A 113,655-nucleotide genomic window follows, 5' to 3' on the forward strand; every position below is an offset into this window, starting at 1 on the left:
GGTGGGTGGGGAGTTGCAAGGATGGAGATTGGGGTGGGCAAAGATGCTTTGGGAATGGTGTGGGAGGGAAGTTTTGGGTTTAGCCTTGGTGGCAGATGTCAGCCTCCAATCCCAATACCAATTCCTGCGGCTACTCCTGCCATCTCCATCCAGGAACCTGGCTCCTAGCCTGATCTGGGTGGACAATTGAAGCTTTTGGGAAAGGGTGAGATCCTTGGAACACAGCTTGTCCTGGAGTGTTATTCTATTATGCAATGCCACTTGTAGCTCATTCATCCCCTAATTATCCCCTGAGTTCCCCCTGGGAATCATCCCCCAGGCTGGAGCTGGGATGGTTCCCAGGCAGCTGCTGCATGCTCATTAAATTGTGCATGGTGGCCATTGCTTAGAGGATGGCATGACAGTGAGGGAAGGCATGGGGCAGGCCTTTGAGAGGTGGATGAGTGACCCCAGGCTCCCTGCTCCATTCCTACCTTGCTGTGTCTGGACTCTGGCTTTAAGTGCCAGCAGGGGATAAAAAAAGGTCTCCTCTCCCTGGCAGCCTACAGCCAATGAACCAGAAAGAGGCAATGCCTGGGCACAGACAGAGAACCAAAGGCCAAGAGAAGAATGGTGTTTGTTGCCAAGCCCCTGCAGACATGGCTGCAAAGGGGAGCTTGGGGAAAAGCAACAAGAAGACTGTGCAGGTTTGATGGAAACTGCTCTAAAACCCAAGGGGCAGGACATGGAACAGCCTATGTAACAGGATTGCATAGGAGCCATCTCCTACCCTGAGACGGTCAGCTGTGACAGCAGCTTTAAGGGTCACAGAGGGATAATGAAGTAAGAGATTAACAGAATAAAGTCATAGGAAGGACAAGTACTGTCCTGGGTGGATCTGAGCAGCCAGGGCAGTCAGTGGTGGCCAAGGCCAGAGAAAAAGCTGGCAGTGGATCACACACTGCTCTTGTGATGGGATTCCAGTTCAGCTGAATCATTCTTGGGGCAGCTGCAGGTAGCATTGTGGTGGTCACAAAACAGCAAGCTCCCCTGATACCCCGGTGAGTGCTGCTTCACCTTCATTTGCACAAATGCAGTTGTGAAGGTGGCAGCAGCTGCCTTCCATTGGCACAGGTGCAGGCACCCAAGTGGTGCCTGAACCACAATGTCCTGTTTAAGAAGCAGACTGTCATGGCTGCTTGAATACAAAGAAAGGGGAGCAGAGAAGCAGTCTGAAACACTTCTCTGGCTATGCAGCTTCTTCACAGTATCACAGTATCGCTAAGGTTGGAAGAGACCTCGAGGATCATCGAGTCCAACCTGTCACCACAGACCTCATAACTAGACCATGGCACCAAGTGCCACATCCAATCTCCTCTTGAACACCTCCAGGGATGGTGACTCCACCACCTCCCTGGGCAGCCCATTCCAATGACTAATGACTCTCTCAGTGAAGAACTTTCTCCTCACCTCGAGCCTAAACTTCCTCTGATGCATCTTGAGAATGTGTCCCCTTGTTCTGGTGCTGGTTGCCTGGCAGAAGAGACCAGCCCCCTCCTGGCTACAACCGCCCTTCAGGTAGCTGTAGAGGGCAATGAGGTCACCCCTGAGCCTCCTCTTCTCCAGGCTAAACAATCCCAGCTCCCTCAGCCTCTCCTCATAGGGCTTGTGCTCAAGGCCTCTCCCCAGCCTTGTTGCCCTTCTCTGGACACGTTCAAGTGTTTCAATGTCCTCCTTAAACTGAGGGGCCCAGAACTGGACACAGTATTCAAGGTGCAGCCTAACCAATGAAGAGTACAGGGGCACAATGACTTCGCTGCTCCTGCTGGCCACACTATTCCTGATGCAGGCCAGGATGCCATTGGCCTTCTTGGTCACCTGGGCACACTGCTGGCTCATGTTTAGGCAGCTGACACATGCTGCCTATGGTGGGCTCTCCTAGGCAGGAATGGGTTCAGCTCTGGTGGGTCCAGGCTCAGGCCAGAGTGCTCCCCTGTGGGTGGGTGCAGCAGCAGGAGCATGCTACAGCATGTTTTGAATGTCCCAGTTGCCCTTCCCTCAGGCAAGGAACTCCTAATCCAACCAGTAACCTGCTCCCTCCTTAGCAATTCTTATCTGCCCTGGGGCAAGGTGGAGGGGGTTAGAAAGCAGGTGTTCTGTGAAGCCTGAGGGACCGGCTGGATGCCAGTTCCTGCAGTGAGGTGGAACAGGTACACCCTCCCCTTTCAGATAGGCTGAAGAAGGAGCCCCACAGCTGGTTGACATCTGCTGGGATCACCATCTTCAGCCCTGGCACCAGAAGGATGGTAGTGCAGATGTGTCAGAGTCTGGGGCACGTAGGGCTGGGCCAGGCTACAGCAAGCTGGTCATGGCTCCATACGCAGGCCAAGCTATGTCAGTCCATGGGCCACGCTGTGCCAAACAATGGGCTGCACCGTGCCATGCCGAGCCCCACTGTGGTTATGCCTGTTGGCAACGGCACCACCCAGCATAGCCATACCATGAGTCATGGAGGGCATGTAAGGGCAACCCCATTCTGGGAAGCCTCAGGGCAGTAGGACCTGCTTGGGGGGGGGCCCTGCTGGCACCCAGCAGCATGGGGCATCCAGTGGGGTGGGTGTGAGCTGTGACTGCCTGAGCTTGCAGGAGGAGGTGGTGCAAGCACAGCCTTCACAGGCATGAGGAAAGGAGTGGGAATCCTGTCCCAGTTAAAGCTAAACCAACCAGTTCTCTGTTAAATGCAACCAGTTCTCTGTTCAATGATTTTACTTTTCATCAGCTCAGTCTCTTCTAAGCAGCTGCATTTTCCGCAGTTAACAGCACGTTTATGCAGTGTCTGCTTCCTCATGTGTCTGGTTACTACCAAGGACTGGCATGCAGAAAGGCTCTTGCTTATACTTGCTCATCTAGAAACAATGGTCACTGCTCGATCTTGTGTGCCACTCTGGGGTGCTGTAAATGAAACGGTCATCAGTAAGTTTAGTAAGTGTAAAACGCCACACTGGCAGGAAGGAGCAGGCAGGACGGGTGACCCAAACCTGACCACCGAGGTAATCCTTTCCATGTATGTCAATATTCAGTGTAAGGCTGAGGGATCACAAGGGTCAAGCTCTCATCTTCGATGGCCAGCAACCAAGGAGGACTCTGTTCATTCTTCTGTCATTGATCCAAGCCTGTGATTTTTCTGAATCCAGTTCCCATCTTCTGCTGAGTCCAGACTGGGCTTGGGGGAGTTCAGTATTGGGTTTGTATATATTTCATGGGTTTTTTATCGTTACTGTTTCATTAAAGCTCTTTTAGAGGGACTTTCTCCAACCCCTAAGTCTCTCTTCCGTGTTCTCTTTCTCTTCCCCTTCTGGGAAAGGAGAGGACTTAAGAGAGAACATCTGTCATTAGTTTAGTGGCTGGCACAGCCTCAGCCTTTGTTTGACAGACGCCAGGGTGACTGATGTCAATTGGGACCACCATGCTCAGCCCTGGTTCCAGGGCAACAACAACTTCACCCACATAAACTGGGTTGCCACCATCGTGGGGCAGTGCAACGCCACTATTAAACCCTTTCCCAGGGGAAATCCGCTTCCTCTTCTCCTCCCAGACCCGTTGTCCCTGTGCACTGAGCCTTTTGCGCGGCGTAAAGGTGGAAGGAACGCGGTACCTAAAACCGCGAGGAGGTGGCATGAGCCAGGACCGCACCAGCAGCCCCCACAAACCGCTTCTCAGCAGCTCTGAGCGGTCGCTGCGCCTTTAATTTCCCCTCCTACCGCCCCTCCCGACTTTGCTGGCACATCCTCCCTGCCCAAACCCCACCTTCCGCGGGGCCGTACTGAGCCGAGCCAGGCTGGGCTGGGCTGAAGCGGGTAGGGCGGTGGCGGCAGCAGCTTCCGTAAGTCCATCTTCTTCCCCCCTCATCCCCATCGTCGCCCTTAACCGACCCTCAGCATGAGGTTAGCACCGGGGAGCGGGAAGAGGGGAGCGAGGGGGGAGAGGGAAGGCTGCCAACGGACGAGCAGGAGTCCTCCGCCGCGGGGACCCTCGCTCTCTCGGCGGCGAAGGCTCCTCCCGGATGCTTACCCAGGGTTCAGAGCTGCTCCAGGCTTGCCTGCCTCCCCCCCCCTCCTTTTTATCCGACGGGATATTTTGCATTGGATAACACAACCGCAGAGCACCCCAGAGGCATCTCAATTAGGGCAGCGAGTAAAGTGGGTACGGCAGCGAGTAAAGTGGGTACCACAGCGACCCCCAGGATGCGATGCCAAGCTGCCGTCTAGCAGATGTTGGAACATAAAAAGGGGCAAGTGGAAAATAAGGATCTTTGTCATCTGGAGGCCTGGGATAGGCCTGAGAGCTGCTTGTGCAGTGTAGGGCCCTAGGCTTCTTGCCCCGAGCTGAGTATGCGTCAGGATGCAGTGTCTGGACTTGGCCTGGTTGGTATTAAGGAAGGGGGAATCCCTTTTCCTTTGATCTCTAAGCAGCTAGCGAAGTGGAGGTCTGCAGAGTTTTGGTGGGGTTTTTGGTGTGTTTTGTGGGGTTTTGCTGGTTGGTTGGTTTTGGCTGGACTTCAGCAGTGATGCTGTCCAGGGCATTCTCATTATGCACTAAGGTGCACCAAGTATCAGGCACCCTGCAGGAGGACCAGCATGTCATTCTGCTCCCACCTGGGAGGGCTCAGAGGTGTCTCCAATACAGGAAAGCATCATATTGTGGCTGGATGTTTCCTGATGTGGAAAACTGTCCTGGAGGCTTGAGCAGTCTCGGCACACCCGTTCCTTCCTTCTGCGGAGGACCTGCAGAGTCCATCAACATCAGCCTGGGGCAAGGTGTCAGCAAGCAGCCCCACTGCTTAAGGACCCTGCTTCAGGACCTTTATGGTTCCTGTCCCCTGTCTGAAATACTTTTTCTTACTTTGCACTTGCGTTACTGCCATCTGCCACTGAGCTTGTACAACCCTCCTGAGTATTTTGAGCCACAGAGCTAATAATAACTCACAAGGGTGCCCACGTCTGGGCCGCACGCAGCTTCCCGAGTCCGCAGCCATGTCCAGTGCTGGTAAGCAGGGTGGGAGACGGTACAGGGAACCTGCCAGGGGCTGCAGGCAGGGCGAGTTTCCCAGACCGTTGTGGGCTGTGGTGTGAATGCTGGGGGCTGGCACGCTGGGAGCTGGAGGCTGTGCGGGCAGTTGTATTTGGGATTCCTCGTCCCACAGAGGTACCCCTGGTCTGTAGGCAGTGGCTTGGACCAGAGGAGCCATCCTGCCAGCTCTGCAGGCACCAAGTGCCTGGATGCTGCGAGAGGCTGCCTAGCTGGAGTTGGAGGGAGGCGATGATACAAAAGGGTGGAGCTCTGTAGGTTCGTGGCCTTTGTAGAGAAAGGCAGGGTTGGTGCAGCCTTGGAAAAGGATAGTAGGTTTAGAGCACCCCAGGGCAGGCAGAGTGCTGTGGAGGAGCAGATTTTCTTCCTGAAAAGCTTGTGGTTAGTTCAGCCCCTTGAGTTAGCATTCGGATTTACGTCCTATGTATGTGCCAAGAGCTTGCAACCTTTTCACTGGTGCCTGCATTCTTTAGCTGTCACAGCACAAGGAGAGCTGCTTCTCCAGAGCCAAGCTGCACCCTGCTTCCCTGAGTCTGGGTGCTGGGGAGGCAGCAGGGCAGCACTAGCATTCTAGCCCACTGACTCCTGAGTTATTTACCCAAGGACTGTTCTGCTGTCTTGCATGGAGAAACTCCTTCAGTTTTTAGCCTTGCCAAGCAGGAGCTGAGATGGCTGGGGAGCGGAGCAGAGTAAACTGCAAATACCAATGTGCCCATGATGGTAGCTCCTGCCCCATGGCCCTGCTGCAGATGACCCTACTGCCATGGGGGGGTTAGACCAGACAGCCCCTAGAGCCCCTTCCAGCTTGGATAGTGCAGTGACGGTAAGCAGTAGCTCCTGACACTGGTGCAGGACCGAGGGCAGCCGGACACAGGGCGGAGAGCTGGGGCGTGCCCCATTGCAGCGGTGCTGTGGGACAGGGCTGCAGGGCCCAGCATGCCTGGCAGCAGTGTCATGCTGGTTCGAAGTTCTTGGCTGTAAACTGCCAGTTAAACCCGCGCAAAAAAGGCCAGGGCGAGCAATCGGTGCGGCGTGGGGTGCTCGGGGTGGGGTTCCGCCCTGCCTGGTGCTAGGGTGCCGCATTGCACCCCACGTCCCTTCCCCGATGCCTCCCAGCAGGCTGCTCCGCCAGCGAGGCTTGAGTCACCCTGCGTGTGTGCGCTGGGAATAGCCGGCCTCTTCCTTCCCTCTTCCTCCCCTTGTCCTGCGCCGGCCGCACAGATAACGCTGCCACGCCGCGCCGCTCCCTTCCCGGCCCCACTGACTCAGTCCTCAGGCAGCCGCGGCTCACAAGCTGCGGAGCGGCCGCTGACGCCCTCCCAGCTGCGACGGGCGAGGAGGAGCCAGGACGAGGGAAAGTCCCAGAAAGCTGCGCAGGAAGGAGACGCTGTCGGGGGAGAAAAACGTCTACAATTCACCTGGGCTTTTCAGGACGGGACAGATCTGTGGCCTGGCCGCCCACAGGCTGCCCCCTTACAGCTGTCCCTCAAAGCCTCTCTGCGCCTTCGGTGTCTCCTAAAGACAGCTGGGCTGGAGACCATGGGCTCAGAACGGGGCTGCTATCCGAGGTGGGGTTTGGGCAAGTGTTCTTGGTGCATGGGCTCATACTTGGGGCTGCTCTGTGTGCCGGCTGCACTTGGTGCCCCTGGGCAACACTGAGGGAGAAGGTTCCTGCTTGTGAGGGTGGTAAGGAATTGGGGATCTAGCCTGAGTCTGGCACTGTGTGAAATGGATGATGTCCCCAGCAGGGCATGCGGCTGTCAGGCCTTGTCTCAGCATGCCCATGTCTGTTGTTGCAGGGAGCAGAGCTGAAGGTCGCACTGCTGGTGCCCAGCCATGATGCCCTTTGGTGGGATGGCTGCCCGTCTGCAGAGAGACCGCCTGAGAGCTGAGGGGGTTGGCCAGCACAGCAACGCCATCAAGTACCTCAACCAGGACTATGAGACCCTCAAACAGGAGTGTATTGAGAGTGGCACCCTTTTCAGGGACCCCCAGTTCCCAGCTGGACCCACTGCCCTCGGATTCAAGGAGCTGGGACCACACTCCAGCAAGACGCGGGGGGTGGAATGGAAGCGTCCATCAGTAAGTGTTAGGCCTAGTTCTCCTTGGGCTGGCATCCCCACCTTGCAATATAGGTACTGTTTTGGTTAGTCAAGCTACAACCTGTCTGTGGTTTGCTCCTCTCAGTTCTCAAAGTCCCTCAAGTGCCTCACAGCCTTTTTTCTCAAGAGTCTAGAGCAATGGTTCTTGACTGTCTGCTCAGAAAAGCATTATGTCTAGCAGACCCTGCTTCTTCTGGGCAGCAGATTGTGGACTTTAAAATGGGTGGGCTATGTCAACTGCTTCCAGGCATCATGGCATGGATGTGTCACCCCTGGTGACTGGGGCTTTTGTGCTTGCATAGCCCTTGAGGCCATGAGTGCAAGGGCAATGCCATTCGTCTATCTAGCTGTGTCCTGCTATGGCTACATCAGAAGATCCTGCCTTGCCTTACCATGATGGTCTTAGGGTTGCAGCCAAGCAGATTTCCCTGGCAGAGGGGAGGTGTACTGCATCTCTCAGGGACCCTGTACCCTTCCTTCCAAGTCAGAGCTGCAAAGGATGCCATCCCCCTAGAAGACCAGGCCATGCTGAGGTCTAGCACCAGCATCTAATTCTCTTTTCCTCCTGCAGGAATTAGTGGATGATCCTCAGTTCATTGTTGGTGGTGCAACCCGGACAGACATCTGCCAGGGGGCTCTGGGTGAGTGCTGGAACTCTGTCCCCGGACCTTGGTCTGTAAAGCAGTTGCTGGAGAGGGCTAGCATGGCTGGAGAAGAAATCATAGAATCATAGAATCATAGAATCAACAAGGTTGGAAAAGACCTCAAAAATCATCAAGTCCAACCTGTCACCCAACACTTCATGACTACTAAACCATGGCACCAAGTGCCACATCCAATCCCTTCTTGAACACCTCCAGGGACGGTGACTCCACCACCTCCCTGGGCAGCACATTCCAATGGCTAACAACTCTCTCTGGGAAGAGCTTTCTCCTCACCTCGAGCCTAAACTTCCCCTGGCACAGCTTGAGACTGTGTCCTCTTGTTCTGGTGCTGATTGCCTGGGAGAAGAGACCAACCCCCTCCTGGCTACAAGCACCCTTCAGGTAGTTGTAGACAGCAATAAGTTCTCCCCTGAGCCTCCTCTTCTCCAGGCTAAACAACCCCAGCTCCCTCAGCCTCTCCTCACAGGCCTTGTGCTCAAGGCCTCTCACCAGCCTTGTTGCCCTTCTCTGGACACATTGAAGAGTCTCAATGTCCTTCATAAACTGAGGGGCCCAGAACTGGACAAAGTACTCAAGGTGTGGCCTAATGTTTGTGCAAGATTAGAATAGAATAGACTAGGATAGACTAGACTAGACTAGAATAGAATAGAATTAACCAGGTTGTAAAAGACCTTCGAGATCATCAAGTCTAGCCTATCATCCAACACTATCTAATCATCTAAACCATGGCACCAAGCACCCCATCCAGTTTCCTCTTAAACACCTCCAGTGATGGTGACTCCACCACTTCCCTGGGCAGCACATTCCAATGGCCAATCACTCTTTCTGGGAAGAACTTCTTCTAACCTCCAGCCTAAACCTCCCCTGGTGCAGCTTGTTCTGCACCAGCTCCCCTGGTGTCCTTTTGTTCTGGTGCTGGTTGCCTGGGAGAAGAGACCAACCCCCTCCTGGCTACAACCACCCTTCAGGTAGTTGTAGACAGCAATGAGGTCACCCCTGAGCCTCCTCTTCTCCAGGCTAAACAATCCCAGCTCCCTCAACCTCTTCTCACAGGGTTTGTGCTCCAGATTGAGAGCAGACCAACTAGTTTCTCATCACCTTTCCCTTGTGCAGTGCATTTTCATGCCAGCCTCTGCACAACTGTGTGTATCAGAGACTCCCTTCCCATTTAGTGAGGTGGAAAGTGAAAGGTAGGGGACATCCTGTGCATCCTGGATAATGCTTCATGAAAATGGCTCAATGCGTGCACAGCTCGGGCATGGGACGATATTGGGTGGTTCCATGCCAGATCCATGCCAACAACAATGCCAAGAGAGCTCTAGATTGCTGCCTGCTTTGGTAAAGGGTGAGGAATGGCAGCTGGATGACAGTAACATAAAGTGAGGTGAGGATATGCTGATCATGACAAAGTGCTTGTGAAGTAACATGGTTTGGCAGAAGGGAATTGCAAGGAGAGTTACAGAGTACAAGTGGTGATCTGTCATTTCTCCAGAACCAGATCTAGAGTACTGACTGATCCAAATCAAACTGGGCACTTGATTGGGAGTATTGTGTTCTGTAGCACACATAGCATGCTGGTTTCAGGGCTGACCACATTCATAGTATCAGTCAGGGTTGGAAGGGACCACAAGGATCATCTACTTCCAACCCCCTGCCATGGGCAGGGACACCCCACACTAGATCAGGCTGGCCAGAGCCTCATCCAGCCTGGGCTTAAATACCTCCAGGGACAGGGCCTCAACCACCTCCCTGGACAACCCATTCCAGGGCTTCACCACTCTCATGGTGAAGAACCTCCTCCTCACATCCAGCCTGAATCTCCCCACCTCCAGCTTCATTCCATTCCCCCGAGTCCTATCACTACCTGAGATCCTGAGAAGTCCTTCCCCTGCCTTCCTGTAGGCCCCCTTCAGATACTGGAAGGCGACAATTAGGTCACCTCAGAGCCTTCTCTTCTCCAGACTGAACAGCCCCAACTCCTTCAGTCTGCCCTCATAGGAGAGGTGCTCCAGCCCTCTGATCATCCTCGTGGCCCTTCTCTGGACACCTTCCAGCACATCCATATCCCTCTTGTAATAGGGGCTCCAGAACTGGACACAGTACTCCAGGTGGGGTCTCACCAGAGCTGAGTAGAGGGGGAGGATCACCTCCCTTGACCTGCTGGCCATGCTTCCCTTGATGCAGCCCAGGATCTGATTGGCTTTCTGGGCTGCAAGCGCATATTTAGTGCATCCAGTGATTAGAACAAAACTTGAGGTGCTGATGGAAGCATAAGACAGCCCAGAGCATTGTGGTGGTGTTGAGCTGGTCATTAAAAAGTCTGAAATGCCATTTTGTCAAACCACATCCCGTACAGGTTACCCAGGTTCGAGGCTAGGGTGTGACAGGCTTCAAAGGCAAAAGAGAAAGGGGAACCAAAGGAAAGAATTTAAAGCACAGTGCTGGCCTGGAGCAGCACTTGTGGTTAAGAGCACTTGGAAGGAAAAGTGCGGTGGTGTTGCTTGCAATTTGAGAAGCCATGGCAGCAGCAGTAAACCTCTCACTTGTTAAAATGTTGGGGGGTTTTAAATGCAAAGTGTAATTCTGCTGCAGAGCTCACTGAGATGCAGGGGCAGTCATGTGAAGGAGTCCCAGGTCTAGATAAGTGACTGCAGGAGGGAGCTGTTGGTGGTGACTGTAGTAGTCTGGGCACAGGCTCGCAGCCAGGAAGGATCATTCCTGGTTTCCTTGAGCTAATACTTCTCTCCAAGGCTGGATGAATGAGCCTGGCTCTCTGAGCTCCATTTGTCTGCTGCACCCTCTCTGTTTTCTCCATGTGCTTTTTGAGATGAGGAGTCCAAAATGTTTGCAAAGAGAGCACTTTACAGGCTCCTACTTGTCCCTCTAGCTAGGGAGGGGGAAGGTGCTTCCAACAGCTTCCTCTCCTTCCCAGGTGACTGCTGGCTGCTGGCTGCCATCGGCTCTCTCACTCTCAATGAGGAGCTCCTGCACCGCGTGGTGCCCCATGGGCAGAGCTTCCAGGAGGACTATGCTGGCATCTTCCATTTTCAGGTGTGCTGGGAGCTTCTGGCCCTCCACGGGGGTTGGTTGGTGGTGGGAGGGTAGGTAGTGGGTTGAGGGCATCCCTCTGGGGTAGGGATGGGCAAATCACGTGATGCTCTGAGCTCACCTCACTCTCTCTTGACCCCACAGATCTGGCAGTTTGGAGAGTGGGTGGACGTGGTGGTGGATGACCAGCTGCCCACCAAAGATGGGGAACTTCTGTTTGTGCACTCAGCAGAGTGCACTGAGTTCTGGAGTGCTCTGCTGGAGAAGGCCTATGCCAAGTGGGTATTGCCATGACAGGCACGTGGGTGGGTGGGGGTCGGGGCATCTCACTGTGCAGGGCAGAGGGGAGAGAGTCTTTTCTACGCTTGGCCCCGCTTGTGCCGAATGTCTGGGGAGCAGCGGCGTGCTGCATCCTTGTCGACTCATGCACCCTTCTTGCTGTCTGGCACTCAGGCTGAATGGCTGCTATGAGGCACTGTCAGGGGGCAGTACCACCGAGGGCTTTGAGGACTTCACTGGTGGTGTGGCAGAGATGTACGATCTGAAGCGGCCGCCACGCAACATGGGCCACATCATCCGCAAGGCTCTGGAGAGGGGGTCCCTGCTGGGCTGCTCCATCGACGTAAGTGCTGTACTGGCATTAGGCCCCAGTGGTGACCAGAGTCAGGCCTTGCAGCCCAAGGCTGGATCAGCTGTCCCCTTCCTGGGACACCACACGTGAGGTTGCTTCTTCCTCCTCTTAGCAAAGCAGCCTTTCTAGAGCCAGAATGGTGGCCCTGGTGCACAGCAGGTGTGATTGCAGCCCAGCTGCTCTGAATGAGATCCTTGGGATGGAGCAGGAATGTCCATCTCAAGAATGGGCTGTTGAGCAAGGGTCTCTTATAGATATGACTTTGTCTTATGTCAACATCTAAGAATTATCTGGAGCAGGATTTTCCATTCATTCTCTCTCATGACCTTCTTCTCTTGTTTTCAGAAGTTTGGGTGGTTCCTTGGTTTAGATGGATCTTCAGGATCTCCTGGCTGGGAAACTGTCTTTACATTGTCCTCAGCCAGCAGCCTTTTAGCTGGGGGCAGGTGTTGATCTGTTAGAGGGTAGAAGGGCTCTGCAGAGAGACCTTGACAGGCTGGACACATGGGCAGAGTCCAAGGGCATGAGATTTAACACATCCAAGTGCTGGGTTCTACACATTGGCCACAACTATCCCATGCAGTGCTACAGGCTGGGGTCAGAGTGGCTGGAGCACGGCCAGGCAGAGAGGGACTTGGGGGTACTGGTTGACAGTAGGCTGAACATGAGCCTGCAGTGTGCCCAGGTGGCCAAGAAGGCCAATGGCATCCTGGCCTACATCAGGAACAGTGTGGCCAGCAGGAGCAGGGAAGTCATTCTGCCCCTGTACTCAGCACTGGTTAGGCCACATCTTGAGTCCTGTGTCCAGTTCTGGGCCCCTCAGTTTAGGAAAGATGTTGAGTTGCTGGAAGGTGTCCAGAGAAGGGCAACAGAGCTGGGGAGGGGTTTGGAGCACAGCCCTATGAGGAGAGGCTGAGGGAGCTGGGGTTGTTTAGCCTGGAGAAGAGGAGGCTCAGGGGTGACCTCATTGCCCTCTACAACTACCTGAAAGGTGGTTGTAGCCAGGAAGGGGTTGGTCTCTTCTCCCAGGCAAGCAGCACCAGAACAAGAGGACACAGTCTCAAGCTGTGCCAGGGGAGGTTTAGGCTGGATGTTAGGAAGAAGTTTTTCATAGAAAGAGTGATTGGCCATTGGAATGTGCTGCCCAGGGAGGTGGTGGAGTCACCATCACTGGAGGTGTTCAAGAGGAGATTGGACGTGGCACTTGGTGCCATGGTCTAGTCATGAGGTCTGTGGTGACAGGTTGGACTCGATGATCCTCGAGGTCTCTTTCAACCTTGGTGATACTGTGATACTGAGCTGGGGTTGCTTAGCCTGGAGAAGAGGAGGTTCAGGGCAGACCTTATTGCTGTCTACAACTACCTGAAGGGAGGTTGTAGCCAGGTGGGGGCTGGTCTCTTCTCCCAGGCAACCAGCACTAGAACTAGAGGACACAGTCTCAAGCTGTGCCAGGGGAGGTTTAGACTGGATGTTAAGAAGAAGGTCTTCATAGAGAGAGAGATTGGCCATTGGAATGTGCTGCCTGGGGAGTTGGTGGAGTCACCATCATTGGAGGTGTTTAGTAGACTTGATGGGGTGCTTGCTGCCATGGTTTAGTTGATTAGGTGGTGTTGGATGGTAGGTTGGACTCAATGATCTTGATGGTCTCTTCCAACCTGATCTCGTCTAGTCTAGTCTAGTCTAGTCTATTCACTGCTTCTCCTGGCTGGAGCAGTACAAAGCAAGAGAAATTGTTCATGAGCTGGAGGGAAAAGGCAGGGATAACACTACACAAATTTAATCATATTCACATGACCCTTGTCCATTTTCCTCAGATCACAAGTGCCTTTGATATGGAAGCGGTGACCTTCAAGAAGCTGGTGAAGGGCCATGCCTATTCTGTAACAGCCTTCAGAGATGTGAGTTGGCTAGGTGAGACTTTAACAGCAATAACATAGCCTGGTCAGTGGCATGGGCTCAACCTCTTGTATCTGGTGACTGGCAGGTGAACTACCGGGGTCAGCAGGAACAACTCATCCGCATCAGGAACCCCTGGGGTCAGGTGGAGTGGACTGGAGCCTGGAGTGATGGGTGAGTTGGACAGATGGGGCTTTAGTCTCACCTCTGGCAGGCTAGCAGGCACTGCACACAAAGCAGGTAGGTATGCATGGTAGTGCATGGCACTGCTGAAGGGAAGTGTGCTGCATACAGTGCCCTTCATATCAGCAAGGGGGACAGTTGAGGGCCAGCTCTGAACTGCTCTCAATTCACCTTGAGTAGTTCTCAGCTAATCAACTCTCTCCTGCTACTCCAGCTCTTCTGAGTGGAACAACATTGATCCTAGTGACAGGGAAGAGCTGCAGCTGAAGATGGAGGACGGAGAGTTCTGGTGAGTGCCAGAGCAAGGTGGAGTCCTGCTTCAGCATCCAGCCTGGGAAGGAGCAGAGGCGCTGGGAGGAGATCCCACAGTCCTGCTTCACCTGAAACACATGGCCTGCCTTTATGAGGTGGATTTCCAGCACCAAAGAGCCTGCCAGCCTTTTCTCATCTGATCTGAGTTAATAATTTTCCTCCCTTCAGGGAAACGGAGCCCAAGTAAATGTAAAATAAGCATCTAGGAAGGGTAAACATCCCTTCTTTCCCAAACCCAGCAGTGAGCTTGAAGTGAGCTGTAACTGCTCAGGGTAAAAGCCCTTGCTGTCACTTCATTCTCCCAAAACACTGGCTAGCTGCGCTCTCTTCAAGGAGTGCCCTGGCCTCAGCCCCTGTCTGCCTCCCACAGGATGTCTTTCCGGGACTTCATGAGGGAGTTCTCCAGGCTGGAGATCTGCAACCTGACCCCTGATGCCCTCACCAAGGATGAGCTCAGCAGATGGCATACACAAGTGTTTGAGGGCACGTGGCGCCGGGGCAGCACTGCTGGGGGCTGCAGGAATCACCCAGGTACTTCTCCTCTCCACATCTCCACTCTTGGCAGCGTGATGGACCCAGGTGTCTCATCCACACATCTTCCTCCCAGCCACATTCTGGATCAACCCCCAGTTTAAGATCAAGTTGCTGGAAGAGGATGATGATCCTGGTGACGATGAGGTGGCCTGCAGCTTCCTGGTGGCTCTGATGCAGAAGCACCGCCGGCGGGAGCGGCGGGTCGGGGGCGACATGCACACCATCGGCTTTGCTGTCTACGAGGTAACCCTGCCCACCCCGATGATGGTTCCTTGGGGACAAGCTCAGCCCTGCCAGTCTCACCTTGACCTGGCACCCCAGTCCTCAAGGAAACCTTTCCCACCTGCTTTGGCCAGTTAATGTCCCCTATCCCATGCTCCCTGTAGCTGTAAGGGATGGGGACAGCTATTGGGAATCTGATTTGGTTTTTTTCCCCTCCCTTTTCTCTCCTCCCCGCAGGTTCCTGAGGAGGTATGTCCTGATCCACCAGAGCCTACCCCTTCTTGGAGGGGAGCACATGAGAGAGCAGGAATGGGTTAGTGCCCATGCCTGGACACATGCAGAAAGTGGCATGGGAGCCCCCACCATGTTGACAGTGGCTAGGGTGTTAATGGATGTTGGGCACCCCCATGAAAGCGTCATGGCTCCTGCTGGGATGGGCAGGGATCTCCTGCCTGACAGAGCTGGCTTTGGTCCCACTGCTCCCTGTGGGTGGGCTATGGTCCACAAGCATGTTCATTCCCTCAGGCCCAGGGCAGCCAGAACGTGCACTTGAAGAAGGACTTCTTCCTGCGAAATCAGTCACGGGCACGGTCCGAGACCTTCATCAACCTGAGGGAGGTGAGCAACCAGATCCGGCTGCCCCCCGGCGAGTACATCATCGTGCCCTCCACCTTTGAGCCACACAAGGAGGCCGACTTCGTGCTGCGGGTCTTCACGGAGAAGCAGTCAGACACAGCGTGAGTCCTGCGTCTGGCCGGGGAGCATCTCCCCATCACCAGCAGCCTGCTAAGCAGGGACCCCACTCACTGCTTTGGTTTCCTCCTTTCTGCCCCCAGGGAGCTGGATGAGGAGATCTCGGCAGAACTGGCAGATGAGGTAGGAGCTTCTGCTGTGGTTCTTTTGGTGCTGAGGCTCTGGGGCTTGGCAGGGGGAGCTGCAGGCAGTGGGGTGGTTGCCTGGGTTTGGGATGTCGCTGTGACTGAAGAGGGGCTGGCAGGGGCGAGGTGATTGGATGTGGGAAGTTACAAAGGTGAGAATGTTGAACAAAGAAGAACTTCTCTTCTAGTTTGGGTTTGCTGAGCCTGGGAATCAGGGCAGAACCTAGGTTTGACCACTAACCTCTTGTTTCTGGCCTGTGTCACCCCAGGAGCAAATAACTGAGGATGACATAGAGGACGGCTTCAAGAACATGTTCCAACAGCTGGCAGGGGAGGTGGGTATGGCCGTGCCAAGCTCTCGGGATGTCCTGGTCTGGGACGGGGATGGCACCCCTGGCCATAAAATCTGCAGCCCACCCCATGTTCACACAGTCCCATCCTACAGACAAATCCGTCTCTGCCATGGCTCAGCCCAGCTGTCCCCAAGGGTGGTATGATAGGAGGAGATCTGGGGAAGGGGCTATCAGCTGTGGGCCAAACTCTTCTGGTGATGCAGGAAATGCAATGGCCCCTGATGTTTTGTGACTAAGGCAGAGATGTGTAGGCAGGAGCAGGTGAAAGGTCCCAAGTAGGGTGGAGAGCAGGCGTGGGGTGCTGCTAACTTTGCTCCTGCTGCAGGACATGGAAATCAGCGTCTTTGAGCTCCGGACAATTCTGAACAGAGTCATTGCTAGACGTAAGTGCTGCCCTTCCCCATCCCTTGCTCCCTGTGGCCCAGGGTTTTGATGCACATGCTCCACCTTCTTCTTCAGACAAAGATCTGAAGACAGATGGGTTCAGCCTGGACTCCTGCCGCAACATGGTCAACCTGATGGATGTATCCTCTCGGTACTGTGGGCCAGCTTCTCTGGTGCTCAGCCTGCCAGCAGCAAGACTTTTTCCCGTGGGAACTGAGGCTTGACTCTCTAGCCCTGCTGAGGCTGTTCAGCGAGGAGCAGGAAAGAGGGCAAGGGTCCTTGTGGCTTCAGGCCCACCTGCCCTACACCCTTGGGCTTTAGCAGCAGGTTTTTTGGAAAGGGCCATCCGTTCCCACGCTTGCTTTGGGCCCTAGCTCAGCCATGAGAAGCCCATCCCCATTCGTATCTCCAACATCCCCTCCAGTGCTTCCCTTCACTGCAGGCTCTCCAGGCTGACGTGTGATTGCACCCAGCCTTTGAGGCATGTGAAGTGACAAGAGCCATGGCCTATGTTCCTGCTTGCACAAGGACATGCAGCTGAGGGGTGGAGCAGCTCCAAGTCTTTCCCTAGCCTGTCCTTGCAGCATCCTCTTTTGCTGCAGGCCAGCCCAGTTTTCTTCCAAGGACACCACAGTGATGTGCTACATGGAGCTACTCCCAGGGAGTGGCACAGCAGTTAATTTAAGCATTGCACTTTCGCTGCTGGCTTGCAGGATCTGATCTAGCTGATGCTGCAAGAGAGAGAGGGAAGATGGAGGGAATATTGAGCAGGCCAAGTGTGGCCAGGCTTTTCTCACCTCAGGTGGCTGGGATCTGATGTCTTTGCCTTTTCACCACCCTCTTTGTTGGCTGCTTTCACCTTGACCTTCTGCTCTCCAGAAAGATGGCAGTGCCCGCCTTGGGCTGGTGGAGTTCCAGATCCTGTGGAACAAGATCCGGAGCTGGCTGGTGAGGGGAAGCAGGGGAGCGTGGCACACTGCATAAGGATAGCACTCCTCCTGGGGAAGAAGGGTCAGGGAATAGACAGTCTGGAAGCCACAGGAGAGCCTGCCCTTCACATCCTCTGATGTTTTTTGCAGACGATCTTCCGCCAGCACGACCTGGACAAGTCGGGCACCATGAGCTCCTATGAGATGCGCATGGCTCTAGAGTCAGCTGGTAGGTCTGGAGAAGGGTGAAGCTGGGGAGGAGGTGTCTGCTCTCAGAGCCCTGTACCAAGTAGCTGGAGAAGTGTGAAACGAGCCTATATTGCATGCTTGGAAGGCAGAGTGTTTTGATAGTGAGATGTGGCCTGTGTTTGTGCTGGACTCTCTCCATCTCAGCTCTGCCAGGTGCTGGAGCCTCAGACTTAGGGATACATGCAAGGTAGTCCCAGTCTCTGTTCTCCTCTGACCTGCAGGGACCCCCACTGGCAAAGCAGAGGTGGTTCAGTGAGCTAACTAGTCATGTGGCTCCAGGGAGAGCTTCTGCTCTTCCTGATGAGGCTGAACATAGTGCTCCTCCTTGGGTGGGTTGGTGGTCCCTTCAGGCGGAGATATGGACTTTCATAGTTAGACCCTCCTCTTCTGCCTCCCTGGAGTGCTGACTGCTCTCTGCCTTGCAGGTTTCAAGCTGAACAACAAGCTGCATCAAGTAGTGGTGGCCCGCTATGCAGATGCTGACATGGGTGTGGACTTTGACAACTTTGTCTGCTGCCTGGTGAAGCTGGAGGCTATGTTCAGTGAGTGGTGGTGGCCCTAACGCAGGGAGGGCAGAGACACAGGGACACGTTCCTCACCTTGTTCTCATTCCCCTGCAGGGTTCTTCTATAGCATGGACCCCGAAGGCACTGGCACTGCTGTCATGAACCTCTCTGAGGTAAGACCTCAGCCAGTGGGAGGTGGGATGGGAGACAAGGGGACAAAGATCTCAGCCAGCAGGAGGTGGGATGGGAGACAAGGGGACAAAGATCTCGGCCAGCGGGAGGTGGGATGGGAGACAAGGGGACAAAGATCTCAGCCAGCGGGAGGTGGGATGGGAGACAAGGGGACAATGCATTAGGATGAACAGAGCACCTGGGGTGAGTAGCAGAAAGCCCTCCAGCCCCTTAGTTGTGGAAAGAACACACAGAAGATCAGTAAGAAACAACAGGATTGCTGTTGTTTCTTGGAGGGCTGTCAAACTTGACACAAGGGCATGTTAAAGACGTGGGAGCCCCAGCTCATGCCTTCTTCTCCTTCACAGTGGCTGCTGCTGACGATGTGCGGCTAGGAGCCATGACAGATCTGCTGTGGCTGAGACAACCCACCTGGGCCAGGCCCCCTCCAAGTGCCTCCTCTTGGATCTGTGGACCCAGGATAATCTTCCCTCCTTACTTCATCACATGCTGAGCCACCAGCCCTGCCTCCCAGCAAGCCTCACACCACCCTCTCTGGTGTACCAGGGGTCAAGGCAGGCAGGGGATACCCTTCTCCTTTTCTGGGCTGGGCTTCTTACCACTTCTGCCCCTCCTCTCTCCCCACTCCAGAATAGGAGGAGGGCAAGCAGCATGGGCTACCTGTGCATCCCTGCACTGAACTTGGCAGGAGTGAAGGACTGGGCTGGGAGCTGGCTGTGTAGCAGAGAGGCAGGAGCTGCAGGGGGAGGAGAGGAGGTACCTGTATCGCTTGCTCAAGTGCTGTCCCATCCCTGCTGGAATACATTGCCTGTCTGTGCACGTGCCTGGGGGCATCAGCAGGTACTGCGTTGCTCAGGCAGAGGCAGCAGGTTCCTGGGGAGTCAGAGTGGCCTTCATGGGGGGAGGAAGGGCCATACTGCTCTTCTTGAAGCCCTTGCACTGTACTCAGCACCACTAAGCATGACCAAAGTATGAAGCCCACTGATTCTTTCTGCGTGGCCTTCAAAACATCCCTTCCACCTTCATGCCCCTCCCTGCCTTTGCCCTACCACTGGGTGAAGCCCTGCAACTTAAGCACTGAATGTCTGGGGGCTCCCCTGCCTTGTGAACATGTGACACCCTTCAGTGCAGCAGCTCTTCTCTTCCATGTGGCACAGCAATGCCACCACTGTCACAGTGGCTTGGCCTACCCTGGGTATCCAGTGCCCCTGCCTATGGCCCACAGCAGGGCTGGGCGGGGGCCAGTATCCAAGAAGTGATGCCTTCTCCCAGAGAGGGAAGGGGAGGTGGTTTTAGGGGGTGTTCTCCTGCATACAACTGGGGACTCTTCCACCCTTCCCTCACCCTCACATATTGTTACACTTTCCTCTTCCCTTGAGCCCCTTCACCCAGTGCAGATGGGCTTCAGTGCAACCACTTGGCTGTGCTTCTCCATTCCCCTCACCACCTTCGGTGGTAGTGGGGAGGCTCCAGCATGGTGGTGGGCAGCAGCCTGTCCTTGGCCCTGTAGAAGGAGGTTGGCAGGCAGTTAGTTTCCCCCAGGCCCCTGTCGTCACTGGAGGACACTCCTGCAGCAATAACCACCGCTGCCCGCCCGGCAGCTCCGCTTCCTCCCCCTGCTCACTGCGTGCTCTGGGAATAAACTGAGACCTGTTGGACCTGTGGTCTGTGCAGTCCCTGGGCAGTCACACTCTCCTCCTGCTCTCTCTGGCCCGAGCTGGGGGAATGAGATACGAGCCAAGCCTGAGGCACGCTGCCTGCCCAGGCTGAGCCACAGGAGAAGCAGCACCAGGAACAGATCCACAGCCCCTAGAATTTTATAAAGGTCACCTCTTCTTTTGCAGGGAGGGCCTCAACACCAACACACAGGTGTGTTACATCTCTCATGGTAAGAGAGCACTGGTCTGAAAAGTGAGAGCAAGCAGCATGATGTTAGCAGGGCTGTTTGGTTGTCCTGGGGACTTTTTGTAGTGAAGAAAATGCCAATGCTTGCTCCCTGGTGTTGGTGGAAGGAGAACTCTTAGCACTGCTCTGGGATGGGGAGCCAAGGCAGCTTGACTCTAGCCTGTGCTCCAGGAACTTAGGTGCATCCATGCTCCTGCTCAGCTAGGGCAGCCCTGGGTCCATTCCTAAGGCCTCCCCAGGGCACTGCTGGTTGCCTCTGCTCTGAGAGCAGCTAGAGGAGTTTAAATTCACTAGCCCCCTGCCTAACCAGTGGCCTGGCAGCAGCTGAAGACAGCCAGCAAGGCTGGGTTTGGGCTGGTGAACTTTGCTCTGGGGTGGGTTGATGTTGGTCCCAGTTTGTTGCCCTGGATGACCCCTTGCCAAGGTCTCCTCTGCTGGTGGCAGAGATGGGGCCTGCATTTAAATAAAAGTGTAGTCTTGGGGAGGTTGGGGAGGGGAAAGAGGGTCCACCTGGATAGGATGGAATAGATGGGAGTGGAGGACAGCCTGGAGCTCTGGGCCCTGGAAAAGGGACCACATGAGATACGTGAGGTCAGTGTTTTCCCCATTTCCTTTGAGGCCATGCAAGTTACAGCTGGAGGCAAAAGCCTTCCAGGAAAACAAATGGAGAGCTAGGTAGTGGGGCCTTTGCACAGCTCACAGCAGGACTTGCTGTCTGTCAGTGTGTGGATCCTGCCCCTTACTGACACCCCTGAAGGGCAGCACCAGCCCAGATGGCCCCAGGAGCACTCAGCATTTGGAAGAGGAGTACCTTGGGTGACTTACCCCCTCCCAGCATCTCAGCATCCCTCATGATGATGTCCTTTGTGCCATGCCAGCACTGGCACCAGTCTCCTCACAGTGGGGCAACACTCAGTTCTGGGGCAAGCTGACCTGTCTCAGACCATGGAGAGGAGCTGAAGTGCAATAGCAAGAGGGAGCAATCCCCAAGCCGCCTCCCCAGCCTACTGTCTTCTCTGGAGGCTTGCCAGGGCTGGATGGAGGTGAACTGTTACTGCTCTCAGCTACCTATGAGCTGAGCTACCTCCTGTGGAGTGGGGGGCACCTTTAGGCTTGCCAGCCCAGGCTCCCTGCTCCTTCATACAACCCCAAAGCCTCTGGTAAACGAGGGCTCAGATGGGGACACAGGATCAAGCCTGCAGAGCTGTCATTGCTTCCCAGCTGTGGAGCCTTGTAACACACACAGCAGTCTGATTGTAGGGCACACTGACATGCTGGCTTTGGGACGACAGGTGCCCTCAGCATAGCCTTACCAGAAGCCCCCTGCCTCCCTCCAGGCACCAGCTGGCAGATCCCTTCCTCACTGGTGCCAGCAGGCCAGTATCACGGGGGGGGTGGCAGCCAGGGAGTACCCAGCTGCCAGCTAATGCCACAAAGAATAGCCTGTCTCATCCCCCTCATCACAAAGGAGGTCCAGCAGAGTCCTTAAATACCAGTTTGAGATGAGGAACAAGAGGGGCTGGGGGTCACACATGACCAAAACTGCTCTTTGAATTGTCTTGCAATGGGCACTAGCCAGCAAGAGCCAGCCAGCTCCCACCTTTCCCATGGGTCCACACTGGGTGGGCATGCACAAGGTGGGCAGGCAGCACCCATGGGTGCACAGCACCACTGCTCCTGCTCCCCAGTACCACAGCATCCTCTCTTTCACTCCATGACCTCCTGCAGCCTGAAGCCACCTGCCCACTGTGGGTGTTCCCCCTCTCCCACCAGCTGCTTATGTCCATCCTCCAGACATGGGAAAGCGAGGGCCAGGACTGCAGCCCATCCCCACCTGGCCCCACCAGCTGTCCTGGCAGCTGGGTCCTGGCCCCATCTCCCCCTCCTCTGTGCTTCACCGTGCCCCAGACCCGAAGCTGAAGGAATGTCAGCCCTGTGGGCACAAGAGGCTTTTGTGTGAGCAAAGCCAGCAGATGGGGGCCTGTGGCTCAGCCCAACGTCCCCAGCCAGGCCTGGGGAAAGCTGCAGCCAAGGACATGTGCATGGACAGCAGCTGCCACCAGCATGGCCTTGCAGCTTGCAGACAGGCTTGGAGGTGTCCCTGCTGCTGTAAGAGCCATCACAGACAAGAGACTCCTCCCCATCCTCCTCATCCCTCCAGCACCAGCAGCCACCACTGGCCCAGGGAGCAGTGCCAACACCAGTGCAGAGCTGGCACCTCCTTGGCAAGGCTTGGCACCAGTGCCAAGAGATGCCACAGGCTCAGCTACCCCGTAAGGGGAGTGGGAGGACTCGGGGGGCTGCAGTATGGGGGCCAAGACCACTGGGCAGCAGCTGCTGGATTCAGCTTTTTTCAACAGCTGCTGTCCCAGTGCCAGCAACAGGGAATGTGCACAGGCTGGGGCTTTCCAGGGCCTGGCCCCAGAATGTCAAACAAACTATTTATAGCACTTGCATCCCTCCCCAGCAGGAATGGCCTGCATTCCTCCTGTGAGGGGATGGGTGCTTAGGTGCCACTGGTGTCCCCAACACCAACACTCTCTCCCTTCTGGCAGGGGACCTCCTCAAAGAGAGGACTCTTGGTTGCCTTTCACCTTCCCCGCCACTCCCCTGCATTTCCCTTAGCTCCCAGTGCCATGCCCAGAACAAGAATTGCAGCAAATCTTCCATACTTGATGGAAGAGATGCCCAAAGGCTGTGCCCTTCTTCCCTGTGTACTAGCTCCCTCCTAAACCCTCTGGAGCTTTAACCACACAACAGCCACTTAACATTGGCAGGTGCTGATTGTTGCTTTGTCTCTGGCACCTGTCTCTGAAGGGGCACAAGGGTCCTGCCCACCTGTGAGGCAGACATGCTGTCCTAGGAATAGACTGGGCGCTGTCAGATCACTCATGAAGCAAAGGCCAGGGATCTGGCCTACTCTCAAAGCCCACACCAGCTTTGCCTGTGGGCTGGCAGGTCACAGGGCTGCTCAGGAGGACTTCCCCCCACTGACAGGCAGCAGTAACCAAAAGGGGTTGTATCAGGAGGCAGCACAGCCATAAGCTGCCCAAAGGCTAGCTGTGCTGCATGCTTGATTCTCCATCCGTGCTGCCTCCAAGGTGGCATTGCAGAGGGTCATCCTCTCCCAGAGATGCACCAACTCCAGCCCCCGGATCTGCACAGGGGATGTGTGGCCTATGAGCTCACCTACTGCTCAGCAGCAAACAAGGAAGGCACTGGGCTTTGGGCAAACTGAATCCTGAGAGGTTTGGGACAGCAGGGAGGAAAGAAAAAGAGGATAGCTCTGCATAGTCCTGCCACCACCTTGAGGACAGACCCTGAAGCCTGGCTGCTTCCAGCAGGCCTCTATCAGCGGTGCTCTGCAGGCTTCCTGAGATGTCATACCCACCTTATGTGAGCATCTCCTGCTACTTGTATGCTCATGTTCAGCTGCTAACTGACCACCTGAGAGGCACAAGTGCTACAGAGAAGTACGCAGTCCCTATTTAGACTTGGGAAGTGTATCTCAGCCCTCTCTGGCAATTTAACAGGGGCTACTTGGTTGTGCAGTCAGTACAATAAAGCAAATGCACAACTGAAAGGAAGTGGCCTTGATATCTACCCAAGAAAAAAAAAAAAGAGGACCTGGCCACCTGGTGAGGGATTTTGCACCTCTTAGTGAAAAGAGGATAAGAAAATGAGTTGAGAGAGCAGTGACTGCAAGAGCAAAACATCCTCCATGAATCACAGAGGTTATAGCAAGGCTCTACACACCTTGGCCCAGGGAACACTGAGGCACACAGCACTCCGGTGCCCTAAGTCTTGGGTTTAGAAGTAGATACTGGAGGGATTTTGTTTTGTTTTTGATGTAGTATTCTCTTCCCATCCCCGTGCCTGAATTGCCAGAGGAACGGAGTTAAAGTCCCTGCAGCTCCCTAGGCTGCGCTTTTGCCCAACTGTGAGACTAAAGCCCCTTGACCTTTGCAATGTTTGGTATTTTGGCACAGACTAAAATCTGCCTCTTTACAAACTCTCAGAGCTTGGCAAACAAGCCCTGCCCCACTTTCCATCCATTGCTGAGATATTGCAAACACCTGGCTCTCACAGCAGAGTAGCCGCTCCTGCTCTTACCTGTGCTGACTCCCTGGGAAAGAGCAGATCTCTGCAGAGGCTACACACTGAAGCCCCTTTGTTCCCAAAGGATTTTTCAATCCCCTCCCTTGTTCATCTCTGCCATATAACACAGAGACACAATTCCCCCAGAAACATGCTGCAACACCTCTGCACCTGGCCACCACTTTCTGCTCCTTGTGGGACCAGAGATGAGGATTTCCCCAGGAGGCATGGCAGGATGGGTCGTTCTGGCTCAACCAGGGCCTGAGGCACCCTGAGAAATAAGATCTCTGCTCTTCTCCACCACTGCAGTCAGTACCACTGATCAGGGACACTGCACTTTTCATCACAGCCCATTCAGAGGTGGGATGCTGCAAGAGGCCTCTGCACAGTACAGACCAACTGCACCTGGACTGCTGGGAAAACTGAGGCACTACGTGAGGCAACGACGTACCCAGGATTGACCACAGCACAGCAAACCCAGAAGCCTCAAGAGGAGCCAGGCATGCCCTTCCTGATAAAAGGGGCAAAGCTCCTTCACAGGGAAGCATAAACCCTGACACAACTGTAGCAAGCCTTTGGCTCCTGCTTCCTTTGCCCAGGTTCTTCCCACTCTCTGTAGCAGCAGCACGCAGTGGAGTGGTGCACCTGTGCTGAAATCCTCTGGTGGCAGTAGACCTGAGGCCCAGGAGGCTCCCAGAGGTCTATCTCAAGTAGCTAATATCAGCATCGGGTAGTTGCAGCTCCTGAGCCTGGAGCTGAGCCCTCAAGGAGCTGTTTCTGGTTTCTGCACATGGTGTCTCTGTGATGAGGCACAACCAGCCCACTTTCCTCATCTATGGCTGGCTCCCCAAGAGGAATCCACAGGGCTGGGAAAGGTCACCCTGGCTGAACTAACTGCCCTTGGATGGGATTTACTGGGAAGGAACAGCTTGTATCAAGCAGGCTGGGAGACAGAACAGCAGCTTTCAGTTCCTTGTGTGTATTCTTTCTCCTTAAGTTCTGCTTAACTTCTGCTTGGTGGGAGCCAAGAGTAGGGCCCTGACAGGGGTTTTGAACAGAACAACAAGGAGAGGAAATTAAGCCAGATAAACACCAGGAACACAACAAAGCAAAGGTTAGGCACAGGAGGGAAGTGGAAGAGCACAGACATGAGCCATGGACCTTCCTGCCAGTGTTCTCATGCTGGCTAGCTTGTGTTCCCCTGGTCTGCAGAGCCCTGACCACTTGGCCCAAGCAAGCTCAGCTTGGGAGTGCAGCTAGAAAGAACGGGACACTGGCTACCAGCTGCTCTGGAACCCTGCATGGAGCCAGACTGCAGTTCTTCCCCATGGGAGTGCCCATCTGCTCCTCAGTGTTTCATGCCTTGGGGCATCCCTTGCCCCTTCTCCTTGGCAGTCTGCCTGGTCTGCATTCCTGGCCCTTGTGGGAGCAGGGTGGCAATTGCTTACACTGGCAGAGAATGACAGGCAAGCATATTTTGGACCCAGCTGTCTGCTCAGGGGCTTTGGCAAAGCCTTGTAGCGAAACAGGACCCTGTCCTGCCAGCCCGCGTTTCTGCGGTGGGCAGATGTTGTTCCTCCCTCGCCCCCCTTCTTCACCCAGCCCTGCCACCCCAACAAATGGGGTCTTGGGCTGAGAAGCAGTATCGTTTACAGGGAGCATGTGTTTGGCTTGGAAGGAGGGGGCATTTAAATGGGCAGCTGGGGTTTTCTTCTTGTTGTCCCCATGCTCTAAAGCTGCTCCTGCCATTTGGGATAGTGGCAGGTCCACGTGGAAGAAGCTGAGCAGCCCAGGCTCCTCTGGAAGAAAGAGCTGAACAGTTCCCGGAGCGGGAAGGATCCCAAGCAGGGTAAGAATGACCAGGGGAAGAGGTGGGGAGCAGAGTGGTACCCTTCAGTGTTTCTCCCCGATCACCCTCCCGCTCCCAGAGGTGTGCGGACACCTCGAGCACCATGCTCGGGTCAGAAGATCCGAAGTGTGAGGAGCTCCTGGGCACCGCATGATCCGCCAAGGTACCTCAGCGGGGGGTCGGAGGGTCCTGACGATGCTCCCACAGGCTCGGGGGGCAGCATGCCCGCCCCGCCGCTGCCCGCCCCGCTGCTGGCCGCCCTGCTCGCCCGCCTGCTGCCGCTGGCCCGCCAGCGCCTCCTGCCGCCGCTCCGCCGCCTGGGCCGCCGACTACGCTCCCGGGAGAGCCGCCAGGCGCTGCTCACCTGCCTGCTCTGCCTCCTCAACCTGCGCAAGAAGGTGGACGACTGAAGCCGGCCGGGGAAGGGAGGGGAGAAGGGCACGGCCAGAGCACCAAGCCTCTCTGCCGCCTCCCCTGCCCGCCGCGGAAGGAGGATCCCGGGCAGGGGAGGGGACGCGCCCCGGCGGGGGCGGGAGGGTCCGCCCAGGCAGTCGAAGCCCGGGCGGCCGCCCGCTCCTCGCCGCTCCGGCCATGGGAGCGGGACTGCTGCCCCCTGCCCCGCTGCCCCCGGCCACGGGGCCGCCCCGCTGAGCGCCTCCGCGAGAAGGGGCGGCCCCGCCGCCGCCGCCCGCCCTGGGGAACGAGCCGGCGCCGCCCGGGCGGTCTCCATCACCCGCGCTCTCGGCCGGCGGGGGCCCCGCGCTGCCGCTTCGCCCCACGGGACCTGGGCCGGAGCCCCTGGTTGTCCCTCTGCGCGCCGGTGGCGGCGGGAGGGCGAGGATGTCGGGCAGCACGGCGAGGAAGGTGCAGCCCTTCACCATCAGCACCAAGCTTTCGCTGCCCAAGTGTGCCGCCGACTTCTCCGGTAACGCCTGCCCCGGTATCGCTCTCGCCTCTGCTCTGGACAGCCACCGCGGCCTCCGCCGCACCCTCAACGAGCGTATCTCCCTCTACCTGGCTCAAGCCCGGGCCAACCCCACCGCCCCCGAGGGCCAGCCCCGCAGCCCCAGCGACGATGGAGGGACCGACGAGGAGCAGCTCAACCGCAACTCTCTCGCCCGCTCCATTAAGAAGATCACGCTGTCCAACTGGCATGGGGAGGCTGGCGTGGGGGACGCAAGGGGACCTGGGGACCTTGCCGAAACCGGCGATCAGAGGAACCACAACAACAATAACAGCAGGCCAGGGAAAACTCAGTTCAAGGTAAGTGCTTCCCGTCCCTTGCACCCTGCTTTCTCCCAGTCTTCCCTGCAGTTCCCCGTTCCTGACGAGGCAGCATTTGGGCAGGGGATCCCTGCTGCTTTTTCCCCGCGCCCTCCGGGCAGCACTCGCTACAGGGCTCCTGGAGCAGCTTCTTTTCCTCCCGCCTCCCCCCACGCACTCCTCTCTACTGTCAGGCTGGAGGGCAGGACGTCTTTGCAGGTTTGCCTGGCGCTAAAATAAGCCAGAAAAGCTTTGCCCCAGAACCCGGCTGTGGAAAGCTCAGCTCTCGGGATGCCTGCGATGATGCAGTTATGTACGGGGAGCTGAGAACTTGCTCTTCCGTTTACCGGGGGGGGAAACCGAGGCCAGGAGAAGGGAAGTGACTCATGGAGGGCCACACAGTCAGACAAAGCTGGGACAAGGCTAATAGCAGGACCCAGGGCTTCCAGCACCCTACCCTCCAAGTCTGAGCGCTGACAGGCACAAAAGTCTGAATCCATCAGTGCCGGCGCTCGGGAGACCCCCTGTGTGGCTGCGATGGGGCGGAAGGCAGCTCAGAAATCTCGCTGTTCCTGGCAAGAGCAAGCAGGAACTCCTTGGGATCTAACCCTGACCCGCAACAGCTGGTTCCCCGGCGGGATAGCCGCTAGAGAGAGCCTCATAGTCCACTGCCAAACCCTCGTCCTCATTGCCAATAAAGGCCAGGCACGGCCCTACCAGGGCAGCCGCTTCCGCCGCGCTCGGGCAGCTCCGCGCTGGGCGGCCGGAGCCTGGGGAGCCCAAGGGGCATCGTCGGAATGAGGGGTCCCATCTTTCTTATGAGGGCTAGGCACGGTGGTGTGGTGCGGGGCTCTTGGGAGGCTGCCAGGATCGGCCCCTCCTGCCTGTCCGGCCTGGGGGGGATCGGGCGGGGGGGGCTAGAGCTGGAACTGGGGAGGGGAGCATGCTGCGAGGTGGGGCTTTGGGAGGGAGAGGGAGAACAAGGACGCAGAAGGCGGCGTGCGTTAGGCAGGAAGGTAGCCAGAGGAGAGAAGGGAACACCGTCTCCCGGGCAGGACACGTTAGGGCTTTCTCAAGTGGGGCCACAGCCTCTGCCTCTGTTTCCTGTCCTGTAGGGGTGAGGGAGTCCTCCTTCACGAGCAGCCCAGGAGGCTGGCCCCCCTCGTCTTGCTCATAGGAAATCACTGGCACCTACACTTTAATGGGAACGTGGCAGGCGTGTGTGCTGCGTTATTTTTGCTTTTAACAGGAGAAAGAAGCATTCACGAAGGAAGCAGCAGAGGCTGCTTGTACTCATTTCGTGTGTAACTTTGCTCACATTGTGAAGCCTGGGGTCCTGGTAGGAAGCAGTTGGCATGGCACCTTATGGATGTCAGGGAAGGCACTGCTGCTTCTCCCAGCCTTCGGGTGCTGCAAGAGTTTGTTATTTTGCTGGAGTGAGCACCCAGCTCCAGCCAGAGGACTTGGAGGGGGGAGGCAGTCCCAGTGGAACTGCTCTGTGGGAAGGATGAAGTCATCCTTATGCCAGCAGTCCTGTTTTCCTGCAGCTGATGCATCATGAGATGAGGACTTTAAATAAAACTCCTGTGTCACCTGCAGGCATGTTTCCCATGGCTAAGCCCGGGGGGAGAGGGGGGGATGGACTTGCAGGCTGCAGTCATCATGAGACACTGCTGCCTAGAAAAGAAGCTTCCTAGGGTATTATGTCTTATAAACAGTTTACTTTTAGCTCCCCACTGTTCCCTAAACGGGCATCCACACCTCTCAGGCTCCTTCCCCTGCAGTCAGGCAGGGAAATACTTTCTTGGCTCTAGCTGCACCTGCTGGGCCATGACTCAACCTCACTCCTTGCCCCACTCTTCCTTCTTGGGATGAGATGCTGTGGCATGGTGTGGTGGTCTGTCCTCTGCAGCCATCAAACAGGGTTTGCAGGCCCCTGGAAAGGTGTGGTGGTGCCGGTGTTCCAGGGATTATATGGTTGTTAGCTGTTGACCTCTCTGGAGACATCAGCTCTAGTGCTGGGGCTGCTATCCACACTGAGACTCTCCTGCAGTCCTGCAGGGATAGAGTCCTGCTTTACCTGGGTTGGTTCTTCCTTGGACACCACTCTGAAGTGGTGTGAGTGGTGGTGGTGGTCTGGGTCTGTCTGTGGCTGATTCACCACCCCATTTGCTGTGGTCTCACAGGAGGGGGTGTCAAAGCAGTACACATTGCCCACCTCTTTGTGTTGCCTTGTCCATTCTTAGACAGCTGTTGACAAGGTGGCCCAGGGGTGGGAATGGCAGGAGGTCCCTAAATTGGCCTGTTATATCTGACAGCCCAAGAAAGGATCCATCTGTAGTGTATGAGAATGATGCTCCTTGTGCGTGATCCAAACAATCTCATGCACCTCTCCTTCTGGGGCTGGGTTCCATTAATGATAAGGTTAACCTGGATTTCATTCTGGACCTCCTCCCTGTGCCTGGCTACAGCACCTGGACTTCCTTTCTTCTGCTGCCATTCTTCACCCCATCCCTTGGGAGCCCTTCCCTGTGAGCCAGCCACCCCTTGCCTCCCTGCTAGACCAAGGTCAGGGGCTGGCAGCTGAGGTGATTGAGATTCTCACTGGTGGAGTTAATATTCTCCTAGGGCCTTGTGCCTCTGCTTTGCTGTTCTGGAGGAGGGCAGGGTCTCTCACACCGAGCATCCTTAGATGACCAGAGGCCAGTGGTGACCACTGAATGGGTTTCTGCTGATTTTGGAGGGGAAAATAGGGGATGAGTGTGTGACATAAAATGGAGAAAGTGCTGAGCAAAGCAAGCATAGGAGTTCTTGCCTCTTGCTTAATCCAGGCAGGAGCTGCCGATGGTGCTCAGAGGTGCCTGGCTCCAGTGAGGAGGGATTTGCAAGAGCTTGGCCAAGCAGTGTTTGGGTACTGCCAGCAGCCTCCTCTGGCCCAGGGGGAAGTGGGTGCATGCTTCTCCACCCCTTTGGCTGCTGGGATGGTCAAATGCTTCCAGGCTCACATCTGTGCCTTCTTCTAGGTCTTCCTCAGAAAGGATGTGGATGTGGAGAATGAGCAGCAGGAGGCTGGGAGCCCCCGGGCCAGTAGTTTCTGCTCTTCAGTGGAGAGAGGTTCCCCTGTCTATGTGGTATGTCCCCTTGCCCTCTCTGTTTAGGAGGATCTGACCCAGGGGCACAGCATGGGGCTGATGGGCTGCCTGGGCATGACTGGGGCCTTGACACTTTAAATGAGTGAGGGGAGAAGCTAGGCAGGCATGACAGGGCATGGGATCAGCCCCCAGGCCAACACTCAGAGGTTTTATCACTTCTAAGGGATCCAGATTGCAGACTCATCCAGCCCTGGCCATGTCAAGAGGCTGAAGACCCCAGGGTTTTAGCAGGGCCTGAGAATCTGTGCTGCTATTTAAAAAAGAAAGAGGAGACAGGGGATTTCTGTAGTTGTTGTGGTTAGGCAGAAAGGTCTTGAGAAGCAACTCCCATGCTGTCAGCAGGGCAGCACATGCCAGAGTGCTTAGAGAGCCTGAAACAGTTGCCTGAACTCCACTGCTCTGCAGGCTTCTGGGAAATTGTGCCCTGGTGGGCTCAGGGGTGCCTGGGATCCTTCAGGGCAGCTCTCACCCAGCCCCTTTGGGAAGGGAGCAATTTAGTCTCAGGATCAATTTCTGCTTGGTGAGAGGAAGCAGTGAACCCTGCACCTTCAGGTTTCTCCTGAAGATGCTGAGGGTCCTGTTTGCCACCAGTTAGTGTGTGGTCAGGTGCGCATCTCTGGGCAGCAAGTTAGGAAGTGAGTGCCCAGGTGGCTGTGCAGCTCTGTGCAGCTGCACCAGGGGCTGAACTTGGAGAGGAGCCAGCTCCTTCACTGGCTGACCTTTGCTGTCACCCCTGGGGGAGCTGGAGTCCTGGTGGAGAGTTTTGTCAGCATCCAAGGTTGAGTCCTGGGGAAGATGCCGAGTTTTCTGCCCCTCCACCATCAGTTGTTTTGAATGGGGGTCTCCAAGTGCCCTATTTCATTGAGGACCTGCCTTGTGGTCCCCCTACCCCCTGGAGGGACACAAAGCCTCAGGCTGGAGAGGCAGCAAGTGCCACATCCACCTCAAGAGTAGGCACAGGGACCAGCCCAGGTGCTGGGTGACATCCTGGAGTGACCTAGGGATGAGAGACATCCTGGCAACCCTGGTCTTGTTAGAGGGGAGCTATGCCTTGGCATGCTGGGAGAGAACCCCAAATACGTCGGTGAAGGAGAGGGAATGGAGATGAGGCAGGCTGACATACTTTATTTGGGTTTCTGAAACACTCCTGGGAGGTGATGGGCAGGGCTCCCTGGGGTGGCACACTGACCCCTCACCTCTGCCTGCCCCAGCTGGCAGGACCCCTGGCATCATCGCCTCGGAAAGAGAGCCCCAAAAACAAGGAGCCCATGGCAGCACCAAGATGCAGCAGGCGAAGCGGCGCAGGAGCGGCCCCCTTCCTCGACCTGAGCCCTCTGGTAGCCCAGTTCAACCGGGAGATGCTGCAGGTTAGGCCGACCAGGTTGCCAGCCCAAAGATCTACATGGGGAGTGCTGGGGGGGCCACAAGCAGCCTTTCATATGAGCTATGGGGTGGGGTGCGCGGCAGGGAGGGCTGAACTCCCGGCCCCGAGCGAAGCAATGGTTGTGGCATGAGATCATGTTTGGCCGCCTCTCCCTGGCTGTCGGCCCCAGGGAGAGGGGGTCAGCCCACACCAGGGCTCTGCTTCCTCCCCACATGTGCGTGCTCCTCCCATCTTTCATCCTTCTCCTCCCAGCCCCTGTCCCTCCCCAGCAGCGTGGGAACGCGGATGGCATGGGGTGACTGCTTCCAAGCTGGGGAGGGTGCATGGGTACTTGTGCTGCAGAACAGGGAGAAGTGGTGCTTCCTGCAGGGATATCCCACCCAGACACTCCCAGTCTGGCCTGCCCTGGGGGGGCCTCAGCTTCTGCTGGGCTGGGGCAGATGCTGGAAAGAGGCGAGATGCCACTCATCTTCCTATTTCTGTCACCGCTGATGCCATCCTGAGTCCCTTTGCTGGCCTCTTGGCACTTGGAGCAACAGAGTTGTCAGTCAAAAAGGTCCCCTCTGGTCCCTGTGGCAGCTTGGGAGGGGTTTGGGCTTGGGTCTCTGGAGCTGCATCCTCGGGGTTCTGGCAAAGGTGCCTGGCCACGTGGATCTTCCCACATTGCAGGCAGAGGGCTGGGTGCGAGGCAAGCTGCGGGACCTGAAGGACGGCTGCAGCCTCCAGGACTGGGAGGAGGTGGGTCAGACCTTGCAGCGGGACATGAAGGATTTTGAAAACACACTGATAAAGCTCAACCAGGTGAGGTGGGGTGGCGTCACGGCTCCCATTCCCTGCAGCGCCTGCATCCCCCAGCGGAGGGTCTCTGGGAGCTCCTGACACTGAGTGGGACCCTTGGCCCCACAGATGGGTGAGCAGCTGATGTGGCGGGCAAACCCCAGTGCTGAGACGGTGCAGAGGCAGCTGCTTGCCCTGCGGGACCAGTGGCAGCTCCTGAAGCAGACAGCCACCAGCCAGAGCAAAGCTCTAGGGGGTCTGCGGAGCCTGCAGGACTTCAACAAAAAGGCTGAGCAGCTGGAGGCATGGATCAGACACCAGGTACGGGATGCTGGGAGCATGGTCTGCGGAGGGGGACAGGCTGGCTGTCCTACCGCCTTCTCACACCTTCCTCTGGCCCAGGAGAAGAAGCCCTCTCTGGCAGCCCTCCTGCAGGAGAGCCTGGACAAGATCCAGCTTACTCGCCGCATCCTTGACTTGAAGCAGGTGAGAGGCTGCTGGAGGCTGCCAGTGTACCGGGGACCCCAAACCCCATGGGACTGGGGCCTGGCACAGATCCCTGAGGTGTGATGCTGATGTCTGTCTCTCTGCTTGGTCCAGGAGGAGCAGCAGTTCCAGAGTCTTCACAAGGAGCTGAACAGCTTGGCCCAGAAGCTGGAGAAACAAGGCAAAAGTGAGAGCCGGAGCATTTCAGCCCGGCGCAAGCACCTCAACAAAACGTGAGTAGAGGATGCACAGGCTGAGTCCAGCACCAGAAGCCAATGGGCTGGGAAGCAGGACACCAAACTTCCCACCTGCTTCCCCTTGGCCCAGCTCTGCACAGGTCCCATGGTGGGCATAAGCTGCCCTTCCACCTCTCCATCTCCACCCGTACAGGTGGTTGCGGCTGCAGGGGACCCTGAAGGAGCACCATGAGGCTCTGCAGCTGGCCCTGGAGGTGGCTGCCTTCCTCCAGCAAGCAGATACCCTACTCAGGGCCATCCACGCCAAGGTACCAGCACTGAAGCCAGGGTCAACCTGTTGTGCAGCTGTTGCATGGGGAGAGCAAACCTAGGCAGGCAGCACCTTGTTCTCACCCGCTGTGTGGGGGCTGCTGTAGTCCCAGCACCCTGAGCATGGGCCTTGGGGAGAGAGCTAGGGAATGAAGCCTGATGTAAGAAGGGGAGCTGAGGCAACAAGTGCAGCCTTGCAGTGTCCCTTTCTGCTGGAGCGGAGAGCAGGGCCCTGTCATCCTCTGGTGCTGACTGCAGCTTCTTCTTCTTACAGCAGAGGAGTGTCTGTGGTGTAGGGAAGCCAGGGGAGGGTGAGCCATGCCAGGATCGGGATGTCAGAGACATAGCCAGCCAGGTGATGGTAAGTGCAAGGCTCTGTCTTGTTCTCTGAGCCCTGGGGAGCATCCCAACTGAATGAGGATGTGTACCTTCTCAGGTCAGCACTGGCACCAGCAGGGCTGGGGTTTCAGTGGGCACCACATGGGCTGTGCAGGGCTGTGTGATGCCCCCTGGGTGCAGTAGGGGACTGAGATTGTCATCTGCCACCTCTTATGCCCCACAGGGCTGATGGTGGGTTGCCATCACACACTTGGACCATGTCCTTAGTGACACATCCCTTGTCAGCCCTGTCATTACTCCCTGGCTGCTCTCTCTCCTCCAGATGCTGGATGTGACCGTGTCCCAGCTCCTCAGTCTGCAGCCCAGCCTGGCAGCCCGAGTCACCCCCAAGCACCGAGATGTCAAGGAGAGTTGGGTGCAGCTCCAGCAGATGCTGAGGTAGGGCACAGCCCAACATGAGCCCTAATGCTGGAGCTAGAGGCTTGGAGAAAGACCTGGATTAGCATCTGTCAGGCTCTCTGAGGCAAGATCTCCACTTAAAGTCACTCTTTTCTCTGTCCTCTGCTCCCCTATGCCTCCCTCATGCTTCTTTCCCAGGTCAGAAAAGGCTCCAGCACTGGTGAGCAGTTCTCCAGGAGGCAAAGCGGTGGCTCTGAGTGCGGAGCCACAAGGAGACAACAGTGGTTGTGGAGCTGTGGGGAAGGAATCAAAAGGCAAATGGACAAGAGACCTCAGAAACACAGTAAGCGCTCCCTTTCTTTGGGCATCTCTGGTGCCTCTGCCTCAAGAGGACAGGGAAGCTTGGGAGAAAGGGGTCTGGGAGTTGGGCAGAGCCCAAGCCATGCACATCTGTCACCTGCCCCCACTGTTTACGGGAGGTGATAAGTGCCAGGCCTGGGGCAAAGCAATGCACAATTTGAGCTGGCAAAGGAGGAATGGAAACTTTCATGCCATAGGTCTTGAAGGATGTGCCAGAGAAGATGGTGGAGCACAAGACAAGGGAGAAGAGCAGCCTTGGCTCCACAGCAACAGTGCAGACCCCTCACAGTGGGGACAGCAAAAGGTACTGACTTGTGGAGATGGCTGTGGGGAGTGGGATGTATTCAGACAGCATGGGGGGGGCTTGTGTGCAAGAGGGACCTAGCAGTCCTGACTGTCCCCCTCTCTGCAGGCAAAAGAGAGAGACAGAAGCTGAATGGAGGATGCAGCAGCCAGAGGCCCAGGTGCATGACATCTGTCAAGCAGTGAACACAATAATGTCTCCACAAGAGCCCCCTTTGCTTCCAGCCTGGCCAGGGGAGCCAGTGTCAAAGGGACTCTTTCCCTGACCCACTCTTGCTGCTCATGGACATGCACGCTTGTGCATTCATGCCCATTCCTGATCTGGGTACTAATGCACCATGTCTTCTCTGCTCCTCAGCTGACTGTGCCCCTGCACAAGGACAGCATGGGTCCCAGAGTACTTCCATGTCCAGTGGGGGATGTGGAGAGCCTGGAGGCAGCACGGACACAGCAGGAGTCCCTGGATCCCAGCCCCAGTGCCAGGGCTGTGCTCTTGGTGAGTCCCCTTGGGAGGGAGGGGCGGTACAGCAGGCAGGGCCTGTCCTAACAGCCCATCCTGTCTCCTAGGAGGGACCAGCGCCAGGGGGGGGCCCAGGGAACCCACAGGTGGAGGCCATGCTGCGGGAGTTGGGGGAGCTGTGGGAGGACCTGCAGAGGAAGCACCAGGAGAATGGCGCCGTGCTGCGGGAAATCGATAAGGTAGAGGGAGGCAGGAGTGGGGTGGGCACGGGGGCATGCCCCACTTGTGGCTGCCTTCTGAGAATTAGGCAAGCAAGGCTGGTGTCTGTGGCGATCAGAGCTGCAGCTTTACCACCTGCATCTCTGGCTGGCCTTGTGCTGCTGGTGGCCCAGCTACCCACAGAGGTGCGGCAGCGTGCCTTCTTCCTGCCTTGAGTGGCTCAGAGCCAGGCTGGTGGGCTCCATGTTCTCCCCACTCTCCCCACAGGCACTGAGGCTGGTGGGGGAGCTGGATAAGGCTGAGCGGTGGCTGCAGGCCGTGGCTGGATCACTTTCAGAGCCAGCCACCATGAGGAGCCCAGCGGAGCTGCGCAGGGACCTGGAAGAGACAGGCCAGCTGGAGAAGCAGCTCCTGCTGTGCGGCCTTAGACTCCAGGCACTGCGGGAGGAGGTGGTGGGTGAGCCACCCACTGAGCCGGAGGCAGCAAGGAAGATGCAGAGGAAGGTGGAGATGGTGGAGGATAAGTGAGTCCTGGAGGAAGATTCCTCCAGAGAGGTCCCCGTAGTGGATGGGGAGGAGGATGCTCACCCTGAGGACACACTCAAGGAGGTGGAGGGAGGAGGATGCTTGCCCCAGGGAGGTGCAGAGGGTATGTCAGTATCTGTGACAGGCTCCTGTCCCCACAGGTTGGCACATGTGCAGACAGCCCTGCGGCGCCGAGCAGCAGACCTGCGTGACTCCCTGGTGCTGTCTGAGTTCCTGCAGGATCTGCAAGAGGAGGAAGCACGGACCTGGCAGGGACCTGCAGCGGTGAGCAGAAGGGTCAGGCATCCCTCACCAGTCTCAGGACTGCCCAGCACTTGAGACTGACCCTTGGGCCAGTCTGTGGCTGGCAGGAGGACCCAAGAGGTTCCCCTTTCTCAGCCAGCTGCCTGGGCAGTTGCTTCCCATCTCACTCACGCCCAGTGTTTCTGTTGGCTTCAGCCAGGGAGTGGCCATCGCAGCTTGCAGGGGTCTTTTCCCCTGCTTTCAGCCCAGGCTGGACAGCTGCCAAGCAGCAAGGACATAAGCCACCCTTTGGGAGAGCTGCAGGAGGCCGTGGAGATGCTCAACGATGCAGCAAAGGAACGAGAGCGGGTCATGGAGGTTGCAGCAGAGACAGAGAGTCTGGAGCACCTGGTAGGGGATGGAGGCAGGAATCTGGGGATGCACTTGGGTGATCCACCTAAAGCTGCTCATGTTGGCTAGTTGGGATGGGGCCTGCACTTCAGCTGGTGCCAGTGGGATACATGGAGACTGCTTTGTGTGAGGCTGCTATCCTTATCCATCCCGTGGCTGGTGCTTCCTGCTCTTTCATAGGTGTGTGGCAGGGTGCCCCCATGCTGGGGTGGGCTGAGGCCACATGGTGAATGGTGGCACAGGCAGTCCCATGCCAGGGTTTATCTCTCTTCCCCACCCTGCCCATCCAGGTAGCAGAGGTGACCCCACTCCTGGAGGCTCTTCGATGCAGAGCTGAGACACTGGCTCATGACACTGCCCAAGCAGAGAGAGGCTTCACTGTGGTGAAGAGCGAAAAGGATCTTCAGGAGCTGCAGGGCTTGCTGAATCAGCAGCAGGAGATGGAGGTGAGACCCAAGGAGCAGAGTGTCTGGCTGTGTCAGTAGTGAGGAGGTGTCCCAGCTGGCTGGGACTCTCCTAAGGAGTTGCTGGCCCCTGGACGCCCAGGTGTCATAAGCTTTGGCATGCTGCAGCAGGCTGGGCTGGAATTTTCTGGTGGAGCTGAGCCCTGTCCTGCTCCACTCCCCTCTGCCAGCACAGGCCAGGCCATGGGAGCAAGCTTGCATCACCTCCCTTGTGCCAGCTCCTGGCTGCCAGCACCTCACTTCATCTTCCTGCCAGTGGGGAGGTGACTCACATGAGCAGAGCAGGGAAACAAGGCAGCCCTCCACTCTGCCAGTCCAGCCCACCAAAGGTGGCTCTGTCTGCTTCCAGCGACCCCTGTTCTCACGTGCTTCCTTCCATCCCTGCATCCAGCCTGGATACAGAGAGGTTGGATGAATCCTGAACCTTTTCTGCCTTGTGATCTTTAGCGTATGGTGTCAGAAACCCTGCAGGGGCAGCTGGAGGATCTGGAAAGGGGAGCTGCCCGCTTGCAGGAGCTCTGCCCCACTCAGCGGTGCCCTGTCAGCCAGAAAGTGCAGGAGACACTGCGGGCCTGGGCAGGGCTGCAGGAGCTGCTGCAGGAGACCCAGGCCCGAGTGCAGCAGGCCAGCCGGCTACGGCACTTCTTCAAGGATTACTTAGCCATGATGTAAGTGGCCATGAGCCATCAGAGTTGTCTCTGTGGTGGTTGGGAGGGAGCTGGCAAGAGCACAGCATTGTCATAGTGTGGGCCGCTGGCAAGTACGTGGGCAGCGTTGGAGCTGCAGCCAATCAGGACCATGGGGAGCCTGGAATGAAGGGCTGCCTGCTGTAGCACATGGCATCTTGCCCTGCCCTGCCAGACTTGCCACTGCCCCAGTAGCTGCTTCCAGCCATCTCTAAGCATAAGAATGGCTTCTTCTGGGCCTGCAGGGCTGAGGAGGCGCTGAGTCACTCCTCAGCTCTCTCAGCCTGCTTTTCACATGCCCACAGCTCCTGGACAGAGGACACACGCGCTCAGATCTTCTCTGAAAACCCAAGCAGTCATGGCCTCCCAGAGACTCCGTGTGAGGAGCTGGAGAGGAGGATTGAAGGGAAACTCAAAGAGTTTGAGATGCTGGCAGCATCGGGACAGCAGCTGGTGTCTGAGGAGCACTACCTGAGCGCAACAGTAAGGGCAAGGCAAAGGGGGTCAGGGAGACTCTCACTGCCCCCCCAAAATCCTCTAGGGACAGTCACTGGAGGAGAGAAGCAAAGGGCTTGGGCTGGTCAAGGCAGGAAGGAGTTTCACCCAGCAATGGATGCTGAATCCTGAGATGATGTGACTGACTGTATCCCACTCCCAAAAGCCTCCTACTATAGAGAGGTGTCCTGATAGTGCCAGTTTCCCTGGGCCAGGAGTCCTTGCAAGCTGCCCAACATCTCTCCTCTCCTCAGATCAAGGAGCGCTTGGAAGAGCTGCAGAGCATGTTGGGCTGGGTGCTGGTGCGCTGGCGAGCACAAAGGTACCAGCGGGACCCAGGGAGCAAGCAGGACGACAGAAGGAACACAGAGAGCCCCTCGGGTGCATCCCCCACCAGCCAAGTAAGTACCCGGACGCGTTAAGCAGCACCAGTCTAGAGGCTGAGGGTAGCAGAGGCACCAGATGGAGTGGGTAGTGCAGCAGTAGGGCACGAGTGGTGTACCACTACCTCTGGGATGCTCGAGCAGGGCAAAGGGAAGGTGATCCCGAGAAGGTGTCTGGCCCTGGCAGCCTTTTCTCCACATTCACTTTCTTGCCTTGCTCCTCAGGAGCAGCGTGCCCCACGTGCTCAGCCCTGGCTGGAGCGTATCCACAGCCCAGTGGAGTTCACACCCTGCTCCCTCCTCAAGCCCATGCAAAGATCAGAGTCACAGCTGCCAGCAGGAATGACCATTTCCTCACCAGCATCGCCCCTCTCAGATGCCCCAGCGGGAATGGAGCATAGCTGGAGGGAGCCCAGCAGCTCAACACCTCACAGTGTGGAACCACCCAGGGAGGATATCATATGGCATCCTGCTGAGACCTCCATGCTACTGCTGCCACCACGGAGCCCCAGTGGGCTGGAAGGGACAGTCAACTTCATCCTTAGCATTGGCAAGAAGGGGGAGAAGAAAAAGATGCAGCCAGTGGCCAGCAGTGGTTGGCCAGGAGAGAATTCGCTGCAGATGGTATGTGAAGCATGATACGTGCCTTCAGCAGAACCATGGGGGTGCACCTAGTGCCTGTCCCAGGGCCAGCCACTGCCATGCAGCCAAGGCAGCTTCCCAGAGCTGTGCCCCCATGCAGACCAGGAGGCTTTGAGCTCTGTGAGGTGACCCTCATACTGAGACCCCCACCAGGCCATTTCAAAGCAATCTGCTGGGACTGTGTCAGTCTCAGGAGAGAGACCTTTGTCTGTGCTGATGCCAAGCAATGCCCAAGGACTGAGGACAAGCTTGTGCCATCCCTTTTGCCTGTACTCTCCTGCTTTGGCTCCTTGCCCACTTTGCCCTCAACTTTCTCTGTCTCTCTCTCTCTCTTCCCGCCTGCTCAGCTCCCCTCCACTAAACTCTCAGGCTGTAAAACATTTTGGAAGCGTTGCCAGGGGCTTTTAGGAAACACTTGGGGTAGTTTAAAGCGAAAGAGAAAGCCACCTCACCAGCCACTGGAAGAGGTAATGTCCACGGGGAAGGTTGCATGCCGGGCAGAGTGGCTGCATGGCGTGAACCCGCCTGCTACCAACCCTCCTGGGTGTGCCACTGTGCCCTGCTGGCGGTGGTTCCAGGGGAAACCCTCCCAGTGCTGTGGTCTTCAGAGTGTGGGTGATGAGGCATGTGAGGAGGGAGCTCAGACAGGGCTAGTTGCCGTTTGGCCCTCAGGTAAGTGTTTTTGGTGGCCACAGGAGGCATGGTGAGCTGGTGTTCATTTCTGGTAAACAGCTCCAGTCCCTTGTGCAGCCAACTGAAGGGTGCAAGGGGGTGTGTGAGGGTGCATGTTTCAAGGGAGGACTTGCTCTGGGTTGCATGGCTCATAACCCTGGGGCTGAGAGCCCAGGATTTTGTTGGGACTTGCATATGTTTGTTGCCTAAGAGCTTGCAGAGAGGGCTGTGTATGAGGAGACCTGAGGGCAGCAGTGGCTGGGCCCTCCATGCATCAAAGCTGGGTAGCACAAGGCAGAGGACAGGGGCCTGAAGAGGTCCAAGGGCATCAAGGCAGGGTGAAGGTCTGCCGGGGGGTTTTGGTAGCAGTCCTCCTAAGAGGTAGTGGGGAACACTGCTCCACTTCCTACAGGAAGAGCCCTTTTCTTTCATCCTTGCAGCTGCAGAAGAGGGGCTGTGACTGGAGTGGAGGGAGTGCTGGAAGGGACTGTGCTCAGCCCCTTCACTTCCATTTGCTTGCTGTGCTGCCTGGGGACAGGCAAGGTTGGCAGGTGTGGGCAGTAGAGGCTACTGTGTGCCACCTACAAGTGGTGTCTTAGAAGACAGAAGTCCAGGGGGGAGAGTCACATGGCACAGGCAGTTGGGAGCACCTGGGTGACTTGACCATGAGCAGAGGTTTCCCTGCCTGTCTGCCTCTTCCCTGCCTGCACTGAGGTGGGAGCAGCTCTTGGGGGGCTGAGGTGAAACTGTGCTGCTCCCAGCTCTGCATGTGCATCAGTATTTTTGACTGCCTGGCCCTGGCTCCCTGCTGGCCCTGGCACAGCGTGGAGGGTGTTTACTGTGGGGTGGCAGCGACCCAGCCATGGGAGTCACGTTTCTCTCCTCTGTGTCCCCAGGCGCAGGTGGAGGCAGGGAAAAGCTCCAGTGCGAAGCGGCCTCCTGCTGTTGTGCGTCGCCCCCCAGCATCCAGCAGCGGGACACCAGCTGCCTCCCACACGCTGCCCAAGTCTGGGGCCAGCTCCCTCTTCAACAGCCTTCAGCGACGGGAGCGGGCGAGGGCTGAGCAGGCGCAGCTGCTGACGCTGCAGGGCATCATGGGCGCCAGCTCCCTGCAGCCCACGCCTGAGGAGCACCACGGGCCCAGCAACACGTGGCCTCAGAAGTGTGGCCGGAGGAAGGAGGGGCCGGCTGCTGCTGCTGGACCTCTGCCTGGGCAGCTGCTGCTCTACGTCAAGAATCCGCTGGTGCGGGACATTGATGCTGAGTGTGGGGCAGCCTCCCGGGATCCCTGCGGCCCTCGCCCAAAAACTGTGTGTCCCCAGCTTCCTCTGGGCTCTACGCTCAGCCTGGAGCTGCCCCGGGATGCTGTGGTCCTGGGGCGTCAACAAGAGGCCGTGGCCCAGGGGAAGAAGGCAGAGAGGCAGGAGCAGAGGCAGGGCAGGGAAGTAAGGCCATGGGTGCCCACAGGCCTGCATGGGGCTGGATGGCAGGAAGAGGTAGATGTGGATGGATACAGTCCCCAGGAGCCTGACAGGAGGCTGGGAAAGCCCTCCAAAAGTGAGCAAGGAACATGGTTCGAGGAGGTGAGCTTCAACCCTAGCTACAGCCAACAAAGGGCACACCGTACAGAGGAGGAGCACTGGAGCCTGAGTCACCCCAGCAGTGCCAGTGAAAACCACCTGGACTTCAGGCTGAGACAGCTGTCTCTTGTCAGCATGCTGCATGAGCAGGAAGGGGATAAGCTGGTTGCCCAGCTGGGTCAGGATGGCAGGGCCAGGCATCATGAAGCCACTCAGCTAGAGCTTGGTCCATCCCCTGCTGGCATCCCAGGCAGGGCAGGAGCCATTCCTGGCACTGCCTGCACACAGCAGTCAGATGGCAGCAGCCAGCCTGGAGGGTCCACAGTTTCCCCTGACACCCCCACTCAGCTCTCTGCTTGTGAGTGGGCACTGGGGTCCCCAGAACCTCCCAACCCTGTGTCAAGCACCAGGGAGGTTTGCCATCCTGCCCACCGGCAGTTTGAGGAAGAGGAGGAGGAGCTGCAGGCCATCTGGGATGGAGCAGTTGAGCAACAGATACTCAGCCTGCCAGGAGGCAGTCCCAAGGCCACCACCAGCAAGCCCCTCATCCTCTCATCAGCCAACAGCGTGCTAGTAGCCAAGTTCACCCTTCCCAGCACCACCCAGCTCCTCCACAGCCCACTGGGAGAGAAGAGCCCTGGTGTGGGGCACAGTGGTAGTGGCAGCCCCAGCAGGCACGTGGTATCCCCCCGCGTGGAGGAGCTGGTGTCCACAGTCCCCTTGGATGGCCCTGGCTCCTGGGATCGACGGACGCCTGGGGAAGAGGAAAGAGAGTGCAGCAAGGTGAGAGCCAGAGGCTGGGGGCCTTCCCTTGGGGTCAGGCAGGGGCTTGGGGGACATGCCAGGCAGCAGCTGGATTACTTGCTCCAACAAAGATGACCTGTATTTGGGGACTGCTTGACTCCAGTGGCTCTTTTGCTCCAGCTGGCGGAGTGATAAAGAGAAAGGTGCTGAATTTGGGAGTCCCTGCAGCATGCACTCCCCTGCCAGCCCTCAGCCTTAGCAAGGCAGCACTTCACCCCAAAAGCCTGAAAACAGCCCAGTCCCTGCCTGGGCCAGGAAATGTCTCCTGTTGTCCCATTCCCACTTTGGCATCACCTGCTCAGAATGGATCACATGGACCCCATGTGCCTGGGGGCTGAGCTGGCACCACTGACCCCCAGCACTGCTTCGCTTACTCTCTGTCCTCTTGCAGGTCCCTCCCAGTAAAACAGAGTTTCAGATGATGGAAGGGTCACTGGAAAGGAAGCATGTGTTGCAGACAGGAGGGAGGAAGGTACATGCATGTCTGTGGGGGTCCTTTGGGGCTGAGGTGCCGGAACATGGCAAGGGACATCCAGGTTTTGGGGCAGGAGTGAAGCCAAGGGATATTCCTGGCACTACCACAGCAGTGCTGCTGGCCATGCTGAGTGGGTAGAGCCCACTGTGGCTGAGGGACATTTTGGATAACAGGCCTGTTGGCAACACAGGTGTACCCTGCTCATGTCTCACAGGCCAACTGCAGGGCCTGGGGCCTCTTCCATGCTGTGCTGATGCGGCAGACGCTGTGCTTCTACCAGGACCGCAGGGACAGCCTCAAGGTGCAGCGGAGGAGGGTGGGGTGACATGGGGGACTGGCAGCAGGGGCACCTTTGCCTCAGCAGCCAGGGAAGACAAAGATGTTGACCTCACCGTTGCTTTTGCTGTTCCCTGTGGTACAGAGCTCTGTGGTGGCCCTTCCCCTGAACCTTTCTGGGGCGGTCTGCACCCCAGATGCCGAATACACCAAGAAGACCAACTGCTTCAGGCTTCAGTGAGTCACCCCAACCTAGGGCAGCCAGGACCTCACAGCCACAGCCCTCCCTAATCTGTCCCTGCTGGGACAGACACGCCAGTACCCCCAGCCAGTGCTTAGATGAGGATTTCCTTCTTTTCCTCACCCGCTTCCCTTCATTCCCAAGCCGGCGGGGGCTGTGGTATCTGCACCCCACGTCTGTCTCATTGCTGACTTGTTTATCCCCGCAGGCTGCGGGATGGCTCCAAGTACCTCCTGAGGGCCCCTTCCCAGACCCTCATGAATGAATGGGTCTTCAAGCTGCAGCAAAACTCAGGTGAGCAGCCCTTGCTGGCAGAGCCAGGCCCCAGCTCTGTGCAGTTACCGTGGGTGTACCGCCCCTGCCAAGCCCTCTGATGTGTGAGGGGTCAGAAGAGAAGTTCCACAGCGATGTTTGATTGATGCATTCTCCTAATCTGCCTTGGAACCATGGTTCTCTGCCAGGCACAATTTGGAGGCTTTGTTTTCACACCACATACACAGTTATAATCAGGAATAGCACAACTGACGTCAGTGGAGCTTCAGCAGCAAAAAGCCAGTGTCAGGAAAATTATAATTGTGCCTTGGTCTTCTTCCATCTGCTCTGTGGGGCCTGGAAACTGCTTGCCTGCCCTCTAGGCAAGGAGACTTGCAATGCTGAGGTTTTCCTGCTGCTTTGCCCATACTCAGAGGTGTTCAGGCTCCACCATGAAATCTTAGGCTGGTTGGCAGGACCAAGAGCAGGTGCTGCAGCAGAAGATCAGAGGGACTAGTCATGGAACACAGGCACCCAGAACTGGGGCTGGCTCTATAGTAGAGTCTTGTGTGCTGTCATCACCCAGTAGGATGTTTGCTGTGTCCTTAGGATTCCCAGAAGTGGATTACTTCCAGGTGGCAACAGCACAGTGTGTCGAGGGCACTGGTGGTGCTGGGGGGTGAGTAGCTAGGAGCCTGCTAGCCAGGTCTTGTTACAACTCCCTCCCATGCTTGCTGGTGTGTGTTGCTCCAGCAGGCCATTGGTGGGCCAGTCTGGTTTGCTCAATCTGCTGCTTTCCAGTTTCAGCAAGGTTCCTAGCCCCAGGAGCTCCCACCTCCAGGGACACCATCAGGTCACAACCACCAAGAGCCAAGAGTTCGTGCTGCTACCTCGCTCAAACACCCAGCTGCAGCGGTCTCTGGGCAGCCAGGATGGCCTAGAAGATGGGGCTGTGGCAGCAGCAGGTGATTTTCCTGCTTGGCTGGGCTTCTCATGTGCCTCCACTCCTCTCCCCAGCCCACAGGGGTGCAAGAGAGATGACTGGGGGAACCCATTCCTGTGTGGGTTCACCCCACCACACCAGTGCACAGGAATAGGGTTTGGGGGAAGGGGTAGTTAACTTTCTTCACTTGCTGGGATAACCACACATATCCCTGTCCTCTTTGGGGCTGATACAGGGCTCTGCTGTGGTGGTTTTGCCTTGTGATATGTTTCCATTCTGCTTCAGAGGATGCTCATGGGGCTGGGCACAGGGAGCAGCAGTGGTCACCCAGGGGGTCTCCCGGGCTGTGGGACAAGAGCTGCCCAGAAGATGACTATGGGCTGGTGGCTAACAAGAGGAGGTCCTACTCCTTCACCTCAGGTATGGCACTGGTTTCACTGTCACTGCCAGGAGGTGGCACCGCTGCCCCTGTCCCAACAGACACCCGAGGGCAGGTATGATGCTACTCCAGCATCCATCCACCCACTCCCACATCCCTGCACCTTTGGCTGCAGCCCCGCCTTGGGTAGGGCGGGGGGGGTTGGCAGCACTTGCTGGCACTTGCTGGCACTTGCTGCCCTCCCTGCTGACTGCTCCCTCTTGCAGCCACCTACCAGAAGATTACCCCAGTGGCCGTGCCCAAGGAGCCAGTGGAGGCCGGGAGCAGCTACTCAGTCACACTCTATATTGGGGAGCAAACACCAGTCATGCCCCGGGCACGCTGCCACTCCTTCGTGGCCCAGCCAGGGACCCCACGGGACACACCAGGGGAGAAGACCCCCACCCAACCTCGCCCCAAGAACAAGTCTGTCTTCAAGAAGTTCTTTGGGAAAAAGGAGTGAGCTGCAGCTGAGGGGGGAAAAGGCCCCATCCTTCCCCTTTATCCTGCTCTCGGCTGCCATCCTGGCATGATCTTTGCTCCCAGCACCAGCTCACTGCTCACCACCTCCCAGGGGAGACAGGCAGTGGGCAAGTGGCTCCACACCAGCCAGCCCCAGGGCTGCACAGCACCCCAGCCTCTGCAGCCCCCGGCCTCAGCCTGGCGCTGAGCCCCACTCTTGCCCACCCACCAAGTGCTCTCCCTGGGTGCCACCGGCTTCCCTGGCATCCTGCCAACACCCAGCACAAGCAGGGGTCTGGAGGGGGTTGTTTTTATTAAAAAACAGAACAGATGCTTAGTCTGAGAGCTGCTTCCTCCAGTAGCACTTGTTAGTGCTGGAGGAGAGGGACCCTGCAAAGTGATCAGATGTAGAGGACCACTGCAGCAGACTTCAGTCCTTCTTGAAGAGAAGCCTGAGTGCTCTGATGCCTCTCACAAGGATGCTTTGTCCTGGGGCTCCTCTGTGCCTGCACCCAGACCAGCGCATTCCAGTAGGTAGTTGGGCTCCTTTTCCTTGACATGGGAGCTCAACAGGGGAGCTGCTGCCTAGAGAGCAAATCCTCCTGCCTGTGAAGCCCTGCCAAGCCTCCTCAGCTGTCCTCTCTCACAGCCCTAGGTTATGGCAGGTGCTTTGTGCCAGGGAGAGGGTCAAAGGAGTGTGGCTGGACCCTCAGGGCTTTCTGCATCCCAGACATTTTGCAATAACTTCACTGAGTCTATACCAGGCACGTGCCTGCCTTCAGTGGGAAGGGGAAGAAGAAGCTGGTCCAACCTGCCCTGAACATGCAGCAGCCCCAGGGAGAGAAGAGGAAGTTTCTGGGTCCATGGGCAGCAGAGCCTATCCTTGGCAGACTGCAAAGCTTGGCCACACACACCCCTTGCCTTCTCATGCACATCCTGGGGCTTAAAATAGAAGTGCTGGCTGCAGCCCAGCTCTGCAGCAAGGACTGGTAGAGGAGAAATGCTCCCACCACCCTGTCTCCCCACCACCCCGCACAGTCCCTGGAGCTGGGGACAAGCAGTGAGGTGGAGGTGGGCACACCAGTATCAGCAGAGAAGCATTTTCAGCGCTTCCCCTGAGCTGGGAGGAAATGCTGGCGAGGGGTGCTGCCATGCAGGCAGGGGATATGCTTTTTGTGTTCCCCTTGTGCCTTCCCGCCCTCCATTTGGCTTCATCGCTCTTGGCTCCAGCACTCGTTTTCCTCCAGCAGCTGTCTGCACTGCCTTAATGGGAAGAGATGAGAGGGATGGCAGTACTTGCGGGGGGGTGGGGGGGAGGAGAGGGGTGCCCTGGGAGGGGGCCACCCCCAGCTGGGCTGGGGTGGAGGCCGAGGCACGGCATTCGTGGCTCCAGCCACACATACCGTTAGAGCAGCTGGTGGGCCGGCGCCAGTTCATTCCTGAGCAGCTGAGGGGCCCGCTAGAGGGGGCAGTGGGTGCAGGGCGCCCTGCTGAAGGCTCCCCTGCCAATCCATCACGGGTGGGGGCTTAGCAAGTGTCTCACTATGGTCAAGTTCAGTACAACAGTGTGGTGTGACATGTGCCACCAGAGAGGTACCCCCATCCCAGGGACGATTCTGGTGCCCAGGGCTGCCCTCCTTGCATGGGCTGCGTTGTCTCCCTTGGGATGGTTGGCAACCTCCAGCCTACCCTCTCTCCTTTTCGGCGTCGGGGGTCTGGCCCTGCTACAACTCACTGACGAATCGTGCTTCCAGTTCCTATGGCAGAAGCCACTTCCCTCCCTTCGCTAATCCGCCCGTGCATGCAGCCTCCACCTGCTGAGCCAGCGGGAGCCGTGCTCAGCCGGCCCCAGCCAGTGCCAGAGCTCTGAAATTCGCTCTGATTGGAATCTGCCGGGCAGCAGAGCCTCCACACCCCGGTCTCGCTGCCGCAGGAAACCCCGACCTTGCTTGGTACCAGGCAGCAAGGAGGCTGCAGACAGCATCAGCTGGCACCAGAACTGCTGAACCCTCAAGGTAAGGACCAGGTGCAGGCAGAGTGCAGGCGCAGCAGAGAGAGCAGAGCAAGCACTGTCCCTGTTGTGCTTTGTTCCCCTGGGTACCAGGGAGGGGGGCGGCTCCAAGCCCCCCTCATTTCCGAGCCAAGGACTTGCGCCTTATTTTGGCTGCAGAGCAGCCCTGCTGCAAGGTCGTCCTGCAGTCGGGGGCCTGTGCTGAGCTCCCGGAGCCATCGCCCACTGTCTCACTCCTCCACTCCGGGAGGACAGAGGTTTGGGACCCTAATCTGGACCCGAAGTTTTCCTGTCATGCCGCAAAGAGGTTTCAGAGCCTGGCGGGGGGATTGAAAGGGGGGAGCAGCAGTGGTAGGGCTGGTTGCCGGGACCCTCCCTTCCTTACCAGGGCAAACTCGCAGCCCGGCGATGCTCCCACCTGGAACAGGGTTCCCCGAAGGGCTCAGAGGGCCAGGAGGCGGGGAGGCACTGGGAAAGGCACGGGACAGCCTTGTGCCATATAGCAGTGGGGTGACCCCAGCAGCATCCCTCTTCCAGCGAGGAAGAGGGGCTGGGGTAGAGTGGAGTGCGAGGCAGGGTTAGAAACACCGGGGCCCGGGCCGGCGGCACCGGGGCCGTCGCTGGCTGGGACTGAGGGCCGTACTGCACCCGTCTGCCCTGTGTCCTTGACGTGGCAGGCAGCGCGCTAGGACCTGGCGAGCCCCAGGCAGGCATTGCTGGCAGAGCTCTGCCTGAACCGTGCAGAACTCTGCCCGAACTGCCAGGTTCCTTGCCAGCCGGCAGCACCGCGGGAAGGAGCCTGCCAGCTCCGGAAAAAGCACATGTAAGAGAGCGTGGCTGTGCCCGGGGGCCACCCCGCGCCGGGCGGGAGCTCCCTGCGCTGCGTCCCAGCGGCGGGGAGGCGCCCGGCCGGAGGGCTGGGGACTGCCGGTTGTAAACAGGGCACGGGGTGAAGGGCTGGTGCTGTTGTGATGGGAGTGGGTGCGGGGGCAGAGCGGGCATCCCGGCAGCGCTTTGGGGAAGCCCTGGCACCTGTCCGGTGGCAGTGCAGGGCAGCTGGGGTTGGGGTGCTGCGGAGATGGCAGGCTGTCCGACGGGTGCTTTGACCCCAGCATGCTCGGTCCTGCGTTCCTGCATGTGGTGAGTGCTGCTGCCTTCCTCTCTTCATACGGTACCCCCTATGGGGCTGGGCAGGGGACCCGTGCTAGGAGATATGGCTGGCACCAGGACAGTGCCATGGGGCAGCAAACACCTCCCTTCCATCCCGCCAAATCCCCAGCCTCATCCAGCAGGGTATGGTGTTTGGCTAGCCTCTCTGTGGGGATGTCACCCCAGGACTGGCATGACCACCATTTATTGGCCTCTGTCACATTCTTGTGTCACTGTTAGCCTCACTGAGCTCTAGACCTCTTGCATTCCCATATGTTGCTGTATGGCCCAGGGTGAGCCTGAACTGCAAGTGATGCTGCAGGGGAGTCCTTCCAGTTCCTAGAGGTCCTGGGACTGTGCTGTACCTCATCTCCCTTTCTGAACTTTTCATGCAGCCCTGTCCATCCTGTAGCTGGGCACTCTCCCATGACCCTGTTTATTTGTAGGCTGTCTGCTGGGAGTCTGCCTTCTGCCCTTGGTCCTTCTTCCCTAGACATGGCGTCCCAGCTGCTCATGGCATGATTTGGCCCAGTGCAGAGCTTCCAACTGCTCCCAGGGCTCAAGGCTTAGCCCAAGGTTTGTTTGCAGGAGCCTGACCTCGTGTGCAGGGCAGAGAGATGAAGGTACAGGCAGCTTAGGGTTCATGGCATGGCCCTTGCCCCTGCATCCATGGTGCCTCTCAGGTCAGGGCACTGACCTGCTGCCCCGATAAGGGTCTTGTGTGAGAGGTGAGAAAGGAGGATTCTTGCCACTGCTCCCTGTCCCTATGCCCTAGTGCTGCTTCAGGGAGGGAGTGAATGGCGTAGAGGCTGTGCTGAATCAGGAAAGGTAGGGAATGAGAGAAGTCAGCATAGCCAGGTAAGTGAGACTCATCTGTCATGGCCCCCAGGTGCACATAGGGAAGGTGAAGGGAGATGCAGTGGAGGAGCATGACCATGTGCTGTGCTGACCTGCTTGCACTGCACTGACCGTCTCATTCACAGGCATAGAAGGAGCCCCTTAACCTTGACATGAGCAGCCAGAACATCCTTGAAGACAAGCTGGGTGGCACTGTGAGCAATGGGATGGGGGATGCAGGCAACAGCAGCAAAGCAGCCTGTCCTGAATCAGAATGGGCAGCCTTGGTCTGAGCAGCTGGCAGCAACAAGCCAGTCCAGGGCTTAATGGGCAGCCAGACTTTCATGGAGCTCTTTTGCTCCTCAGGAAGCTCAGATTGTTGCAGGGATCTCGGCACCTCCATGACTGCTACTCCAAAGCAGCGACATCACAGCAGCAGCACCGGGCACTGCACAAAGCTCTCCAACTCTGCCATACATCCCACGACACAGCACTAGTGAAAGCCATGTAAGGCTTTTCCACCTGCTTGAACCAACAGAAGATGACAGATCCTTTGAAAAGAATGAAGAAAACAGGGAGTAGGTGATGCCTGCAGCTTCTCCTTAGGAAGGTCTTTGTGGGAACCCAGCCATTGCTGTTGTCAGGGCTGACTTTCCCCTTCTGTCTTGACAGAAAGGAGATTTACTGGGTGTGGGTCCCAGTGTTAGCAGACCAGGCTGATTTCCTGGAGACTCTGAATCACAATCAGCTGAGGACTGAAGTGTCAAATCAGTCTTAGGTCATGAGATCCTTGGAAGGTAGTGCCAGGAGCCCTCTTCTCCCTGAGACATTCGGCAGTGGCGCAAGGATGCTCCTGGCTGCCTTATAGCCCAGGGCTGTGAGGGAAGTGAGCTGTCTGAGGAAGTATGCCTTGTGCGTTTCCCCATCCTATCTTACCCTATCCCAACCCATCCCATCCTATCCTTTCCCACCCCATCCTGTCCTGTCCCATCCCAGCCCTCAGATGGCCAGTCAGGCCCCCTTTCTCTGTGCTGCAAGCACAACTCCACAGGACAGGTATTGTGTTCAGAGTTATTGACATCGTGTTGTGTCCTCTTGTGATCTATCCTGGGTGACAGCAGGACCCAGAAATCAAATCTGTTTCCTAACACTTTGTGCATGGTATAGAACCGTAGAATCCTTTCAGTTGGAGAAGACCTTTAAAATCAGCAACTCTAGCCATTTTCTAACTCCACCAAGTCTGGTGCTACACCACATCCCTAAGCACAACATATCTGTGTATGTTACAGGCAAATGCTGGCCAGCTTCTTTGCTCTGCCTTCAGACCAACAACTTGAACTTCTGCCCTTGGACTTCCCTGACTATTGCCTAGCTTTCCTGGCTCTTGCCCATCCCCAGGCTTTTCTCTGTGGTACAATCCTTGGCTAGCACAGCACAGGTGCCAAGCCCACACTTTGGGGTGCCTGGTCCCACTTTGTGCAGTCAGTTCTCAATGACCGTGATGCCCACAACACCCTGCTCCAGCCCACTGCCACCTCTTCCTTGCGGTGGACCTGGGGTCCCAGCGCCCGTGCCCGGAGGGGCACCTTGTGATGCTCCCCGGCCGGGAAGAGCCGGAGCTTCTCCCACTGGCCAGCAGCTCCCTGCAGCCGGGGGTACGCCGTCGCTGTGCTGCCTCTGCTTTCCCACCCTCCCTGCCTCAGGCCGCGGGGCCACTTAAGCATACAGCAGACGGGCTAAGCCCTTCCCCGTGGGCTCCCCGTGGCCCTACTCTCCCGGGGGTGGGGGCCGGGGCGGGGGGTGGCCTGCGGGGAGGGGGGTTGGAGGGGACTGCGGGGGGGGTGCGGCCAGCAGGGGGCAGCACCGGTCCGCGCGCCTCCCTGCGATCAGCCCCAGTACAGATCCAACACGGACACCAGCAGAGCCCCACTCGGAGTCAGAGAGCTGTGCAGTAACAGCAGGCAGGTGTTAGAGGCAGATGCTGCCCTCCCAGAGACAGTGGAACTCTGCCAGGGTCCCCCCAGCATCATGAGCACAAGGCACTGCAGGCTCCTGGTCCCTCAACCCCGTGTACGAGGGGTGCAGGACACTGGGGATTTACATCTCCCTCCCCAGGGCTTCCCTCTCCCCAGGCCATGTTAGCACATCTTCTGCCCACTCGTGGACCCTCAGCTTTGCAGAGGGGCTGAGGGAGGAAGGAAGTCACTCGGGTGGTGCCCAGCGCCTGAGCTGCCGGTCATGGGTTTGCCCTGTTTTTCTTCTGACGTCTCATGGTTGCACTTCACCGAGTGGCCTGGGGGCTGCATTCTGACTTGGGAACCTGCCGAAGCATGACTGGTACAGTGGGGAAACGCTGGCTGGAACAGAGGGGAAACGGTGAATGGCTAGTACTGTTAAAAGCTGTGGGAAAGAGCCCTCCTGGAGATCTCCCTGGGGGATTATTTGTGAGCATTCAGCCACAGCTCCACTGCCGATTAACCCAAGGGGGAAAGCATGATGAGGTTGGCTTAGCTCTCCAAACAGGATTTAGTCAGCTGTGCCAGACGTTTACACAGAGCTGAATTCCTCTGCACCAGCCAGCAGCCGGTCAGGCCAGGCACAGATCAGGGCCAACATGGTGGTGAGAGTTCCTGGCAATGTGTTTGGAATCCTCATCCTCTGCATGTGGCCATGTGCCATGGTCCCTGTGGTGTTGGTGGCTGCAGAACCTGTACGTAGAGCAGGCAGGGTGGGCAGTCTCTGTCCATGGCTGTACTTCCTGAGAGCCAAAGCATGACAGCCCACTGCCATCATGGAAGGCTGATAGGGCTATCCCTTGGGGCTAGGATTCAGGCACTCACCTTTTTAGATGGTGCTTGGGGCTAGGATTCAGCTGCTTCTCACCTTTTTAGATGGTGCTTGGAGATGACAGAATCATAGAATTGTTAGGGTTGGAAAGGCCCTCAGGACCTCTAGTTACAACCCCTCTGCCATGGGCAGGGACCACTCACACTAGATCAGGTTGCTCAGAGCCACATCCAGCCTGGCTTTAAAAGCCTCCAGGGATGGAGCTTCTACCACCTTCCTGGGCAACCTGCTCCAGTGTCTCACCACCCTCATGGGGGAGAACTTCTTCCTAACATCCAATCTGAATCTACCCATTTCTATTTTCGTTCCATTCCTCCTAGTCCTATCACTACCTGACACCCTAAAAAGTCCTTCCCCAGCTTTCTTTTAGACCCCTTTCAGATACTGAAAGGCCACAATAAGGTCTCCTTGGAGCCTTCTCTTCTCTGGACTGAATAGCCCCAACTCTCTCAGTCTGTCCTCATAAGAGAGGTGCTCCAGCCCTCTAATCATCCTCATGGCCCTTCTCTGGGCATGTTCCAGCACATCCAGATCCTTCCTGTAATAGGGGCTCCAGAACTAGACTCAGTACTCCAGGTGGGGTGTCACCAGAGCAGAGAGGGAGAATCACCTCCCTCAACCTGCTGGCTATGCTTCTCCTGATGCAGCCCAGGATGTGATTTGCTTTCTGGGCTGCAAGTGTACACTGGTGGCTCATGTTAAGCTCCTCATCCACCAGCACCCTGGGAGCTGCTGAGAACCTGGCTTCACTGGGATATGGATGGGCTTTGTAGGGAGATGGGGAGTGAGCAGGACCACCCAGCAGCTTTCACCCATTTCATCCTGCCAGGTTCCTTCTTTCCCAGCTGACCACAGGTTTCCCATGGCATTTTACAAGAGTGGCTGGATGTCAGCCAGCTCCTTCCTCAATGGCTTTGCCCTGTCGTGCCAAGGAGTGGGATGCCCCTCCGGCACTGCTTCAGTGGGCTGGATGACCTTGACTATAGTGTGGCTCCCTGTGCCCATGCCAGCTCCATCCTCTGCCAAGAACACATGGCGTGGGACCATGACAGGGTGACACTGGGTGCTCTGAGGATCCATGTCCCAGGGCTGCCATCTCTGAATGCTGCAGGGTATTCCTGCCCACCACTGTTGAGGAGTTAACCCTGGCTCCCCTGGTAAGAGTGGGAGCCTGCTCTGTATGTCTTGCATTTACCCAGGTCTCAGCTCAGGCCCTGGCAGGTGGAAACTGCCTGCTCTGGGTGTAATATTTCACCCTTGGCCAGGGGCTCCGTGGCTGTCACTCAGTAACTAGCCACTCAGCAATTCTGCATCTAATTGGTGTCATTAGAGAGTAAGTGCTTGTAAGAGCAAGCAAACAGGCAGCTGGAGCTGAGGAGAGGGCAGCAGTGGTGCAGGAAGGGAAGATGTTCAGGGTGCAGGGAGAGAGGTAGAAGCATGGGGATGAAGGAGAGAGGGATCACTGCAGGAATGATTGCACCCAGGAGGTGGTAGGGATGGGAGACACTCAGCAGTGTCCTGGGCAGAGAGGGCTTGTGTGTCCCCAGCCTGCCATCTGGGAGATTCTCTGTTTCATAGATGCTGATGCCCCATGAGGCACAAGGCCATCCTCTCTGGCAGTCTGAGAGGGGCTGGAGCTTGACTTGACCCCAGCCCCCATGCCAGCCCCCAGGAGCACTGTGGGTGCCTCAGGCCCCTTGCTGAGCTGCAGCTACCAGGCAGACAATGGGATTTGTTTCTGCTTGCCCAGCTGGAAAACACCTATGGCCCTGCCACCAGGCTAGAGGTGTTTGGGACCAAGGCCTTTCCCTGCTGTTTCCTCAAGTCATTAGTTCACTGGGGATATGAGCTTTGGGCGTGGTGGTGTCACCCCATTGCATGCTGGAGTTACCAGCAGGGGAAGATGCTGAGCATGGGGAGGTGGTGAGATTGGTTAGCAGTAAGTGCCTCCCTCTCCCTGGCCTCTTCTTGCAGGTTTTTGCCCAAGGCTGCTCTTCTGCTGGCAGTGAGTTTCTGCTGCCCTCAGCCTATTAGTGGAGAAGTCACAGGCAGCTGCCTGACTTCATCCTGTCAGGTTGAGGGAGGAACCTCATATGAGGAAGCAGAGGGACAGCAGCACACTGGAGATCTGCATGGCTCCCTGCGAGTGGTGGCGTCCACAGCTGGATCTCTGTGCCACGGGCAGAGCTTAGGAGAGTATTGCAGCCTGCTTCTTCCCCACCTCATCCCAGGCAGGCTCAAGCCATCAGGTAAGCATCACTTCTGCCCTGCCACCTCTCACCTCTCATCTCAAAACACAGGGTGGGGCACCACGGTCCCCGGGGATAACCGTTAGGAACCCTGTAAGCAATGACTGGAGAGCTCACATCCCAAAAAGTGTCTGTCAGCAGCTCTGCAGCCAGGGCCCTGCTCCAGGGTCTGCCAGGGCCTATGAGGGAACAGCAAAACTAAACTGGTCCTTGAGACATTTGCTGATCTCAGCAACAGGCTGAGATGCTTTGTTGACTACCAAATCACCAGGGATCATTGCAGTTTCATTATAACTGGGTTCCCAGGAGCCTGTAGTGATTTTTTCCCCACACTGGCATTTGACAGTGGTCCAGCATCTTCTGTGTTTCCCTCCATGTGACTGATTAAAATGCCCCTTCTCTCCCTTTCCCAACTCAGCTGTGTTCCACTGCTTTGTCACACGTGCAGGGAATCGGATATGGCTGCTAATCTGCTTGCCACCCCACTCCTGCCTCCCTGTTCTGCCTCTTAAACACACTGGCTCTCTGTTTCTCTGCTTCGTGGCACTGAGGGCTGGTGCAGAAGCTAAGCTGAGCCACCCGTGCCATCCTCTGGGACAGGGTGAGCAGCACCTAATGGGGGGAAACACTGGCACTGTGGTTCAAGCTTGCAAAAGAAAGGGTGGCTTTGTAATGGAGAAGGGAAGCTGGATTCCATGCATCTCCCAGACTTTGGCCCTGCTGCAAGCTGACAGCCTCACTGTGCCTCACTTTCCCCTGCCTCTAGCACAGGCACATTTGAGGGAAAGGGAAATCTAATTGCAGAGGAGGGCTGGTGGGTTAATTAATGTATGGTTGCAAAGTGCTTGCAGATCTCCAAGGAAAACAGCCAACGTGGGTGCCAAGTGTAAAGGATCCTGCAAACACTAGCTGCCTGCAAATGCTGTCTAGATCCTCAGGCTCTAAGATTCAAAAATTGCCCAAGAGGCATGGAAAATATTCCTTCAGCTCATATGATGCATTACCCACAGCCTGGAATAAATTTCCTTTCTTCTCTTGCTTTCCAAACCAGCTGTTTGCTTTCCCCTTTTGGATTTTATTGCTTTAGCCAACGCAGGGGACTGCTACAGGGATAGAAAGGGAAAAAAAAGCAGCTTTTGTGAAAGGTTTGGCAGCAAGTGTCTCTGAAGGGAGAGCACTTTGCCTGCTTGCTCTGCCTGTTACACGCTGCTTTTGAGCAGAGTGTTCAAACTGAACTCCAGGTGATAGCGTTGCAGTGCCTGTGGCACACATCTGACACTTCAGAGAGAAAATCAAGGGGCTGGGCAGTCTGAGCCCCATCGGCATGGTGTCTCAGTCCAGAGAAGGAAAGAGACTCAGTTCTTTTGAATATTGCCATGTTGTGAAACTAGAGGCGCAACTGAGGCCAAAATATCAACAGCCAGGCTATTTATTAACAGAATAAAGTGGATGGATCAGAAGGGGAGAGAGAAAAGAGAGAGGGAGAGGGAGAATAGGAAAGGAATTATATTACCTCACTCTTCACCTCCCAAGACAGTTTGGGTCTGTGGAGGAAGGGTGCTGCAGCTTTGGTGTGGAGGAGACGTTGTCCTTGTTGGCTGTGCTGTCCTCTGAGCAGCCTCTTCAGCTCCATGAGTTGTAACAGGCAGAACTTAGGACATGGAGAGAGGGTTCCTCTTGGTCTGCTTCTTCCAGGCTACCTGGTGATGTCTTTGTCATTTTTCTCTCCTGGTATTCTCTCTGTTTGTCTTCAGAGCAGCATTGCCCCGGGCTTTTCCTTCTCTTGTGTTTTCCTTCCCCCCCCAGCCAGTAGTTGCTGAGATCTTTTATACAGTTTTTTAAAGTATGCATATTCCAGAGAGTAGGGATAGCAGTAGCCTCTGCCCATTACTTCCAGGGCAGCTGCAGTCTGATGAGCAATCTTTATCTATGCACCTTCCAGAGAGTTGTTATCCAGTGGCAACTGCCCGATACACATCAGCTATTGTCTGGGCAAGCAGTAAAGCTGATTTTATCTTTGTTGAGTCACATCAAGAGAGACAAGATTTAGTCTCTCACACATGGCCTGGGGAGCATGTCCATAGCACTTCTGGCCTTAGGTAACAAGAAGCTTCCTGGCTGCCTTCCTCTGGGAAAGAAGGGCTCCGCTTTCTTCCCTTGCTCTGGGGAATGCTGCAACCTGCCAGCAGCGGCAGCGTATTTTGGCACTAGGCTTCTGCGTCAGGGATGGAGAGAGTGGAAGAGCAACAAGCTTCCAGGCCCGGCTCAAGGCTGCCTTTTTTCCTTGCCCAAGTTACGCATGGGAGAAACATCTAGTTCTGTGTGTTGCACTGGTGTTGTACACCAGTGGGCCCAGTACCAGTGCTGGGCAAAGACCCAGCTGTTTCCAGATATGAGCTGAAACCGTTTCTGTAGCTGTTTACTTCTTCTGAGAGGCTTGTTATTGTACTCACAAAAGCAAAGAGGATAACATGAGAGGCACTTGGGAGCAGAAGCCTTTGCAAAGGCAACCCATCCTGCCAAGATGAAGCAAGACAGCTTGGCCCTTCTGCAAAGGCTGATGTTTGCAGGGCAGTAAGTGAGTTGTCACCAGCTGCAGAGTTTGTTACCTCCCCTCACAGAGGAGGCACCGTCCTCCTGAGACCGGCATTGGCATCACACAGACCAAGGATTGAGGACAGATGTGCTCCCCAGGGGACTGAGATGCCTCTCCTGAGACAAGACCCATGGCTGAACTGTCTTCTGTTCTGCACTAGCCAGGGCTAGATTTTAATCAATGCCCTCTCCCAGCCTTAGCCTTTCTCAATCCACAGTGTCTTGCATGCTCTGAGTCTCTTCTTTGCCCAGAGGAAACAGAGCCCATCTTGCAAGTTGTTGGTGGGTGGGTGCACAGATCTGTGCAGAGAGGTAGCCAGCAGCCCATGCTGTGCTGAGGAACTGGAAGCTGCCTGCTTGCCTCCTCCCCTTGGGTGTATCTGCTGGCCTTCTGTCTGCCTGTGGTCAGGCATTGTTTGGTGCTAATGGATTTTAAACCCCCTGTCTCCACTGAGAGACATCTCTGTCGAGAGATGTTGAGTCTAGTGCTTGGGTGGGGCTGTGCAGACAGGACCAGAGCTGTGAATTAGGGAACATTTAATCCTATAATTTGGAGATGGTAAGTGCTACTCATCTTACTGATGAAAGCTGGAGGTGAGGCAGCAGCTACACCCACCCTGTCCTGAAGCAGAGATTTCCCAAATATCCACTCAGAGGTAAATTCTGTGGCATTTCTCCTCCAGATGAGCTCTGGGACACCTAATGATGCTGAGAGCCTTGTCCTGGCTTCTCTAACCACAATAGTGGTTCATCTGGGCACCACCAGTCTGGACCCTGCACTTGGGAGGCCCTGGGGGATCAGTTTCATAGTTTCATAGTTTCATAGTTTCATAGTTTCATAGTTTCATTCAGGGTTGGAAGGGACCACAAGGATCATCTAGTTCCAACCCCCCTGCCATGGGCAGGGACACCCCACACTAGATCAGGCTGGACAGAGCCTCATCCAGCCTGGGCTTAAACACCCCCAGGGACGGGGCCTCGACCACCTCCCTGGACAACCCATTCCAGGGTTTCACCACTCTCATGGTGAAGAACCTCCTCCTCACATCCAGCCTGAATCTCCCCACCTCCAGCTTCATTCCATTCCCCCTAGTCCTATCACTACCTGATATCCTGAGAAGTCCTTCCCCTGCCTTCCTGTAGGCCCCCTTCAGATACTGGAAGGCGACAATTAGGTCACCTCGGAGCCTTCTCTTCTGCAGACTGTACAGCCCCAACTCCTTCAGTCTGTCCTCATAGGAGAGGTGCTCCAGCCCTCTGATCATCCTCGTGGCCCTTCTCTGGACACGTTCCAGCACCTCCACATCCCTCTTGTAATAGGGGCTCCAGAACTGGACACAGTACTCCAGGTGGGGTCTCACCAGGGCTGAGTAGAGGGGGAGGATCACCTCCCTCGACCTGCTAGCCACACTTCTCCTGATGCAGCCCAGGATCTGATTGGCTTTGCGGGCTGCAAGTGCACACTGAGAGCTCCTGTTGAGCTTTTTGTCCACCAGCACCCCCAAGTCTCTCTCCTCAGGGCTATCCTCCAGCCAGTCACTGCCCAGCCTGTATTTGTGCCTGGGATTGCCTCGACCCAGATGCAGGACCCTGCACTTGCTCTTATTGAACTTCATGAGGTTGGCCTGTGCCCACCTCTCCAGCCTGTCAAGGTCCCTCTGGATGGCCTCCCTTCCCTCCAGCGTGTCTGCTGCACCACACAGCTTGGTTCCTGCAGGTTTTAGCCTATGCTAAAGATGGAGCTTATGCAGAAAAATGAAATTATAAGGATGTTCAGATTTTAGCTCGATGCTGCTGAGTGGTAAGTGTCTGCATCTCGAGGGAAAAACTAAGGACCCAAGGTGTTGAGGTATTGAGGGCCCACATACAGCCACAGGGACCGGTAGGGCTGCTAGGTGACAGCAAAGCACACCTGAAAGCCAGAGAGGAGGCAATGTGAGACATCCCAAAGCAGGTGACCTACTCTTCTGTTTTGATTTTTTTTCCCCAGTCTATTTTGAAGTGGTCTTGGTTCATGTTTTTCCTTTTATGTTGGGCTGAAAAGAGAGAAGGGAGAGGGAGAGGGAGAGGGAGAGGGAGAGGGAGAGGGAGAGGGAGAGGGAGAGGGAGAGGGAGAGGGAGAGGGAGAGGGAGAGGGAGAGGGAGAGGGAGAGGGAGAGGGAGAGGGAGAGGGAGAGGGAGAGGGAGAGGGAGAGAAGTCCACCCAGAAAAAAAGCCTTTCCAGCTTGGAAAGGCTTAGGGAAAGTAGACTGAAGAAAGGCAGGCCCAGGGCTTGGATCCATCATTGCCTGGTAGATGCAGCAGGAGCTTAACTGGAGATGGGAGCTTTTAAACTTAATTTGATCTGATATGAATCTTGCATTTTAGACAACAGCCTCCTGTCTTATTATCCAACAACAACATCTGCTGCTCACTTCACGCTGTCAGTGAATCCCATTATCTGAGCCCAGAAACCCATAATGGCACACAGAGGAAGAGATCCAGCAGCAGAGACTGCTACTGAGCAGGACAGCAGTCTCAGAAAGCACTGGTAGCTCTCTCAACTCTTTCCCCATTGCCTTTTATTGAGGCTTTGGGGACTTTTTGCTTATGCAGTGATGTTTTTCAGGTCTGTCTTCAAACACAAGCTTGGTGCTTGGATTCTGAGAGACATGTGTGTTAGAGATCATCTTGGTGAGAGATTTTGAAGATGGACATCTGCCAGAGCACTGGGGGGTGTTACACGTTCTGATTTTAATTTCTAACCCAAACTGATCACTGTCTGCAGAGAGTTTTTCGAGGCTGTTTATTAACAAATACTTCTACAGTCAAAGCTGCTGCAGGGCCTTCCTGGCGCTGCTGCCTGTGACCATGCAGTATGGGAGGGGTGGGGAGAGTGAGGAGGGCCCTGTGCTCCTGGAGGAAACACCTTGAAACACCCAGCTACATAAATAAGATCTCTACAGACCGTTTAACTGCCCGGATATGAGGTTGAATTCAGGTATACTCCCCTCGCTGGGGGCAAAGTACCCAGAGTGCTGCTGCACCTTGGCACATAAGCAAAACAATAGCTTTTATCTCAGCTGAGTAGATACCTATTCCAGAGAGATAAGAGCCCGCAGAGAGGCAGCTTCAAAGAAAAGCAACAGCTTAAGAGTCAATGACTGCCCCTTGGATACTAATACTTGCATCTTCTGGATACAGGGGAGTTGCTAAATTTCAGAGGGCTTAGCACATGACCTGCCATCCTTGGTAGCACCATCATGAGTGCAGTCTAAAAAGCGGTCTTCAGTCCTCTTTGTAACCTGATTGATCAATCTGATCTCTCTCTCTCTCTCTGTATCTATCTCTATCTATTTCTCTCTCTATCTCTCTATCGCTATCTCTATCTCGATCTCTCTATCACTCTATCTCTATCATCTCTGTCTCTCTCTATATATAATCATGGAACACCTCTTCCATGAAGAAAGCCTGAGGGAGCTGGGGTTGTCCAGCCTGGAGAAGAGAAGGCTCCAGGGAGACCTCATTGTGGCCTTTCAATATTTAAGGGGGCCTATAAAAAAAAATGGGGTCAATCTTTTTAGCAAAGCCTGTTGCAATTGGACAGGAGGTAACCTTTTTAAACTACAAGAGGAGAGATTTATACTAGATATAAGGAAGACATTCTTTTACAGTGAGCATGGTGAAACACTGGAACAGGTTGCCCAGAGAGGTGGTAGTGCCTCATCCCTGGAAACATTCAGGGGCTGCTTGGATGGGCCCCTGAGCAATCTGAGCTGCTTAAAGATGCCCCTGCTCACTGCAGGGGATTTGAACTAGATGACCTTTACAAGTCCCTTCCAACCCAAAATATTCTATGATTTTATGCTGTAAGCTCACATCCTTAAGTGGTGACTGCCAGTAGAGAGGGATTTTGTCCAGATGCAGCACCGGGGGACATGCAGCTGGTGAGCGAGGCCAGTTCACACGCCATTTCGAGCCATAATATACTGTACAGCTCCCTTTAGAGCTATAATATAATTTGGGTATTTACGCAACCCGGAGCCGGGCCCAGCTCAGGAGCGTGTTGGGGGGGAGGGGGGGAGGCTTTTGCTCTCCTTCCACCAGGGCTGTGTTTTGCTGAACCATGCGGGGGTTTTCCCGCCAGCTGCGGGGCGTGGGGATGAGAGGAGGCGCGGAAAGGGGGGGAGCCAGGGGCGGGCAAGCCCAGAAGGGAGGGCCGGGTGCAGGGAGCGGCGCGGCGCGGAGGAGCGCGGGTCAGGTGGGCTCACCCGTGGCGGGGATACCACTGCCCGCGGGGAGGCTGTGGCACCTCTTCCCCGGGTGGAGTCTGGGGGAAAGGCAGGAGGGAGGAGGGAAAAACCTCCGCCCCCTCCACGCGGGAACCGCGTGGCACTGAAGGCGGCAAAAAGAGGAGGAGGAGTTTGCGGAGCTGGGAGGGCGGGAGGGAGGAAGGCGGCTTCCCATCCGCATTGGGGACAGAAGGCACCGGAGCCGGCAAGGAGAGGGGGGCAGCGGGGGACGTCCCGATTTCAGGTATCGGCTCAAAGCCACGAAGTTTGCACCCCCCCCACTCTCTCCCCGCCGCGGCTCCCAGCAGCATTTCAGAGGTGCCGGAACCCACGCACCCGGCAGCTTTGACATGCTGCTAGAAGCCGCCAGGGAAGTCAGGGGGGCTGCAAGCTCAGGATCCGACGCTGCAGCGTGGGTCTCAGCACGGGGCTGGGGCAGGGGGAGGGATGCTTCGATGCTGCCTTTTTTTTTTTTTATGGGGGAGTTTTCTTCCTCGCCGCCTCTCATAACAACTCCAGATCCCCTTTCGTAGTTACTGCCGGAAAAGAGAGCGCGTGTGGTGTAGAGGATGCGAGGCAGGGCAGCCAGCATGTGGGTTTGGGGTTGTGAAACGCGGTGATGCTCTGATGTCCGGGATACCGGGCTTCACCGAGGGTTCTCTGCAGCGCTCCGCCGGATGCAGGCTTGTGCATCCCTGCTCCGGCTCTCGTGTGCTTGCAGGGCAGCGGCTGCGGGCACGCCGCGGGGATATGCTGGAGGGCGTGTGGGCTGGGTGCCATGTGCTGCTGTCCCCTTGGCTGGCAGCAAGCCGCAGGGCCGCGATTGCTCCAGGTCCTGCTCAAGAAAATGCTCCCAGTTATCTGTGGGATGCTGTAGAAGATTTCAATCAGTGTTTCTTTCCATTCCTGAGCAAACCATCTGTGTTTATGGAGACCTTGGTCCAGGAGGAAGCACCAAGAGTGCCATGTAGGGTCTTTTTGTGCTGTCTTCCCCACTCCTGTAGCTAAATCTGAGTGTCTAGTTAAATCTGAGCTTCATGCCTCTGCTAGGTGCTAATACTGACAGACCAACACAGTCTCTGCCTGTACTCACCAACATTCCCATCTGCCTCATGGGAACAGGCTGCAGAGCTGTGGGCTGTGTGGGAAGGCAGCGGCAGCCAAGCCCTGAGGCTGTGGGATCACAGACAAGTGAGCCTGTATCCATGAGCCCAGTAGATTCCCCAGGGCTAGGGTCTGCAGGATAAATTTGTGCAGCTGTTGGCCACAGCTGGATGTGCTTCCTGGCTGCTCCAGAGCAGGAAGCAGCCCAACAGCTCTTCAGTTGCCTGTTGCGAGTCAACACAATTGAGAGACTTCTGTGAAGGCCGACATGGGAAATCCCACTCCTCTCCTGCACATCCCAGCTTGGCGGCATCGTTTCCGCTTGCCAGCCCCTCTGAGCTGCTGGTCAGCCTTGGGCTTCCTGGATCCTGCCTTCAGTACAAAGCTTTCTCAGGATTCTGCCCCTCTGCTTTGGTGAGACCCCACATGGAGTGTCCAGCTCTGGGGAGACCTTAATTCAGCTTGTCAGTGCTTAAAGAGGGCCTACAAAAAGGTCATGACAATCTTTTTAGCAGGGCCCCTTGCAATAGGACAAGGGGTGATGGTTTTAAACTACAGGCCTCAAGCTGCACCAGGGGAGGTTAAGGCTGGACATAGGAAAAAGAATTCACTGGAAGGATTCTCAGGCACAGGCTGCCCAGGGAGGTGGTTGAGTCACCATCTCTGTGTGTGTTTAAAACATGCGTAGATGTGGTGCTGGGGGATATGGCTTAGTGGTGGACTTTGTAGACTAGGGTTAATGGTTGGACTCCATGATCTTGAAGGCCTTTTCCAACCTAAATGATTCTTTGATTCTGTTCTATGATACGCTGTCAGCGTAGTGCCAATACCACACGTGTGTCCTCTGGAGCACTCCTGCTCCTGCCATTGCCTTTTGCTCCTGGAAAATGAGGTAGGCTTGCCCTTGGCTCACTGAAGAGGTCTTCACAGAGCAGAGGTGCTTTTCGTATGGCACCATGGGGTGTAACATAGGGCCTGGAAGATGGTTTGCAGATGGCTGTTCCCCACACAGATGAGAGGCAAAGGCCTATCCTGTGCCAGGATGAAGAAATTTAATCCAGCCTGAAACACCAAATGTGCCAGCACACAGGGTGGTGTGGCACCTGAAATTGTCCTTCCTCTTCTTTCCTCCTCAAGCTGTGTAATTAACTACTGGAATAATTTCCCCATCATGGCATCCCTGTTCTCATTATCTTGGGCTGGGAGGTATTAATGAGCCTCTTCCTCTTTGGAGATGAACCATGGACTTTGTTCTTGCCCTGTCCTGACCTGTCTCCCTCCTTGTGGTCTGGGGGTAAGCCAGGGCACAAAGGACAAGGCATCTGTTGACCCACTCCCATGCTGCACCTTCCTTGTTAATCCTGGCTTCACTCCCAACTCTGCTGGCAGAGGCAGGGCTGGAGGCTGGCTAGTCAGGCCAGAGAGAGCCTAGGAGCACCTGCCTGCCCAGTCTAGATGGGAAGGCACTGACTGTCTGCTTTGGGAAGTTAACAAGCAGCCTCTTTCTGTAGGACAGATGTAAATCTCATTTGTTTTCATCCAGCACAACATCCAGGTCCTTGGCAAGCGTCAAACTGTGGTTCTTGACAGGTTAGTACTGACTCCACAGCGCAAATTCTGCTCACTTGCAAGTGTCTTCAGAGCACCTACAGCACCTATTTCTGCCCCATGAGTGGTGCTGTTGAGGCTGCAGGACTGTGAGCCCTTGGGGTCACATCTCTGTGCTAACTCATACTCAGCTGTCAGTAAGCTCAGGTGCAAAGCAGTGTGCAGAGTGAGCTACAGCCATTTGGATGAGGGCAGGAGTCAGGGTTTCAACAGCCACACAGTTATTAGGGTTTGATTAGAAGGTGTGATAAAGACTAAGGTTAATGGTGTGCAATATGTGGGATGGGGAAACAAATGTGCAGAGTGGGTGCAGAGCCTGTATGGGTTTGGTTACATCAGGATGTGTGGTCTGGAGAGACCCCACTGCCCCAGCTGGGGTTGCAGTACAGCACTGCACTCTATCTCCCACTCCAGACCCTACCCACAGACTTCATCAGAGGATTGGCTGTACATGGGCTCTAGGGTCCCTGTGTGGGAGAGGAGCTGTGGTGCTGCGTGAGGAACGTGTGTGAGGGTTGCTGCTCTCATGGGACAAAGGAAGCTGTCACATAGTGATAGCACTTGTCCTTTGTACTTCCTTGGTGATGCTTGGGTGATGTGATGAACATCACTGTTGTGACATTTTCATCTTGCTGCAGTTTGTAGCAGGTTTTTTCCCTGGTCTCACCAATCCCTGAGGAAGGGGAGGTTCAAAGTACTGGGTATGCATAGCTGTCACACGTCACCCATGACAGAAATTGGTGAGCCTGGCATTCTGGGTGCAGTGCTTGAGCCTTCCCTTTAGCTTCATAGTTAAGCTGTGGGTGAGCAGAGTCAGACTTCATCTCCAGGAGGCCAGCTTTTTTTGAGGTCCTAGGGAAACAGAGACCTATTGACTGCTTGCTGTCTCATGCCATCAGGAAATCAGGAAGATTTCCACAGAGCCTTCTTCCCCCACACACCACTGCTAGAGGGATCTTCTTTATTTCATTTCCTTTAGGACTTCTGTGATGGGAAGGCACCTCACTGCGAAATTTCCAACTGGAAGTGCACAGTGAGTGGTACAGGAAGTCACAGAGGGAGGAGGCAGGCAGGGGCTGGAGGTGGAGAGGAGCAAGGCCGAGAGCAGTATGGCTTGGTTGGGAATAGCAGTGGAATCTCAGGGGTATGCAGTTAGCCTCCCACCCAGTAAGTCACCCACTCTGGCCACATACTGAGGTTGAGTCATGGCAGCAGGTCTGGGTCCCCTCCTAAACTTCTGCCATCAACCTGAATGGCTGCAAGGCTGATGGGGAGAGTGGTGTCCCATCTGGGAGACCCTGCCTGGCTTCTTCCACTGCTTCCCATGCTGGAGCTCTGTGTATAGTCCTCACCCCTGCCTGGTTCATCCCACCTCACCCACCAACACCATGCAGGGACAGGGAGCCAATTTACACCTGTGGTTAAGGGCTGCCTCCCCTGGCGGAGCTCAAAGATAGTGAGAGCTTTGGGGTGGGGAGCCCCATTTGAGTTTTGCTGCAGATTTGCTTGTGAGAAACCTTCATGAGAGGAGCTCCTTCCTTCTCAGCTTGGGGATTATCCCTGGAGAACAGCTTGGGGAAAGAGGATGGACTAGTGGCACAGCTTTTTTCTTGGTCCTGGCCAGCAGCTCAGGGTTGGAGGACCTGCCTGCCCTGCCTTCAAAAAGCCTTGTCTTTTCCTGGCCTCAGGACCAAGTTGGAGGCTGTTCCATTTTTCTGCTTGGGATATCCTCCCTTGGTGCTGTGGATGAGTTCTCCAGTGGTGTTTGTGCCAGATATTCCTCTGCCCCCTTGGGGAGCCCACTGCTGTAGGATGCCTTTCAGCCTATCCAGATTTGTAGGTGTTGGGCTGTGGCTGAGGCAGTGGGATTGAGTAGGTCTCCGTGCTGTCCTGATGAGAGGAGGAGCGTTATCCATTCACCACAGACCAACGGCAACACAACCAAGTCATTAAGAAGTGATCCACCCTGCCCTGCAGCTTCTTTTTCCAATTTTCACACTTTCTGCTCTTGGCAAGACGTGGCTGGTGTGGCCACATGGTGAAACACACCGGGGCATTGATCTCTCAGCTTGTTTCCAGAGGGGGTTGTTACCCTGGAGGCAGCAGGAATCATAGAATCAGTAAGGGAATGGGATGCATAGGTAATGGAGGGGAAGAGCTGTGCCTCATGGGAGGGCAAGGGAGCTGCCATAGGGTCCCACACTCGCCCTATCTGGGCTTGCTTCAAAAGAGGAGCCCTTAACCAGCAACAGACCCAGGAGCAGTACATACCCAGGTAGTTGGTAAACAAACGCAAGTTGTCTGTTCCTCCTTTCCTTCTCCCGTGGCTTCAAACAGGGACATGGTGTGCCCGAGAGGGATTGCTTCAGCAGGGCGGCAGCTGTGTCCCAGTCCCAGTGTGTCCAGGCACTTGGGCAAGCTCCAGCAGGATGTCTTGCCACTTTGACAGAGGCTGTGGTACCTTCAGGTCTCCCAGCAGGGAATCCCAGATCTGCCCTCATCTCCTGATACCCAACTTCACACAGGGGAGTCTGTGAGGCTGATGGAGCCTGCAAGCCTGTGCCAGTGTCTGCAAAGTGCCATTTCCACAGGAGCAGAGCTCTTGGTAGCTCTCGTGCAGGGCTCTCCATGCTGCCCTAAGGCATCCCTGAGGATGCTCATAGTCCCAGGCAGCCTGGGGCCTTGTGGCTGTGGCACACTGGGGGGCGGTTAGTTGCACGGATGTGGCAGGGCCTGTGGGTTGGGATTTGGAGGGGACGTGACTTGCCCTTTCCTGACTTGTGTCTGGGCTTATTGTCAGTCGTGTGGGAAACTGTTTTGCCAAGGTCTGGCCAGGCTGAGCTCTCCACCTCAGGCTGGCTCTCCACGCTTGATCCTACTTGCATAAAGGCTTTCCTGTTTGTCATGAGTTACTTGAGGCTGGTGCTGAGAGCGAGAGGTTTGAGCTCTGACTTATTCCCTCCGAAGGAGGTGTCTGCCTTGAGCCTTGCTCTGGATCCGCATTTGAAACCCGAGTCCTGTCAGGGTGTTTGGGGAAGCTGAGTTGTTCAGGGAGGAGTGGAGAGGGTGCCAGAGGTGGCGTGTCCGCCCTGGGTGTTTACTCCAAGTCCTTTGCTTGCTCCACGCCCATGCTGCCGCCTTGGCTCTCCCTTCCTCAGACCATGAGCTGCCCATACGGCTCTTCTGGAGCTGCTGGGCAGCAGGGATGTGGCAAGCCCAGCTCTCAGCATCTCTCCCTAGGCATAATTTAAAATCAGCAGGGAAATGTGCAGGCTTCTTGTGGCTGCCCAGCTCCTAGGGCTTGTGGGGACAGTTTTGTCCTGCTGCAACTTTGGAAATGATTACCTTTCTTGTGTCACAGAATCAACCAGGTTGGAAAAGACCTCAGAGATCATCAAGTTCAACCTATTACCTAACACCTAACAACTAAACCATGGCTTCAAGTGCCACATCCAATCCTTTTTTGAACACCCCCAGGGACGGTGACTCCACCACCTCCCCGGGTCCATGGAAGCAGACCCAGCTAGGGCATCCATCCTTTTTCCCTCCTGGGGATTCTGGAGTGTCCCTTGGCTGGGACAAAGGTGGTGAGGGGGTGACAGACACGCCCCATCTCCTGTAGCAAAGCCTGCATACTCCATTGTGAAATGGCTTTGTTTAGCAGCTGAAGCCAGATTGGGGTTTGTGAGGTGCTGTGGCTGCCCAGGCAGCGAGCAGGATGTTGGCAGGACAGACAGCTGGCAGAGGGAGCGCACAGGACTACAGCTGATGCCAAAACCTGCTTCCCTCCTCGCCATCCGCTCTTCCACTAGGGCTGTGGACACTTCATGCCAAAAGCAGCAGTCAGCCTGGGCCCCTCTTCCTGAGCTCGCCTACGAGCAAAAGGCCACTTCGGTCTGTGGGCACCCAAAATAGCCTCTGCATTTCTGCCCCAGCTGCTAAGCACAGCTGACATGTGGAAGACAGAGCCAGCTTCAACCCATCACAGGCCCAGTGGTGGGTGGCCCCCACACTTCCATCTCAGTTTCTGCCAAGAGGCTGCTGGTCATTGGGTTGGAATTGCCCCTCCAAGTTTTAGGAGCTGGGGATATAGTGATGTTGGGGGAAGATTGTGTTGTTCTGGCTCTGTTTTCACTCTTCCACTCCCCTCCTCTAAACTGGAAGAGCCTGGACCAGCCTCCAGAAAATTGCTGAGTGGGGGCAAAATGAGCTCTGCCCCTGTGCCAGCTCCCTGGCAGAGCTGGCAGCCTGCTGAAGCCCCTCCACAAAATCCTCTGGGTGCAGGGGCAAAGTGGACTTCATCCAGCCCCAGGGATGTTCTCCACCCTGCTCAGGGGGCTTGGGCTCAGGGCCAGCCTAGCTCTTCAGCAGCTCTTGCAGGCTGGAGGTCCAGCCAACTGCCAGCTCCATGCATTTGTGTCTGGCACTGGTTCCATACGGGAAGGAGCCAGAGCTGGAAGGACACAGAGCTGCTCCTCTGGGAGGTAAACATGTCCTAGGGTGCAGGAGGTGGCTGGGTGGCAGTGGGCAGGGGGCTGCTATGGGCAGGTCTCTTGTTGCTGGTTGAATGACAAGTTTTCCTGCCCTTCCAGAAGCAGCCCTGTTTTGTGGATGAGTGAGTGAGCCCTGGGATTGGGCTCTTTGCTGTAAAGTGCAGAGTGACATTGGGGGTGGAGAAACAAACATGTTTGGGGTGGAACTCAATCCCCCAGGCTGCCTTTGCTGGGGTTGTCTGTGCATGGAGAGGGCTCCTTGCATAGCTTGGGGAAGGATTTATAGGGGCTTTTGAACTTTCAGTGATCTCATAGCCCCCTCTCACCTTGTTCCTCACTGCAAGGCTGTTTGAGGACCTGGTTAAAATGTAAGCTGTCCCACATCCTTCTGCTCCAGCCCCTCACTGCAGGTTGCTCTGTGCTCAGCTCCCTTGTGTCATTCCTGGTCTGACTCTTTTCTGGGTCTTCCAGATCTGAGCTCAGTCCTGGGGCCAGAAGCACAAAGCAATGATAGAGGAGTCCTCTCCACTCTCCAGCCCAGTGCTCTGGGGGCCACCAATGGTAGGTGGCCTTTTGCAGTCCAGCCCTTCTGCTCTGGTAGTGCTGCCTGAGCTGTGATCTTGAGGTAGACACATGTTGCTGGTAGATACAGCTGCTACCAAGCCCAGGATAAGGCAGGGTATGGAGAAACTCATCTTGCCCCTCTTTCATTCCCCAGCTGTGGGACTCAATCCCCTGGGTTTCTTCCCATGCATTCATTGAGTGCTTATCTTCAGACTTGTCTGGCCATGAGCTGTTTTGTTCTCATGCTGTCTTGCTGTGTGCTCTGTCTTTATGGGTCTCACCTTCGCTCCTTGCAGCTGCAGACATGAAGGGGGAAATGGGGGCATGGTCCCGTAGGCTCAGCCCATCCCTTCTATGCGCTGCTGGTGCTGGTGCTGCTGCCCAAGGTGCAGCTGCCCAAGATATCATCTGTACAGACAGGGATTACGCTTGAGCAAGCCCGAGCATGACTTGAGGAGAAGCTGCTAAAGCAAAAGCAAAGCATCTGGCAGCCATGCCCCAGCACTTACCTAAGTGCCGCCCCAGCCCACCCGGGAGCATCCCTCTTCCCACCCAACTGGGTGGGAATAGTGAGTGTCACATGGCCGTGGGAGAGCTGGGCTCTTGCAGGCAGGAACCAGCACTGTGCCATGTGCTGTGTCATGACTGGGATTGCCTCTGTCCTCCATGTGTGACTGTTCTGGTTCTACGCCTGTGCCACCACCTCCCCAAGCCCCAGACACCTCCATGCAAGGAGGACCTGCTCCCTGCTTGGGGATGCCTCTGGATGCTCTTTGTGCTCCCAGCTGATTTTCACATTAATGATGTCTGGTTGTTCTCCCCAGGGCTCCTTTAGGGTTTTCTCCATTGGGAAGCGGAAATGTGGCTTCCTCCCATTGTGCCGCTTCCTGCTGCAGTCCCCAGGGTCACCTCAAGGCACTTGGACCAGCATTACAGACACGGGCTACTGGGGGCTACCAGCTGCAGAGGATGCTGGGCAGGGATGAAGGTCTGGGGTGAGGCATTCCTGGTCTCCTTAAACTCACGGTGGTCCCATGGGAAGCTGTGGCTTGTTGATGTGAGCTTAGTGGGAGCCTCTGTGTCTTCCTGAGGTGGCTCACCAGCCTGCCCTTCCCCACCTCCCGGCAGCCCCTGCGAGTGCTGACAGCTGCCCGCTGGCACCGTCCGGGACTTGAAGGTTGTTTCTACCTGCTTTTGGAAATTTCTGCAGCTGCATTGAGTGTGGCCCTGAGTAAATCCCTCCCTCTGCCCTTGGGAGAAAAAATCTTTGTTTTTCTAAGTTTCCCACAAATGGAACCTGACCCTGACCTGGGAAAACCATGCCTCCTTCTCCAGCCTGACAGTTGGCAGGTCAGGGTGGTGGCTTGGAGGGGGTGGTCTTTTGCCCTGGGGGCAGCGGCCTGAGCGGGTGCCATTAGGAAAAGCAGCCCCTCAGAAGAGCTCCTAGGAATCATGTTTCTGCAAACAGGCTCCCAAGAGCAGCTTATCTCTTACCCTCTGACGCCTCCTCAGAATGACGTCCTCCCTCCCCTCCTGCCCCGACGGGCGCTGTATCTCCTCCTGCACCCTCAAACCGCTGGCAGCTGCTCTGATATTTGTGGGACTTTTCCTTCCTCTCTCAAAGCTGCGCTGTCTCCACAGTCCTGTGGCCTGAGGTGACCAGAAGCAAGGGTCTGGGACCAACTTGCCCTTCTGGTAAGCTTCTTGCTGTGACATTAGGATGTCCCCTGCAGCATTTAATGGGATGCTGAGCAGTAGAACCTGTCTCAGCTCCAGGATAGAGGGTCGTGTGGGTACCTGGAGGGCTTTTTCTGCCTGGGGACCTGGTCTGCATGGGGTTGTGTACTCACCATGTGCTGAGGAGAGAGCTCTGTGTGTGTTCATTGTGGGGCTGCCATTGCTAGGGGCCCCTTGTTGATGTTTGGCCATCAATATGTCAGGGCTGGAAACCAACTCAGAAGGCCCAATGGGGAGGTGGATGTCTATAGCCTTGAGGGACTTGGTGATGAGTAGAAGAATCCCAGCTTTGTTACCTGGGCTATTTTTAGGGCTGGCTCTGGCCCCATCACAGCCCACTTCCCTCTTCGTGGCAGAAAGCCCTTCAGGGACAGCTTTGGAGTCCCACTGTGCCCTAGGGACTTTGCCACTCCCCCAGGTTACTCCACCTGACTGGGGCAAGGCCCCCCGGGGAGCCTCCCAAGCCTCCTTGAACTCTCCAGATAAGAAACTATGCAGATGGCTGGTATGCGCAGTTCAAAACACAGTGCAGGGTTGAGTGCTCCCCCGGTGCCTCCCTGCGCCACCCGGCAGCAGAGATAACAGCCAGCAGTGAGTGCTGGGAGTGGGAATGGCCTCTGCAGCTCCAGCTGTGCGGGGAATTTGCTGCAAGCCTGAAGGCAGAAAGAATCTAGAGCTGCCTCTCATTATGTGCATGAGTGCAGCAAGGTGAAGCAGGTCAGAAGTGTTGCCCAGGGACCCTCACTGTGTGATGGGGGTGCTGCACGGGCTGCCTCACAGGAGGTTTTTTTCTGCCTCCCAGGCCCTGGCAATGCAGAGAGATTTGTCTGCAGGTAGGAAGGCAAGAGAGGAGGCAGAGATGTCCCCATGCTGCTCACTCACTAAGCTCCCTCCTCAGGATGCAAGCACAAGGGGGGAGCTGGGGGGAACAGATAGTGCCTCAAGCCTGTTTGCAGGCTCAGAAAGGAGAAGAACAACAATACTAGGAAGAACTATCAGCTCTCTGATGGAAACTGCCAGGAGTAGGAAGTCTGCCTTCATTCATTGGAGGGGTAGGGAGGTCAAAGGAAGAGAGGCCATAGCAGAAAAGTTAAATGAAACTCTTGCTTCTATTTGCTCCAGAAGAACCTGAGCAGTTCCTTCCAGCTTCTGGGGAGCTTCTCAAAGCATCTGCAGAGGAAAGGTTAGAAAGCAAAGCTAAGCAGGAACAGGTTGCTAGGGCAAGGTGATCTTCACCAGAAGGAATGGGAGCATGAGCCGGCCGGCTGTCCTGTGTGACTCTAGTCATTCACTCACAGCTGGCCTGGCCCCTGGGGACCGGGTGTGGGGGGAAAATGTGACGTTCATTTCTAAGGGCTGGAGGGAACTTCAGGGAAAAGCTGATCGGCAAACCTGCTGCGTGTCCTGGGTGTCTGTGCAGGAACAGGGTCTGTGGACAGATAGGGAGACTCCTGCTGAGGGCCCCCAAGCTGAGGCAGCGCTTCACAGGGACTCTGGGCTTGTGGCCCCTGTGCTGTGTACCAAAAAACCAGCCAGCCAGAGCTTTCAGTCCAGTTTTTAAGGAGACTGGCTGGTCAAGAGGGAAGGTCCTCATGTGGCTCTATAACTGGCATGAAAACAGGAAGGAGGGTGTAGGTGTCAGTGGTGAGGGTGTTTTTCTTGGTGTAAAGAGATCACTGTGTTGGGTTCCATTTTTTCCAGCATGTTTGTGAGTGACCTGGAAAAGGGAATAAGCAACGGGATGACAGGGCATGCCAAAGTGATTAGATTGCTCAGGTTTCATGGGTATAAGTGCCATCTAGGGAGACTACAGAAGACCATTACAACATCAAGCAGTAGGCAGATGCAATTCAATTTAGATAAATGTGAAGTGATAGACAAGGAGATGGGGAGAAGCCCCAGATTGCAAACATGATTACAGAATTGTCTGACCGCTTGCAGAGAGGGCTGGCACTGTGTCTGATGGCTTGGTGTGCATAAAAACCCACTGAATCATCTGTGTGAGTGACAAAGCAGGAAGACCTTGTGCTTCAAGTTGGGATCCTACTCTCATCTAGTCACCTGCCTGAGCCCAGCCCCCATGTCTCTGGAAGGGTTGAGGGGAGCCAGGGAAGGCTGGGAGGAAAGCAAGAAGGACTGAAGGCATGCGGCTGTGTCCAGATGACTAAGTGAGTTAGAATGTCTCCTGGAAAACGTGCTGTAGGGTGGATACAGCCCAGGCCTGTAAAGCTGGAGCTGGCATGGGGAAGCCACTCCAATGTTCATCTACTTTTTGACAGTGAAGGAGCCCTGGCTGAAGCCCTGCATACAGAGGGAGATGCTGTCCTTGCTCAGAGGCTCCCAAATTAGAAGGGGAAGCAGGGATTTCACAGAAGTGAAACCCAGCTTGGGCTGCAAAATGCATGAATGGCATGTCCCTCCCAGCTCAGAGACTGGGGGAGTAGCTGAGGAGTTAATCTATGCCTGTGCCACGCTTACCATAGCTTTTCAGCAAGACTGGCCTCTGTTTTCTCCTTATTTTGGGAGGCTGTGCATTTGTCCCAGCTGAGTAGCACTCATATGTCTTATGAAATAGAAGTAGATATCCTCACAGCAGGTGGCTGAAGGTGGTGGTAGGCAGAGCTGCCCAGAAGGCTGCCTTCCTGGACCTCAGCATAAGGTAGGAGGACCCACAAGTGGCATGGTTAGAGTTCCAGCACACACACAAAATGTCATGAAATGGGAGGCCTCAGAGTGCTTCTAATCTTCCAGTTGAGTCATCGCCATGTGACTTGCACATCTGTAATCAGGCTTCTTCCCTGCCCCCAGGTAAGTCTCTAAGGGCAGTTCTGCTGGCAGAGCTCTGTTGTCACCCAGGGTGACTAGGGGATGGGGTGAAGCCTGGTAAGGCACCTGGCCCTGCCCCATCTTGGCTGTGCCCAGAGGAAGTGCTGGCCTTAACCCTGCAGGACACATGGGGTGCTCACCATTGGGCCTGACAGCAGCCCCTTATCTAAGGACTGCAAGGACGGTGCTATGCTCAGTGTGGTGTAAAAGGCTTTTCTTTAAGGAGCTGGTGTTTCAGTATAAACCTAGAATGTGCCTACCTGGCACTGTGAAATCACTCGAGTGGAAAGCCATGCGTGTGCTGCGCTCACCTTCAGCGAGGGCAACAGGAGCAGGAGAAAAGGTGATGTGTGGGAAGCAAGAGGCAGGGAAGTCTCTGCAGCCCAGTGGCAAGTGGCTGCCTGCAGGCATGGCTGGCCTGCATTGCAAGTTTTTGTGCAGAGGTTAGGCAGTTCTGGTGATAGCTGGCTCTGAGGTGGGCTCCCGGGGTTTGGGTGGCAATTCGACTGCGTGTGTCCCAATACCACAGGTATCCACTTAACGTCTGTCAAGGCCTTTGTGTGGTGTGAATGGACAATTAAAACCGTGCCATCTCTTGTTGGTATCTGCTCAGAGGTGCTAGTTTGTGGTTTGTTAATCCCACTCTGTGTTATCTTGCTCCTTCCACTTACTCATCACTTCCAAGGCGATACAAAACCGCTGTACTGCCACGGACAAAGGGGATGTTCTTACACCAAGGCTCTGTATCCCTCCTTTTCCCTACCCTAGTGCTGTATGGCCACTGAGCTGGTAGCCAGGCTAATCATCAGGAGACTCCTCCAAGAGGTGGTTAGATCTGTGCTGTGCCAGCCTGATGCTTTGAAGCTGACCTCTGTCCTCCAGTGCCTTATGGCTCTCATCAGGTGGGAGCAGCGTTGCTGCCTACTGCTGGTGTTGGTTTGTGTGACCTTTTCTGTTTGTTGTAGGGTTGTCTGTAAGAGCTGGCAGCTGGATGTGTTTGCCACCATAATGAATGCTGACCTGTGCACCCCTTGGCAGGCACTGGCTCTTTGTGGAAAAAAATAGGAGGCACTTAGTGAAGTGAGACAGAAAACAAACAAAGCAGTCAGGAGGCTGCGGTCAGGCAGCCAGGCAGTGCCTGCTGAGGAGGTCAGCCTCCTGACACAGGGATGTGGGCACTGTCCAGATGGAAGCAGGAGGTCGCCAGGAAAGCAGCATGGTGAAGCAGCAGACAGTGCCCTTCCTCAGTACACTCCAGTCTCTGATCCTTGTACCTCTTCCCTGCTGGCCCTGGCTTCTGCCACCTCCTCCATTACACTTTTCCCTTATTCCCTTCCCTGGGTGGCTAGGCAGTGGGACCTGGGCTGTGTGCCAGCTGTGGTACCTGATACCTTCTCCTCCGCAGATGCCACTATACCCACATGGCCCCAGCCCCCGTGACCTGAGCTGGGGCTTGACGCTCACCCCCAAGAGCAGGGGAGGGCAGAAAAGGGGGAACTGTGCTACTATAATAGACACTGAACACCAGGCTTTCCGTGGCTCCCCACTCCCCAGGTATGTCTGTGGGGTGCGTTCTTGCCCTGGTTTCTTGGGACACGCCTGTCACCTGCTGGGAGGTTGGGATGGGGCAAGGGGCTTGGCTGGGCCAGGGGCAGTATGTTGAGAGTTTGCTGGGGAGCTGTGCGGGAGGCTGGGGTCTTTAGTGCTGTGACGCGGGGTGAGGTCTGTTTGCTTGAGGACAAGCAGTGCCCCAGAGGGGTTTCTCTGTGTGTGGTGGTGGCAGTAATGCTTCTAGATCCTGCTGCCAATCCATTGCCAGGGCCCAGGGCGTTTCCTGCCTGCAGAGGCACTGGCAGGATGCCAGGAGGAGATTTTGGGATGCTTTTTTGGGAAGCTCAAGCGTCTGACAAGGGTAAGGCAAGGGCTCTCATACCCTGAATTATCTGTACTGGAGGACAGAGGAGAATCACTACACATGGCTTCAGAGTCATGGGGTGGCACCTGCCAGGTCGATGGGGCTCTTGGTCCCATGGGGACATACCTGTTGTCCTGCTATGGCTTCTCCAAACAGCCGAGGGGCTTGCCAAATCCCTCTCCACGTTCCGCCGGCTATGTGTAGGTTCCATTTTAGCTGTAGGCTCCCCCCAACACCCCCTTCCGGTGGACCACACCGAGGGAAGGAGGCGAGGTGCACCCACGACTTAGGACAAGGGACGGGCTCCGCCGGCTTTGAGGCGCGGCGGGGCTGGCGGGGACTACGGCTCCCAGCATGCCGCTGCCGGCCTGCCCCCGCCCCCGCCGCGGCGCGCAGGCTGCGCAGGCTGCGGGTCCGGCATGCTGTAGCCGGCGGCCGCGGCGCGGGCAGCGGAGGGGCATGCCCCGGGGCGGGCAGGGGTCCAGCGCCGGAAGCCTCCCTGCAGATGAAGCCCTGGGAGAGGCGCCGCGGCACCCGATGGTGCACCTTTCGGACTGGAAAAGGACAAGGCAGGCCTGCAGTGTCTTCGAGGCAGCTAATCCCGCTATGCCCCAGGAATAGCGGGGGCGGGGGGGGAGCTGGGGAGGGAAGAGCCCTTCGGGCTGTCTGCGGGGAGAGCAGCGCCAGGGCGGGCGCAGGGACTGGGCAGGTGGTGATGGGGCAAAGGGAGCGGTGGGCTCTGGGAAGCAGACTGCAGTGCCAGAGTGGGTTTGCAAGGTGACCCAGGGAAATGGGCTGTGGCAATGGAGGGTTCGCGCGGGTTTGGCCGGCGAGACTGCTGCACTAAAGGTGTCTTCTGTGACGACGTGCCCCCGGGCGCTGGAGGGGGGCGGGGTTGCTGCATACGAGTGACCGAAGGCTCACAGCCCCTGGATTGGGGGCAGAGATCTGCAAGCTCACAAATCCTTTTAAGAGCTCGCTGCGGAGCGGCTGGGCAGCCGGCGCTGAGCAGCCTCGGCATCTCCGGAAAGCTGTTGCCCCAGCCAGCAAAATAAAGCCGTGTGCCAGGGCTGAGGGACTCGGAGCGACAGGTTTCCAAAGCTGCTGCACTATGCTCTTGCCATTTGTTGGCTCTGTTTGGCTCCCAGTACTGTGTAATGGCTACCTGACAGCATGACCGAGGGATTAAAACCAGCACTGCTTCTGCCTGGCTTGAGTCCCTCACTTCCCCATAAAATTCTCTGTTTGCTTTCCAGACGGAGATCAGCCACAAAACTTGCTGGGACCAGTGCTGACTCTTGCCACACAAAATGACAGCAAGAGACGGGCCCCAAGATAGGTAACACTGGGCTCTGCTGTAGGTATGGGGGCACATTCAGGTTATCAAGAGGAGAGGGAAGACGGGTATCCAGCAACTGTGGGACTCCTTCTCCTGCATGCTCACTGGGCTGCTGAGCTGTAACATCCCTGAGGTGCTCTCCATCAGCTTTTCCATAGAAAACAGGCTGTAACCTGTCCCTGGCATTGGGACGTGCCTGGTGAACTTGACTCCCTCCCAGCTTTGGCAAAGGCTCCTCCATGTCTGGCTGCAACACAGTGAGGAGCAGACAGTCTCACCCGGCCTTTCTACCCTATCAGGGAAGGCCTCTCATAGCCCCTCTGTGGTTCCACATCTCTGGCAGCCTGGGCTATCAGGGGCTGTGGGGCAGGGACAGGGCAATAAATTTCATCCTCGCTTCTCCATCTGGTGATTGCTGTTACGGGGTCTGAGACAGTCAGAAGTGATGCCAGTCTACTGCCCTGACCCATGTCCTGCTCTAAACCATTCTGTCCCCTCTGCAGGTACAAGGCTGTCTGGCTGATCTTCTTCATCCTTGGCCTAGGAACACTGCTGCCATGGAATTTCTTCATGACTGCCAGGGAGGTGAGGACTTCCCTCCTATTGCTGCCCATAATACTAATTGTTCTCTGTCATGTCTAGGGACCATGATGTAGGTGTGGCAGCACAGTACAGCAAATGGCTCCCACATTTGCACCCATGAGACAAATGTGTGGGTGACCTTGGTGGGATGAGTGGTGCTGAGGTGGCAGGACAGATGGGTATGGGTGTGGAGCAGGGACAGAGGTGACCTGAGTGTGCTGGGAGGAGGCCTCACAGCACCTTGGCTCCACCAGGCTTCTTCCTTCACAGTATTTCATTGGCCGCCTTGCGGACCCAGAGATGATCCGCTCCTGGAACCAGACTGGTGAGGCTACCGTTCCCCCCTCCTACCTGCAGTCCATGTTTGACAACTTCATGACTCTCTGTGCGATGGTGCCCCTCCTCATCTTCACCTGCCTCAACTCCTTCATCCACCAGCGGTGAGCCTTGCCTTGTCCTTGCCCCTGCCAGCCCTTACAGGGCCACACAACCCTGGCACATCCTCTTGCCGCAGCAGTAAGCCAAGCCACAGCCAATTCAGCCAAGTGAAAACCAAAAACACCTGTCTCCTGTGCTGGGGTTTGTCTGGGATTCCTGTGGGAGAGCTTAGGTGCAGCCTCACAGGCTTTTAGCGGTGGGATGTCCTCACTGAACCCCTCCCTTGCAGGATTCCCCAGCAGATCCGCATATCAGGCGGCCTGGTGGCCATTGGGCTGGTATTTTTAGTCACTGCCATTATGGTGAAGGTTGCCATGGAGCCTCTTCCCTTCTTCGTCTTCACCATGATCAGCATCGTCTTCATCAACTGTGAGTGAGGCAGCGGGGGGAAAGAAAGGGGCACAGCCTCATGTCTCAGAATGATCTCTCTGGGAGAAAAGCATGAACCTCACTGTGGGAGAGCCAAGGAGGAGGGAGACCTGCCTTGCCTCAGTGCAGGGGCCGTGGCTCCCTACAGAGGTGCAATCCATTCTTGCCTTTGGTTCCTCATTTCTACTCCTCTTTCCCCTTCACAGCCTTTGGTGCCATCCTCCAGGGCAGTCTCTTTGGGCTGGCAGGACTGCTGCCTGCCAGCTACACAGCTCCCATCATGAGTGGGCAGGGCTTGGCAGGCACCTTTGCTGCTTTGGCAATGATCTTCAGTATTGCAAGTGAGTAATCCCAGCCTGCAGGTGACAGGGCGTTCCCAGAGCACTGCTGTCAAACAGATCTGCTGGGGTCATACTGTAGGGTTGAGAGGGAGATGACATCAGGGCCTTACTGCTCTCAGCCCTCATCATCTTCTGTCTTTCTCCTGCCATCTTCTCCCTTCCTGTGCTCCCAGTTGGTGCCCAGCAACCTGAGAGCTTCATTGGTTATTTCACCACAGCCTGCGTGGCAATCGTGCTGGCAGTCTTCTCCTACATCCTTCTGCCTCGTATGGTGAGATTTCATTGTCCTGGTGGGGAATGGTGTGGGGACATGGGACCTCTGCACATCCACAAGGACTGTGGCCTGCTAGCACCCCAGCCTTGCCTCCTACCAGCATCTATGTCCCGGGTCAGGGCAAGCTCCTAAGGGAGCTCACTGGTATACTTTCCACCTCAAACAGTATCCTTGGGGTACTGTGGATATGAGGCTCTGGGTGAGCAGGAAAGCATCAGTACTGGACATAAGTGGAAAGAATACTTTGCCCATATTGCATTTGCATCTGTCTGCTATTACCACACAGCCCCTGGCAGCCTTCTTTGCTCACACATGAATGAGTTCTCTGTGGCTGCCTCTCTGCAGGATTTCTTCCGATACTACTCCATGAAGGACAAGACAGAGTACCGTGTGTACAATGCAGAGCTGGAGACCAAGAGAGACTTGATTAAGAAAGGTACAGGAAGAACTGAGAGGAAGAGGAGAAGAGCTGAATTAGGTTGCAGTTTGTTGGGGTCTGCTATACCCTGTTTGTGTGTCTCCCTGCAGATGAGCCCAATGGGGTGGAGCAGAATAACTCAAAGATCATCGCTATCCACAACCCGGATGAGAAGCCCTCAGTCATTGCTATTTTCAAGAAGGTCTGTGAGTTCCCAACAACCCCTGCTCTGCCCCTCATATGAGGGGATGGACATGGGGTGCAGGGACGCATGGGGAGAAGAGACCAGCCTTGTACTGGTCTCCTGCCCTGTGTTTGGTACCATCTTCCTTCTTTCACCTGCCTAGCTCTGGGTCATGGCCTTGTCTGTCTGCTTCGTCTTCACTGTCACCATTGGCGTCTTTCCTTCCATCACAGCTAAGGTGTCCACTGTCCTTGGAGATGGAAACAAATGGGGTAAGTGTGGCCAGGGATTTGGCAGAGTAGGAGGAAACTGGGACCAAGGTTAATGGGAAGAAAGAAAGTGGGGCTTCAAGTAGCCAAGCCAGTCCACCACTCCCCTCCTTAGATGGACAGGTAAGAGAAAATGAAAGGCTCATGAGTTAAGGACAGGGAGCTCACTCAGAAATTAGCATCGCAGGCAAACCAGACTCAGCTTGGGGAAATAAGTTTATCACAGTACCACAGTATCGCTAAGGTTGGAAGAGACCTCGAGGATCGAGTCCAACCTGTCACCACAGACCTCCTGACCACACCATGGCACCAAGTACCACATCCAGTCTCCTCTTGAACACCTCCAGGGATGGTGACTCCACCACCTCCGTGGGCAGCACATTCCAATGACTAATGACTCTCTCGGTGAAGAACTTTCTCCTCACCACATTAGAGCAGGATAATGAGAAATAAACCCTGAATCCTAAAAACACTTCCCCCAACTCCTCTCTTCTTCTGGGACTTAGCTTTAGCCCTGATTTCTCTACCTTATCCCCCACACAGGGTGGTTGGAATGGATGTCCTCCACAAACTTCCCCAACATTAGTCCTGTACACAGGCTGCAGTTCTTCATGAACTGCTCCAGTGTGGGTCCCTTCTATGGGGTGAAGCCCTTCAGGATCAGAGTGCTCCCACCATCCTACCAGCAAACTTGCTCCAGCATGGGCTTTCTCCAGGGGTCTGAAGGTCCTATCAGGAGCCTGCTCCAGTGTGGGTTTCCCATGTGGTTACGGCCTTCTTCAGGCATCTACCTGTTGTGGTGTGAGTTCCTCCATAGGCTGCAGGTGGATATCTGCCCCAGTGTTAACCTACATGTCCTGTAAGGGGGCAGCCTGCCTCACCATAGTTTTCATCACAGGATGCAGGGGAATCTCTGTTCCAGTGCCTGGAGCACCTAACCCCACCTCATTCTTTACTGACCTTGGTGTCTGCAGGGTTGTTTGTCTGAAATATTCCCACTCCTCCTTCTGGCTGTAATTGCATAGTTTAGGCTTTTTTACCTCCTACTTAAATATGTTGTCACAGGGGCACTACCGCTGTCAGTGCCTGGCTTGGCTGTTGCCAGCAGTGGGTCTGTCTTGGGGCCAGCTGGCACTGGCTCCATCAGACACAGGGGAAGCTCCTAGCAGCTTCTCACAGAAGCCACCCCTGTAGCTCCCCACTACTAAAACCTTGCCACACAAACCTAATACATGATGCTTGAGGGGAAGAGGAAAGGACTGTACCTGATGGTTTGGATGTGGGCACTGGCTTGGCTGGGAAACTTTTTTTAGCCCTTAGCAGGAAACCAGGAGGACCTAGACCTGAAAGACAGACTCTGTGCAGTTGGCAGGAGGGCCTGGGGCACCCTGGGCTCACGAGTGACCTCTGCTTTCTGCAGGTCTCTACTTCATCCCTGTCTCCTGCTTTCTGCTCTTTAATGTCTTTGACTGGACAGGACGAAGTCTCACTGCCCTCTTCACATGGGTAAGCATGGGGCAGGGAGCAAATGCCCAGGCAATCTCCATCCTCAGGCCCTTGGCCCTGGCTCTCACTCAGGCTGCCATCCATGGCTTGGAGCAGGAAGGATGTGTGAGCTGACTCCTGCCCTGGCTTTAAGTCCTAAGTAGGGATTTATGGGTCAGAGCTGAGAACCACAATGTTGTCCTGTCCTCCCCTTCTTTCAGCATGGCTTGGATGAGGCTGGATCCTCCATTTAAAGCCTCTTTGTAAACAAACCTTCACTCCAGCTATGCAAACAGCAAGGCAAGATGGCAGCAGAGAAAGACAGGGCAGCCCAAAAATAAAACCTCTGGCCTTTGCACAGGGGACAGTTGCTTTAAAGAGTGTTGTGCCGGGAGTGGGGCAGAACCATGTGATGTGGGTCACAGAGTTGTTCTTGCTCTAATTTCCCCTGCCTGGTTCAGAGCTACTGGGGCTGAGTGGTGGGAGCTGTGATGGGGGTGGGCAAGGAAGGCAGCTGTCCTGTCTGTGTCTCTTCCTGCCCCTTCACTCACCCCCACAAGCATTGTTTCCCCCTGTATTGTCCAGGCTGTTTGTTTAGAGAAGCTCGTTAGCACCATGGGCTCTGTCTGGGCCCAGCTTCCCCACGGCCTGGAGCTGCTTTTCCCCTGGCCATCACTGCTGGCTGCCCTTGGCTTGGCCATGAGCCATGCTGCCTGGTGTCCAGGCCACAACCTTGGTGGGATGACCCAGCAGGAGATGTTTCCAAAACAAGGCTGTGTGGAAAGTCTGACTGCCTGTGGTTTGAGCCTCATTTCCCTGGTTAGGGCCCCACTCACTTCTTTTATCCTCCTTAAGGAGGAGAGGCTGCTGCTCTTGCCAGTTTGCCCAGTGACACAGCAGCTGGCCTAACCTCAGCTTCCCCCCATGCTCATGCAGTGTCCTGTGGCTTTGCCAGCCTGGCAGTTCCCAAGGCAGCTGTGGGTCTCTTCTGATCCCAGATCAGTGAGACCTGTCATCTGCAACACTGGCACCTCACCAAGGGGATCCCAGACAGAGCCCAAGTCTCAGCTGCAGGGGCACCACAGGGGCACAGTGCCTCCTTCGTCCCAGCCTCATGTGCTCAGGATTCAAGGAGACTGTAACTCAGTCTGTGCCATTCCCACCAGGGTCTGAAACAGTTCCAGCATAATCACTTCCCCAGATTGCCATATCTTCCCTAACTTGGCTGGGGGATGGCATAGGAGGCTGAAGAGCTGGTTAAAGCCCAGCTTGCAGGTTCTGAGGTGCCAGAGAGGATTTACCTCAGCCAGCCTTGTCCCACATGGTGGTTCAGCGCAGGAGGAGATTGCGTGAGCATGCACAAGCCTCTCCTGCCTGCCTGTTATTTCCAGCAAGGGCTTAGCAGTCACTCAGAAAGTCAGCTCAGTATTCTGGCTGTAGTGCTGCTGTTCTCCAAGTCAGCTGGGATAGAACATTCAGACCTAGTAGGCCTTCTTTACCACAGCAGGTGAGGTTTGTTGCAACAGGAAGTCTTTCAGCAGCTTTGCTGTCTCTGCAGCTCCTCCACAACCCTGGCACAGCAGGGACAGCTTCTGTACAGCCCCATGCCATGGGGTGGGGAATGTCCATTTCTCAGCTGCTCAGGGGCCTGTGTTTTTCTTCTAGCCCGGGAAGGACAGCTGCCTCCTGCCAGTGCTGGTGGCCCTCCGTGTCATATTTGTCCCTCTTTTCATGCTGTGCAACGTGCAGCCCCGTTACTACCTGCCTGTGGTGTTCTCTCATGATGCCTGGTTCATTGTCTTCATGATCTTCTTCTCACTCTCCAACGGCTACCTGGCCAGCCTTTGCATGTGCTTCGGGCCCAAGTGAGTAAGAGCTGGGGACAGGGGAAGGGTTGTTTATACCTCCAGATGCCAGCCTCAGCGTGACTCCTGGAGCCTGGCTCTGCCCAGCTCTGGCATCTGGAGAAGGGGGTGCAGCACAGAGCAAAATCGCCACACCACCTCAGGAAAGACAACTTCAGCGTCCCACCTTCCAGCCTTGTGCCTCCGTATCCTAGAGATGAGAAACCTGTTGTTTGGGCTCTCTGCTTCCCGTCTGCCACGCTGGGGAAGGGGATGGACACAGCAGGGATCTGGAGGGGAGCACAGCATGCCAGCCTTGACCAGTGCAGCAGCTGCAGTGCATGGGGACAAGAGTCTGGGAGGGGTGTCTCTGGTGCAGGGTCTTGGAGGCAAGGTGAATTAGCTCTTGCTGTTCCTCCGCTGCAGATGAGCGTAGCTTCTGGCTCTGTGGCCTCCTTGATTCTCTCCATTGAACTTGTCCCCAAGGACAGTTCTGACACCTGTTTCTCCCCTAGGAAAGTGCTTGCCCACGAAGCAGAGACAGCTGGAGCTGTCATGGCCTTTTTCCTGTCGCTGGGCTTGGCCCTAGGAGCTGCCATCTCCTTTCTGTTCCGAATTCTCATCTAGCAGAGGCACCTGGAGGGTGCAGGGAAGGGACACTGAGAGACAGCTCCGCATCCTCTGAGGCCCTGGACACCACTGCGTCATGGGGAGACAACACCTCACACCTGCCCCTGCAAAATCGCACTGCCGTGGCAGATGTTACACCCAGGGACGGTTCTACTCCTGCAGGGCTGGCCTGGCTCCTGCCATGCTCGGCTGTGTGATGCCTTCAGGCCTACGTGCCTTCTGCTACCCTGTGTTGTGTGTGTGTGTGAGAGACCCCTGGGATCTCATAGAGCTCAAACTGCCTCCCATTCTGCATTATTTCTCCAGGTCAAGGCCAAAAGCCATTTTCAGCCTTCTCTGACAGAGTTGAAGGCTGGTATCCAGTGTTACTCCCTCTTACCCTTGTCCCCAGGCCACCCAGACACTTGTTCTCCTCCCCTTCCAGGAGTCCTGGAACCATCCCCCAGCAGTTCTACTGGTGAAACTTGCAAACAGTGGAGACTCCAGCCAAACCTCACCATCCCCAGTCTGCTAGGTGCACAGCATCCTAAAGACATAGATACCTGAGTCCTGCCCAACACCAGGGCTAGGTTGAGGTCTCTACACCCCACCTCATCCCCCTCTCCTTGCTGTGGTTCCTGATTTTATTTGTGTGTGTGATTTTTCTAGTTTTATTTCTGCCTCTTAGTTGTATGACAGCAGGTCCACTCGTGTGCACTGTTCCTGTGAGAGGCAGCAGCTCCCTTCCCTGCCTGCCTGCGTTGTAGGGGAAGGCCTGAGTGCTTCCTTGGCTTTTCCATCCCTCATCTGTGTAAATGTGTCTGTACAGTTGCTGTTTTCTATAAAAAGACTGAAATGCCCCTTTGGGTACGTCTGCCCATCACCACAGGAGGGAGGGCTAGGGAGGGGCAAGGGCTGAAGGAAGTAGGCCCTGCCAGTTCCTGGGTGTTCCCTGGCTGCCCTGTAGGCAGCATCGGGCAGCAAAGCAGGGTGAGCAGCTCATACACAGCCAGGTCCAACAGCTGTCTTCTGCGGACACAGGGCCAGCATGGGAGGAGGGTGCTGTCTTTGGGGGTACGCTAAGGAACCACTGGCATCTCTGATACGGAGGAGCTGCACCGCTGCATGCTTGGGCGCAGTGACCTGCAGCACATGTGCCTGGCTCTTTGCCTTGTGCCTAGAACAGCTGGAGCGCCACCTTCTGCTCTTGCGGGGAACTACACCTTACCAGGGCCACGCCACCACCCTACCAGCCAGCCGCCCCCCGCCATCGTCCACAGCCATCATCTCGGCACTCCCAGGCACCCATAGCCAAAAGTTGTGGGTTGCCTTAGCTCACCCTCAGATTCCTTTGCCGCTCAGATCATTGTGCCCAGCAGGAGCACATAAGGTTTATCTTGCTGCCCTAAGACTGAAAAGAGCATACCAAAGCATGGCTTCCAGTGGAGAAAACGGGCCAGTTTTGCTCTGGGACCCTGACATGGTCCCTACAGCCTGTCGGCTCCATCTCGGACCCACAGGGCCACTGATTACAGCTGCCTCACACCGGTATAGCTGCATGGCTCTTGGCCTCGGGAGAAGTGCAGTATGGAGCTGGAACAGCCTCTGGGGCCACACACATCTTGGGTTCCTGCCCTGAGCTTTGGACCAGAGGGTGCCAGGGAAGCTGAGAGATGTTTGATCCACTCTCCATTCGCCACAGTGTTCCTCCGCTGCTGGCCACAAGAAATAGTTCTCCGGCTGGCAGTGGCATTAGGCTGAGGGCTAGGTGCTCGCATCCATTAAACAGCAGTGCTGTGAGGCTTCAAACAGCGTCCTGCCACCCCACTCGGGGTGGGAAGCAGCTGCAGGGCAGACCCATAGAGGCTGCAGATGGGACAGAGAGGATGGAAGGGGTGGACAAGGCCCATGGGGAGGGGTGTTCGTGCATGAGGGTGGTGGGAGGGTACCGCTGTGGGAACAGGGCCGTTCTAGGGCGGAAGGACATGGGGCAGTAGGGGATGCAGCTCAGCCCCCAGTTCCTCATGCTGCACAGGGTGAGGTTACCAGCTGCGTCTGCTGGACAAGGTCATTCATCAGCAACACCTTTTACTCCAGCAAGATCTAGTGGGAGCTCATCTCCAACACCTCGGAAGTGAGCTGGGACCACAGAGATGGTCACCTTCCTCTGCCCAGGGGAGTCCGAGGGGGCCATGATGGCCCATGCAGGGGCTTTTAGAGGCACGGTGTCCCACCAGGGATGCCCAGGTGCCTGGGTGGCCTGTGAGGCTTGTGCTGGGGAAGGGAAGGTAGCAGTTGAGTATGGAGACTGCAGTGAGCATCACCCTCTTCTTTAGGCACTAGATTGAGTTCCCATAGGAAAGACTGACCTCAAGCTTGACATTGTCGCCGACCCCCAGGCCCGCATGCGCACCCTGGTGGACACTGGCGTTGGGATGACAAAAGCAGACCACGAACAACGCAGGCGCTATTGCCAAATCTGGGACCAAAGCCTTCACTGAAGTGCTGCAGGTGGGCTGCCTTTGGCTACATGAGGTCCATAGGGCATGGGCCACATGCCACAGAATTTCACTGGCTGTAATCCTGCCCTGTACCTTTTTTTGCTGTGGGAGGGGCTGGCCTACTCAAGTGTGCTTCCCCACTTCTCCAGCAGCAGGGAGGAGGTGAGGGTAGGGCTGGCTGCCCATTGGCACTTGGCTCTTTTTCCTTGCATGTTGACACAATTCTTTGCTGCTGTGAATCCATTGCAGACATCACCTCTCTTTTCACTGGTCTGTCAATGTCCCTCTGCTTTCACACACTGGGACCCTCACAGCTTGTGGCAGTGCTCCTGGTACAAAGCTAGCTGGTATGGGTGCACAGCAGTCAGTATCTTCACACTTTTCTTACCCTGATGAAACTCAGAACTCTTACCCCGACTCCTGTTTTCATTGTACCTACTCAGACTTCATCTGGGCTGCTGTGGACTCAGAAGCCCTATCTCTGAACATAGAATCATAGAATCAGTAAGGTTGGAAAAGACCTCAAGGATCAAGTCCAACCTGTCACCCAAGACCTCATGACTACTAAACCATCTCTCATGAGATGCTCCAGCAGAGCAAGATTTCTGTTTTAGGCTGGATTTTTTTTCCTTGTGTATTTCACTACATTTCTTCTGCAAGGAGGCTAAGATAAGATAATCATGCATTGTATTTTTAGGTTAATTAGAGTATTGGCTAAGGTAATTACACATTGTGCTTATGGTATCTCACATTAAACTCTTTATCTCAGCCCTGAGTTTTGTGCGTTGCTCTTCCCCTCGCTTTTGTGTTGGGGGAGCAGACAGGTTAGCCCTTGCACTAAATCATTACAGTGGTGTTCACGGCAGAGCTTACTGATGAACACTGTGTGCAGCAGCTCAAGCATTTTGGTGGCAAACCCCTGGTACTAGTCACTAGAGAGGGGCTGGAACTGCCTGAGGATGAGGAGGAAAAAAAGAAGATGGAGGAAAGCAAGGCCAATTTGAAACCCTCTGCAAGCTGATGAAGGCCATCCTGGACAAGATGAAGATGAGATGATTGCAGAAGAGCCCAGTGCAGCTGTCCCAGTTGGCTCAGCCAAGTTTTAGTTTGAGTTTCTGTTATTCTGTTCTACAGTAATTAAAGTATTGAAGAGTGTGATTTCAATGGTGGGGTCCATTGTTTTATGTCTATCATATGAAGGAACTCTGTCCATCAGGTTGCTGCTCTCTCCCCTGTCCTGACTGGTTTTCAAAGCCCTGCATTAGGTGATCTCTATCCCTTCTCTCTCCTAGCCAGTCCATGGTGCCTGGGCAAACACACAACTTGCTGTGCAGGTAGGCTAATCTCCAGTGGGCAGTAGTTCCCCACCTAGAGTGCTGCATGCCCCACAGACTGACAAATCTGCCATCTGCACATGTCATCTGGGCAAGCTGTGCCACGACCTGAGCCTGTGCTGCTGCTGGATGGTCTGATCAGAGTGTCTCTGAGGGCAGGAGCTGTGGAAGCAGCACCTGCCTGTTCCCCTACAGCACAGTGCCAGGGGCAGAGTGACAGCTCAGGACTGGAGTTGAGCTATCTCTTTTCAGCTCTTGGGCCAAAAGGCTCTGCACTTTAGGCTCCTCCCTTTCTCTAACCTCCAGCCTGCCCTTTTTGCACTTCTGCAGCTCTGAGGGGTTTGGTAGGATCTGGCCAACCCCTGCCTTTTGCCTGTGTCCCAGATGACAGAGAAGCCTGGGACATCCCTTGATTCATCTGCCCCTCACACTCCGCTCGCACCCCATGAGAAGGGTTTGTCATCCATGGCCACAGTGGCCCATGGGGTTTGTCAGGGAAAAGTGACACCAACATCAACCTGGCTATGTTCCCCATTTGTGTGTGCATAGATCTTGTCAGGCTTTCAGGTTTTGGGTTCAACCCTACCTGCTACTTGCCTGGGCAAAAGCAGAGAAACCTGTGTTTGGAAAGCTAACTTTCCTGACCCAGAGACACTAGGGACACAGGAAGGGTTGGAAAACCTCTCCCCTCCTTCCAGGTATGTGGAAAAAAACCCCAAACAACCAACATTTAAAAGAACACTTACCCCCAGGGCACTCTATGCAGCACATTTTTAATTTAATAAAATAAAATAAGAAAAAAAGTTGCCTTTCAAAAGTACCAAAACCTGCTGTCTTGCCAGTCAGGTTGTGTTGAAGAGAAAAAGGTTAACCAGTAAAACCCAGGCTCCTGGAGAGGAGCAGCTTCCACTGCTCTGTCCTCCGCTGCTCTGGGGAGCAGGTGCCCGCTTGCTCCATCCCCTGCTGCCTGGGGAGCAGGAACAAGGCACTGCAAGGAGACTGCCCCATTTTTCAGCCCTCCAGGCACAGTGGGGCTCTGGCCAAGCCCCAGGAAAGCTAGGGCTGATGCCTCCAGTGGGCAGGAAGAAGAGGGGCTATTGTGCTTCTCTGAATGGCAGCTGCAAAGCTCAAACCATGGCACTGAGACACCCCAAGGCGATGCTGGGGCTTCTGGGCAGCACAGCCTTTGGCCTATAACAGCAGCAAATGTAACCAAAAAGCAACTTAAAACTCATCAAGCCTTGGGGGCCACACCAGCCAGCCTCGGCTTCTGCATAAAAATCAGCCTGGGCTCAGGGTAGGGAAGTGTCTTGGAGCCAGGGCAAGAACTGAAAAAAACAAATGGGGAAGTATTGGCTTTCACTGCAGCATGCCCTCCCAGAGCACATCCAGACCTGAGGTAGGACAGGCTGGAAGACCTCCCCTTAGCTGCGCCTGCCCTACCTCGAGCACCTCCTGGGAGGGGTGCTGAGAGCCTTGGGAAAGGCTCAGCTTGGGACTTGCCACACATGGAGGTCTATCAAAAAGTAAGCTAGTGTTTTGCTTGCCCTTTTCTCTGGCTGAGTTCTGTTGTAATGACAGAAATGGAGAAGCATTAGCCAGAGGCAAGGCGGTGCCAGGGAAAAGACCCCCTTGTTCCTCAGTGACTTTGGAGAGAAGCTAGGAGACAGAGGTGGGGTAGGAATACCAGCAGCCCCATGCTGGTTTTCCTCCAGGATGCGAGCCCTCAGGCCCATGCCTCAGCTGGAAGTCTTCAACCTATTAAGGCAAACGGAAAGGCCTGGAACTGTGGCAGCCCAGAGCATTCCCTGGGCTTGTTCCAGCCCCTTTCCCAGGAAAAGCAGGTGGAAAAGTGAGTCACTGGTACAGCCTATCCATACCCCACCCTGCTCTTCAGCGGGTTCTGAGAAATCAAGCAAGAATCCCAAGTGAAGGCAGGACTGCAGGCACGGCTTAGATGCCATGGCACCAGTTCCTTAGACCTTTTGTACGGGGCTCTCGCCTGGCGGAAGCTTCTTACTGCGCTTCTTCATGCGGCTGCGGGCATAGACGCGGAGGAAGAGGGCCATGAAGACAACAGCTACGCCCAGCCCGCCCACAACAGTGACAGCATGCCCATAGATGAGGCAGGAGAGGAGGATGGCAAAGGCCTGGCGGAGTGTCATGATGATGGTGAAGACAGCTGCCCCAAACTGGTTGATGGTGTAGAAGATGAAGAGCTGGCCGCAGGCGGAGCACACCGAGAGCAGCACGGCGTGGGCCGTGAACTCTGAGTGGCGGGCCATGAAGTGTATCGACTCCAGCAAGGCACCCTGCTCCAGGAGCGAGCCCACGGTGAAGAGGCAGGAGAACACGTTGACACCAAACATCATCTGCACAGGAGACATCTTGTAGGTGAAAAGGGCATCCTGCCAGTTGGATGTGAAGCTGTCAAAGATTATGTAGCCAGCCAGGAGAACTATGCCTGAGAAAGTGGTGACGGTGGACACGTGCCTGTTAGGAGCGCTGGAGAGCAGGAACATGCTGACCCCCACAGAGATGAGGGCAGCAGTGAGGTACTCCCAGTACTCGTAACTCTTACGTGACACCAGTTTGCCCATCATCATCACTGGGATCACTTTGGAGGCTTTGGCCAGCACTTGGGTGGGAAAGCTGATGTATTTGAGTGCCTCATACTGGCACCAGCTGCTGAGGATGTTGGAGAGGGAAGCAAAGGAGTATTTGTACATAGGAGCCCCATGACGTGGCTGCTTGGTCAGAGCACAGTACAGACCAGCCACCGTGAAGGCCAGGATGCGGTTCATGAACACTAGGAACTGAGAGTCCGTGAACTTCTCACCAGGGTCTGTTTCAGTGGCACCATATGTTCTTGTCATCACACGCTCCTGGAGCACGCCCCACGTGAGGTAGGAGGCCTGTGAAACAGGAGCAGCACAGGAAGAGTCAGGACCTGCAATGGCAGCTGCAAACACCCACGGGAAGAATGGACCCCAGGAGATCCTTGCTTGCCCCAGCACTGCCTCATCTTCCGCAAGGCAATGCTTCCCTGACATGATGGGAGATAGGGCCACACCCTGCTCCACCACCCCTCTGAGGGAACCCACTGTCCCCTGCAGTTACAGTCAGGAGCATCCCATCCCAAACCTGCTCAGTTTACAGCCTCCTGAAGGGAGAGAACACCACAAAGCCAACATCCTGGCATGCAGTGAGCAGTCACACTTTACGCTGCATGCTGAACCAGACCAACAGGATCAGGGAACCTTATGGACTCACAGCTGTGAGTCTGGTGCCAGACCCCTGCAGCAGGCCCTTGCAGTTTTCCCAGTGGCCTCTGCACTGGTTTTCACTTCCAGCTCCCTGGGCTCATTTTTTTTCACCCAAATGAATTTTAGTTTCAAACCCAGCAGGTGACATTGTCCTTCAGGGATGATTGCTGTTCTGGCTGTTACCTCCACTATTTCAGCAGCCTTGGTGACACAGTATCAAGCCCCTCACAGAAGTAACACAGACTTCCTCTCACCACACATCCCCTCCTGAGAAACTGAGGCACGGAGAGATGGAAGGACTTGCTGGTGACTGCAGCAAGGCTGAACAGGCTAGGATAGCAGGCCAGAGAGTGGGTATCTTCTGCTGGCTGTGGGAGGCGTGGGTTTTTCTATCACAATGATCATGACCCAAAAAGCTGCCCTTCCTAGTGACACTCAGGCTGTAGCTGAGAAACAGGGAAACTCAGAATAAAAAATCCTGTTTATCTGTAGCTGAATTCAGTATTTCTCTCCCGTATTTGAATCCAATCTATCAAGGCAGGATGCATCAGCCCCAGAAGGTGACCCAGAGGAGAGCCCGGGAGATAAGAACTCAGACTATCTGCTGCTCCTACATGAGGGACAGAACAAAAGCTAACAATCTGTTGAATCACAGAATTTTCCCTATCCATGGCTGCAGAGGACTGCAGTCAGAGGGACAGGAGTCCCCAACCCAGATGACTTAAGTTAAACTGACCTCTGCAGCCCTTACAGGTGATACAGCAGTGCTAGTGGGCTATCCCGATAGAGAGGCTGTACCCTAACCTGCAGCCCAGCACCAATCAAGAACAGCACTGCATCCTTGGGCAGCCACGAATCTGCTGGCCGCCTCCTCCCATGCAAAGGACTCCTACCTGTAGACCAGCAGCACAGAAGAGCAGCTTGAAGACCTGTCGGGTTGTAGAGGACTCTGTGGGCTCTGCCCGGGGTGGCAGGGAGCCATCCTCCTGGTGTACAGACTTCACCTCAGAGCCAAACACGCAGGATTTGATGACAGGGAAACAAATGCCGCGGCCTGAACGAGGTAGAACATGGAGACGGAATTACCCTCAGCTTGGGCTCCATAAGCTGCATCAGCTTGACAGGTGAACCTCCCCTCCTTACTAGCTTCTACATCTACTGGTGCAGGGGTCTTAAAGTAATTTATTTTGGGATAGCACCTAGATAGCACCTAGTTCTGAGATGCAGCCTTGCAAGCAGCTCAAGCCTGGTCTGACAAAGCAGGATGGGGAAACAAGCTGTCAGTAATGAACAGAACAGAATAAACCAGGTTGGAAGAGACCTTCAAGATCATCAAGTCCAACCTATCATCCAACACCACCTAATCAACTAAACCATGGCACCAAGCACCCTATCAAGTCTCCTCCTGAACACCTCCAATGATGGTGACTCCACCACCTCCCTGGGCAGCACATTCCCATGGGCACTCTTTCTGTGTAGAGCTTCTTCCTAACATCCAGCCTAAACCTCCCCTGGAGCAGCCTGAGACTGTGTCCTCTTGTTCTGGTGCTGGTTGCCTGGGAGAAGAGACCAACCTCCACCTGGCTACAACCTCTCTTAAGATAGGTGTAGAGAGCAATAAGGTGACCCCTGAGTCCCCTCCTCTCCAGACTAAGCAACCCCAGCTCCTTCAGCCTCTCCTCATAGGGCTGTGCTCCAAACCCCTCCCCAGCTTTGTTGCCCTTCTCTGGACCTTCCAGCAACTCAACATCCTTCCTAAACTGAGGGGCCCAGAACTGGACACAGGACTTAAGGTGTGGCCTAACCAGTGCAGTGTACAGGGGCAGAATGACCTCCCTGCTCCTGCTGGCCACACTGTTTGTGATGCAGGCCAGGATGCCATTGGCCCTCTTGGCCACACTGAAGGCTCAGCCTACCATCGACCAGTATCCCCAGGTCCCTTTCTGCCTGGCCACTCTCCAGCCACAGGGTTGACCAGCAACAGGGTTGACCAAGGGGGTGGAGAGGAGGTGGCAGGATGTGGAAGGGATGCTTCTGCCCTTACCTGTCTCCAGGTAATTCCTTCTCTTGAAGTACTGGATGAGGAGGAACCCTGGCACCACAATACTTGCATAGCCAGCAGCATTAACAAAGAAACGGAAGAGCCAGAAGTCGCCCCATGAGTCCTGCAGGGCAGGGGAGATCTCTTCACCAGTAGCCATCACAGGGAGGGAAGCCAGCACAAGGGGAAGGCAAAATCTGCTGAAAGAGGAAGAGGCAGTTGGTGGGCTACTGGTACAAAGCCAGCCCTGCTTCACATGCCTGTGCCACCCACTGCCCAGCTTGCTGTCTGCCAGCAGGCAGCACCCAGATCCCACCCCAGTGACAAGAGCAACATCAACAGCACACAGTACAGGGAAAGCCCTCTGGAGTTGAAAAGCACATGCCAGACATTCATGTTTGTTTCTACTAGATGTGTTTGCTCTGGCTTAAGACATGTGGACTTAGAAACTTGGATTTCCGGGACCAGAGAGAACCTTTGACCATTGCCTGTAACCACGTGGTTTTGACAGTGCCCTTACTCCAAATTCAAGGAACACCTTGCACCTCATCTTTTTAGGTTAAACTTCAGCACAGCTCTTGGGTAAAAAAGAAAAGGTCACTGAATGGAAAAAGTGACTCCTACCAAGCAGCTCATGTTTCAAGCCTGTGGCCAGAGCAGCCTTCCTCTGAGAACAAACACTTCAGAACTTCCCCCTCTGGCTGTACCAGGTGAGTGGAGGAGAGCTGGGGAGGGCTCCAACTGCCAGCCTCCCCCACTCCCCAGGCAGCGTTGGAAGGGAGTATGCCAAGGCATTCCCCACAGCTCACAGGAAATTACCAGGACTCATCTGCTTGGCAAGCAATAGTCAGAGAGCAAGGCTGGGAAGGAACTTTCCTACCAGCTGACTGGTTGGGACTTTACCAGGCCTATCTGAGAAGGAATAGCTGATATTCTTCAGCCATAATCCTAAGGTGGTGACCTAGCCAGATTTAAAACAGCTTTAATACTCCCTCCATTGTCCACTCCCTCACAAAGGCAAAGCTTTGATATTCAGGGGCCATGCAAAGAACAAGAATATCAGATACACAACAGAATGAACAAGCAGACAAGAACTTCCTATGTGCAAGGCCATTTGCATCCCTGCCTCACATGGTATGCTGCATCTTCCTGCATCAGGGTAGAAGGTTTCTTTCACCCATGCTCCATCCCTGCCTCAGTCTCTCCAATACAAATAGCCTCCTGATTGCCTTTAGGTAGTCAGGTGAGGGTGCTGTGGGGCTGGCTACATAAACATCCACCAGAAGCAGTTCTGGGTTCCTGTGGCAGAAAGGGCAAGAGATGTTAATCACTTCTCCCCCTAAACAACTGAATCACAGGACTTCAGGCCCTGTGAGGTGTACCTGGCTCCACCATAATACAACTGTAACCAATAGGAGAGTCCTCATATCCCAGGCACAAATACAGGCTGGGCAGTGACTGGCTGGAAAGCAGCCCTGAGGAGAGAGACTTGGGGGTGCTGGTGGACAAAAAGCTCAACATGAGCTCTCAGTGTGCACTTGCAGCCCGCAAAGCCAATCAGATCCTGGGCTGCATCAGGGAAGTGTGGCTAGCAGGTCGAGGGAGGTGATCCTCCCCCTCTACTCAGCTCTGGTGAGACCCCACCTGGAGTACTGTGTCCAGTTCTGGAGCCCCTATTACAAGAGGGATGTGGAGGTGCTGGAACGTGTCCAGAGGAGGGCCACAAGGATGATCAGAGGGCTGGAGCACCTCTCCTATGAGGACAGACTGAAGGAGTTGGGGCTGTTCAGTCTGCAGAAGAGAAGGCTCCGAGGTGACCTAATTGTGGCCTTCCAGTATCTGAAGGGGGCCTACAGGAAGGCTGGGGAAGGACTTCTCAAGATCTCAGGTAGTGATAGGACTAGGGGGAATGGAATGAAGCTGGAGGTGGGGAGATTCAGGCTAGATGTGAGGAGGAGGTTCTTCCCCATGAGAGTGGTGAAACCCTGGAATGTGTTGTCCAGGGAGGTGGTCGAGGCCCCGTCCCTGGGGGTGTTTAAGAGCAGGCTGGATGAGGCTCTGGCCAGCCTGATCTAGTGTGAGGTGTCCCTGCCCGTGGCAGGGGGGTTGGAACTAGATGATCCTTGTGGTCCCTTCCAACCCTGAATGAAACTATGAAACTATATGAAACTCTGACCTACAAACTTGCAGCTTTAAAGCTAAGAAAGTTCCTTGCCATTTCATGAACAACAAGCCCTCCCCAAGAACCTTTTGCCCCCCTGGGAAACACCTGAGGGACTTTTCTTATCTTCACAGTCACTGGCCTCAGTTGCTGTGGCCAGGGCCCCACAGTCCAACAACCCGACCTAAACCAAGGCTATGTTTCACACTATAATCTCCCTTCTGTGACTTGAAGGACCCCGAAATTCCCAGTGTAGGGAGAAATGCCAACAGCTGGGGGTGGGTTTCTGTGCCTCCTTCCAATTTCCCACTCCATCCCCTGCTCTCCATTGGAGAAAAGAGAGTTGACACCGCCACCCATCTTCAACCTTGCTGCAGGAGCATCACTATAGACTGTGTCAAGCAAGAACAAGGCTCAGTGCAGGGACCTGGGGTAAAGGATGACCGTATGTTCCTGGATTTGCCCACATTAGATAATCCCAGTCGACTGCTGTAGCCCTCTTTCCGGGAAGAGGGTACAGAAGCACCCTTTACTTTCACAGAAGTTAGATAGAAATGGCAGGGTTGGTTGCTACACTCATGGGCAATGAATCCCTTCAATTTGACACGGACCAACAGCCAGTCAGCTCTGTTCAGCACAACTGTTCCTGCTGTTACCTCACCGCCCTCCTCAGCACTGCCACGGGAGCCAAACCAGCTCTGCTCTCCCACAGCGACTGTGAAGAGGAGGCTGTGGAGGCACAATGGCTCTCTATGCCCGCACTAGCAATTCCCAGGCCCTGAGAGCTGACTCAGTGCAGCAAGGCCCTGCCCTCCCGGTCGAGGCTGGGAAGGAACAGGGCTGCCAGTGTTCCAGGTAGAAAGGGGGAGGCCGCGCAGGGCGAGCAGGCAGCAAGCCGAGGCGTGAAAGGAGCCTTGGTCTGGGGCCTGCAGCACAGCCTGAGAGCCGAGACAACCGACTCGGGTACTGCTCCCCTCGGCACAGCAGGGACAGCTCAAAAGCACTGCTCCAGAGACGCAGTGGGCCACATTCTTCTAGCTGTGATGCAAAAGTGTGGGTCCTAGGCTAGTTTGGAAAAAACCCATTAAAAATCCTTGCCTGCTGCTTTGCTATATTGAAGCCCATCCGTAGCATTTCAAAGGGTCGAGGTCAAATGCAAGCTTAGCAGCCTCCCGCCCCTCACTTAAAAGCTCGGTATTTCGCGCCTGCCCCACCGCCCTGCAGGCGGCCCAAGGCCGGGTGGCAGGGGCAGCCTGAGACCGTCCCGCCAGGGCCGACTGCCGCCTCCCGCCAGGGGCTGCCAGCAGGGGCTGCCAGCAGGGGCTGCCAGCGGAGGCTGCCGGCCGCCTGGATCCTCGCCCGCCGGCCGGCCGCAACGGCAGCCTCCGCCGCGGACAGGCTCTTGCGGACCCCGCTTCCCGCTCGAAGGTTCTTCTTTCCCTAGGCTCCAAGAGCCAGCGGCCTCTGCCCGGGGACCGGCCCCGCAGGCCCAGGCACGGAGAGCGGCATCGTTCGGGCGGATGCGGGACGAGCAGGGTACCGGAGACGCCCCCTCGCTCGGCAGCCACGTCCACAGGGAGCGAACCGATAGCGCGGCGGCAGCCTTCACCCACCCTTGCCTAGCGATAGTCCGACCCACACTCCACGTCCAGCCCGGCCTCACTACCCACCTGCTGCCCGGCCCCGCTCCCGGCCGGCTCCGCTCCGGCAGCAGCAGTAGAATCCCTGCCCGGCGGGCTCGCGGCGACCCCGCACAGCGCCCCCTGCCGCTTCGGAGGGGCCGCGGCTGAGGGGCGGCCAGCGCTGTGCCCGCGCCACGTTCCTGTAGCGCCGGGGGACAGAGCTCCTGCGCAAGGCTTGGCGGCTGGATGAAGGGAAGGGGCCGGTATGGGCTCCCCCGTGCGTCGAAGCCGGAAATACTGAGTCGGGGAGGGGAAGTCAACGGGCTGAAGGCGAGCCGGTCCCAGGCCGGTCCCCAGAAGCGGTTTCCAGGCCTGGGAGCCGGCGCCCCACTGCATCGCCCCGCACATGCTAAACCCGCGCTTGTCGTTCAGCTCCAGCCAAGCCTGACGAGGGAAAAAAAACACCTCTCGCCATGCAGAAGCCCTTGACCTTCATCCCTGGGCTCCCTCCGTTCCTTCCCCTGGGGCTCCCAGCCCTGCCCTAGGCACGTGTGCAGCCGCTGCCAGCGACGGGCACAGCCCGGGGGCTAGCGGAGCTCTGCCCGGGGGCGGCAGGCTTTTTCCACCCCAGACCCCACGCTGCCCCAGCCCACCAGCCCTGCACTCCCAGCCCAGCCCCAAGCAAGGCTGCAGCCGTCAGGTGGCCCCACAATAACGTTACACAGACACTTAACTTTTTCCAAAACCCCACAATTACTTTATTAAAAATAATGAAAAATGTTTTTGCAGATCATTTGGGTCTGCCTTTTTCTTCCTGCCCAGCTGCAGACCTCATTCCAGCATGCCGCTCTGCCCTGCAGCACCCATTGCTCCTGTGCTGGACCACCTGGGAGTGTCACAAGCTCCCTGTAAAGGTGGCACTGGAGCAGCCCAGGTAGGCACCAGCTCCTTGACAGGTACTGGTTGAGGCCCATAAGCAGAATACAGCTTGTTTGCAACAGGGTGAGGCCCTGCTGGAAGGCGAGAGGCAAAAACTCAAAAGAAAAGGGATAATCCAACTTAAGGCTGCTGAAAAGACCAAGTAAGCACCAGAGAAGCCCGGGGAGGGAATAGCCCATGCTGCTTTTCTTGCAGCAGGCCCTTGCTCATTGTCTTTCCAAGGGAAGAGGGAAGGTAGCGGCTCACAGCACAACATCTCGGGCAATTGCGCCATCCAGGATTTGCACCAAGCAACAGCTGCTGCCAGCCAGCAAATGGGGAAAGTCCCTGGCTGAGGTGGGGTCAGGCATGCTCAGTGTTTCCACCTCCACGGGCGAGTGGCTGCTCGTTCCCTAATGCGCAGCACGTGCTCCTAGGGCTCAGAGGGGGCACCGGGAAGGATGCAGAGCTGAACAACAGAAGGCAGCTGTAGGTACACCTGCCATCCCCTCAGCCTTCAGCCTGGAGGAATCTAAAACTCCGGGGAGACCTATGCCCTGAGGCTGATAACATCCCAAGCCAGGAGATGAAGCAGGATTGTTTTTTTATCCTGAGAAAAAGGAAAGCAGAGTGCAGTAGCAAGATGTCAGGCATGATAGCAGCAGCAGCAATCTACAGCCTGGTCTCTTCTGCACCTCCCATGCTCTTTCTTCAGCCTTGAAGTCACTCAACAGGCAGCAAGAAAATAGAGTGCCAGGCTGGGATACCCCTAACCTCAGCATTGAGCACTGGAATAATTCTTCAAGGGAGAAGCCCCTGTGCTGCCACTCACCTTGTGCCATGCAAAGGACCCAAGGGAGCAGGCAGGCTGGGGAAGCCCCTGCAGCCTTCACATGCTGGGTGCCCATGGTAATGCTGAGCCTCCCACTGCTGTGAGGGAGTAGGTTAGATCATGTGAGACCTCAGGCACCCACAGCAAGAACAAACATTTATTAGTGAGCATTACTCTCTTCACCCCACATTTATTCTGATGGCATTTGTGGGTGCCAGAGGGTGCTCCATCCACCGTGAAAAGGAGTCCTCTCCTATTCCTTCCCTGTGCAAGTTGAAGACCTCCACAAACCAAAGGGATGGCAGGGAGGGGAAATTCAGTCCTGTTGCTAGGCACAAATACTAAAAATTAAGCCTTTCATGTAGTGCTCATAGTGCCACCTTCTTCCCCCTGGGAAGGCAGCCTGAGGCAAACAAAACTTTTCCGAAGAGGAGAAGAAAGGATAAGTCTCCCAAAGTGGCTCTGCTCCCACTCAATTATAGGCAGGCAAGGTCCCAGTGGGCAGCAGTTCAGAGCAAGGAGGCATCTTGACGAGCCAAAGGAATCCAGCCGCTCATTCAGTGCACACAACAGGCTTCCCTGAGATCTTCAGGTCATCAAAGGGCAGCAAGGCGAGGAGCTGCAAAGGCCAAGGGTCACATCTCCATCAGGCTCAGGCAGAGGCTCAAATATTCCTTCCCAGCCTTGAAGCCTCCCACCTCCCCAGGGAAGTACCAAGGACCCCTGTCTGGGCTTTCCCTAAGCTTCAAGGCAACAGGCAGTCACCTCACAGGCCCCCAGAGCCTGCACCCTATCAGGGAGGATGGCCACAGCTAGAAACTCCTCTTAGGAGTTCCACCTGCACTGTCCAACCCCTGCACCCCTCGGCACACTCGCAGAACCACAGGCCTCCCCCCTCAGACTCACATCATCGTTGCCATCAGCCAGGTCCTGAGCTGTCTCATTCTCCATGTTCCTCAGGAGGGTGTCAGCCCCCGAGTGCGAGAGGATGGCAGCGATGACAGTGTCCTTGCGCCCCACAGCCAAGTGGAGTGGGGTGCACCCGTTGTACATCTGGGCATCGACGTAGGCCCCATTGTGCAGCAGGAACTGGACAGCCTTGCGGTTGCGACACTCCACGGCCAGGTGCAACGGTGTCTTCCCACTTGTGCCTTCCTGCGACCCGCCGACCACAAGGGCATGGGTACAGAGTCCCCTCAGGTGGGCCCTGCAGCACCCACCCATACCCTGTTGACAGGGTGCAGTTCCCATCTTGACTGCAGTCATGGCACCCAACAGCCCCCGTGAACCTTTCCTCCTTGCCCTTCAAAGTTCCGTGTCTCGAAGCCCCACAGCAATCCTGCCACCACCCAGCACTGCCTGCCCAAAGGCTAGAGGGAGTGCCCAAGGGAGCTACATGCTGGGCCCACCATCACCCAAACAACTCAATATGTCCCCAGTCTTACTTGAACATCAATGTAGGCACCACTCTCCAGCAACAGAGACATCATCTGGATGTTCCCCTTCAAGGTGCTGATGTGCAGACAAGCCAAGCCTGGGGTGGGGAGGCAGGAAACAGCAACACAGTCAGCCCAGACCAGCCCAAGGCATGCCAACCCCAGCTCCATGCATGCTCTGCTGTGCTCCCAGATCCCTACATACACAATGCATGGTCTCTGCACCAGCCCAGATGCCAACTCTGCACTGAACCACCCCCCATGTCTCACCTTGCCAGTTCTGGAGCTGCAGGTCCTGGTGGTACCCAGGGGGCTGGGCTGTACCCTCTGGTGGGGCTGTGCTCTGCAATAGCTGCTGGGCACAGTGCAGGTGCTGCTGCTCACAGGCCAGGTGCAGAGGGGTGTTGCCATTGTGGTCCTGCAGCCCAGGGTTCACTCCCTTGTGGATCAGCGCCTGGATCACACTGGGCTGCTCCAGGTACACAGCAAGGTGAAGTGGGGTCTGGAGAGGAGATGAGGACTGAAATTAGGGAAGTGGGGGATGCCCCACTGGACACAAGGCATGACGAGCCACACCAGTCTGCAAGAGCCACAAGAGCCAACTCGGGGGCACAGGCTGCTGTGCAGGAGCCCACCCCTGTCCCAGGGTTATGAGCGGCTGGCACTGGGGAGGGCAAACAGCTTGCTGCTCCCTGCACTTCAGCACAAGGATCACCTGTGGGGGCAGATTCAGTCTCCCAGGTTATCTAGCCTGCCACCTTCAAGCCATGCCTGCTCCACCCTCTGGGATAGTGGCATCCTGGGCCCTCACAAACGACCCTTTTACCCTTTAGTGCTGGGAGCTGTCACCTCTCTCAGGTTATCTCCTACACCCTTCTTCCCCTCCCTGAAAAGTGGCCTTTACCACTCTTTAGAGGAAGCAGGTGGGGTCCTGGGGAATGACTGGATTAGGCATTTATCCAGGGAGCAACCTGCGGCACCTGCCTTACTCCCATCTTCCATCATGTCCACATACCTGGAAAAGATCATTTTGGATCTCCAGCACCTCTCTGGGCAGTTGAGCGATGCAGCAGAGTGCTACAGCTGGGACACAGTGAATAATGGCCAGGTGAACCAACCTACAGAGGGAATAAAGGGAATGGGAGAGTTAAAAAGGAAATTGAGCCCCAAGTCCCATGCTTAGGAGCAGAGCTACCTCCACTGCTGCATGGAGGCATAACCTCCTTGATTCCCAGAGTCCTCTTCCCACCAGCTCAGAGCTTCTCCATTTTGCCCTCTCCCTGGGGAACCTTGGCAGCAGGGCAAGGCAGGAACATGGCGTGAAGGCAGTCTTTCACTTCAATCCCCAAGGGGAACAGACCCTCCTGTCCCCACTAAGCACTGAAGGGTTCTCCCTTAGGCCTCACAACATCTGTGAGGCTTGGACTCAGCACAGCCCAAAGCCAGGCCTCCAAATGGTGCAGGTCCAAAGAGCCTGGGATGCATTTCACAGAGTCCAAGGACCGAGACCAGCAGCTGCAGAGGGAGGTCTATGCTCTGGCAGCTGCCTGGGGATTTCCAGTTCCCTGCTGCTAGCTGCACACTGGACTTCTGCTTTCCCCTCCATGAAGGCAGGCAGCCAAAGCCAGGCAAGACCCTATCACCTGCATGGCACAGTCTCCATGCCAGCCAATCTGTTGGCTCACACCAATTTCCTCTTCTTCCTCCCCACATCCTTCCCTTTCAGCACTGCCCTGACAGGGCTGGCACGCAGCCCACCAGAGCAGCAGGGCACCAGAGGTGCAGCCATTGGAGCTTGATGGACAGCAGGGAGCTCTGGTCCTTAGAGCTGTGGCCCCTACAGCCATTCAGTGGCCTGACAGCCCAGAGCCCCCCAGGCCAGGGAGAGGTTTTATTCCTAGCCAGGTCTGATGATGGCCCCCAGCAAAGTCAGAACAGAAGTGAGAGCAGGATGGAGGCTGAGCTGAGCGGGAATTTCCAGTGCCCTCTGATGACCTCCTACACTCCAAGGCTGTCCTGTGAAGACAGACTGGCCCCCTGCCACAGGCCCCCCCCTTCCCTGGCAGACACCCTTGGCCAGCCCCAGTCATGGGACCGGATGGGATCCATCCTAGGGTGCTGAGAGAGCTGGCAGATGAGCTGGCCAAGCTGCTCTCCATCATTTTCCTCCCATCCTGGCTCATCGGTTAGGTCCCAGATGACTGGAAACTGGCCAACGTGGTCCCCATTCACAAGAAGGGTTGGATGGAGGAACCTGGAAACTCCAGGCCACTCAGCCTGACCTCAGTGCCAGGGAAAGTGATGGAGCAGATTATCCTGGCGGCAATAACTGCGCACCTGAAGGATGGCCAAGGGCTCAGGTCCAGCCAGCATGGATTTAGGAAGGGCAGATCCTGCCTCTCCAACCTGATCTCCTTCTATGATCAGGTGACCTGTCTGGTGGATGTGGTCTACCTGGACTTCAGCAAGGCCTTTGACACTGTCCCCCACAGCAAACTGATGGCTAAGCTGTCAGCTTGTGGCTTGGACTGCAACACTCTGTGCTGGGTTAGGAACTGGCTGGAGGGCCGGGCCCAGAGAGTGGTGGTGAATGGTGCCACATCCATCTGGCAGCCAGTCACCAGTGGCATTCCCCAGGGATCAGTGCTGGGCCCCATCCTCTTTAACATCTTCATTGATGATCTGGATGAGGGGATTGAGTCAGTCATCAGCAAGTTTGCAGATGACACCAAGTTAGGAGCAGATGTTAGTCAGTTAGAGGGTAGAAAGGCTCTGCAGAGGGACCTCAACCGACTGGACAGATGGGCAGAGTCCAATGGGATGGCATTCAACAAGTCCAAGTGCCGAGTGCTGCACTTTGGCCACAACAACCCCCTGCAGAGCTACAGGCTGGGGTCAGAGTGGCTGGAGAGCTCCCAAACAGAGAGGGACCTGGGGCTGCTGATTGACAGCTGCCTGAATATGAGCCAGCAGTGTGCCCAGGTGGCCAAGAGGGCCAATGGCATCCTGGCCTGCATTAGGAATAGTGTGGCCAGCAGGAGCAGGGAAGTCATTGAGCCCCTGTACTCTGCATTGGTTAGGCCACACCTTGAGTACTGTGTCCAGTTCTGGGCTCCTCAGTTTAAGAAGGACATCGAAACACTTGAACATGTCCAGAGAATGGCAACAAGGCTGGGGAGAGGCCTTGAGCACAAGCCCTATGAGGAGAGGCTGAGGGAGCTGGGGTTGTTTAGCCTGGAGGAGGCTCAGGGGTGACCTCATTGCCCTCTACAACTACCTGAAAGGTGGTTGTAGCCGGGAAGGGGTTGGTCTCTTCTCCCAGGCAACCAGCACCGAACAAGGGGACACAGTCTCAAGCTGCGCCAGGGGAGGTTCAGACTCGAGGTGAGAAGAAAGTTCTTCACCGAGCGAGTTGTTCATCATTGGAATGTGCTGCCCAGGGAGGTGGTGGAGTCACTCTCCCTGGAGGTGTTCAAGAAGGGATTGGACGTGGCACTTGGTGCCATGGTCTAGTCATGGGGTCTGTGTTGATAGGTTGGACTCAATGATCCTCGAGGTCTCTTCCAACCTTAGTTATACTGTGATACTATGATGATGGGCAGCAGCAAGGAGCAAGCAGCAGACTCCACTCTGCAGAGCATGAGCTGAGCCTCCTGCCACCTCAACAGTGCACTTGGACCCCTGGGTAGGATTTTATCTCTGGCAGAGATCAGGTCCAAAATGAAGCCTGGGCTTTAAATGGGCTCTTGCCACCCACACTGTTTGGAGGAGGCAGGCAGGGCTGAGGAATGGAGGGTGAGAGCTGTGCCAGTCCTGGCAAGACACCCCACTCAGCCCAGTTTTGGGATGTCACCTGTAATGTGAGGGATGGACAGCATCCTTCTGCAGATGGGAAGCCAAGACCTGGCCTTAAAATATTGCTGCAGAGCCTCAGGGCTGGCGCTGCCTTCTCACCAGCTGCAGGGGCAACATGAATGTGCTGAGAAGCACAGAGGTCAGTCCCACAAAACGTCCTTAATCCAACCCCTTCCAAAGACTGTCAGAGGGTTGAGCCAGCAACTGGGACCCCAGGCACTCTCAGCTGAGCCCTGTTTTTGGCAATTAAACAATGCCAGTTCCTCCTTCAGAGGCTGGGCGAAGACACTGCGTCTCCAGGGACGTCCCGGGTCACACCATGGCAGGGAATTCCCTGCTGGAAGGAGGAGGCCCTCATATTTGCCTCTGCACTGCCATGGTGTGTCCCCTCACCACCAGCACTCCCTAGAGGAGGAGGCTGCAAGCCAGGGCTGAGTGGCTCCATGGGCAGGGTCTGGCTGCTTTTGGAAGACTGTGGGACACGGGCATAGCCAAGGAGCTGAAGCTAGGTTAGCAGCGGGGAAAGAGTGAAGGGCAAATCTGGGGGACCCAGCTGCAAAAACAGCCCTTTGCTCAGTGGGCTCTTGCTGGCCCCAGCCTGGGTATGATGCAGGTACTAGGCCCCTGGTCTGTGGCAGTGCCTGCTCTGAGGCGTCCTTTGCCCTCTTGCAGAGACAGCTTCTGTTTCTCCAAACTTAGGCACCACGTGCTGGAGGAGGCTGTGGAATCTGCCTTCTTCAGGTATGACAGAAATAAGACTGTCAGACAGGGGACTTTCCAAGGCAATTCAGCTTGAACTTTAAACCGCTGCTGCTTTCACTTTCCAGAGCCACACTGGGCTCCTGGGGGAAGAGAGCAGTCCCTGGGGTTGCACCCTGCTGAAGCCAGCCCCCGCATCCCCAGGAATCCCCCTGACCCTTCTGCCACAACCCACACCATGCTGCACTGTCATGTGGGGATGAGTGAGGCAGTTACTCAGGGGAGATGGAAACCCCAGACAGCCCTCTGATGCCACTGGCACCCCACTATTCCTAGTTTGAGTGGCTTTGCAGCTTGCCAAGGTGGTAAAACCACTCAGAGCTGGGCTGGCACCAAGCAAGTTTGGATGCCTATGCCATAGAGGCAAGGAGGGAAATCATCTTCACCCAGGCAGAGCTCAGGCTTTCACCTCAAAGCTGGGATTTACCTATTTCAAAGAATTTCCTTCTCCACCTCCCTCTTCCTTCTCCACCTCCCTCTTCCTTCTCCACCTCCCTCTTCCTTCTCCACCTCCCTCTTCCTTCTCCACCTCCCTCTTCCTTCTCCACCTCCCTCTTCCTTCTCCACCTCCCTCTTCCTTCTCCACCTCCCTCTTCCTTCTCCACCTCCCTCTTCCTTCTCCACCTCCCTCTTCCTTCTCCACCTCCCTCTTCCTTCTCCACCTCCCTCTTCCTTCTCCACCTCCCTCTTCCTTCTCCACCTCCCTCTTCCTTCTCCACCTCCCTCTTCCTTCTCCACCTCCCTCTTCCTTCTCCTCTTTCCTCATTGTCTGACCTCAACTTCCTGAAATGGCTGCAAGAGCTCAGGGGAATCATAGAGAGGCCACTGGGCTGGTATGAGCTCACCAGAGCATGTGTGCACCAAAGCACTCTGCCCATAGGCAATGATGCCAAGCAGGAGTCGTGAGCATCTCCTGCTAAGCTGTGAAACCTCCTACGCCCAGAGGACCTGAGGCACAAGCATCTTGCCAAACTCCACTTTCTCACAGCCATGGCTATAAGCAAACCTCTGTCTCTGCCATGGCAGCCACACCACCCAGCTGCTGACAGGCCGCTGCATGCTGGCACACAGTGCTCACAGCTGAGGCCAGGGCACGGTGATGCAGATACCTGCTTGCTCCCAGACACTCCTCCTCATCCAGCCGTGGCCCCATGCCTTTGCCAGAAGCAGCCCTCCACACTGCCATGCTCAGATCCTTGCCCTTCCCTCAGCTACCAGCATGAATCTCCTCTACCTTCCTCTGCCTGCTCCCTCCCTTACCACACTGCTACAGGGGTGAGTGCCCAGCAGGGACTTTTGAAAAGAGCAGGGGATGGTGGAGCTGTGGGCAGGGGAGAGGTGGCCAGCCTAGGAGCACAGACTGCTGGGCTCATTCCCAGCTTTTCCACTTGCTCACCAGCTCGATCCTGGCACAATCTGACCCAGTGCTCTGAATTGCAAAGGTCTCATGGGCACAGGGTGATCTACCCATCACCTGAGAGATAACAATCCTGGAGCAAAGGGGTCACAGCTGTCCCTAGGGATGTCTCAAGGTCTGAACAGGCCACGTCCAAGATGATCCTAGTTTAGGCACATGAGAGCATCCATTTCTGTACTGAGCGACCTCAAGCACTTGGTAGGAAAAGTGTCCACACCTGAAAATTGGAGGCAGGAGAACACAGTAAGGGTGACACCCAGCTCTGACACGCAAGCTGAACTGATAAAGTCCACCCAGTTCTCCAGCTATCCTCTTCCCTCCCTCTAGAAAAGGGATTGACCATGCAGATCATCCCATTTGTGGAGCAAGACACCTTGTCTGCAAAGCAGCCTCTCTCTTCACCATCTCACCCCAGAAGCATGTAAGACAAGGAGTCCAGCATTCAGTAGAATGTGCCTTGACAGTTTTTCTCTCTCTCTTTAAATAAGGTCCCTGCCAGCTTCAGGAACTATTCACTCCTGGCTCCTTATTTTGGCTGAGTGGAGCAGTAGGAAATCAGGCAAACAATTCACACGAGAGAAACTTGTTCAGGGGAGGAAATGGCCCCAGAAGCAATAGAAAGCAGATCAAGGGAAGAGGAAAATAGCAGGGGAATTCCACACTTACCCTGTTCTCCTGTTCCAGCCCCATAATCTGCACTGCTAACCGCTTCCTCAGCCACCAACATGAACCCCTGCCAGTAGGCTCAGCAAGCAAAGCTCCATCCTGCTCTGCAGCCCTCCAAGAGCTCAGCCTTGGCAGCAGCTGCTTCCCAGCCTGTTACTTCTGGGGCCAAAGGGAGGTGTGGGAGCAATGGGTGAGCAGCGTCAACAGCCTCCACTTTTCCTGTGGTACTCTGCACAGCATCTGCTCTGGGTACTAGTAGATGAGGGATGCTAAGGGCTGACTGTTGGGGAAGTATTTCAAGAGACCTGATGGCTCAGCTGGTAGTGCATAAGACCCTTATTGGGAAGGTCGTGAGATCAAGCCTGCAGTGGGCAGTAGTGTCCTCCCTACTCTAGTCATGAGGTCTGTGGTGACAGGTTGGACTCAATGGTCTCTTCCAACCTTAGTGATACTGAATACAAGGGCGTGAGCACCTCATTTTTCAGTGAAGTGGCAGAGGAAGAGGTGGGGAGATGAAGGTGCCCCATTCACTTACATACAGCACCCCTGGCCTCAACTCCTCAAGTCTCTGCACCCACACGTTTGAGCGTTTTTGCTCCATTTCTCAGCAGCTGGTGGGTCTGGTACTGCAGAAGCACTAAATATCAAATGCAAGCAGAATGCTCCATGCAAGATGAGGTATCTGTCCCACACTACCATCACTGCAGGGATGGGCCAAGCCAGAAAGCAGGTCAGCCCATTCCAGGACAGCCCAGTCACAGGCTGAGAAGCAAGACAAACCACTGCAATAAAAGCAGCAACTTCAGTTCAAATGGAGCAAATTCAGATTCTCACTCATCAGGAGGCAAGCACATTCTCTCACAGTTTCTTTATACAGTCTTGAAGTCAGAATAACCTCTTACAAGAGGACAGTGCCAGGGCTTTGCCAGAACCTGTACAATATAGCCTATCAGACATTTAAAGCTTCACATATGTCCTCACTGCCTCAGGATTTTCTTTTCATCACAGAATCATCAAGGTTGGAAGAGACCTCAAAGATCACCAAGTCCAACCCATGACCACAGACCTCACAACTAAACCATGGCACCAAGTGCCACATCCAATCCCCTCTTGAATACCTCCAGGGATGGTGACTCCAGACCATGGGCAGCACATTCCATCCAATGGCTAACAACTCTCTCTGGGAAGAACTTCCTCCTCACCTTGAGCCTAAACTTCCCCTGGCACAGCTTGAGACTGTGTCCTCTTGTTCTGGTGCTGATTGCCTGGGAGAAGAGACCAACCCTCCTGGATACAACCTCCCTTCAGGTAGTTGTAGACAGCAACAAGGTCTCCCCTGAGCCTCCTCTTCTCCAGGCTAAACAATCCCAGCTCCCTCAGCCTCTCCTCTTAAGGCTTGTGCTCGAGGCCTCTCCCCAGCCTCGCTGCCCTTCTCTGGACACTAGCTGTGGGTCTAGGGTGCATCACCACCCCCCTTCAGCCCTCCATCTGCCCTAGTCAGAGTGGCTTCCTATCTCTGGGATGCAAAGAACATCCCAGGCAGCTCACGAAGAGGCACCCATAGCCACTCTCACAGCTCAGACCCCACAGCCTCTCTTTCTAAAGAGTCACATCTGACTCCTCTGTCACCTACACTGGATTTAAAATAATAATTTAAAAAAATAAAATCAACAAGAGTCAAAGCTTTCTTTGTTAATTTAGCAGAGCTCAAGCCTCTCCCTTCCCACCTCGACTATGCTGTTACTCTCAGGCATTAGTCTTCTACATCCCAGGACATGGAAATTTCCAGCCATTCTTTCCCTTCCTCTGTGCTGAAGTTCCCTGTGCCTCTCCCCAGCTCCAAGGTGGAAAATCTGAAGGAACTTCCTCCAGGCCAGGCTGATGTCATCTGAAGAGGGGAAAAAAATAAATCTCTTCATGCCTGCAGTCTCAGAGGGCTGCCAGGACTTACCCATCTCACATCAAGGCTGTATGTGTGTGACTCCTGTGGCAGCTAGCAACTTCTAGGGCATCCTCAAGGAGCCTATGCAAAGCTGCCTGCTGTCACTTGGAGGAACACCAAGCCCTCCCCGCCTGCTCACCAAACTCCTGAGCAGGTACAAAGAAGAGCCAAGAGTCCAGGCACAAGAAGCTGGACTAAAGCCCCCCTGGAATAATCAGGAGCATCTCTCTCTGCTTCCCATTCAACTATGGCCATGCCCTGATGGGGAGCCAGCAACAGCCTATGACAGCTGAGCAGGGGGACTCCCAGCCCAACTCCCAGCATCCAGGCGTGCTCTCTGCACCAGACTTCTTTAATCCTTCTAAAACTGTGGCTCTCTAGTCTTCTGCTTCTTTTTCCTTCTTTCTTAGTCATTTCCCTTTGCTGTCACATGCTGAGCATTCCCTGAGGCGTACACACACACACTGGGATCCATGGGTAGGGAGGTTCAGTAACACCCCTGCACAGCAGGGCAAGCACCAAGCAAGCAACTACACCAGAGCTGGCAGCCTGAATGGGGACAGCATCTATTCCCTGCATGGGGAATATTTCTAGCACAGGGCTACAGGAGTTGGGTTACAACAGGCATATATTGATGAACAACCATTAGAAATGGCTCCTAGATGAGCCTTTGTGCCATGCCTCTCACATGGGGGAGAGCTCAGCAGGGAAGGCCCCTTTGTTATTATCGCAGGGAGGAGAGCTCAGAACATCAGCTTCCATGGGGCCCCAGCTTGACTCGATAAACTGTCCCTGAGCCCTTGTTAAGGCATCTCAGCTCACAAGTCACTGGCACGTGATTTCTTATCAGGAGATGGGGCAGCACTTGTCTCTGATGGAAGGAGGAAGTCGGGCTTCCTCTGCTCCCCTCTGTCTTTCCCTGCCAGAAACACACACCCCACCAAAAATCACTGGGTTCTATTTTCCACATGAGGAGGCTGAGATTGCTCTCTTGTGACTGAGCTGGGGTCTCCCAGCCCTTACCCTTGCAGACAAGCTGTGCTGCTTTGCTTGGAGGGCCCCATGCAGAAGACAGGCTGGGAGCTGTGCAGGAGGGTGGCTCTTGCAGCACCACACAGCAAGAGGGCCCAGAGCAAGACTGCATGCGCTCTACCCAGCTGCCCAAGGGACCCATCACCATGGCACCAGGTACTGATGACATAAACTGGCATGTGGTACAAAGACCAGAACGGGCAGAAAGTGAAACGCTTTAAGATAGAATGCACGGTTCTAGAGAAAGGAAGCTCTGCCTAATTTCCCACCCTGATGAATCAGCCTTGCCTCTCCAGAGCTGACAGAGGCTGCCATATGCCCAAGCGAGCAGAGAGGTTTTCCCTTGTGCTAAAACACAAAAGACAATTTCAGCAGACCCATCCCACTCTGAAGGAGCTGATCCTATGCTCACCCCTTTCCCAGGATACTGTACTCATGCATCTGCCTGGCAAGGCTGGGAAGGAAGGGGTTTTCTTAGTGAATCTTAACAAAGCCTGAGCTTGTCCAGAGGCCAGGGCACAGTGATAAAGCTGCTAGCAGCCTGCTCAGAGCTAGCCATGCCTGCAGCTGGAAAGCCCTTCTCTTCACTTCCACCCAGAGCACTCCCATAAGGATTCAATTCAGCAGAAAAGGAGCTGGTTTACAAGGAAAACACAAACACTTGGAGGAAACTGCTTGGTTCATGAGATAAAGACAGATGCTTGGAGGAGGCTGCTTAAGCACACAGGACTTGCTCTCTACCCAGCTGCAGAATAAGCAGGATACATATCACTGCCCTGAGTACAACCATCATCTTCTGCCTGTCACCCCATTCCTCACCCTCAACCACCAGCTCTCACTAGAAGACTAAAGTTCAGTGCAGCTCCGACTTCAAGGCAGAGGGACTGCCAGTGACACTGGAAAGGCACGGGGAGGGCTGAGACTTGGACAACGATTCTTGGAAGATGGTACCCACACATTCCACTGACCATCCCACCCACATCTCCTCTGTTGGCCAATTTCCTTCCTGTAGAAGCAGGACTCCTAATTTTGAGGGAGGGAAGAGTCAGTTTCAGTCCCATTGCTTCACCCTGCCTAGGTTAATGCTCCTCTACCACAGAGATAGGCAGGAAGGTATCCAAGGAGGATCCTGCTGATAGCCCAAGCATGTGCTCCTCTCCTCTGTCTCTATTTCCTTTACTTCCCCACAGGCTGAAAAACACAGCCCCCTCAAAGGCATACATCAAGGAATCATGGGTGGGCAAGCTAGAGAAACTATGGACAGACAAGGTATTTGTCAGATGGAGAGACAAAACTTTTGCCAGCTGTTAGTGTGAGCCCGGTGCTCCTCTCCACTACCAGCCAGGGCATCTGGGGGAAACAGGAACTCCTGAACTTTTTGTATTTTCAGAATTAAAATTACAGGAAAGTGCTGTTTGCCCAAATCTTCTGAAACATAATGATCATAGTATGATTTTAATTCTCAGCCTGGAGCTGTTTTGCAGCAGGCATTCAAGCAAAGCACACCAGAAACTGTGCTACTGACAGAGATGAAAAGGCAGCGGTGGGTTTGTCTGGCTGGATGAAAGGGATGCAGCCTGTGGCCATCCAGTCCCTCTTCTCCCAAGGCCTTCTGTCACTAGATGAGAAATGGCTCCACAGAATGTAGCTGTTACTGGCAGCCTGGACTTGGCTTTTGCAGGTGAAACTGGTGGCAGTTCAGTGAGTCGCCGGCTGCTCGCGGCGCTCATTTGCATCAACCAAGCAGTGGATGTTCAGCGTTTCTAAATATAAATGCCGCCTACCTCTGCCACAGTGTCAGGAAGAGAGACAGGAATAGCAGAAACAGAAATCCACAGCCTCGCCACTCAAACCACAAGAATAGTTTTTTCTCCAAGTGCTGAGAGATGCCAGGACATGGCCAGCCTGGAGCTGGATGAGCTGCACCACCAGCAGCCTCTTTGCTCCGTCTCTCATTCTTTACGCATTTCCTGTTCTGAACTGCACTATCAGTGAGAAAAAAACAGAAGAGCAACTGCAACCATTTGGTGAACTTTCCAGGAGCCTCTCCTGCCTACAGTAACCAAGGCACCACTAATTAATATTTCCCTGGTTAATTAGATGCTTGTGTTAGGTTTCTCCAAGCAAGTTTGACAAGCAAAGGGTTCAGCCACCTTACAAGACAGCCCCAAGCAGCAAAAGCATCTCCAATCAGCTGCATCTGCTTGGCTCACTGTAGAAGAGCAAGCAGAGAGCCCTTAGCACACCATAATGGTCTAGTCTGGTGGGCTCTTCTGAGACATTCACTTCCAGAGGTCTACCTTAAAAGATTCCTGGCACTCTCCATGAGCAGCTTGGCTCTAATACTACAGCTGGGAAAGGTTATGAACTTCATCCATGCTGAGGAGCCCCAGAGCAAGTCTGTAGATAGGACAGGACAAGAAAAAGCACTAACTAGGTGTGTGGCTGGTGAGCGTGGGAGGCTGGGTTTAGTCTAACCTTGCCACAAGACTTCCAGCCAATCCTCAGAGCAGATCACACAATGGGCATTAATGAACTAATTCCCACATGCACAGGCTCCTTCCAACTGGGAAGTGAACGCTTGGGCTGGCTCCCAGCTTGTCTTTAGCTTCAGAACAGGATGACAGAACATTAGGGGTTGAAAGGGAAAGGGACCTCCAGAGATCGAGTCCAACCCCCTTGCCAGAGCAGGATCACCTAGGGCAGGCTGCAAAGGAATGCATTCAGGTAGGTTTTGAAAGTTTCCAGAGAAAAAAATGCACTATGCCAGGCAAGGACAGAGCCTTCTTGCTGCTCCTGCTGCTGAAGACATTTGCTTGCTCATGTCAGTGCCTCTTAGTTTCTCTTCTTCCTCCACCATTACTCATGGTTAAACTCCAGCCTGGTTTTGGGGTAAAGCTTTGCCCTTAGCTGTGAGCACACTTCACTCATGCTGTGTGTGTACTCGTGAAGAAAACCTTCCACTGAGAGAATGTGCAACAGGAAAACACTGTGAATAGCTGAAGGAAGTTACTAGAAGCCAAACCAGTATGATATCTCTGCCCTTGAAAGAGTTTTACAGATGTGGGAAGCCTCCTCTCATTAACAGAAATACTCATCTCTGTCACAGAAGCTGAGGAGGGCAGCCCCATAGTGGGGCGTGTGTTGCAACTCTGCTGGGAGTTACAGCTGTACAGGCTGGCTGGCAAAGCAAGGCCATCGCCACCTGAGAACAAACAGCCCTTGGGTTGCTTGGCTGAGCAGTATCGGTGGCCAACTTCCACTCGAGATGGGCTTCCCACAGCAGGTCGGCTCTCTGGCCACATTGCCTGGGCTGCCTCTCTATGCTGGACATAGGTCGGATCCCTCGCTAGTCACCCACCCAAAGCACGTATCCGTCTGCAACGCAAAGCCGGAGGCTCCTCGGAGTCCTTCAAGGCCAGCTGGACGGGAGGTCCCCGGGAAAGGGCCGGGGACCAGCGCAGATAAAGCAAGGCTTATCTGTAAGCACCGGCTCCGCGCCAGCGGCAGGGTGAGAGGGGCCTAGTCCGCGGCTAGTGGGGGCCCGATGCTCGCCCGCCGACCCCGGGGAAGAAGGAGCGTCGGGGCCGAGGCCAGGGTCACTCACGTGTCTCCATCCTCTGAAATGTAAGTGAGGGCCTCCAGCTGTTGCCGGCTGAGCCCCTCGGACGGCGGCGGCTCCTCGGCGCCGCAGGCGGCCGGCGGCCCGGGCAGAGGCTCGGGAAGGGCGCCGGAGCCGTAGCTAGAGTCCAGCCGCTCCTCGGCAGTCTCGGCGAGGGTCTCGGCCTCGGCCTCGGCGGCGGGAGGCGTCTCGGCAGGGGCAGCAGGGGTGTCCCTCCCGCCCGGCAGCGAGCGCAGCGACTCGATGCCCGAGTCGCACTGCCCGTCCTCG

The 113,655-nt window shown here is 55.6% G+C and overlaps 5 protein-coding genes across 16 annotated transcripts in view; 3 read left to right on the forward strand and 2 right to left on the reverse strand.

The window, feature by feature from the left end:
- The first annotated feature begins 3,776 nt into the window (after positions 1-3,776).
- On the forward strand, positions 3,777-19,809 carry CAPN11 (calpain 11). 4 transcript variants are annotated; one of them, XM_068157147.1, is made up of 22 exons: positions 3,777-3,862; positions 6,867-7,149; positions 7,741-7,810; positions 10,767-10,885; positions 11,027-11,160; positions 11,336-11,504; positions 13,328-13,411; positions 13,498-13,583; positions 13,807-13,881; positions 14,275-14,435; positions 14,512-14,681; positions 14,898-14,909; positions 15,186-15,397; positions 15,497-15,536; positions 15,808-15,873; positions 16,217-16,274; positions 16,351-16,415; positions 17,155-17,223; positions 17,355-17,433; positions 17,879-17,995; positions 18,074-18,132; positions 18,499-19,809. In XM_068157147.1, exons 2-22 carry the CDS (start codon positions 6,904-6,906, stop codon positions 18,523-18,525), a joined length of 2,118 nt encoding a protein of 705 aa, XP_068013248.1. In that variant the 5' UTR covers positions 3,777-3,862; positions 6,867-6,903; the 3' UTR covers positions 18,526-19,809. The 4 variants fall into 4 exon arrangements, with proteins under 4 accessions (XP_068013248.1, XP_068013266.1, XP_068013257.1 ...); XM_068157165.1 differs by lacking the exon at positions 3,777-3,862 and adding an exon at positions 3,905-3,923; XM_068157156.1 differs by lacking the exon at positions 3,777-3,862 and adding an exon at positions 4,969-5,025.
- A 6,695-nt stretch (positions 19,810-26,504) lies between these two features.
- Positions 26,505-45,955, forward strand: LOC137450544 (spectrin beta chain, non-erythrocytic 1-like). 2 transcript variants are annotated; one of them, XM_068157187.1, is made up of 33 exons: positions 26,505-27,266; positions 30,290-30,397; positions 31,630-31,785; positions 32,472-32,603; positions 32,709-32,900; positions 32,982-33,065; positions 33,180-33,298; positions 33,456-33,570; positions 33,846-33,932; positions 34,233-34,348; positions 34,508-34,652; positions 34,867-34,973; positions 35,082-35,133; positions 35,331-35,468; positions 35,540-35,671; positions 35,919-36,175; positions 36,338-36,461; positions 36,636-36,830; positions 37,121-37,276; positions 37,742-37,962; positions 38,286-38,463; positions 38,730-38,876; positions 39,084-39,482; positions 39,848-39,967; positions 41,069-42,535; positions 42,948-43,028; positions 43,246-43,332; positions 43,453-43,544; positions 43,757-43,842; positions 44,410-44,479; positions 44,602-44,765; positions 45,029-45,163; positions 45,389-45,955. In XM_068157187.1, exons 1-33 carry the CDS (start codon positions 26,844-26,846, stop codon positions 45,622-45,624), a joined length of 6,321 nt encoding a protein of 2,106 aa, XP_068013288.1. In that variant the 5' UTR covers positions 26,505-26,843; the 3' UTR covers positions 45,625-45,955. The 2 variants fall into 2 exon arrangements, with proteins under 2 accessions (XP_068013288.1, XP_068013297.1); XM_068157196.1 differs by lacking the exon at positions 39,848-39,967 and having other exon boundaries at positions 26,518-27,266; positions 36,618-36,830.
- A 1,498-nt stretch (positions 45,956-47,453) lies between these two features.
- Positions 47,454-84,841, forward strand: SLC29A1 (solute carrier family 29 member 1 (Augustine blood group)). 7 transcript variants are annotated; one of them, XM_068157232.1, is made up of 14 exons: positions 70,909-71,046; positions 75,320-75,468; positions 77,086-77,168; positions 77,672-77,753; positions 78,021-78,190; positions 78,418-78,557; positions 78,764-78,898; positions 79,072-79,169; positions 79,518-79,608; positions 79,701-79,792; positions 79,938-80,046; positions 81,464-81,549; positions 83,194-83,393; positions 83,888-84,841. In XM_068157232.1, exons 3-14 carry the CDS (start codon positions 77,140-77,142, stop codon positions 83,997-83,999), a joined length of 1,344 nt encoding a protein of 447 aa, XP_068013333.1. In that variant the 5' UTR covers positions 70,909-71,046; positions 75,320-75,468; positions 77,086-77,139; the 3' UTR covers positions 84,000-84,841. The 7 variants fall into 7 exon arrangements, with proteins under 7 accessions (XP_068013358.1, XP_068013350.1, XP_068013369.1 ...); XM_068157257.1 differs by lacking the exons at positions 70,909-71,046; positions 75,320-75,468 and adding an exon at positions 47,454-47,638; XM_068157249.1 differs by lacking the exons at positions 70,909-71,046; positions 75,320-75,468 and adding an exon at positions 54,533-54,716.
- Positions 84,842-88,570: 3,729 nt separating this feature from the next.
- SLC35B2 (solute carrier family 35 member B2) lies at positions 88,571-97,012 on the reverse strand. Of its 2 annotated transcripts, none has more exons than XM_068157278.1 (4): positions 96,955-97,012; positions 93,127-93,320; positions 91,976-92,136; positions 88,571-90,731 (listed from the first exon to the last, which is right to left on the reverse strand). In XM_068157278.1, the coding sequence occupies exons 2-4, from the start codon at positions 93,281-93,283 to the stop codon at positions 89,793-89,795; spliced, it is 1,257 nt and encodes a 418-aa protein (XP_068013379.1). In that variant the 5' UTR covers positions 93,284-93,320; positions 96,955-97,012; the 3' UTR covers positions 88,571-89,792. The 2 variants fall into 2 exon arrangements, with proteins under 2 accessions (XP_068013379.1, XP_068013387.1); XM_068157286.1 differs by having other exon boundaries at positions 93,127-93,323; positions 96,955-97,006.
- Positions 97,013-98,199: 1,187 nt separating this feature from the next.
- The window catches only part of NFKBIE (NFKB inhibitor epsilon), a 15,623-nt gene continuing 167 nt past the window's right edge, over positions 98,200-113,655 (reverse strand). The window contains exons 1-6 of the mRNA XM_068157300.1: positions 113,371-113,655; positions 101,108-101,210; positions 100,363-100,594; positions 100,102-100,190; positions 99,563-99,811; positions 98,200-99,275 (exon numbers count right to left, since the gene is read on the reverse strand). The exon at positions 113,371-113,655 is cut by the window's right edge and continues 167 nt beyond it. Of these exons, the coding sequence (XP_068013401.1) occupies positions 99,210-99,275; positions 99,563-99,811; positions 100,102-100,190; positions 100,363-100,594; positions 101,108-101,210; positions 113,371-113,655 (1,024 nt within the window). The 3' untranslated portion in view covers positions 98,200-99,209. The remainder of the gene's footprint in view (positions 99,276-99,562; positions 99,812-100,101; positions 100,191-100,362; positions 100,595-101,107; positions 101,211-113,370) is intronic.

This window comes from Melanerpes formicivorus, unplaced genomic scaffold, assembly GCF_026170545.1.
Source record: "Melanerpes formicivorus ecotype bairdi unplaced genomic scaffold, bMelFor1.0.p_v2 SCAF_2, whole genome shotgun sequence".
Lineage (NCBI taxonomy): Eukaryota > Metazoa > Chordata > Aves > Piciformes > Picidae > Melanerpes > Melanerpes formicivorus.

What these genes read in the sequence shown, in the direction of transcription:
- CAPN11 (XM_068157147.1), top strand. Translation starts at nt 6,904, where the DNA reads ATGATGCCCTTTGGTGGGATGGCTGCCCGTCTGCAGAGAGACCGCCTG. An exon ending in ATGGAGGACGGAGAGTTCTG is followed by an intron (nt 13,882 to 14,274) that starts GTGAGTGCCAGA and finishes TGCCTCCCACAG; the next exon opens with GATGTCTTTCCGGGACTTCA. An exon ending in CTGTCATGAACCTCTCTGAG is followed by an intron (nt 18,133 to 18,498) that starts GTAAGACCTCAG and finishes TCTCCTTCACAG; the next exon opens with TGGCTGCTGCTGACGATGTG.
- LOC137450544 (XM_068157187.1), top strand. Translation starts at nt 26,844, where the DNA reads ATGTCGGGCAGCACGGCGAGGAAGGTGCAGCCCTTCACCATCAGCACC. An exon ending in CAGGGAAAACTCAGTTCAAG is followed by an intron (nt 27,267 to 30,289) that starts GTAAGTGCTTCC and finishes GCCTTCTTCTAG; the next exon opens with GTCTTCCTCAGAAAGGATGT. An exon ending in CACAGTGGGGACAGCAAAAG is followed by an intron (nt 34,974 to 35,081) that starts GTACTGACTTGT and finishes CCCTCTCTGCAG; the next exon opens with GCAAAAGAGAGAGACAGAAG.
- SLC29A1 (XM_068157257.1), top strand. Translation starts at nt 77,140, where the DNA reads ATGACAGCAAGAGACGGGCCCCAAGATAG. An exon ending in AACTCCTTCATCCACCAGCG is followed by an intron (nt 78,191 to 78,417) that starts GTGAGCCTTGCC and finishes CCTCCCTTGCAG; the next exon opens with GATTCCCCAGCAGATCCGCA. An exon ending in TGCATGTGCTTCGGGCCCAA is followed by an intron (nt 83,394 to 83,887) that starts GTGAGTAAGAGC and finishes TTTCTCCCCTAG; the next exon opens with GAAAGTGCTTGCCCACGAAG.
- SLC35B2 (XM_068157278.1), bottom strand. Translation starts at nt 93,283, where the DNA reads ATGGCTACTGGTGAAGAGATCTCCCCTGCCCTGCAGGACTCATGGGGC. An exon ending in AAGGAATTACCTGGAGACAG is followed by an intron (nt 92,137 to 93,126) that starts GTAAGGGCAGAA and finishes TACCTCGTTCAG; the next exon opens with GCCGCGGCATTTGTTTCCCT. An exon ending in TCTGTGCTGCTGGTCTACAG is followed by an intron (nt 90,732 to 91,975) that starts GTAGGAGTCCTT and finishes CCTGTTTCACAG; the next exon opens with GCCTCCTACCTCACGTGGGG.